The following is a 120,945-nucleotide window of genomic DNA, read 5'->3' as shown; positions in this document are numbered from 1 at the left end:
GGCAGGAGATGGATGAAGTCAAAAAAGAAAAGAAGAAGAAAAGGCACGAAACCGAACGGAAGATTCATTCGACCAACCTTTGGACATTCTTCTCGCACGGGTCGACGATTCGCAATGGGCACGCATCTCCTCGGGTCGCCACCCGTCCCTCTATGCCGCCCGCCCCCTCTGCTCCCCTCCTCCTGCCCAGCAGCCCCAGCCTCTGCCGGCGGCCGCGGGCGACCCGGGGCGGGCCCTAGGGACTAGGGACTAAAGAATTATTAATATATATATATATATGTATATATATATTAATAACTTATATAACTACTAGCTATACTTACTTATTAAAAAAATAAAATTATATTATATAAACTTTATATATAATTAATTAATACTTTAAGTTACTTAATTAAATATATTAAATTAAAAAAAAAGCTTAAGTTATAATATAATATTTTTATTATTATTATTTTAACTTTATAAATATTATATTATTTAAATTTTATAATTTATTAAGTAAAATTTATTAATAATATTTATTTTAAAACTTTTTAAATTACTTTAATAATATTTAATATTTATAAAATATTTTAGTAATTTTATTATTATTTAGTTTTATTAAATAATAAATTAATAATAATAAGTTTTATAAAAATAGTAATTATAATAAAATATTTTATAAATAAATAATAATAATACTTAATAAGTAAAAAATAATATATAATAGTAAAAATAGTTTTATAATTATTAAAAGTATTAATATTATAAAAGTATTATTACTTAAGTAGTATATATTTATTATTTAAGTAATATACTTACTATAGCTAGCTATATTAGCTTTAAGCTATTAAATTCTAGCTTAACTTACTATATTATAATATAATATACTAAGTATTATATTATTTTATAAAATGCCTTTAATAACCTTTTTATTTTAATTTAAAATTATATTATTATTATTATTACTATTATTATAGTTTTAGTACTTTTATTATAAGCGCTTTATTAAGAATAATAATAGCCTAGGTATACTTTATATATTTTTATATTACTATTATAAGTAATACTTATTATAAAAAAGGCTTATTTAATTACTAGGCTATAATATAGTATTTTACTATAATTTATTAAGCTATATAAATTAATATTAATTTAAGCTAGTTATAGTAAGTATATTACTTAAATAGTAAAAATATATTACTTAAGTAATAATACTTTTTTTATAAGAATTAAAGCTTAGTTTTATTTTAAAATCTTTTTAATAATTATTTAAAAGTTTAAAATTATAATAAAAAAATATATTTTATAATTAAAAAGTAAAAAATTATAATAAAATAATAAAAGTATTATATATTAATAATTAAATAATAATTATAATAATTATAATAAATTTATTTTATATTTTATAAATATAATATTATATAAATAGCTTTAATATTTATTATTTTTATATAAAATTATTTATAATAAAGCTTAATTATAATAAATTTTAATTATAATAATATTTATTTATATTAATAAAAAACTTTATTTTTTTTAAAAAAAAACTAAGACTTTTATAATAATAATATTAGCTAAATTAACTTATAAACTTAAATAATAAATAATTATTAAGCTAAAGCCTTAGCTTTACTAAGTATTTAATTTTAACTTAAGTAATTTAATTTATTTATTTTTAATTTATATACTTAGTTATAACTTAAATAACTTAAATAAGAAATATATATTTAAACTTAATAATTAAAATAATTTAAATTAAGTAATAATATAATTTTTTTAAAGTAAAATTAAAATTCTTTTATTTTTTAAATTATTTATTAATAGTATTATATACTTTATTAAATATATACTAACTTAGTTATATAAAATAATACTTAATTTTTTATAAACTTAGCTTTTATAATACTTTAATTATAATAATAATATAAAGGCTGCTGCTATATATTATTATAACTAAGGCTTACTATAGTTCCTTTAGTTAAACCCCCTTAACCTAAAATGCAGGTACTAGATAATCGTGAGCCGCAGTAGAATCGCCGTTGCATTGCTATCGATCTTGGGTTTACCTACCTGTTCTGGTATTTCATATTGCCACCTTAGGATCGCCTACCACCTTGTTGACGGTGCGTCGGTCCGCGCTTGAAGTGTCCGTGAGCTGCGTTAGCGCGTCGTATCCATGGTCACATCGTAACATTTTGTCTCGTATCAAGGCCGGGCTTACATGGTTGAGGCAGTCCGGATATAAACTCATTGTGTCCACCGCGGCCAATGCATCCCATCAACAGCAACAGATCCATTCCTTGCCGCAACCAGCGTCCGAGCTCTCAATCCTGCCCATCGGTAACTGCTCTTGGAAAAATCGTGCTTGGACCCGTTGCGTGCAGGAGATGGGACAACGTCCGTTGTCCAAAGGGAGGTTCTCCACAGACACTCGATTCGGTGACGGAATCTACAACATCGGACAATTTCACAAGATCCTCTTTCCACTTCGGGGTGATGGAGGGCACCTCATCTCCAGCCTTAATCCGGGCTGTCTCTGCTCCGGTGAGCCGTGCTCAACACCATGTCTCTTCAATACCTGCCATATCGCGGAACTTGCACTCTTTGTCTACCGCGGCATGAAGCTGTAGTTCACGGCATGTGCCTATGCGGAGGCGAATTTCCTTGTATCGATAGGTAAAGGACATCGAGGAAGCAGAGGAGAACAAGGAAGACGCATGGAGAGGGGATAGAACCGAGCGGGGAAGAGAGAAACAGGAGAGACGGGATATGGCTGATTTTGACTTGGGCAAAATGCCGTGAACTTTTGGTTTATAAATGAGGACATCTCATGATCATTATCTCGACGTGGCTTTTCTGAGCCAGACGCTGTAACTGCATCATTGCAACTGAAGCTACAGAACACCCCATCCTCTTATTTCAGAAACATGAGCTACAACGAAAGGTTGCATTTACACGAGACAAATCTCACTCCGATGACAGCACCATCTTATAGTCCTTACTACTCAGTAACAGACGATCAAAAACGCTATTCCGATGATCCCTACTCGCAAAACTCGTCCTATGTCGGCTCCAGGACTGCACACGCGGATGCTGCCACTTCCTACATATACGGACCCTATGGAGTGCCGGACAGTAGCATGTCATCCATGCCTCGGCCGTCCCACCATCACCATCATCTACCAGATACGGGTCGCTCATCAGCTTCGATGCTCGAAGAGCATGGTCAAGATTCGTATAACCTTGTTGGACAAGAAGGGATGCCTTCTCCTGCGCGGCGGCCTCAGCGACCTAGGGTCAAGTTTAGCAAGGAGGAAGACGAGCTTCTGATTGAGCTAAAGGAAAAGAGGCATCTTACGTGGAAGCAAATTGCCGACTTCTTCCCAGGACGTAATCCAGGCACATTGCAGGTGAGATACTGTACGAGGTTGAAGACGGAGGGCACATCGTGGACAAGAGAGATGGTATGTAATTCCTTTTCCTGATTTCGCTAAGAATGTACCCTGCACTCTACAGGAGTAAAGTTGACCCAGTGATTATCGCAGGACGAAAGGCTCTTGGACGCTTTGAAGAGCTACGAGGACGAGAAATGGCGCATTGTTGCGCAGCGAGTTGGGAATGGTGTCACACCAATGGGATGCTGCAATCGCGTGTGGGAGCTATTCAACGATGATCTTGATGATGCCTCGCAATTTTCCTTTTCACATGAGAGCTGAATGTGGCATATCAATATCGCGGAGCGATAGATGACAGTGAGAACAGCAATATATATATGAAATGATCAGTAGCATCCTGGGATTATATCGGGGAGTGTTGTATGTTAATCAATCACGGATAAGGCATGTTGGCGGAATAGCTATCCAGTATCCAAACAGTTCTGTCTATGTAAACCATTGCCACGTTCTGCTACTATTGCTTGGTGTTTCTGTCATCGATATGTAGTATATATACCCCATGTTCTCGCTTCACATGCATGAATGTTTTGTCTTTCTACCATGTATGAGACATTCCGGGTAGCAGTTGTTTGGCCAGTTCGGTGTCGTCCACAATAGTGCCCGACTCAACCATCGCAATTAACGTCCGATGACAAGACACGTCCAGTTCACGGGGCTGACCGATGCTACTTTGCTCCAGAAAATCAGCCGTCTCGACGAGCCAGCCATTGAAGTCGTGGATCTCCGTTGGTTTGCCTGCGCGAACATCCTGAAGCATTGAGCTAGTGTTGTCCTTTACCACTTGGCCGATGTTGTAAAGCATTGAGTGAAGCTCAGCAAATGAAAAGCGCAAAGAGAGCTCTTCTCTCACGGCTTCCAGAGACTTGCCAGGCTTGACATCTGACGACGCCGCGAGAATCTCGGTGGCGATGGGATGATTGATGAGAGTCTGCAGGATGGCGCTTGATTCATGTAGAAGGCGGACAATGACTTTGGCTACAATGCCATTGGAGTTTTCGAAGAGGGCGCCATTCTTACAGCGAAGGACGGCAGTAAGGGGGTTTATGGTAGAGTTCACAACGAGCTTCTGAAGCTGCGATGCCCAGAGTTCGGCTCTTGTCAAGGACCTTGAGTTGAGACAGGGAGCGGAGGCAATGGCGTCTGTCAAGTAGGCTACGCTCGGTGCGAGAGGACGAGCCGTGTTGTTCAGCAACACAGGCCCAACGGCACTGTCTGCAGGTGAGGCGTGAAGACTCTTGAATGGCCCCTCCGACAAGACGCCGTGATTCGTAACACAAGCCAGAAAGTTGGGCGCGTCGTTATCAGGGTACCGCTGGGCCACGTATTTCTGTCCGTAGGGCGGCCACAGTTTAGACATGCCGTTTTGAAGAAACGTCACGCTGCTGCTGCTGTCGAGATAGCGTCGTAGTCTGTCAGCTTCAGTCATGGCTGCGGAGGCTTTAGTTGCAACGATGAGGTTGCGGATTTTGTTCGCGTGAGCGACTTCTCTGACAGGGCCATGTGTAGGTGCTTGCTCAGTCCACAACTCGATCTGAAACTCGTCTTTTCCGCGATAAAGCCGTCCTGATCTGGTGATCTCGAGGCCTGGGCCATGGATCCACTGGGCCAATAGTTCCTGTTTGTGTACGACGAGGGTAATTGGAGGCCGAGGCGAGTGCATGGAGAGACAGCTAGCGTAGAGGCGACCCAGATTGCCAATCCCCAATATGAAGATTCGGCGATCCAGGTCAGAAGGATCAGGCTGGTCTGCACTAGGACTCAGACTGCTTGGAACGCTACCCCTTAAATTGTCTGGGCTCCAGGCGTACAATTTGGGGGCCGGGCTTGTATTGCTCAAGAGCGATGTGAGCCATGCGGGCTGGCGAGATTGTGTAGAATAAGCCGCCATGGGTTTGGTGAGTCTGCGAACATCTGGTGTATAAGGGCGGGCGAAGCATGAGCATGGAATGCGGCGACCAAATAGCCTAGTCCAGCTTGACATATCGAAGCCTCACTCACGGAGAGGGTCACTGTGACTGGCTGGGAGGAGGAAGTTGGGAGAATCGTGTGGTGGTATTCAAAGATGCGATGTGTGAGGGGCAGTTTCGGAATATGGCGCTACAGCGCACAACTGTGTGTCTGTGGGTATGGATCAGGCCGTTGGTAAGAACATGATATGTGGCCAGCTGATGATTTGATCTTGGTCCGAGGCAATCAATCTCACTAATCATGGATTTCATGAATGAATATCGCGAGCTCGAATTGAAGCAACGCCAGGGTAGGCACTTTTTACAATAGGTCCGGAACTCGGATAAGCGAAACTGCGTTAGGGGATAGATGCATAATGCAAGAGCCGCAGGTACCAAAGGCGCTTTGGGTATCGACAGCATCTCCTGGGCGAACTGGTTCAATACGAGGAGAGACTGTCGCCCTTGTGAATCTAGGTAGGTAAAGAGGAAGTGCCGAGGTATCGAGCACCCTGACTTGGTTTCTAGTAGATTGAATGCTCTTTCAATGCAGTCCCGCAGAGTGCATGTAAGCTTCAAAATTTCACCTGGATATGCCCCGAATTAAGATCGCGACGTAAAGCACGAATATCTTATGGAGCCTTCAGTCACCATAAAGCTACTTCTGCAGTTGAGATTGAGATTATTGACGTGGCATCACCAGAAAGATCTCGGCACCTTCCTTGATGACGTACCTGCTCTGAACACACGTAAAGTGCTTGCATAGTCACGTGACACCGCGTCTGCCTGTGTAGTGGAACCCTTGGGTGATGACCAATCAGCTTCTCCCTCCTTCGCCACTGGCTGAGGCATGTGCGCCATTGAATCATCGAATCCAACCTTGAAGGAAACTCTTCTCTTCTCGCCTGTCATTTTATCCTCGATTTTCCATCGTTCCGGCGCTGATCTACAAGCTCTTTTCCCCTCGCATTGCGATCCAACGAGAATATGATGCACCACTGAAGGGACAGCGGCTGTTCTCGGCATGCGCAGACATCGCATTTTTACTTGTCAGTAGGCTGCCTCGATCGCCGCCGTGCATCGTTCGTTCTTTGCCTCGGAAATTCTCGAGCGCAACCACAAGATAAAGAAACACAATCGTTATCCAGAGTTGGCGGCTCTTCTTACTCCTACATGGGAGTGTTGATCCTCTCCCGAATTCTCGGAACGCGAACACTCCTTCTCTCACTGATACTTGGCCACTGTTTCGTCAAAGTACATCCGGTCGTACTGGACAACATGGACTCTGAAAGGGACACGAGGGAAAAGGCTGTCGGCGAAAACGGCAGTGCCTTGCACAACGAAACGATAGCTGCAGCTCAGCATGACTCAACTTCCGAGACGATTGCCGAGTCACCACCAGCCGCTGGAATGACTGAAGATGATGCGCTGAGGAATCTCTCTGGGACCGTGCGAGATCAGGATGAGCTGGAACGAGATATTACCATGCAGGCTAACGCGGCAATCATGGAGGCTGAGGACAAGAAAGACCGTGCCAGGATTGCCAAACTCGAGCTGACTCGTGATCGCTACAAGACCCAACTTGACAAGGAAAGACGGAAGTTGGATAGAGTTGCGGGCAACCCACATCAGTCGCGAGCCCTGCAAAACGAGATCGCCAGAATCGAACAAGATATCAACCAAGCGACTCTCGACATCGGGGATTTCGAGCTGCGTATCCAGAAGAGGCACCAAGAAGATCCGCTACAGAGCATGACCCAGGCAAAGTCGAAGAGACTTCCTGGCGAAAGCCATCGCGACTATCTCATCAGAACCGGCAAGATCACTCCATTCTCGAAACTAGGAGGCACTCGTCCAGCCGGTATCGAAGGCCAACTTGCCGACACCATTTTGGATGCTGAGGAGGAAGCGACTGCGAATCAACTGGGGGACGAGTCCTTCGAGGGTCCTCTGTCGCATCAATTACTTCGTCGTCCCGGATTCTCGGAAGAGAACACACCGTCCCCGCCGAGTGAAAAGACCTCGGCCGAGGCAGAATTCTCACTTCGACCACGAAAGAAGATCAAAGTCTCGCGAAGAGCAGAACGCGAGCCGTCGGCTGACTTCGAGCCCGAGGCGCCTTCAAGTCCAGAATCTACCGACTCTACCGTCTGGCAGCAGACAACCGAAGATGACATCATTCGACAACAACGACGGAAGGCAAAAGCTAAGAAACAGGCCGCGGAGCAAGATTCTATCGATCTTAGCAAGATTGATGATGGCAACGAGGCTCACTATAAGAGGCGGCTCAAGGACTGGGTCGATCGAAGGAGTCGAGCAAGACGAGCCAAACGCCAGAGCGACCCATTTGCAAACCCTGAGGATAGTGACGAGAATGAGGAAGAGTGGTTTAAGCCTGCCCCAGGTGTTCCCGATCACCATTTCACCGACGATCTCAAGCTACCAGGAGATGTATATCCCTCGCTATTCGGATATCAGAAAACTGGCGTCCAGTGGCTTGCGGAGCTTTACAAACAAAGTGTTGGGGGAATCATTGGAGATGAAATGGGTCTCGGGAAAACAGTGCAGCTGATTGCTTTCATCGCCGCTCTGCACTACAGCAAAAAGCTCAAGAAGCCAGTCATTGTGGTTGCTCCTGCCACGCTCCTTCGCCAGTGGGTGAGCGAATTCCATCGGTGGTGGCCACCTCTGCGCGTTTCTATCCTGCATTCTTCCGGCAGCGGGATGCTGAATCCTTCGGCTGAAGATGAGTATGATCTAGAACATTTTAGCCCAATGGCTACCCGGTCAAACAAGGCGGCGAAGAGAATCGTCCGAGGGGTGGTTCAGAAAGGTCACGTCCTCATCACCACGTACACTGGACTTCAGACATATGCCGAGGAGCTGTTAAACGTTGAATGGGATTATGCGGTGCTGGACGAAGGCCACAAAATCCGAAATCCAAATGCCGAAATCACAGTCACATGCAAAGAGCTCAACACGCCAAATCGGCTCATTCTGTCAGGAACTCCAATTCAAAATAACCTGACCGAGTTGTGGTCGCTCTTCGACTTTATCTATCCGATGCGCTTGGGGACTCTGGTCAATTTCAAGCAACAGTTTGAGATCCCCATTCGCCAAGGCGGCTATGCAAATGCATCCAACCTGCAAGTCATGACAGCTGAAAAATGCGCCGAAGCTTTGAAAGAAACCATCAGTGAATACTTGCTTCAGCGATTGAAGGTCGATGTGGCTGCCGACCTTCCGGAAAAGACAGAGCAGGTCCTGTTTTGCAAATTGACTGAAGGCCAACGCAACGCATATCAGACGTTCCTCCGCTCCGACGAAGTTTCTGCCATTCTCAATAAGACACGCCAATCACTGTATGGTATTGACATACTCCGCAAGATTTGCAACCATCCTGATCTTTTGGACAAATCTCTCTCGCAAAAAGCGGGCTACGAGTTCGGCGACCCCAAGATGTCGGCAAAGCTTCAGCTCACTAAAGACCTTCTGCAGAAAGTCATGATACCGAATGGACACAAGACACTGTTATTTTCACAAGGGAAGCAAATGCTTAATATTATAGAAAAATGCATCAGAAACTGTGGAATTACCTATCTTCGCATGGATGGAGAAACTCCGATTGACCAGCGACAGCCCATGATCGACAAGTTCAACTCTGATCCTGATATTCACGTCTTCATCATGACGACCAGGACTGGTGGACTGGGTACAAACCTCACTGGCGCTGATCGTATCATCATCTTCGATCCCGATTGGAATCCATCTACCGACCTGCAAGCGCGAGAGCGAGCATGGAGACTTGGTCAGAACAAGCCCGTCAAGATTTACCGACTTATGACGGAGGGCACAATTGAGGAAAAGATTTATCATCGCCAGATTTTCAAGCAGTTCATGACGAACAAGGTTCTCAAGGATCCAAAGCAGCGAAGCTCTTACGACCTCTCCGACTTGTATGATCTGTTCACTTTTGACGGCAACACAGACCCCGCTGCGTCAAGAAGCGAAGTCTTCAAGGGTGCGGAAGTCAAGCTGGGTGAAAACCGAGACAACACGGACGCAAAAGCCCTGATCCCCATTGGAGACATGGGCGAAAAGAAGGAGCTGAAGAGCCTAGATATGGTCGCTTCGATGGAGGATGTCAAAGAAGATCCATCTTCTCACGAAGAGAAGCGCATGCTGGAGGGCATCTTTGCGCGATCAGTGAACAGTGCCTATGATCACGAACAGATCGTCAACGGGCCGCAGAAGGTCAAGGCTGACCTGGCCATTCTGCGCCAAGAGGCCAACAGAGTCGCCCGCGAGGCTGCTGCACATCTCCGGCACTCGGGTGAGGAAGCCCGTCGAGTGCCAATTGGAACGGTCACTTGGACAGGTGAAGTTGGCACGGCGGGTCGACCTGGCGGCAATCGCCGTCGTGGCGGTCCAAGTTCGGCGGGTATCGTGGGCAATCTCGCGGGTCGCCAGGGACTGGATAGCGGTAGCAGCTCTCGGTCCGGCACACCCGCAGCGGACAGAAACATGAAGGCCAAGGATTTCATTCCCCTGATCAAGACGTTCATCAGCCGTCATGGAGGGAAAGTCCCAAGCAAGATGTTGGTGGATCACTTTAACCCTTACTGCCCTGGCAAGAAGCAGACCGACGAATTCAAGACTGCGCTGGAAACGGTTGCCGTTTTGAACAGGGTCAGCAGTACTGGCAGGGGCATGTGGTCGTTGAAGCCCAGGTTTCAATAAGCTATTCAGATTCGTCAGAAGGGTGTACTTGGGCCGCTCCGAAGCGTCGATGCTCTATTTTTCTCGAATGATCTGCAAGGAGTTTGGGGACACAGGAATGATGGGGTTACAGGAATGGGGATAAACCGGGATACAGAAAGATCATATACCAGGTGGAACTAGTCGCTGCATACAACACTTCATCCACTGTTCTCTTGCACTTGCATCAAGGGAGATTTGAACGTTGCACATTTCACGGAAGAATAACTGTGACAGGGAGACAACTTTTCATAGCCTTCTTCGGGCGAATTCGTAACTGTCTACTGCATTGACATTGAGTCACATCTTCCTCCTAGTATGAGGAGAATGATGCAACCCAGCGCAAAGCATAATAGAGTTGGAGACCAGGCTTCAAGGGCCGTTCTCCTCGTTTTTTCTCAGCGCCGCATGAAAGAACCAGATAGCGAAACTCCTGCCTTGAATCCAGTCCAAAGTGTTGCCAGACACTGTAAATCCGTATTCCATTTCGTTTGTTTTGTAGAAATAAAAATACGATATTTACAGACGACGACCACGGCGACCACCCTTTCTGCGAGTAGAGTCGGAGGGGGTAGGAGTAACGTCCTCAATGCGGCCGATCTTCATGCCGGCACGGGCCAGGGCGCGGAGAGCAGACTGGGCACCGGGACCGGGGGTCTTGGTACCGTTACCTGCAAGAGTTTATTTGTGTTAGTTTTCGAGACTCGCAACCCGTTCCCATCATCGAGAAGTGCAAACATACCACCGGTGGCGCGGATCTTGATGTGCAGAGCGTTGATGCCAAGCTCCTTGCAGCGGGCGGCGACGTCCTGAGCAGCCAACATGGCAGCGTAGGGGGAGGACTCGTCACGGTCGGCCTTGACCTTCATTCCACCGGTGACACGGGTGATGGTTTCACGGCCGGACAGATCGGTGACGTGGACGAAGGTGTCGTTGAAGGAGGCGAAGATACGGGCAACGCCAAAGACGAGCTCGCCTAAAAGCGCCATTGTCAGTTTGGCAATTCATTGTTGCTCTTGCGCAGATCTCTCCATCTTTTTTGCATCGTGACAGGGCTCAAGGCGTTCGGAGGCTCCCAGATACACGGAATTGTCGCTTTCGTAGGGTCAACATACCATCGCGGGCAGAGGGGCCCAGGGAGATGTTCTCCTTGGGAGCGGCGACCTTCTTGGGGGGCATTTTGAAGTTTCGTTGACGTCTGGCTTTTCGTCACGGGGCTGTTGAGAACTGTCGAGTCACCAAGAGAGGAGAGAGTCGTGATCTGCTTGAGTGGTGGTGGCTGCAGAGAGCGATTGGAGAGGCGGTGGGGTGCGGCAGAATATTTTCCGCACACAAAATTAGCGATGGGAAAATTCAAGCACAATTCGCTGCAAGCCCTGCCCTAGCACCCAAATTTTTTCTCCAAAGTGGGGACACTCGGAATACCCACCAACGAGAGCTCCGCTCACCTAGGAATTTTCTCTGCTTCAGATCTGGTTTCTTTTTGTCTTTTTCTCCTCCTCCAAGCACAGCTTCGACGATACCGACAGACATCGCCAGCAGCCTCCCTCGCCACAATGTCTACGTATGTGCCTCCTCCCTGAACGCCTTGCGGTACGGGCCAGATGCCCGATCTCGATTTGTTTGCAGATTGTCGTGGTCCTCTCGCTGGGCAGTCGATGAAAACCTTTTCTCAATGAAAAGATCGATCTGCCAGCTCGATCCCTCCCGAGGCGTCTCCCTCAGTTTTTCAGAATCCGGGAGCATTGGATTTTGCGGGCTGAGAGACGGCGCCATGGGGTGTTGGAGATGAAGAATGGCAATTTTATTGCGCCTTCTCTCTCAAATCCATTGTCGCACAAGGGTGATTCGCCAGGGTCTGAAATGACCCGATTGCAATTGCCCGCGATATACTCTGTCTTGGGCAAGATTCTTCTCTTGTCTGGGGTGTTGTCGGATGAGCATTCCAAAGGCCTCAACCGAGCACTGCTGGAATATGCGTGCCGCTTGTCGCCTGTCTCACCGATCAAATTCAGCTCGAGTCAGCCTGTTGAGAATGTCGCATTTCAGCTACAGTTCTTGCATCGGCGCTCTGTTCCATATGAAAATATGGCGGACTACGTACTAATCTGATTGTTGAAAATAGCTCCGTCCCTACCAACGACAACATCCTGGTCCCTGAGACCCTGCTCAAGAAGCGCAAGAGCCAGGAGAAGGCTCGCGCTGAGCGTGCTGCTGTCGTTGAGAAGCGCAAGGCTGTACGTATTACTCCCTTTCCTCTCACGTCTTCATGATGCACAACATACCGTCAACTAGACACTTTGTGTCGATGTCGTTGATAGTTAACCTTCTTTCGGGTCTGATATTTTTTTCCTTTGGAACACTTTGAAACATGTCGCGAATACTAGTTGTGGATCAAGCATTAACACGACTTTCAATAGGCCAACAAGGAGAAGCGTGGCGTCATCTTCAAGCGTGCCGAGAAGTACGTTCAGGAGTACCGCAACGCTGAGCGTGAGAAGATCCGTCTTCGCCGCGCCGCCAAGGCCGATGACTCTGCCTACATCCCGGCCGAGGCCAAGCTGATCTTCGTCGTCCGTATCAAGGGGTATGTGAATACAAGAAGGACTGCGCATAGTAGACGACGTGGACTAACGAACGTTGCAGTATCAACAAGATGCCCCCCAAGCCCCGCAAGGTCCTCCAGCTGCTCCGTCTCCTCCAGATCAACAACGGTGTCTTCCTGAAGGTCACCAAGGCTATCACTGAGATGCTCAAGATCGTTGAGCCTTGGATCGCCTACGGTTACCCCAACCTGAAGTCCGTCAAGGAGCTCATCTACAAGCGTGGATACGGCAAGGTCGACAAGCAGCGCGTTGCTCTGACCGACAACTCCATCATCGAGGCCAACCTCGGCAAGTACGGCATCATCTGCATTGAGGATCTCGTCCACGAGATCTTCACTGTTGGCCCCAACTTCAAGCAGGCTGCCAACTTCCTGTGGCCCTTCAAGCTGAGCAACCCCACTGGTGGTTTCCGCACCCGCAAGTTCAAGCACTTCATCGAGGGTGGTGACCTTGGCAACCGCGAGGAGGCCATCAACGCCCTCATCCGCCAGATGAACTAAGTTAATCAAAGCAAAAAAATGGGTTCACGGATTTCGGTAGCGGGAATACCTTAGGGAAATATTAAGCATGGTTGCTCGGCGTTGGTATCACGATTTGGCCTTTGTTAAATTGACTCTTCGATGAATGACACTCGAGTTTCCATGCTGCGTGATGATCAATTGAACTCTAAGACGTCTAGTTGTGGTGTGCCATTGATCGTATCTCGTCGTATGGTCCTGTAAGACATTGCTATGGTATATTGTCCCCGTGACACCTTGAGCAGCATACAATGTGGGTATCTTCAGCCAGTATCTTCAGTTAAGCGCGGTTTTGCAGATTTGACAAATGCAAATGAGGTCTACGCCTTAATATCGAAACTTGTCCCGCACCCACAGCTGCTCGAAGCGTATGGGTTGTCAACAATTTTGAATTGTGACCCAATCAACTCTTGCGTGAAATCCACCTTGCTGCCGGTTAACAGCTCCAGTGAGGGCTCGTCAAGTACGATCTTCGGGCTATTCGGTGGCGGAGAAGTAGACTCCGTTTCGTCCGGGACGTATTGGAAGATGCTGTCGTCCTCATTCAGAATGGTCGATGATTCGAGTCCCTCTCCCGTAGGCATCGTAATGAGACTCATGAGATACTGGAAACCGTGGCAGCCTCCACTCTCAACTCGAATCCGCAACGCCAGATTGGGATTTTTGTCCTTCGCCATGATTTCGGAGAGTCGCTACATAAGAAAGTTGATTAGATGTTGCTGGAACAGAGCAAGGAACTACCGCACGCGACTGATCAAATGACATACCTGAGCCGCCCGTGGAGTTATCTCCAACTTCATTTCTTTGCCTTCTTCATCCTTGACGGGATTTCGAACGCATATTGTGGCGAGTCGGGCTGTGGAGGCTGTGAACGGTCGACTGGGTGAATTCAGGCCGATAGGTAGAAAGGATGCTTTCGAGACTTGTGTTATTAATAAGCGCTGTCCGAGTCGAGTGGGAGAGCAGGCACTTTGGAGTCGTGAAGCCTGGGAAGCTCTGCGCGGTATGAGGAATTCCAGAGGTGTTTGCTGTGCATGCAAGGGAGCCGCGGAGTATCGTCGTTTGGCGAGCTGAATGAAGGATGTTGCGGCAGATGTGCCGTCCGCGCAGCGTCTGGATAGCATTGTACCCTGTCGAACCGGATTCTTTCTCCGAACTCCTGTCAGATGGCAAAGAGTGTCAAGCTTGATTTTTGCCGAAGAGGTCGAGGAGATATCCGTCTAATTCCGCACATTATGTCAGCCATATCGATCACTGAGAGTTGTCCGCGGCAAATATCCGGTCGCACTGCTGGGTCGCATGCCAGTGGCCAGATAGCCTTACCTCAGCAGAGTGTTGGAAAACGCATTCGCTAAGCCCCAAGGCATCGCCCCACCTCCCACCAAATTTCGTCGAATTTTCGCCTTTCGACTTGTGAACCAACCCCGCGCACCTCGAACGAGAGTCCTCGACACCCTTGGCCTGGCTCTCAATCCTTGCAGCAGCATCGAACGGAATCCATAGCGAACGACTACAAGGGAGATCAAAGTTCGCCAAAATGTCTCGATTCTTCCGCAGCGGCGGTGACGACAGCTCCAGCGAGAGCTCCAGCGACGAGGAGGAGCTCTACTCCGGAGAGGAGGACCAGGAACTCGACCAGGAACAGTCCGAGGAAGAATCCGATGAGTTCGACAACTCCGACGAGGAAAGTGAAGACGCCGACAAGGATGCCGGCGGCGATCAGAAACAGGGCGCCTTTCGATTCTTGAGAGACAACGTTGCGTCCGATAGCGAAGGCAGCGATGACGAGGTCCGAGACAAGGTCAAGAGCGCACAGGTCAAGCGACTGGACGAGCTCGAGACGTCGATCAAGCAAATTGAGAACGGCCAGAAGAATGGCGACTGGGCCCTCATTTCCACCGGTATGGCAACCATCACACCGTAACTATGATCCAGCAGCAGCACTAATCTATTATCCCTACACAGAGTTCGACAAGCTCAACCGCCAAGTGTCCAAGCTTCCTGCCGGCAGCAGAATACCCAAGCCTTACATCAAGATCATCGCCGAGATCGAGGAATCCGTCAATGAGGCACTTGCAAAGGCCAAGGTCACGCCGAAAAAGATGAACGCCACTCAGGCCCGTGCCCTCAATGCCGTCAAGCAAAAGGTCAAGAAGACCAACAAGGATTACCAGGCCGAGATCGCCGTCTACCGGGAGGACAAGGACACCTACTTGTGGTCCTCAGATGAGGAAGAGGAAGCTCCCCAGCCCAAGGTCCCCAAGGCTGTCAAGTTTGACGAGACCGCTGGTGCTGAGGAGGTTGCCGATGATGGTTTCGCCACCGTTGGAAAGGGCGGCCGTACCCTGCAGTACACCCCCGAGAGCATCTTCAAGCACCTGCGAGGCATCATGGAGACTCGTGGAAAGAAGAACACGGACAGACTCGAGCAGATCAAGGTGATGGAGAAGCTCAACGAGATCGCCAACACCCCCTACCAGAAGATCCGCGTTCTTCTGACCCTGGTCTCTGCCCGATTCGACCTCGGCACCGGAGCCACCAACGTGATGCCCCTCGACCACTGGAAGGCTGCTGAGAAGGAACTGTCTCAGCTTCTCACGATCCTCTCCGAGTCAAAGGAATACGTCGTTCTGGAGAACGTTGAAGAGTGGGATGACGACGAGAAGCCCCCCACTCTGCAGCCTGGTGAGAAGTACATCAAGGTTGCCGGTAGCATCGTCTCCTACGTTGAGCGACTTGACGATGAACTGCACCGATCCCTGCAGAGCATCGATCCCCACACCTCAGAGTACATTGAGCGCCTCCAGGACGAGGGTGCACTGTACAACGTCATCTTCCGCGGCCTCCTGTACTACGAGACTTTGAAGAAGGACGAGACGCTAGATGTCCCCCAGGACAGTGTTAACCGCATCGTTATGCGAAGACTGGAGCACGTCTACTTCAAGGTGAGAACATTTCGAACCGTTGTCTTCTCTGACGCGCCGAGCTAACCGTGATTTGTAGCCTGCCCAAGTCGTCAAGACATTTGAAGAGAACTGCTGGAAGTCTGTTGGCGAGGATGTCGATTCTACCACCACGCCTCGTGCTCAAGCTCTGGAACCCGCCAACCTGGTCAACGTTCTCTGCGCCTACCTCTACTCCAACAGCGAGGGCATTCTTCGCGCCAGGGCGCTGCTCTGCCAAGTCTACTTCCTCGCTCTGCACGACGAGTACTACAAGGCCCGCGACATGATGCTCATGTCGCACTTGCAGGAGACTGTTACTGGTTTTGACATCCAGAGCCAGATTCTGTACAACCGCACTCTGGTCCAGGTCGGTCTCTGTGCTTTCCGCAAGGGCCTGATCTACGACGCACAGAACACCCTGCAGGAGATCTGTGGCAGTGGACGCCAAAAGGAGCTGCTCGCTCAGGGTGTCATGATGCAGAGGTACAGCCAGGTCTCTCCTGAGCAGGAGCGCCTCGAGAAGCAGAGACAGCTGCCCTTCCACATGCACATCAACCTGGAGCTGCTCGAGTGCGTCTACCTCACTTGCAGCATGCTTCTGGAGATTCCCCTCCTCGCCCAGACTGGCTCTTCTCCCGACGTGAAGAAGCGCGTCATCAGCAAGACCTACCGCCGTATGCTGGAGTACCACGAGAGACAGATCTTCACCGGTCCTCCCGAAAACACCAGGGACCACGTGATGCAAGCCTCCAAGGCTCTTGCTGCTGGCGAGTGGAAGAAGTCCATCAGCTACATCCACAGCATCAAGATCTGGGACCTGATGCCCAACACGGATGAGATCAAGGAAATGCTGTCCAAGCAGATCCAGGAGGAGGGCCTGCGGACCTACCTCTTCACATACGCCCCCTTTTACGACACCCTCGCCATTGAGACTCTGAGCAGCATGTTCGAACTTGACGCCACCAAGGTGGCCGCCGTCATCAGCAAGATGATCAGCCACGAGGAACTGGCAGCCTCTCTCGACCAGGTCACCAACAACGTCATCTTCCGCAAGGGCGTTGAGCTCAGCAGACTGCAGTCCTTGGCCCTGGCCCTATCAGACAAGGCCAGCGCGCTCATCGAGACCAACGAACGGACGCTGGAGCAGCGCACCCAGGGCACCTCAAGTGCCTTTGAGAGACAGGGCGGCAGGGGCAGGGGCGGCCACCGGGGTGGCCAGCGTGGAGGCAGAGGAGGCCCTCGCGGCGGCGGTAACCCGCAGCGACAGGCTGGTGGCACTCAGTTCACTGGTGGAGCTCTGGGAGCTGCCGTGAGAGGGTAAGAGTCGAAGCATGTGAATTAGGTATGAGACGGGTGGCTGGCAGGGCGTCCGAATTTGGTCAGTTTTGACACTTTTCCTTGGTGTATTTTCGAATCCCCCCTTTTCTCTCTCTTGTGTGCTTGCATGGGATAAGGGAGGGATTTCTCTTGTAATGGAAGAAAAGTCCCGAACGACGGGCGAGGAAACGGAGGGAACTCGCCGCTTCTGTTTGATGGGTTGAACTGGAAATTTTTCAAAAATGGGAATGCATAAAACATAGAATGAATGTTGACCTTTTTTTTTCCCCCTCGTGAGACTTTCATGCTTCAATTTGCCTATGTGGAGATCGGGAGGATTGATGTCGCCAGCGCTTTCCCACAAGGAACTTTGGCTTGGTGAAAGCTGGCCTCTCCCAAACCCCGATATGTTGTCCCATGAATCATTTCGCGTGGGAGGTTTGAACAAAGTTGGGCCTATTATCCCGTGATCATTAGGAGCCATATGCTCATGCTAGAGTGAAAACTCTGTAAGTGACAAGGCCGTATTTAGGGTAACGGAGACGGAAGGATGCAGACGCAATGTATACTATGCATGAGAGGCATCGGATCAAGTTGATCATATAAATCTGCCGTATGGATATCGGTGCCAGCCTCACCTCAATGGTCTTTAGTGTCGGGTGGCTACCTACTAGAATTGAGCAGTGCAAAAAAGATATTGGGATCGAGCGTTGGAAGAAATTGATCTCATAAAGTATGTGAACAAATGTTCCTACCATTCAATGGATCCAGAAGAGTCTCCAGTCGTTCCACATAGTTTGATTATTTGTGTTACTACCATACAATCGCTAGAGGGGCGTACGCCAGTCCGTACATGTTTTTTTTCTCCCGTTCTTATTCGAAGTCCGAATAAGAGACACACGACAACTCGGAGCCGACGGCAGTAGTAAACGTGGAGCAATTCGCGGCCAGTCGAAGCTGCACAGCGGATCTCGCCCACTCACACGCACACGCCTTATCCGAGGTTTTGTGGGGGTGGACCTCGGCAGTGCTTGGACGCGAGGCTGGCCAGGTATGTAGGTATGGTTTAATATGCGAATTAGAGGTCGAGGGCCAACAGTAGAAAAAGAACAGAAAAACCAACAAGATCTGTAACGTTAGCCTTAGTACTTGATCAATTTCATCCGTGAAGGAGGACTTTAATTGTGCTCAGTCTTGTACAATTGACGATTTGGCTCGGCCGGTTCCTCCGAGCGTCGGTTCGTTGCAAGGAACTCCAGGTACTACCTCCGAGCTACCTAGGTACCTTACCCACCTAAGGCACCGAACGATTAGCTCTAATCGATAGCCGCCGTTGATCGCCATCACAGTCCCCTTCTCTGCCCTCGTCTCCTCGCGCCTCTCTGGCTCTTGTCTCTGTCTCTGTCTGCGTCTGTTGCTCTCTGCCGTGCCGCCATCATGACCGACACGGCTGTCGACACCGGTGCGGCCGAGATCGCCGTCGATTCAGCCCCGACAGAAGTAGCCGCCGCCATCGACTCGTCCGCCATGACTGTCGCCGACCCTGCTCCCTCCATCACCGCACCGGCCAAGGTCCCCATTGGCGCCGTCCTCGCCGCCGTGCCCTCGAATGCGGATGCCTTTGCTGGCCATCTGCTGCGGTGCCTGCAGACCCGCGCCGGCGCCGATGCCGTCCTGCAGTTCCTCTGCTACTCGTCCAAGCTGACGGGCGCCGTGCTCGAGACGCTGAGCCGCAACGCGCTGCGCCAGTCCGCTCAGAAGCTGGTGGCCATGGCCTTCCAGCTGCCACCCGCGACGACGGTGGTTCTTTCGTCGGCTCCGGCGCCTCCCGGAGCGGCCTTTGCGCTCAGCCTGGCGAACAAGCTCAAGGCCTTTGCTGCCGTGCTCAGCGAGGCGCGAACGATCAATCGGCTCTGGGGCCTGCTGGGCCTCTACTTTGCGCTCAAGAGGGTCATCTCCAGGCCACGCCCCAAGAAGCAAGATTCCGACAATGAGTCTTCGGATGCCGTCGTGGAGGCGCGATTCGATCGAGTCTTTTCTGTTGCCCAGATCGTCATCCTCATTCTATACCAGATCTTCGAGAACCTCGCGTTCCTGGGCAGCAAAAAGGCAATTGACCTGAAGCCGGCCACCATGGGCAGGTTTGGTCTCCTCAGCGTGCGATGCTGGGGCACCTATACCTTTATGGAACTCGGCAGACTGCTGCTGGAGCGGACGCGAAAGAGCGCAAAGGCCAAGGACGCCGCTTGGCTGAGTACTTGGAACAAGAGCTTCTTCCGCAACCTGGCATGGGCCCCGTTGACTGTCCACTGGGGCATGGCTGGTGGAGGGCCTCTGCCCGAGACGCTGGTGGCGCTGCTGGCCATGTACCCATCCACGGGCCAGATGATTGATCTCTGGCGAGAGACGGCGATTGCATGAGAGGGTCGAGTCTCTCTTAGCACAGGCCGAGACACCTGTTGGCTCGTTAATTTCTTGTTTGGCGGCTGTGTTACACGGGGCGTGAAGGGAAGACTGACAGTGCCTGATCATGTTCCGCGCTCTTTTCTTGGCATCTGTTTCAGCATGAGTTGTTGCATATAGATGAACAACACGACCGGATCTTTCACCGGGAGTACTGCGTGACGCTTGAGTCTCGCAGAAGCACAAGGAACTACTAGTATGTGGCAATGGTAGAATTTTGGATAGGTCTGTAGAGCTTTTTGTTCTGTCTGTATTTGCGTCGTTTGGGTACATTACCAGCTTCAGTCAACATCACGATGTCTCTCCAGCCATTTACGCTTCCTAATTTATGCATTCCGTTTATTCCATTATTGATCTGTCTATACTTCTTTCCTATGCTTTCAAACACACATTCCAACGACAAAGAGAAGAAAACAAGCCCACCCACCTCTGTCACATCTGCAGCCGCTGAATCTCCTGTATCGTCCAGTACTTTCTCATATTCTCCGCTCCTAGCGACCTCACCTCGTCATCCAGGTGCGTCCACAGCACTCCTCCCCAGCTCTCCATCTTCTCCTTCAAGACGCTCAGCTCAAAGTCCCTCTCGCCGCTCTTGACCTGCCCAAGGTACTTTTCAAACTCCTCCAGCCCGTCGTGGATCTGCGCGTGCTGCTTCACCAGGTCTCCTTTCTTGGGGTCGAACTCGGGCATCCGCCGCGCCAGCTGGGGGAAGACGTACGTCTCTTCGATGGAATGGTGGACGGTGAGATGCTCGGCAAACTCGGCGCCGATCTGGAGCAGCTGCTTGATGGACAAGCCTTGAGGGCGGCGGCCTGTGGTGCAGGCTTGCCAGAGGATGTTCCAGGATCGCCGGAAGTTGTTGTGCTGTGTGAGTCGAGTGTGAGAACTAGGTACATAATCTCCCCTTGTGTACCTTATGTGTACGTGTAGGTATGTGTACGTGTATGTGCACGTGGATATACAAGTGGGATGAGAGCAAGTGAACAGGTGTGATGGGTGAAGGAATGTGATCGTCGAAGATGTATCAGTCATATGCTTGACTTACAAACCAATCCATTCTCTCTGCCAGACGGTTGTAGATCTTAAACTCGTGGTCTGAAAGCGGAGGAAGCCCCTCTTTCGCAGAGCCGGCATCCTGCTTGTCATTTGAAGCTTGAGCCCCAGCGCCAGACATGTTTACTGCGTATCTGTCTGAAGTCGAGTATGATATAAGTCTTGTCCCTCTCGGTGTTGCAGCAGCAATGGCACGCCCGGTCACAATTGCACTAGCTTGCTTGAGCAGAAGGATTCTGGGTTGGGTCCTCGTGAGGATCATTCGTCTTTGACTGCCTATAGAGTACAGTCCTTCTCTTTCTCACTCTCTCTTTAGGTACTATTATTTACTTCTTCTTTGCTGCTGTGTGATGAAAAAGGCAGAAATATCTTTTATACTTGACCAGAATCTTCTGCACCTCGTGCCTTGATAGATCTAGTAGCCAGGCTTCTTGTGATTGGCCAAGTCGTTCTTGAACAGGACTCCACAGGATGACACACGCATCTGTCAGCACCGAACCAGATGAATAATCCTCCGCGATCAACTGCCTACCCTACCTTGTGCAATGCCATGTCCGATTCGACCCCGTCAAATCTTGACCCTGTCTGATGATATCCACGCCGGGACAACAACGATGTCCGAAGTCCTTGAAGCTCAACGTCTCTTCAGCGGACCGGGCTGAGTCGATGGCCCGAGCAGAATCTCGCCGATGGCCCGAGCACACGACGTTTTTCGTGCGATGATCGCTCATTTGGGTGTGATGCCTCTGACATGATATGCAAGACAAAACTCGCATCCCGACTCTTTGTGTGCCCTGATGCGTCTGTCCATCACCTGCCAGAAAGCCAAAACATGTGGTGTGAAAGCACTCTAGTACGACATATGGCAAGGTTGTACAATGCCAGGTTGGACCCCTTATTGTGTTTATCTCCTGCCCGACTTGGAGCTGTTTGACAAGAGGCCACCAGATGGCCATTTTGACACGAGTTGCGCATTATCTGCTGCCAACTCATCTGCCGTGAACATCACATAGTAAACTCGTGTGATTTCCGAAAGCATTCATTCGGGTCATCCGACCTCGTTCTATGGGTACTCGATATAGTCGCTATCAGAATACTGTGACTTGCATGATCACATTGTCTTGTTTGTGCAAAATATTCGTTGCATCTATCTACCTATCAAACACAACCACAGCTGACCACTAGCACTCAGGTAGAGTTCAGCTGGAAATTGAGAACAAAGAGAGTAATATCGAGTCATGCCGCGTTCTCCACAAACATGGCCACCCTAGAGGCACTTGACTTACTTGAACGCCTTCCCACAAGGATCTCTCGAGTCTCCCACGCACCGCTTGCGCACCACTTGAGCCAGCTCCGTTCTTGGTGATATGAAAGGCTTGATGGTCGGACGCACATTCATCCTCTGCTCAAAGTCATGCGCCATGGCGAACAGCTTCTCCTCGCTAAATGCAGGGCCCGAAAACGCAATGCCGAATGGGCCGTTGGGGGCCGACAGTATCAAATTCCCCTGGTCCGACTTGATGACGGGAGTATCGTCCGGGCTGCGTCCCAGGGGCACGCTGACAACGGGCAGTCCCAGGCCAGAAGCCATCATGACCGAGTGTGGCGTCGGCAGAACCATTGCGTCCAGCTTGTGCTTCTCCAGCGCTCCCGTGAAGCACAAGGGCCCGAGAAACTCGGTAATCGCCGTGACGTTGGACCAATAACTCGGCGCCGTGTTGTTGATGCCAAAGCTGAGGAAGTTGTCCCATGACCCGGTGTCGAACCGTGGGAAACCCTCGCGAGGATTATCCCTCGTGAACTCACGCAGTTGTTGGACTGAGCTGATGTTGTTCGGGTTCTCTTTGAGAAGGTTGAGGTACTTTGTCGGCAAGTCAGACAAGAAATCTGCTCCCACAATGGAGAAGATGGCGGCAACAAGCGAGAACGAGGGCTCTGAGCTTTGGGGGTCGTCAGGTAATGCCAGAGCGCAAGGCAGGTCGACATTGTCGATAATCTCGGCACCGGCTGCTCGAAGCACGTCCAGCGCTTTCTCGAATGCCTCCGGATCGGTTTTGGCCGTCGGATCAAGGTCTGCCTCCATTGCGTTGCGAGACACGCCGAGCCGCTTGCCCTTGAGGCCGGAACCCGTGCATGCGGCAACATAATCCGGCGGCTCGTCAAAGGGTATCGCATTTGTGTAGTTGTCCCGCTTGTCAGGCCCGGCCATGGCCTGCATGAGATATGCGGCGTCTTTGACCGTCCGAGTCAGAGTCCCGACAGTGTCTTGCCGTTCTGAATACGGAATCACCAGGTATCTCGACGTCAAGCCCACCGTGGGGCGGAATCCGACGACGTTGTTCGCATGCCCAGGCAAGAGGATCGAGCCCCCGGTGTCTGTCCCGACTGCAGCCCATGCGAGACCGATAGAGGCAGAGACGGCACTTCCTGAAGACGACCCTCTAGGGTTCTGCTGTGGAAAGTACGCACCGACTGCTTGGCCGCCGTGAGCCGACCAGCCCTCGTGATTGATTAGCTCTCGAGAAGCGGCCCATTGTGACATGTTGGCCTTGCCGAGAATGATGGCTCCGGCCTTGCGCAGCTTGGCGGCAATGGTGCTGTCTTGCGGGACCTTGGCTCCCAACAGCGCGTACGAGCCCGCTGTGTTGTTCATCTCGTCGTTGGTGGCAATGTTGTTCTTGAGGAGGATGGGGATGCCATGGAGGGGCTGCTTGGCCGGGTCTATGCCCGCCCTCCTTTCTGCATCTCGCTGCGAAGCGATCAGAAGCGCGTCGGGGTTGATCTCCGTGACAGCCTTGAGCACTGCGTTGACCTCTAAGATCCTGTCAATGTAGGCGTTGACCAGGTCAACGCTGGAGAACAGGTCGCTGTCCAACCCGAGCCGTAGGTCAGCGAGAGTAGCGTCCAATAATGGAGGAAAACCGCCATCTTCAGCCCGGCGAGTGTGATGCGACAGCCTTGGAAAACACAAGACTTGCAAGGCCGTAGCCAATGCAGGGAAAGGCCTCATTGTAAGTGATCGTCCGTGTTGCTCTCGTGGAAATGCTTTTTGGCCACAGGCATCAGCCTCAACGGTCCCATGAGGAAAGAGTAGGGATACTTATATGCCTGTGTGCATCATGAATATTACCCTGACGCTGCCATCGACTCTCTCACTCAGCTGATTGGAATACGTAGGGCCTGCAACAAGCGCACATCCAAACGGGCAGCACTACGGACTGCTATCGTAAGTCCCAAAGCGTTCACATCATCGAGGGTGGTATTTGTCTTTCCGTATCTGAGGATTCATGGTCAGACAATTTCTCTGGCTCTAGTACGACATGTAAGTACCGACATAAGGAGATGATGGGCTGCGGAACTCGGCACTCGACGGAGCTTAGCCGCCTGTCCCTGTAGAAGTGAACACAATCTAGGTGAGACATAATGCGGCTACGAAGTACAACTACGATCAGAGTCTGTTTGTGCTGTTGTATGGCCATCAAACCCACCGCTGCTACTGCGAGATACTACGGTAATGCTTGTATGAGGGATGGCTGCCGTTCCACGGTGGTCAGTCACAGCTCGTACTCTCGAGTAAGGACGACCTCCGGGCAAGGGTGGAGGGGGCTGTAGTGTAACCCTCCAACCTGTCCGGCAGAAGAGAGATGAAAGGTGCCCAGACGACGAGGGTTCAATCTTCTTCTAGAGACATGGTCCTCCCATATCTTACTACATCACATGTACATCCTGCTTGTATATATGTGGTTCAAGGTGGTCAGAAAGTGGACATTGCACCCTGCTCCGATGTGTCTCGTGCGTAGAAATGCTGGATTATATTCGTCAGACATTTTGATACACTCTACAATCTGTGCTTCACGATTACGCTTGATAATGCTTTCACGCGCTGGAAATAGTTTGCGTCCTCGGATGTGTCGATGCTACACTGAAGCCCAAAGTTCTCACCTCTTCACCACGGGTCTTTCCAATACCAGGCCCAGGCTGTGGCAGAAACCAATAGCAGTATTGTCCGCCTCATATGTTATACATACACAGTTGCGAAAACCTCCTTGAGATTCCATCAGGACAAGAGCATATCCGTCGTTTATTGCCGGGTGAGCGCCCGCTCTTAGGATTGCCAAGAGCGAGCATTGGTTTCCAGACGGGAAAGATTGTCTGTCGATCACGGCCGACCTTTAGTATGGATAATGTTAAGCTTATGTCTGGGAGAGGACACCCCTCCTACCGGTGACCCCGGTGATATGACTGCTGCTTTCAAGGTGTTGAGGGTCGAGGCTGAGTAAGAGTCGCGGCAAGGAACCTCTGGAGCTCTGCCTTTATCCACTGGAGTCGATCGGATCGACATGACTCTCTGGTCTCGGTAGGTCACGAGAGTCACGTCTCTAGTATACACAATGTGAGACAAGGCAGATGGCTGGGTCTCAGCGTGAGAGAGAGCTTACAGTGATGAAGATCAGCTTTCTGAAAGTGTTGATACACCACTCATGATGGGGCAATAATGATAGTGGTTGGAACGACGACCAGCCGTGATAGCATACGTCTCAAGTCTAGGCTGAAAGCCCCGTCAAAGGCGTTCGAAATTGCGTGTCCCGCACGGAAGCCCAAGAAGAGACCAAGTCAATCTCTCTCATAAGCTACGATTATTGTTGTAGAACCTCGCGTACCCGAGAATTTATGCACTACATGTTATTGTTCTCACTCCGCAGGGACGTAGAGTCTCAGTTGATCAGAGTACACACCTCATTGCCTTTTAGAACACTTCGACGTCATCGTCGAGACTAGGTGGTGCACCTGATGCGTGTGTGCTGAGCGCTCCCTCGATCCCCAATCTGTACTCGATAAGAAATGCGATGGTATCGCTATCGGGACAAGCTGAGACTGAGACAACCTGGATTCTACTTCCATTGCTCGAGCCATTGACGAGCAGCCTTTACCTGAGCAGACATTTCGATCTGCACACTCAAAGATGAAATGAGCAAAGGCTGGAGCTCAAGCACAGACAAATCTGCTCTTATCAGGAACCCGGTCACCGGGGCGACATTGGGTGTATGTCTCACTTGCTCATCTGCACCATCCCTGTCGTTCAACCCGAGCCTCGACATACACACCTTGTACCAATATCGGTAGTAATACAACGTGTACAACTCGTGTCCTATGGGCTTGGCTGCGTAAGAGGAAACGCCAGTCTCCGCGGAACTAGTATATGAGACATGCATGACTGTCAGCGGACTAGGGGTTACGATTGCTCGGAGCGGTGGAAGCCATTCTCAGTCACAGCCCTGGCCGACTTCATTTGACCGTCATGTTTGTTGCCGGCGTCCTTGAGCTTCCCAGGCCCCGACTTTAATGTACGCTTCTAATTTATTTTGAGGCACTATTGTCGATATAGATATCCTTCTATAGAGCATGTAATGTCCAATTGATGCCAGCCGCAATCCTGCTCAGCGTGGGAGGCATCGTGAATACATGTGACTCGTCGAAAAGACCCTTGTTATGAAGCCCAAGTAAGGATATATTCATTAGGCTGGTTAATTCATCATTCGGTTTGAGACATCGGAGTACACAAAAAGAACTGAATACATCATGGAATCGCCGCGATCAGTGTAAAACCTTCAGTGTAGGAATTACGACATGGTGGACTCCCTCGCCTTATCAAAGACGTCAGTATCTTAGGTACGGTGTGATAGTGCTCGGAACAGCAACATGTATCATCACGAGTTCAGTCACGTCAGTGGACGGCTTATGGAAACGCGGCAGCTAGTCACCAGCTGACCGGTCCCCCTGAAACCTTCCCCTTGCCCTCGCGTATCTCGCCAGCCCTAGTGAAACTGGATCTCTTGAAGAGAGCTGAATATAGCTGTTTGAGATGATCATGATGTTGAGGAGATTATATTCCGAATCCTGCTAAAAGTCGGTATCGCCCCCCTCGCCTCGATTATCACTCCAGACAATTCCAAATAGGTGTTTCATCTGCATGCCGGGAACTGAGACTAGCACGTTTTTTGCTCGTTCAGCTTCTTCGTCCATCTTCCAGATATTACTCTGCCACTGGACATGATCCTCCCGCGCAACCGTCCCATCCAACTATTCGTCATCCTCCAGCCCAACAAGCTTGAGCGAGTCCCTCCAAAGCCTGGCCTCCTCCTGCTCGTTATACGTATGGCTCACCGTCGTCGGGGCAGCCATATCCCGATCGTCAGGCCCCGGCTTGGCCTCGGCAACATCGCTCAGGTACTTGCCCCCCTTGCCCTCCCACTCCCTGCCGATGGCGGCCCAGACCTGCGTCGCGGCGCCCTGCTCGGGACTCTTCATGCTGAGCAGGATCTCGGGCCCGATCTGCGCCATCATGGCCTTGGTCTCCTCCTCAGAAACGTACCGCATCAGGCCCGTGTGGATGCCGCCGGGATGGAGACTCAAGGCGTGGAGACCCCGTGAGCCGTAGCGGCGCTCAATCTCGTTGGCCATATAGATGTTGGCCGTCTTCGACTGGGCGTACGCCACCCATTTGTTGTAGTTTCCCTTCTGAAAGCTGTAGTTGTCCGAGTCCTGCAGCCCGGCGAGGCGGTGCGAGGCGGACGAGACGTTGACGACGCGCGAGGCAAACTCCGGGGTGCTCCCTGCGAGCAGCGCGGGCTTGAGCAGCTGGAAGAGGAGAAAGTGCGAGAGGTGGTTGACGCCAAAGTGCAGCTCGTGGCCGTCCTTGGTGAGCTGCAGGTCGGGGACAGCCATGATGCCGGCGTTGTTGGTGAGGATGCTGATCTTGTCCGTGCTGGCGAGGATCGTCTTTGCGGCCTGCCGGACGCTGTCGAGCGACGCCTGGTCCATCTCGACGAGCTTCATGCGGGACGGCTCCAAGACGTCGCCGAGGGCCCTCTTGGCCTTTTCCACGTCTCGGGCGGTCAGGATGAAGGAGGCGCCTGTGGCGGCCAGGGCGCGGACCGTCTCGACGCCGAGGCCAGAGGAGACGCCCGTGACGACAATGGTCTTGCCCTTGAGCTTGTCCGTCATTTGCTCGTCCTTGACGATCTGAAGGGCGGTTGGACGGGCATCGCCGGGGCCTTGGGGGGAGACGTGAGCCTCTGCGTATCGAGACATGGCGGCGCGTGTGTAAGTGGTGTGGATGATGAACAATGTGTGAGCGATGTGAATGGTGTAAGTGGTGCTGATGAGATATCCTGTGCCAAGCGTTCAACCTGAGTTCTTCTTCTACCTATCCGGCAATCAGACAAGTCGTGTCACTCACCTTATATATGTCCCATCCAGCTCATTTGAACCCTTATCAACTGGGTATCAACCCAATTCCGGAGTCTCCTCGCAAATCCATATCACCCTCCATCGTCTTCAACCTCCCTCCGTGCAATTAGATCCGCGAATAGCTTCACCTCGCCCCCGGTCCCGCTGATGCTATTTCCCTCCTTCAGCCTAGTCTCTCTCAGCCAGATTCCACCCCGGCGGACTTGTGGAAACGCCGCATCGAGTCCCACAGGTGCCGGTTCCGCCGCCTGGAAGATGACCTTTTTTGCCTCTTCTGGGATAGTTTGCCGGCGTGGCATCTAAACGCCGGCCCCTAGCAGCCGCCCAGCAATCCCGAAACTGCCTTCTTTCGACTCGACTACTTTCTTCTAATTCCATCGTTTTTCAAACTTATATGCTCCGTAGAAAACGTGCGCATACAGGGTACCTGAGTCTCTCTGCTTGCAGTGTTGCCCGTTCACTCGTTCACGTTGTTATTGCCGCTTATTGCCACACCACTAGTATACTTCGTACCACCTTGTCACGTCCATTGTCCTCGTTGCCATGACGCCAAGCCATTGTACGCCCACACGAGCATCTTGCAGAGCCGACGCTGGTACCAAAGCTGGTGCTGTCCCAGCAGCGAGCGAGCTACGTCACGCGCGGAGAAGGATCCAGAACCGGTTGAACCAGAGAGCACATCGTACGTAGAGCAATGACACAACATGTTATAGATGAAGTGGCCATCTCTTTCGAAGGGGAGGGCAGGCAAGGGAAGAAGAGGCTAACAGCAACTTGGGTACAAAGGATCGAGAGCACGGGAGCTAAGGATCAACAGCTCGACGCAACCTTATCGTGTCCATCGCTGGCGGCTAGATGATGGGAGAGATGACATGCCACGCATCATCAGGCCAACCAGGCGTAACAACCACGGCTGTAGCTCTGTCTCCGGTGCTCCTGTGCAAAAGGGCAAGTCTACGTCTTCCAGTCAATCGGCAGTCTCTATCCATTCAGAGCAGCATCCGGAACCTGAAGGGGAATCTCGTCCGCATTGTACGTCGCTAGCCTCCGCATCCAAGTCGATTCCATCCCGTGCCGCCGCTCCCCCCTGGCTGAGCTTCAGCTACTGCCTCCTCTCAGACCACCTCCTGCACCTGATCCACTTCAACGTCCTCCGGGGCCTCTCGTACAACAAGAGAGTCGTCAAGCCCAACGCGCTGATCGAGTGCAGCGGCAACGCCTCGGCCCAGCTGAAGCGTGTCCTCCCCCATCTCCCCGAGATGACCTCCTCCTCCTTCCCGTCACCACTGCTGTGCCTCCCCGAGAGCTTAGCGCCGACGAGGTTGCAGCTGTCGTGCCCCCACTCCAACTGGATCGACGTGTTTCCCTTTCCGCAGATGAGGGACAACCTGATTCGATGGGAGAACTACTTCAGCCATGCGGAGTTTCTGACGGACCTGCTGGGAAACCTGATTAGCTGCATGACCGCTCCGCCGCCAAGGACAAGTCGCGGCAGCCGCCTGTTGCGTGCCAGGGCGGGCCGGAACGCCGCTCGTCAGGATGGTGATGAGGGACACGATTGTGCTGACAATGATGGTAACTATATGGATGATGGCGATGCAGGTGACGATGCTCCAGTGGACCGCAGGGGATTCATCTTGTGGGGAGAGCCCTTTCACAAGGATAGCTGGGAGGTGACGCCGGGGTTCTTGAGGAAGTGGTCGTGGGCCGTTGAGGGCTGTGGCGAGCTCATTGAGTCGACCAATCGGTGGAGGACGGCGAGGGGAGAGACGCCGCTTCGGATGATGCTGTCGTAGGATATTCAAAACTGCGCCATTTCATGGACATTTAGATTTCTTTTAATGCGACAGAGATTCCTATAAATGTAAAAAGATCGGTCTATTCGTCTATAGTATCGCTTACAATATTTAGCCATCACTCCGTCAAGTTCATCATGTGAGTCGTCAGCCAGAGCCACCAATGCCGGGTATCATCATCCTCCTCCTCCACATGGGTTACATCCGTTACACAGAGATCGCACATGGCCCACCGTAACACCTCTATTCGCCGTTGGAAATGCAGTCGCTTTTTGTGGTTGATTCATACGCCGGTGGTGGTTCCATCACGATAACCTCATACGCCGCACCAGCATACTAGTAATTCATACGAGTTAGCCTCAATTCTCCCTGGTTTTCACAATCAAAAGCATCCAAAACTCACCTTAACATCGCTCCCGAGCCCAACAGATATCCCCGCCACAATCTCCATCACATGGCTCAGCTTCAGCACACAAGACTCCGTCGTCGGCTTGGTATTCAAAACGAAAAAGTTGCCCCACGCCCCCGTATCGAGCTCAAACAGCTCGCTGTCAATCTTGACGGCCCCGGCCATGCTGAGCCCGCGATTCCTCTGCGTGAGTGTTCGCGGCAACGCGCCGGTGGACGTCGTGACGGACGACTTGAGGTCCATCGAGATGTTGCGGAGGTAGACGTCGCCCGCCTCAATCAGGTCCGTGGGCGTATGGATGACGATCCGAACAGGCGTCGGCTGGCCTCGGATCAGAACGGCCGGTTGCGCGAGGATAACCTCGATTTTGATGGACGGTACGGACTTCGGATTATACAAGGGACATGAGCCATCCGCGCGCTCTTGATCCTGCGTCAAGCTGTGCAGCTGTGCAATGTGGCCGGGCTTCTCGACCATGGGCACCGACAAGACAAAGGCCGATCGCGGAAGCTTGGAGACGGACGGGTTGCAGCTGAAGGGAACCTCCATCGCCACGCTCTTGGACTTTGTCATTGGCCCAAGCACGCTGCGGCCGACGGTCACCGACAAGGTGTACTTTACTCTGACTCTCATGCCCTGCTCGACAACATCCATCGTGGGCGGGAGCTGGCATTTCTTGGCCTTGTCGCAGTGGCAGTCTCCGGCAGGGAACTGAAACTCGACGGGCGTGGTGTATATCGACTCGCCAGTGGAGGGATCCTCTTTGCACTGCAAGTCTCGGTACTCTATCGTCTTGGACTGCTCAAACAGCTGGGAACCAAACAAGAAGTCAGCATGGGGAACGTTCAGAATTTTGTTTCTTTTCCAACTATGGACAAGGCGGGTGGGCTGCTGCTACTCACCACATTCGTAATCTGGCCAGGGCTGGCGGCGTTAATCTGCGTGGGATACGACACGATCATGGCGCCGGCGAGCTTCGCCGAGATGCGCGGCGATTTTTGAAAGGCAGGCCCTCGTATTTCGAGCGATGCTCTTACGAAGTCCCGCGCAAGGTAAGGGCCCTTGAGGGCATCCGTGAGACCGAGACTCAGCTTCATGGTGGCAGAGCTGGGTGACGAGGATTTGGTGGAGATTTCGCGGGTGTCGAGAGGACGGTTTGGATTGGCCGTATGGGGACTGGCGATACATGGGGTTGTTTTATATAGGTAGGTACTACACCCTTGATGCCCTGAGGTAAGGTAAGGTAAGGTAAGGATGGGCGGACGAGGCTGGTTATGCGATGGATGATTAGTGTTAGTGCTGCATTTGAGTTTATGCCCGTCAGATTGTCATGTACGAGGCCCGGACCCTGGAACGTGGTGATGCTTCTAAACATGCAGATGCGTGCTGCATCTACTTTATATATTGATTATACACGTATATTAATCGACGTCCAGCCTTGACGCAAGCGTGAATAGTGATGCCAGGCAACCTCCACTCTTATCGTCCCTCGTGGAACTACTAGTCTAGATAGTCTCCTCTTCTAGATACGCCATCGCCAGACGTTGCAGACACAACTTTTTTGTGTGAGGCCATCACGGCGAATGGCGCCGATTGGCTGGGATTGGTTGAGTCAGCGCAGCGAAATCCGGGTCAAACAATGTCCCCTGATAACTTGTTTTACCAGACAACCAGGCATGAGTCGGGGGGAAAGCGGCAAGGGAGGGGCGACAGGGCGATATTGGCGTCGCTTCCACAGTGTTCGGAATTTCGGTATTGTCGCCCGAGAAGTGACATCACCGCCCCATTTGCCTAGACGAGACGCACTGTGACGACGGCGGCAGGCGGAGATGCGCCGCCGCTACTAGACGGGGCAAGTGCTGAGGCCGTTGACGGAGGGAGAGAAGTTTCAAAGTCGAGATCCTGATTTTTCTGGCTGTTCTACATAACCGAGGTTATCATGATTGGTTTACTATACTGTACAGTTTGAAGTTGATGAGCATCTATTACTATTCGATGGTATCTACGGGAGAGAGAAAGGCCGCTGTCTCAACATAGGCATCGTCAACAGTCTTGCGTCTACATACAGTATGGCCCATGGGTGGCGAACAATAGGTGCCCATTTACTTTATCAAAGAAGCCAGATAGTATTGATCAGTCCATTGGCTGGATGGCTATCTTACAGGAACACATGCAGCAATTCATGAAGCCATTCCTCAACCGATCGCCGTGAACCTGTGAACGTCTACATATACAGGATCCGAGGTAACCTCGACGTCAAGCAACATGTGGGATATTTGAGGTCCAGGTAGAAATATAGGAACCAGGAGGCAAAAAGCAAAGCGTCCGAAACATTTCAACAAGAATGAAAAGCCGCGCGGCAACATACAAGAGCGTGAACGATAACAATAAGCCAATGGCTAACATAGAATCTTCCTCTAATCTTCCCATTAGCATCAAATGGAAGATAGCGAGGTATATAAGACAGACGCAGAGGGGAGCCGCAAAAGTAGCAATGCTTGCGCATCTCCACAAGAGTAACTCAATCGCTGACGGGAAGGCAAAGTTCCAGGCAATAACGTGGATTCCGCCAAATACGGCCGCACCCAGGGTCGTGACGACGTTGGTCAGGACGAAGCCTCTATAACCCACGGATCTTGTGCATTGAACGCTGATTGGCGCACCAGGTAAAGCATCTCCGAGCGTTGGCAATCGCCAAGCTGGCCGTACCTCTTTCAGCCCTGCGAGCACATCGCTTGGTATGACTCCATCATACGTAAGAATAGTGATGGTAACGCCGACACGCTGTGGCTTGCCCCAGTAGAGGCCGTATATAACGACGGCGCAGACAGCAAAGGCCACGACGGCAACCTCGAGCGGCGAGATAGGAAGGTCTCTCACAAGTCGTGCAATGATCTGGAAGACTGACCAGAGAATTTGCCCGAGCGCGATCACTTTGACGAATATATCGCCTTTGGACTTATCCTTGATTTCTCCAGTCGCAACGTCAGGCATTTTGTCGATGTATCCTCTGCTTCGAAGTTCATGGATCCCTTTCGAGTTGAGATGGTATAATCCATAATGTCCGTCGTCCTTCCCCTGTACAGACTGTATGACAAAACCGCCCATGTTTGCGTAGTAAGAATGGCTGAGGCTCCAAGCAACATCGTCTTCTTTGGCCATGTCCTGCATTGACCTGTAATCTTGGTGCGCCTCCAGTAGCTCAAGACATGCCGCACATATTATCAGTTCGGGAGCAATGATTGTCACAATGAACCGTAATGTGCTTCTATAGAGACCCTTCAGCGCCCATTTTATGTCACCCAGCCGTCCGGGGTCACGAGTGCCACGTTGTTCGGGGACATTGGGATGCTGAAGTGTCCATGTGCAAGCGAGGATTGTGAACAAAGAACTCCATAATATGTCAAGAGTGCCTCTAGTGTTAGGAGACGACACATAGTTTGCCCGGGTGACGGGAGCAGAACAGTTGGTCTCGAACACCGTGTAAGCCTTGGCAAGTGGTAACAAGTAGAAGAGGAGATGGATGGTCCATCGTGGTTTTTTGGCCCTGAAAAGCATCTTACTGAATGAAGCAAGTCATAAGAATTAATGACCAAGAAATGAATGACAATGGTCATCTTTGCTAGCAGCTCAACTAGATATATCACTAGATTCGAGGAAGCAGGAGAGTGGAAGGCAGCACTTTGGAGGCTGAGATGGGAGTTGGGCAGTCCGGTTTGATGCCTGAAGATGAAGTCTATTGGAAACACGTTAGCAGTGGCAGTCAATAAATGATGTGCTTCTCATTGGTCTTAGGACGACAAAGCATATGCAGTGACTGTCTTATTGGGTTCAGCTGGCTCTTTCGGTGAGGGTTCGGGGAGAGTGGCGATGCGAGAGCGGCAAGTCGCCTATCTATTGGTCGTTTCCAAATGAAAAGGCTGGAGTCATTATCACTCGCGACGGGTATGGAGGAGGTGACGAGGGCTGGGAAGTAAAAAGCGAAGACAAGAAATGAGATAGACTGTTTCTGGCCTTTGAAAAAAACTGTACAGTGAGGTTCATAGTAAAGTAAAAGGGAAAAAAGAAAAAAAATAGAAGGCATCCTTTTTCAGGATTGGCGAGTCTCTCCCGCCGGGAATTGAACCCGGGTCTCAAGCGTGACAAGCTTGCATACTGACCACTATACTACGGAAGATGATTGGCTGTGAGCAGCCACTGTAGCAAGTTGAAGGTGCTCTTCGTATTTGAATATATAAAGGTACCCTTCAACCCACGCGAGACAGAATTTTATTGTCGCTCCTGCATAAGGTATTGCCAAGGTTCACGTACATAGTTGATTCGTGTCTCGACGCGCCTACTCTTTGTAGGTACTTTTTGCGTTAATGCAACTCGACATACATGTTGGCTCGAGGAAGAAGAGCAAATCAGCTGTTTGGTGCCTGTCATATTTCTAGCTACGTGAAAGCCGGATTGCTCTCCTTACCAGCTTGAAACGAAGCTTGATTCCCGGGTAACTCAACTCGTATATGATGCAGAACTTGCATTATTCAAGGCAACGATTATGGCTCATAACATGCAAGCAGCCGCCGCTTGTCAAGCTCACTTTATCTTGAGTATCACGGATACTAGCCAAAGCTGTCGCCAATTTTCATCAAGTTATCTGCAGATATCACGCCGTCCATGGCTCCCTTTACGTTTGTCCTCGATCTTCATCATCCCCAAAGCAAGACGCCGCCAACGCTGTCAAACCCTGACTGCCGATGAAAAACCCACCGGATCTCCCGGCCAAGTGGGCCGTTGCAACGTCTCTCGATTCGATCCATTGATCCGGGACAAAGCAGTGCATTCACACACAAGATAGTACGCCGGTATTCTCCCAAGGGGTTATGTATTCTACAACTCATACGATACGCCTTTCTCACGCATATGAAGTCATACAGCCTTCCAACGCAAAAACGTTGCAGCCATTCCCGCCGCCTGACCTGTTCCTACTGGCTGCCTCTGGCCGCTGTTCTCTCTAGCCCAGCTGTCACGCAATGACGACAGCGGACGCAGATCTTGGCTATTCGGGATTAATCTCGCAATGCAGCCCAGCCCTCCACCTGTTAGGCTCAACACTAAGAGAAAATGCAACCCCCCTGCCGTAGAATCGGAAGATGCTATGTAGCCCTCAAGGTGATACTTAAGTCTATGCTAGGAAACAAGTTACTCATGACACTGGATGAAGCAGTCTGCAGCAAAAAAAATCCAAGAGTCCCCCATTTCCAAACGACTCACAGCCGATTGCCCACCATCGTTGAACCTCATGTCGCTCGCCAAGTTCTGCCAGCAACGCCCCCTTACAGCGCTGCCCAACCTACGTACTGTACCCCCCTAGTCACAGCCACGCAACCGTTCGTATCTGCGCAGCGTCTCCTATTTTGCTTCTACAGGCTTCCTTCTCCTTTTGATGGTGCGCACGGGTCGGAGACGGTGTACTCAGGACGAGAAAGGAGACATCAACATCTTCCTATAGAATCCTGAAGACGTCTTCATTGTACTGAAGGCGAGTTCATGACCATTGCATGGTGATGCCGATAGGGACTGAATACGCTGTATATCCCGATTGCGAATGATATGCACGTCCTACAAGTATGCTATGCTACACCACTCAGCCTCAAAAAGGACCCCCGTCAATTCCTTTTCAAATTCTCAGCTCAGCGCCAAATCAACAATCCTTCTTCCTACTACCACGTCAAATACTGTGTCGAGTACTTTCATGTCGTAGAACAGGTCAAAGACGAGGTGAAGGCTGCAAATGATGGAGAGGAAACAAAAACACGAACAAAACATACCGTATGTATGTACAGCTCACCCGCTGCCCACCATCTTCTTTCTCTGCCGATCTGCACGACCCCCTCAGCCCTAGTCAAAAAGCAAGGGTCTTCCTCTTCTCGTATTAGATGCCGCAGCAAAGGCGTCATAGAGCCGTAACTCTTGACTCGGCATTTTACAGTGGCCGTTATTCTCCCTTTAATAAGTCATTGATACCACAACGGAAGTAGGGCAAAGGACACTACCGATGATAAAGTCCGTAGGGGCATGTGTGTACAACTCACGGTGGTAACAAGGCACAAAGCCAATATCGATACTGCGCAGCTCCAAAAAGCACAGGTTAGCTTCGTAGGTTTTATGGATGCCGCTCTTTGTGTCCCACATTCCACCAAAACAGCATCACCCACTAATAACCCCGTACTCGCTAGAAACCACCTGCAGGAGTCAACGGATTCTATATATCGACGATTGCCACAAGAACAGCAACGACAGAAACAAGTAGAAGAGTAATCAGTGTAAGGAGAAACCAACAGAGAAGGGTGTGAAATCAGCCAAGAATCCCTCCTCCTCTTACCCCCCCCCCCCCCCCCCCCCCCCCTCTCTCTCCTCCAATCGCGCAGTGCAATCCAAGCCTCTTCATAGCTACATGTATGCCGTGCTGCCGGTGCTGTAAGCCGCCGAACAAAAAAAAAAACCAAAGGGAGCCCAAGAAGCTCGTGTTGGCGCCGATCCACCGCCTCAATCCGCCCACGCGATCATGCTGAAACTAACGTCCGATCTCCATTCAGGGGGGGAACCAATACGAAGAACGTCCGACTGTGTAGTCTTACGTCTGTCCGCGCTCGTAGCTCGTATAGAACCGGATCGTGTGTGTCCTGTAAAAAAGTCCCATTGGGCCCTCTGGGACTCCATTATATAAAGAACCATCTTCGCCCTCAAAGATCATCAGACACCTTCCCTTCTCATCATCAAAGCAAATCCCACAACTCAACCGACCACAACAACTTCATTACCCAGGCTCTATATACTATATACTAGTATATTACTACACCAAGCCCAGCTCCCCAACAAGCCCTTCGTCTCAAAGAAACCAAAACAACAGCCTCCAAGATGCTCTTCAAAGCCGCCGCCTTCTCCTCCCTCCTGGCCGTCGCCAGCGCCCGCATCGCCGGCATCGCCGTCCCCGAGACCGTCGCCCCCGGCTCCACCATCAAGGGCCTCATCCTCACGGAAAACTACATCCAGACCGTCTACGACGTGGCCGTCGCCTGGGGCTTTGCCCACGGCGAGGGATACCCCCAGTCTCTGGGCCAGGTCCTCGACTCATCCTACCTCGGACCCAGTATGTCCCTTTCCCCCCCCTTTCATGCCTACCTACTGTACTGCTAGTATCTCTGCATCAGAATGGATCAACTAACATAAAACGATGCCAGACCTGTCCAACACCGTCAACAACATCACCCAGTATCTCACCATCCCCGCCTCCGCCGAAAAGGGCGAGGCCCTCATCAGCGCCAGCGTCTTCAGCCTCTACGGCGCCGTCTACGGCCCGACCCTCACCAACTTCAACGTCTCCATCACCGTCGGGGACTCCACCTCCTCCACCTACAAGTCCAGCACCTTCTAAACTGAACGTGTGGGGAGCTGCCTTGGGATGATGTAAAATCTTGGCTTGGATCGATTAAGCATTGCATGTTGTATGGCGCTTGGCAATAGATGGACTTGATGGCCTGCTTTTACTGTTTTGATATATACTTATTGACGCCGATATGAATCATGGTTTCGATATGGTTCGAGATGTACCTACCTAGACTCACACAAAAGAACTCGCAGATTGTATCGTGAAAACTGTGCTTTCTTCTACAATGGCAAGTTGTACCTTATCAAGGACACTTACCTTAGGTCAGATTGACACAACCCACGACTATTAGCACACATGTTTGACGAATTGCCACCAATCGGACCCAGAGTCCAAGCCAGTAAATCTATTATATCTAAATACCATCTCATAGTTCATCCAAATGCTCGCATGCCATGCTATTCTAATTTTACAAAGGGTATCAACAACGCTCTTCCCACCCAAATCCCTCTCCGCCATATCCTTACTTTCCATTCGGCCCCTTGACCCTGACGCCGTTGGCACTCCCCCAGACACTATCCGTCACCTTGGCCGGCACCTTTCTCCCCTTGAGCCGCTGGTCGACGAGCCACGTTCCCACCACGAACTCGGCCCTGCTCAACATGCCCGTCCTGCTTCGATCCACCAGATCATAAATCTCGGCCAGTTCGTCATCGGGCAGCCTCGACCGTTTCCACACTTCTCTCACCACGACATTGGCCACGCACTGCGAGACGTCTCGGTCGAGGTCGCTGCTCAGGCTCGTAGCCGGGCTCATCACCCGCGTATCCGTAAGCAGGATACCGCGGTTGGACGCCCACAGCGCCTCATAGCGCTTCCTCTCCCGTGGCCGAATCTCTTCGCGCCACTTCTTCCTTGACCCCTCGTGGTGTGCGTGTTTCCCCTTTCGTAGCAGCGCTCTGTGCCCCTTTTTGTGGTGATCTTCCTCATCTTCAAGCACGTTGTGCGGCTGTCGGAGCGTGTGCAAAAGTCGAGGCGACTTTTGTCGTTTCGGTAAGGGAGGAGGAGCCAGCGAGGTAGGCCCCGTATTGTGAGGCGTCAATCGGGCGGACGCCAGTGACCCGGCCACAATTGCATCGGTGAGGTTGTCGAGCTGTGTTCGATTTGGCGAACCGCTGGCTGTGTGTCGGTGAGAGACCAGCTCCCTTGACGGAGTTGACGGGACGCTCATCGTTGAGCCTCTTCTAGCGAGGGCCATTGAGGACGGATTAGTCTCTCCATGCTGATGGAAGGAAAGCGGCGTCGACAGCCCGGCCGGCCGAGATGCTGAGGAAGCTCCAGAGCTCCGCGTCTGGCCACCAGACGACGACCCATCTGTGTGACTGCTATACGACCGGTCTCGAAGCGCAGGCTTGTCCTGATCTTGACTCTGTTCCTGATCCAGTGATTTGTTTCCACTGCCTCGAGGCTTCGGCGGCGTCGGCGGTCGCTTCGCAGCAGCGTCCCTACTCTTCTTGTGAGGATCGGGAGAAGGCGGCGCGAGCGCAGCGCTGATGCCCGGGTTCAGCGCAAGGTGAGGGGAAGTGACGGGGCTCAGCGGCGTTCTCGAAATCCGCCTCGGTTGGGGAGAAACAACCTCGGCGACATGCCTGCTCATAAGAGGTTTGAGCGGCGGAGGTGTCGCAGGTTGCGGTGCCGTCGTGGTCCGCGAGCTCTTGGGACGAGGTTGTGCATCTGACGAGGAAGCTGGTGTTGATGGTTGAATGGCTGAGGCGGGTGTTGGCGTCATAGGTCGTGGAGTAGAAGAAGATGGCAGCCGGGGAGAAGTGACTGTCGTGATGTGCTCTTTCGAAATCGTCGGACGCTGATATAGTTGCTGTAGCGCTGGTGGTTGTCTGTGTGAGGTAAGAGTTGGCATTGGATAAGCCGAAATGTCCGAGTACTCCGCCGCCGCCGCAGGAGGAGGAGGTTTGGCCCTTTGCCTGGCCTTCCCGTCACCAGCCGGAGCTCTGCTGCTCCCCTCCTCCTCGGGCCCTGCGTCAGCCACCGGGTCTCGGCGCGTCTTGGTCCTTGCAGCCGGCGGCGTCGGCGGCGCCTCTCCCTTGCCCGGCGCCTTGCCCTTGGCAGTTGTCGTGCTTGTTGTCGTCATCGCCTTGGGCCTCGTCCTGTCCACCTTTTCCTCGGCGCTGCTCGCAACAGACTCGGGCGGCGACGGCCTCCCCCTGGCCCTCTCAAACATGGAAATCAGCGACCCAGCCGACGCCAAGGGACCCGCGTCCACGGCATCACCACCCAGGCCGCCTGAAGTATTTGCGCTCCCGCCGCTGCTCGCCAGACCGTCTGTCCTTGCTGCTGCTGCTGCTGCCCTGCCCCCAGCTGCCGCCGCCGTCGTCGGACTGGCGCTGCGACTGGCGGCCAGCGTCGCCGCAATCAGGCTCTGGCTCTGCTTCTTGGCAGCCGTCTTATTCTCGCCAGACACGGTCGCTGCCGCCGCCGACGACGTCGTGGCGCCACCCCCGCCGCCCGCCATCCCGTCGATGGTCTGCTGCTGTGGATGGAGCTGCTGTAGCTGCACCACCCTCCCATCACTTGCTGCTGCTGCTGCTGCTCCTCCTCTGGCCCCCTCAGCCCTCCCGCGAACCGCCTGCGTCGCAGCTGAAAACGCCCCGTTATCAATAATCGCCCTTCTGCTGCCGGCCCCCTCGGCCCGCTGCTGCTCGACGTCGACCCTGTCCCTGCGAAAGGCCAGCGTGGCGCCCCTGAGCGCAGCAGCCGCGGCGGCGCTGTCGGACATCATTTCATTGCCGAGATGGCGGACGGCGCCGACGACATGTAAATCTAGGGAGTATTATAAGAGAGAGAGGGAGAGAGAGATGTAGCTTGAGGGATTCGGAGTAGAGGATGGGTCTTTGCAGGTTCCAGTCTTGTCTTTCTCGTTTTGGTGATTCGTCGCGGTTGTAAAGGTTCGTAATCTAGAGATCATCTAATCCGTCTCTTTCTTCACTCGACTCGTATCGTATCGCTAGGATCTTCGACGCGGCATTCCGATGCTACTCGTAGGAAAGGTAAAATAGGAGCAGACGTCAACAAGTCGATCATTAGGTGAGTAGGCTGAACCGGAATCGTCCGAACGGAAAAGAGATGAGCTAGGAAAAGGAACAGAAAACGACACAGTCATCAGGCAAGGTAGGTAGGTAATCAGGAGTCGAAACGAAACACCGGCCCGTAAGAAAAGAAACAACTCCAGGTACGAGGAAAAAAGAAAGCGAATACGTGGAAGGATCCCGGGAAGCTCAACAAAAAAAAAAAAAATCAGAAAATAAAGGTACCGTGTCAGCCTTAGTACGACTGGGAAAGACCTTCAAGTCCCGGACAAGGGTCCCTCCATCTCTGCCCTCTCCTGGAATAGCTTCTGCCTTATTAGTATCGTCGCATTGTCTCTAATTCTTCATCAATGAGGGCGGAACTTCGGTCCTCAGCTGCCGACTCTGCCCTGTACCACCCGACCTTGTCGCTTATTGTAGCGTGTCTTCAGCACATGCGTGTCTGCTGCGAGTGCTTGTATAGTGGACCTGGATGCCTGCACTGATGGATCGCGTGGGTCATCTCTTGTGCGCATCTGCAGGGTCATCCTCAGCCCAGTATACAAGTATCAAAGCCCAGCACGGCCGTTGTCCACGAGCATCAGCTGAGATCTGTCTCGTGCTGCTTCCAACGCTTACGCTACCAGATAAGTCATGGCTACCAGATAGACGACATGTATGTATGAATCCGGTCAAATTTAGGTACCTACCTTAATATAGCACGGCATTGACACGACACTCGAGAGCCCAACAGAGTAAATCACGTTTCATGCTGCAAAATACAAAAGGCCTTTCTCGGCCAGCCAAACCAAAAGCCATCCATCCAATGCCACATGTAAACAAACGTCAACAGGCAAACAAACACACGCAAACGCCAGCCCCTTCCCTTTTACACCCTTGCCACACCGTCTGCTCCCCGCTTAGAGCCTTTCCCAAACGCAAGTCCGTGATTTGAACGAATACCTGGGTAGCCAACAAGACAAGACAAAGGAAACCAGGGAGAAGCGTTCCGCCACGGAAGAAGAAAGGCACATACATGATGCACAACACATATAGCACAAATAATAGAAACCAAAGCAAGGAGATTCCACCTGAAATGAAGCAGCAGCGCGCTGCGCCTCTGCATGTCCGCAGAAACAGACAGAAAAGCGGCACAACGCCTTTTGTAGATGGCCCGCCATCCTCATGCGCTGTTCAAGTCGTCTCGCCGTCGGAAGAAGTTGTTACATGACATATATCTCGTCTTCGTCGTTGTCTTTGCCATAAGACCGTGAGAGCACATAGACTGTGATAGAAAAGGTTGACGTTGAACCAAGGCAGCTTATAAGCCATCCTCGTCTGTCCATTCGCTTCCCGAGACGATGCGGTTGCCGTCCTGATCAATCATGACGGGAGGCCCATATGCCGCAGGCACCCCGCGAGTGCGCTTTGCCGAACTGCTGGTAGGTCGGTGGCCGTGCTCGGGCTCTGCTCGTTTGCCCCTGGCGGCGCGGAGCTTGGCAAAGTATGCGTCCGACGCGTCTGGCTCTGGCTCGCTATTGTCGTCGTACGTCTCCCAGTTCTCGGAGCCGGTGACGACCGTGGATGTGGTGGATGCGCGAGAGATGTGTCTGCCTTGCAGAGCCTGGGGGTACCGCGGCACACCTCGCACAGACGAGTAGTGGTCGTCGTCGCCGTCGTCGTACTCCTCTTCCAAGTAGCTGTTCTGCCGATGGCTCGACGTGTTGGAGTTGGACCGCCCTATCCTTCCCAGCTGCGACTGGTCATCGTAGACATCTTCGGGATCGACCGCCCGGACAATGCTGCTCGAGTTTAAACCCATCGACTTGTATGCGTTCAACGGCGCCTCCAGCGAGGCCACCGACCTTAGGTCTCGCATTTTGGGCGGGGGGAGTCGCACGGAGCCGCCAGTGCGCAGCTTGTCCATGCCGCGCTGAATTTGCGCCTTGGGTCGCTCTGGCGAGTTGTTGCCGTCCTTCATCTTGGACAGAGGAGCCCTTGCCGTGGCTTGTCTGGTTGGACTGCCGCCGCGGCCCGAGTCCATGACGGACTGTGACAACAAGGGTTGGGATTTGTTGCCCATGGAGTATATGCCACCGGCCGAGGGAGTCTTTGTGACCGAGCGCGGAGGCATCGCGCCCTTGCTGGCAGTGGTGGGCTTCATTGCCGAGGATGACGCCGACTTCATCAGGCTTTTAGCAGCCGAAGGAGGAGGGCCGGCTGGTGTCCTGGATCGCTGGGGAGGTTGCTTTACATCTTCAGACTCCACCTCGTCGAGGTATCGCTCGCCGTACACCAGAAAGGGCCGGTCATATTCGTCCTCCCATTGCTCGAGTGCCTTGCGCACTTCGACCGTCACCCTGGGAAGCTCCTTGGCAATGCGCTTGCGCATCTTCTCCTCGCGAAGCAGCTTCCCAGGATCCCGCTTCTCGCCCTTCTGGCCACGCAACATAAGGCGGGACGCATCTTGGCTGGCGGCAATAAGTTCGTCCCGGTCCTTCATCAAGGCCTTGTGCTTTTCAATCAGATTTAGAATCGGCGCGCGTTGCTCCTTCAATGCCTCGAGACGAGCAACCTCGCGCTCGTGAGCCTCGAGTAGCGCATCGCTGTAGACGTCGGAGAAGGCGGGCGTAAAATCGAGCATCTCGTCCTCGGAGTAGTACAAGGCGTCCCAGAGCTCCTGGAGTCTGACGCGCGCGTCCTCGATAAAGATGTGGAGGTTTTGGCGCTTGGCCTCGTTGAGTCGTTCGAGTTCGTCCTCAAACTCGTTGATCTGGCGGATACCGCAGCCTCTGTTCTCGTTGAGGAAAGCCTTGGTCTCCTGTTCGTCGATGCCAAGCTTTTCCCACAGCGTCTCGACGCTGGCTCTGAGCTGGCTCAGTTTCTTCTCGCGACCCTTCTTTTCCTCCGCAAGCTTGTCATGCTTGGCTTGAAGACCCTGGATATCTTCTTGATGGAGGCCAAGCTGCTCAGGGGCCTCCCGGTAGTACTTGATGATGGCGGTGCCCTGCTGGGCTTGAGGCGTGCCAAGTTCGGCCCAGAGCTGGATAATCTCATCGCCCAGTGTTTCTACCACGGCGAGCCGGCGATTGTACTCTTCATACACTCGCGTAAACTCTGCATCGAGGCGGTCCACGTAGGATGGCGATAAATCAAATGTGAGGGGGACGGACGCGTCGGGTCCAGTAGGCGGCAGGGCGATCTTGACGAACGAAGGCTCCAGGTGTGACGAGTAAGACTCGAGGGCCTCGGCGAGCTCTGCAGCAAAGCGTCAGCAAGCGACTCCGTCATCCAACTTGTGCAAGTAACAACTCACTCTGCACTTGCTCAACCCGTTCGCTGTGCACCCGCTGTACCTGATCATGCTTCTCCCTGAGCGTCTTCAGGCACTGCATCAAAGGGTACGAGATCTTCATGCTCTCCTCGTTGGAGCCTCTTCTTCGCTGCTTCGAGTCACTCATCGACAACTCCATTTGCCGGATGGCTGTGACAATCTTCTTGGCCTCGTCAATCATGCCCTTCTTCTCTGACGATACCAAGCGCAGGTGGTTGTTGAGCGCTTCCGACAGAGCTTGAAACAGCTATAGAACCACCCATCCACGTCAGCATCCCATTCGTCATCCCGCAAAGGTGGAATAGTATAAAGGGGGAGGCTTCATCGTACCTCGGACTCTCGCGCCTCGCGCTCATGATCCGGGACGCCAATGTCGTCGAACAGGCTGTGCAGCTGGCCGATGCTGTGGCTGACCTGCTTGGAGAGGTAGCTGGTGTCCATGGCGAACGGGATTCAGCCACCCCTAGGCGACTGGATGCGCTGCTGAAGATTGAATTCTTCACGTGCTTCGGCCTGAGAAGTCCTCAAGCTCCGTTGGTAGAGAGTGTCGAGAGAAAGGTGCGTTTGCCAGCGGCGGGCGGGACAGGTTTGGTGAAGAAGGGCCAGGGACAGACAAATGCGCGGGGCTCTCCTTGTGACAGCGCAGGGGTACGGCTCTCCTTGTGTATCCCTGACTGAAGAGTTGGGTATTTGGTGAAGATGATGTTTACCAATAAAGAAGAAAGAAGAGGAGGTGGTCACGCTGGTGAGGGGACTTGATTCGTCAAAGCATCGGGCAGCAACCGATATAGATATCTCGTTTGTCGACAGCAGGTAGAGGGTAAACGATAATACATCAGCTTCTTCAACTGACGCACGGGCGCAGAAGGGGGAAAATAACTGAGGGCGAAACGAAAGTTGGCGCTGCTTGAAGAAGAAGAAGAAGAAGGAGCTCGCCTCAGTCTTGAACTGCGCACAGGCACAAGTTAGAGTGAAGAAGAGAAATGATAAAAGAAGAGGGAGAAGTGATGGAACGGCAAGAAAAGACATGCAGTGCCGTGAGACAGCTTTTTGCATGAAAAAAACAGCCAAGAGAAAGGCTTCAATTGCCCATCTACTGCTACGCTCTGAGCCAACTCCACTGCTAGAACCCGCTAACTGCGTTGCCATGGCGACTGCGAGCTGCCGTCAAGTCTCTGAGGCGCCCTGCAGCTTTGGGCGGCTGCGGCTTCAAGTGGGTGTTTCAGACACCCCGCCAACTAAGGTGTGATGATGGCATTGGATCGTGTTGAATCAGCTGTTACAGATGTTGACGAGAGTGCATGTATTGAGACCCTCGAAAACCAAGGTTGGCCTTTCTGATGATAGATGTAGAGTCAATGCTCGCTGCAGAGAATCCTGTCAAGGATGCAGAGAAGCTGTACATACTAGTCACAACTCGTGAGGAATTCCATCACTCAACACACAGCAGACGACAGACAAAGAATGACTGTCTTGAACTTGCTTGGCCCAAAACCCCTCCAGCCTCTCCTCCCAAACCCTCGTCAACACACAAAACACACACGCCATGTTTACTTCTGCAAAGCACCTCGCGAGAATCCTAAACTACTAGCTCGCGTGCTACCGCATTTAGACTCATGCAAAGCATCTCGACATCGCCTTTGTTTACATGCATACGACCACTTTACTGGGCACGGCCACGCTTCGACATGGGGCTCGCTCCCGGAAACAGGCTTGACATGGCCCCATGTCGCCCCGGATCGAACTTTCAAAGCGGGGGAGGGAGAAAGACGCCTGCTGCCGCTGTTGTTGATTCTTCGATGCCGAGCAAGATGCTGTTGACCATCGGGTGTGGATCGGGTGCGACTGTGTTACCGGGGCTTTTTGTAAGACGAGTGGGTGTGTTGCGAGTGGATGGAGCTTTGCAAGGTACTACTAAGTAATAAACAGGCTGCTGAGCACCCGCAGATAGATAGTATTGGTCTCACCAGTGCAGTTGGTCAGCGCTTAGTGCTCATGCCGCGCATCTGCAGCATCCTGTCATCCCTGACATCGGGTCAAGAAGAAAATAAAGCATTTCGCACATAGGCTGGGGATTGAGCAACTTGAAGTTGTTGTGGTGGAGCAAAGGCTAAGCAAAAAGCAAGGAAAGTGCAAAAAGAGAATGTTCAACTCCGATACTGGGAATCGAACCCAGGGCTGCTCGGACCTTGATGAGAGCGAGCGATGTTAGCCACTACACCATATCGGATTAACTTGTTGGAAAACACGATGCAATCAGCAGCTGTAAAGTGTCAGCCGCGCCGAAACAAATTGCTACACGACGATCCAAGCCAGCTTCGCCAAACAGCAAAAAGCATCTGCGTTCGTGTGTTGCGGTAAACCCCAACTTCGATAAGTACCTTAGGTTAAAGGCCACCGGAAGAGGTCTCAATGAAGTTCCCTCAAGCTGGACCACCTTCAAGTCTCCGCCATGGCTCCCAAATGACAATTCTTCGTTGGGTATCACAACTTTAGCATTTAGCATCTACACGGCAAATCAACCGACTTATACCCTACTCCGTACCGACCCCGTAGATGCCGTCGGATGTCTGCGTAGAGTACAAAAGTACGGTAGGAGCAGCCTATATCACACCGCCAGCTCACGGCCGTGATTCTCGGCCCATCATCACTACGTTTTCACGGCAAACTGACGGGCGAACCCGTAGACGGATAGCGATTCTCGCACAAGAGGCCGATCACCCGAGCGACGGGCCGGCGCCATTGGCGACGAAGCGGTCCAAGCCAAATTCCGCCAGGGCCTTGACTTTGTACACCTTGTCCCACGTAAGTATCTGTAAAGCGACTATTGGCCCCATCAAAACAATGACCAGAGGTATCTTTCTGCAGGAAAAAACAGAAGTAAAAGAAGAAACTCCCATGCCCACATATACGTTTGTCGCGACGCCGTTATATCGCATCGCTGGACCCAGACCACGACCGCATCGCCATGTCATCCGCACCATCGTCCGGAACCGGATCGCCCATATCCATGATCCCGTACATATCCCACGATAAAAAGTTTTGCAAGTCATCCAGATCCAGCGCCTCACACATCGGCTGGACCGGGCCGCCGCCCCATTTGGAGTAAGCCGGGGGCGGTTGCGGAAGGGCCGTGGGCACTGGTTGCTCGTGCTGGAGCCCGGATCGCGACGAGGCCAAGCCGTCTTGACTCAGACCAACCAGCTGCTGCGCCGCGTTGTTGCGATCCCATGCACCGCCGCCCGGGCTCTCGGCAGACCAGCTCAGCCCGCGGACGCCGCTTGCCCGATCAGCGGCCCGCCTCGTTGCAATTCCAGTCCGGGCGAGCGAGTGAAGAGAAATTGACGGGAGCATGTAGTCTGGCGTGCCCTGGACAGGGCTAACAGACGGAGGGTTGGATCTTTTGGGGGGGAAGTCGTTAGCATGAGGGCCAATGATACAAGGAAGCGACGATCTGAGATATACTGACTGTTCGACATCATTGGTTTCAGACCGGGCTTCGGAGAGCATCCTGCTCAGCATGTCATCCCGATTGGAGCTTTGCCGAATCTTGGTAAGCCATCGATCAATCGTATTCGACTTTGGCGATAAGTCAGCATGGGTGATGGCGTCAGCGAAACTCATGCGGGGGAGAACCTACCAGGGATTGCGCGATCGGGAACAAGGCAGACATCATCCGGAGAACCCGACGGTTGCTCTCAACAGCGTTGATGGCATCGTCCAGCTTTGATTGGGCGTCGGGTCTGTTTGGGTCAAGCAAACGGGCCACATAGTACAGCATCACTCTGCTGCTGTCGTACACAAAATATGGGAGTAAGCTGTCCGATAGCAGGTGGGCCCCATGGTCGGCCGCCTCGGCCAGGATGTCGGCTATCTGCTGCGCATGATGGTAGCAGCTGGCCTGTGCGGATTGAAGAAAGTCGTGGTGCTCCGGCGGGACGGACAGAGGCTTCGGAAGCTTGAACAGATCTGGCATGGATAGCTTGTAGAGCTCCAGGTAGTTGTGATGATAGGTGCAGTGTATCAGGACGAGTGCTCCCAGTTGATTGGAGTCTAGGCGCGCGTAAATGGTTTCCATGGAGTATTCTACAAATTCCGGGAGTTCCCTCTGCCACAGGCGGAGATCGGCGTCGAGAGCGGCAAATGGCGAGTCGGGCAGCCAGGGCGGAGGGCTGGAGTCTAACTGATTCACGTATCTGCAATGACTGTTAGAGAGCCTATAACAGACAGATTGACGGCTTTTGTTTTGGAAATCAAGCCATACCTCACAATCCGCTTCCAGAGGGCCACTACTCGAATGTAGTATGCCATGATACCCATGTTCGCCGATGGTTTTCTCGGCACCACAGACGGCGGCAAGAACTGCAGGACATGGCCGACGCCGAGCGTTTCCGTCACTGATGGTATCCGCAGGCCAAAATTCCTCTCGTTGCAGGGCAGCTGGATCTTGATGTCATTCTCACGAAGGAGAGTCAACTGGTCGATGCCACTGCCGGCCCACGCATCGAGAACATAGCACGCCCACATGAGTCTTCGGCGGCTCTCCCTGGTGACGACGGACGGGGCGGAGTCGTTGGATTCGGTGCAGAGGACGTCGGGTGACGCTTCGACATTGATCTTCAAGGCATGAGCCATGCGAACAGCGAGGCCACTGAGCATCAAGGCGCGAGAGTATTCCCCTAGCCGGAAGTGGAAGTCATGAAGTAGTATAGCAACCTGGGGCATCGTGAGTTGCTGTTACCATTGTCGAGGGCTGTCTGACGACCTAGAGCGGCTTACCATGAGTCTCTGAACAGAGATCTTGCCAAAATTGGTCAGTATGAGAAGCTCGGCTCTCTTGGCCCACTCATTGCCAGCGAGCCGGATGAAGCCCGACGGAGAAGCGTGCTCGTTCTGATTCAGGACGTAGAACCTACACCCAAGTGTTAGTGCAGCACTGTAACAGGTCGGAGGTTATCGTCTTCTCACTTGGCTCCGTGAGCACAGATGATGTGCAGCAGCGCCGACTCATCGTCCGTGGTGAAGCCCTTGTCGAGCTGCCGCATAAAGGACGGCTTGTGAACAAAGGCGAAGCAGCGGATGGGATGGACGTTGGCAAAGTATTGCTCCACGACGCGGCGCAGGTTGCGGCCGGTGGGAAGACTTGGCGAGACGAGCCTGGAAAGTGATCTCGTGTAAGTAAGTGCATCGGGATGCCAAGAAACCCATGGTGTATGCCGAGCTCTGAACTGTGGCTATTCAGACCACCAGCAAGACAAGATACCTAGTACATACCACGACAAGATGTCCGAGCCCGACGGCTCGATGGACGCAACGCTGCGGGTGCTGCCAAAGGCCTTTGACCCCGGCGTCTCGTCCGTCGTCTGCGAGCCGATGCTGGTCAGCGGCGTGTCGAGCTGCTGGTGCTGCTGCTGGTGCTGCTGATGCCTCTGCTGGACAAGAAGATCATCGACGTCGTCGCCGCCGGCCTCGAGCCCGGCCATGGCCAGCTCGCGCGACTTGCTGCGGCTGCCGTCGGTCGAGGCCGTCCTGGAGGCGCGGTCGAGGTTGCGCGCCCAGCGCGGGGCCGAACCGCCGTCGTAGACGCACTCGGTCTTCTTGGCGGCGCATCGCGAGCACTTCGGCCGGTCGCCGTTGCACTTGGTCTTGGACAGGCGGCAGCTCTTACACGAGCGATAGGTGCGGATCTTGCGCAGGGCCATGGGCGTGGCGCGGCCGGCGGCCTGGCCGTTGTCGCCCACGCAGTCGAGCTGGAGGCGCTCGCAGTTGCGACATCCGTTTGGCCTGCCGTCGCATTTGACCTGTTGGGTGCGAGAGCCGAGGGTTAGATGGTTTCGCAGTGATAAGGGGACAACGAGAGGCTGGATTGGGGTGGAAGAGAGGGAGACCAGGCTGCAGTACCTAGCGTCTCAATAGCAGTGGGTGTGTCGTGGTAGTACCAAAAGCGAAGAAGGAAAAACTCACCTTTCGCGCCCTGCACACTCGGCAGCCCATTGTGTCGGAATCCACGTCAAGAATCAAGCATAAATGCCAGATGAAGCTTCCAGGATCCAGTAGATGAAGAAAAAAAAAAAAAAAAAACTCCAACATCGACCTGCGAGAAGGAGCAGCAGCAGCATCTTCAGCGACCAGCCGGAGCCAGACTCTGGCCCATGGGCCTGCCCGAGGGACCGATAGACGCTAGTGCCGGTGACGTGCTCGGGCGCCTCCAAGACGTTTTCCGCCCATGGCCCAATTGCGCGATCGCCCGGCTGTCGTTATCGTCTCGTGCGCGTCCCGGGTTGGGGGGCAATTGCGTCTTGCTGGACGTGAGCTCGCGTCATGTCGAGCCTGGCTGGGCGCGATGCTGTCAAGATGCCTCAGTCAGCCTCGAGGGGAGGGGAACCACTGTAGGCGTTGAGGAAAGTATGCTTTGGCCGGTGTATCTCAGGGCATCAGAGGTGTTCCGGCCCCTCGGTGAGCCTTCGCCAAGTGCGAGGCATCGTGCAAAAAGGCACCTATCGACACTTTTTTTTTTCACCGGCGTTCCGGCGACTGCTCTTGCTTCTCACAAGCACCTACTACTACCTCCCTACCTACCTAGGTACCTTACCGTCCGATAAGGCTTGCGCCATGTCCCCCGAATCAACCGCCAGCCATCGAACGCGTCACCCTTCCTTCAAATGGCGACAGTTGTTGGTGTTCAGCGTCAAGTCAGCACTCGGCGTGTTTCCATTACTCACTGTTACTACCGTGCGCTGGCCGGTGTGGCCGACTCATGTTGATACCATACAAGCATATGATTGCCCATTTGGCGGAAAAGTCCCCGGTGATCCGTTGATCTTGTCAGGTGTCAATGCCAGGCAGTATATACTACATACATAGACATCCAGGCAATAGAAGGTGAGGCAGCGTAGATCTATTCCAGCTTCAGCTTTCTAGGTACAGTACTCGGCAATTCTTCAGGCAAGAACATGGGGCCCTTGATGATAAATGATTCATTGTAGAGTACGTCCGCATAGGTTGCTGATGCTATTTTATGCAACATCGCCAAGTCTCATCTCCTCCATCCATCTCGAGCATCTAGCGAATGGCCTCCCATGTACGAACCCTAATTGGCAACCTTGAGCTCTTAGCATCGTGGCACTTGTGTAACCTCACAGACTAGTATTATGGTTCAACTGCCGGATGGCCCGCCTTCCATTCAAGTCATCCTTGAGCGTAGACCCTTGTCTCATTGCAGGTCGCTGGGTCAATGTCTCGGGATTCCCAAGCGCATTCTTACCTGACCTATCAATTGTGTCATCTATGAGGAGGGTCCCTCTACCTAAGGGAACGGTGCCACAATAGAGCCTTGGATTCAGACCGGTCAGTTTGAAGCTCAGCCCTATGACCGACTACTTCGAAAGCTGGGGAACCTGGAAGTTGACTAGGTAGGAAGAGTCGACCGAGTAACAAGAGAGTAGCACGAGAGATCCTTTCAGGATAGGAGAGCTGAGGAGTTTCTCCATCAAATGGAGGTATGAAGCAAAATCGGTGGGTCTTAGAATACTCTTTTACAAAATCATACCATAGAGAGGCTCAACTAAACGGGTCGGTGAACGCACAGCTCCGGCGAGAGCAACGGCGAGAGCACGCCGACAGCCCGCCAGCTCGCCCGGAGCCTCGGCGGAAACCAGCTCGCATTTTCGGTCCTGTCGGCCGATAGTCCGTCACCACACATGGCCGTACCTTGCCTATCGTCACACCAGCCATCAGCCATAAATCAGAAGAAAGAAAAAGAAAAAAGTTACAGGGTCTTTGAACGTATAGAATGAACCAAATTGAGTATACGTGACTTGATTTCCACACGGTAATTTGCATGGCAGCGATCCACTTGCAGCCGGCAGAGCCCACGCGGCCACCGAAGCTCCTTTCAATCACACCGACATCCGAAGGTACCTACAACCAGAACGTTACACGACCAAAGAACAAAAGAGTTATATGCAGTTTTACTAAAATATGTGAACCAACGCCCAGCCCAGTAAGAGGCTGCCCATTTTGACTTGAGATCCTGGCATTACCTGAGATTTTTCTCCCGTGTCTAGGTCACCATCATTTACTCCTCCATCTCCTCGTCCTCTGCCGCCGCAGCCGCAGCCTTGGCCTCCTTTCTCGACTTGAACGCAGCTGCCCACTCCTGCGCCTTGGCCATGACCTTGTCCTTGCCCTTGGGATCCAGCTTCTCCTCCCAGGCGGCCCATCGGCGGAACCACTTCTCCGCCTGTTGCGGCTTCAAGCCCTTGACCCTCGTCCTCCTCTCAAACACGTCTCGCACAGCAGTGTAATCAGCGCTAGAGCTCGCGATGCCAATCTCGAGGTCGAGCAGCTGGTTCCAGAGATCGCCCTTCTTCGGCCAAGCCGCGAGGAGACCCTCGAACATGGTCCGGCCGCGCTCAGGCTCGCCGTTGGGCGATCGGAACTCGAGGGCGGCGAACCGGCTGACAATGTTCTGGCCGTTGTGGCTGTCCAGCTGCTGGGTTGCCCTCGGCAGCAGGGCGCGGGCGCGGGCCGGCTCGTTCTTGGTGACGTGCAGGAAATGTGCGTAGTTGGTCCAGACGCTGGGCGACTTGGCGCCAAACTTCTTCAGCATGGCCTCGAACAGCTCATCCGCTTCCTGTTGCAGAGCATTAGCATATGACGACGCCAGTGAATGTGTAGCATTGCTTGTTTCTTGTTTCTCCTTACCTTGAGCTTCTCCGACTGGATGTAGATGCTGGCCAGTCGCTCGTACACCTCTTGCTCGTCATTGTACTGGCAAGCTCGCTTAAAAACATCTTCCACCGTCTGCTTGCTGCCGTAGGCCACCTCCAAGTTGAGATACGCGACCCACACGTTGAGCTTCTCCGTCTCTTCCCGGATGTTGATGCTCTTGATGGCTCGCTCGGCAATCTCGCGCGCCTTGGGCAGCTCGCTCACCTGCATCTGGAATGCCATGTATGCGATCCACAGCTCTGACGAGTCGGGCTGACCCAGGAGGAGTCGCTCGTAGTCGCTCGATGTTTGAGGGCCATGGGCATCAAGCTCAGCTGTTCGGTCGACCTGGGCCTCGCCCTTCTTCTTCCGCTTCTTCTTCTTGTCGGCTTGCTCAGCCTGAGCATCGTCTTCTGACTCGGAGCCGGACTCGTCAAACGGATCTGTCGACCATGCCGACTTCTTGCCTACACCAAGGCCACCTGTCTTCTTGGCGGCGCTGTCCTCCATCTCCTCGTCGCTATCGTCCTCTGCCTCCTCACCCTCCCCTTCTTCATCGTCGTCAACTTCCTCTTCTTCCTCTTCGGAAGAGTCACCCTGGTTGTCGGTGCCGAGGATCTTGATCAAGGCCTCCTCATCCAAGTCCATACCCTCACCATCGTCATCCTCATCGTCATCCAGTAGGGCGCCAGCTTCAGACCCAGAGTCCATGTCGGTGTCCTCATCCTCAAAGAAGGATGGCTTCAAGCCAAAGTTGATCCTCCTCTTTGTGGCATCCACCTCCAAGACCCTGGCCTTCACCTTATCGCCTTCCTTGTACAGCTTGGTAGCATCCTTCACCGGGTTGTCGGCCATTTGGCTTCGGTGGCACAGGCCGCTCACATTGGCCGAGTTATCAACCAGGATGAAAGCACCAAATTCCTCAACCTTGCGGACAACACCAGTGACAATCTGACCTTCCTTGATGTCATTGTAACTGAGAGGAGGGGTGTAGTCCTCATCGACTACTGATGACTTCAGACTGAGCTCAAGCTGGTTGGTTGCGGCGTCAAGAGCAATGACACGGCCCTTGACTAGCTGATCAATCTGGAAGCCGTCTTTCCATTCCTTCAAGAATCGATCGGAGAGATTCGAAATCTTGACGAAAGCAGTCACCTGGCCGCCCAGCAGAACAAAGAGACCCTTGTCGGCGACGTTCTTGACGAATCCTCGCACAATGTCGCCAGTGGCAAGCTGTGTGATTTTCGTGATTTCCTTGTCCACAACCGGGGAGGTCGAGCTCATGATTCGTGACGGTCGCATGGAGAGGCGGATCCTCTTGTTGCTGGGGTCGACGTCAACAATCGAAACACGAACAATATCGCCCTTTTTGTATTTTGACGTGTCGACGGTGCTATAGTCATCCGCCATGTCGGGCAGATGGACGGGGCCAGAGACGGATTCACTGAGCTTCACGAGAACCTGTCTCTCATTGACCTTGGTGATCTTGCCAGGAAGGGTCATATTCTGCTTCAGCGAGGTCCAGGTAATGGCTTCAGAAGCATTGGCCGATCGAGCTGACAGGTCGAGTCGGTTGTTTTGAGGATCAACCGCCGTCACCCTCGCTTTGAGGGCTGAGCCGACGGGGAAGTTGGCTTCCAGATCGTTCAGCAGAGACAGGTCATCGGAGGCATCCATGATAGAGATGCGACCACGGACGTTGGGAGAAAGGTTGACCCATAGATACTGAGACGTAACGTTGTTGACAAAGGCAATATGGGTGTCGCCAACCTTTAGTTCCTCGAGAGAGATTGGCTTTGGGGCATCGCTGCTCAGATGACTGGGCTTACAGGTGAGTTCCAGGACTGAGTGGGCGGATCGGTGAGAAAATGGCAAAAAGCGGTGGTCCTTAGCATCGTGTACACCAAGAACCTTGACGCGAAGAACCTGCTTCTTGTTGAACTTGTCGAGAGGATCCTTGGGATCAGGAATGTCTTCCCACTTGTCGTAAATCTGGGACACATCAATGCGACCCTGAACGTCGCTATCCACGAGTTGAACGTTCAGCTGAGTGTCCTTGATGGATGTGATCTTTGCCTGGGCTGTGCTGCCAAATGCGAGGCCGTCTTCAGGGGCTGGGGCCGAGGTCTTCGTGGATGATTTGCTCTTCTTGTTCTCGGGCTCAACGACGGGTGCATCGGCGGGCGCAACCAAGATACGCTTCATTTCAGGGATCGTCGAAATGATTCGCACTTCGATGGATTCGTATTTGCGCAGGCCAAAGTCGGGCTGTGACTGAGCATCGGCCGGCAGGCGCCCCTTTGGTAGCAGAGCATGGAGATTTGCGGCGAACTGGACAAAGACGGCTGTAACCGTGATGTTCCGTACGAAGCCTTGGACGACGGCGCCCACCTTGGCATCCTCAAAGCTCTTTAGGAGCGTCTTATCCTGGGCAGCCTTGACCAGGCTAGGCTTCTGGGACAGGATGATGGCTCGTCGATTCTCATACTTCTCGAGAACCATGAGGTTCGACAGGGTCTGCCCGGCTGAAATCCTCTTCCAGGCATACTGATTCTTTGAGGAGGATTTGTCGGTCAGGTGGCCCACCGGTAGAATGGCTTTGAGCTGGCTGTCGACAAGCTCCACAAAGATTTGATCCTCGGTTTTCTGTGTCACCTTGGCCGAGACAATGTCACCGACGTTCAAGTTCTTGAGAGCAGTCTGCTTCTCCAGTCCAAACGCGCCCGGATCTTTGCAGGAAACAATAAATCTCTTGGCCTCTGGGTCAACCTCGAGAGCATGCACGCTCACGACTTGGCCAACCCGGAAGTGCTCCGTAGGGTCGCGAATGTATGCTTCACTCATCTCCGATACAGGAAGAAAACCTCGAAGACGCCCGTAGAACTGGATATGGGCACCATTCGGTTGCACTTTGACTATGGTGCCCAGCGTCTTCATTCCGATGCTGACGTCGTCGTAGGACTTGATAACAGGCGCCTCCGAGTTGACCAGAGTCTTCTTGAGCGTGAGACGCAATTGCCTCCTGCTGAAGTTGAGAGAGAGCACGCGAGCCTTGACCTTCATACCTTCGCGGAACTTCTTTTCGGGGTGTTGAAGGCGGATATCCGACATGTGATTCTCGGATACGAAGCCACTCATGCCATCTGCAATCTTGATGATGAGTCCTGTGACGCCTTGCTCCTTGATGACCAGCTTCTCGATTTCACCATTGACCACGGATCCGATGGGCACGTCTTCGAGGCGGATGTACTGCTGTTCGAGGAGGCTCTTCTCAAATGAAATGCTGAAAAGACCGTCCATCTCGTTATAGCCTACAACTCGACCACGGTGCACCGTACCAACCTTGTATGGCCCGCTTGATTCGTAGAGTGCGTCGACTTTCCCATCCTTGACCCGGGAGATGTGAACAAAACCGCCCAGACCAGGAATGCCAGTATCCACAAAGAGACCAATATCGGCCTCGACATGGCGGACTGTGCATTTCTCGACAAACGAAGAGATGGGTAGCACCTCCAGCGGACGCTTCGTAACTTCAGTGTCGGCGTCTTGTCGCTTCTGTGTCAAAGACAAAATGTGAGGCAACAGTGAAACGCCCACCTTGGGGTCCTTGGCGGTTGGAAAGTTGCAGATGATTCTCGCCTTCACCTTGGACCCAACCTTGTACTTGGACTTGAGGTCAACGTTGTTGGGACCAATGCCGGAGTGGATCAAATCAGCTGTGGCGTCGAGGGTTCCCATAATCTTGCCAGCCAGTCCTCTGCCTTCGTTGTCCGAAACAAGAACGCTGACGAGCGTACCGGGGAGGAATGTGTTGATCGTCGTGGCATCAGCGGGGAATGCCTTGGTGCTTCCGACTTTGTCTTGCTTCAGGGTGAGCTGGGCGATCTTGTTGGAGCCCTTGCCTGTGACCTGGCATAGGAAAACAGCGCCGGGCTGGAGCCTCTCCTGGTCGATGAGGGGATCGATCTCGCCGTTTGGAAGGAATCCGTTCAGGCCTGGCATCCCGAGATCCATGACGCAGCCACGTTCTTCGACACTAACCACGGACGCCATGACTGTGCTGTTGGGTACAACATCGTCCGTTTCCAGCCCAGAGTTGGCCTCGTTAGGTCGCAAAGACAACTCGATTCTTCGCTTCCCCTTTCCTCCGGTAGCAGTATCCTTAGTCGAGAGCACGTAAGCTCGCACATACTGTCCAACCTTGAACATGGACTTGAGGTTGACGTCGGTTTCGTCGGACGATTCATCCTCCTCGCTGTCGCCCTCCTCTGTGGCACCACCCTCGAGCCTGCTGGTCAATTGCGACGAGATGGCGACGATGGAGGCGTGTCCCATCAGGTTGTTGGGTAGTGACACCTCAACGCTGAGTTTGTTGATTCGCATCACCTGCCCGAGTACTAGCGATCCCCTGACCAGTCTCTGTTTGCACCCGTTAGCACACGTTCCTGTCCTGTTCCCCAGCCTTGATTGTGCAATTGGAAAGAAGTGTACCTTGAAGTTCAAACTCTCAATCCTGATGCTATCCTCCTCTGCTTTCTTCTCCGTCTTCTTGTCGCTCTTCACCGCAGCCTTCTTCGCCTTCTTCTTTTGTGATTTGGCGCCCGTCTCGAATTCTTCTTCTCGAATGGCGTCGGCTTTGGCTTCCATCTGGATCTTCTTCTGCTCGAGAGGCGTGAGGACACTGCCACCTCCACGAGGGAAGACTGGCTCTTCATCCTTCAAGACAGAGACAACGGCGGGCTTCGTGCGCTCTTCTGTCGCGCTCTCTGACTTGCGATGCGCCTTGGCGGGAGACTTTGCATCCTTGGCTGGTGCCTCTTTCTTCGACGGTCGACCTTCTTTCGTGTTCTTTGCCGACTTGGGCGGAGGATTGCCGCCAGGGGCATCCTTCCGCTTGAGGGTGCTCATGGTGGTCGTGCGGCCGTAAGATGCAAAGGCAATATCGCAGCCTTTGACATGGACGACTTTGGCTTCTAAAACCGACCTGTAGCTCTGACTTGCATCTCTCGAATTTTTTTTTTCCTGGCGGGACGCTGATAAGAGTAGCGTCGCGATAAGGCAGGCGGTGAGTGGGCCTGGAAATTGATCCGGCTCCACTCGGGTCTCTCCAGCCACAGCTCAACCTACAAAGGCCGCGGTTGGAGCTCTAGCGCATTCCTTCGGCTCCAGGGTGCTCCAGGGCTGTCAGCTGGCGGACAAACGCCCTGAAGGGACCCCTGCAAGGAGCCCCGTAGGAGACGCTACAGCGCCCGTGTCATTCACCTGTGGCGCATTCAGGCTCCCGTCGTCATCGACTTGGTGAGCACCTCGCTGAACGTCTTATTACGGCGTCCTCCGAAGCCGAACCAAGTTGAACCTTCCAGCATCCAACCTGCCTGCCTGCTCATCCGTCCTTTCATCACCGCCGCCTCAAAGTTGCACGTCATCTCTCACGTCTCTCTTATGGCCCGTCCCTCACGCCTGCAGCTTTCATGATGCCTCCTCGCAAGAGGCAACGCCCCAATCCCGCCGCACTGAGCTCTCAGAGCTCGCCAACCACAGCTCTGTCGCCTGAGACGTCACTGTCACGAGCCTCATCTGCCTCGGCGCAGCAGGCTAACCACCAGAAAAAGCCTTCACTACCCGAATCCAACAGCGACCACAAGTCATCCGATGCATCACAGCGAGTGAAAGAGGTGAGAATGCCCCCTGTTGAGTCATCGACGCGCGAGCCCCTGGACGGTCGCATTCTCACAGGGTCGCAATAGATCCGGAAGACCAACAGCTGGTACGCTTCGTGGTCGAAGCCACAGAAGGCAACCCCCTCAACATCAGTCGCGCGCGAGAATATCCTCGGAGGCACCGTCAAGTCCAGGGCTGCGCCAGACTTTTCTCGATTTGAAACGAAGCGAAGCGAAGACGACGCGAGCATGCCCGACGACGCCGATTCTGTGTCGCCACCCCCTACAATAACCAACAACACATCGAACACCCCGAGTGCAGACAAGCCATCCCAAGGGAACAAACCGCCAGCGCCGTCATCAAGCGGGGACCAAAATTCATCAGAAATAGGACGCGCACCAGCCATGCCGCCAGTTCCCGAGGCAAAACCGGCCACAGAGCAGCAGCAGAAAGCCGCGGATTCTAGACCTTTACCAGAAGACACATCAGAGTCAAAGGCTTCTGCCGATGGAGCCGGTGAGGCATCAGATGCCTCACAGAGACAAGTCGCCTCATCTGGATGGTTCGGCTGGTGGACCAAACCCGCAGCGGCTGAGCCTTCCGACAACTCGACTGCGAAACCTCAGGAGACGAAGAAAGAAGAAGCCACCAAGGCCCCCGAAGTCGTCGAACCGGCCGAGTCTGCGCCGCCCCAGGAGCAAGCGCCTCCGTCCGAGCCCCCGGCCCCCGAGGTCATTGCTGAGGAAGCTCCGCAAAGCACCTCTTGGCTAGGGTTCTGGTATTCTACCCCTCAGCCGAAGGCCCCGACAAAGTCAGCAGCGGTCCCAAAAGAGCCAACTCCCCCATCAGCCGAAACTTCCTCAAAGCAAGACTCACAAGCGAAGCCCGGTCCACCAGGCGAAGCGGCTCACTCGAATGATGAGCGCTCGAAAGCTTCAGCAGCTACGGTATCACGAGCCTCCAGCAAAACGTCAAATCTCAATCCCAAGGGAGAGACAAAGGCAAATCCCGAAGATGCATCAACCAAGACCGTCTCTCCATCTGAGCAAGTGGAAGCTCAGAGCCCCCCTCCTAAAGCTGGCTCTACATGGGCTTTCTGGTCAAGAGATACCCCGAAGAGCAAAGGCAAGACTACCTCACCGGAATCGGGACAGATCGCAGTTATGGGCGAAGGATCAGAGGCGCGGCCATCGCCCATGGCCGAAAGGAGACTTTCTGAGACGGCAGCAAAGGATACGGCAGCAAAGGATACGGCAGCAAAGGATACGGCAGCAAAGGATACGGCAAGAGATGATCCTGTACCAGCGGAACCACCTGCCGGCGTACTCTCGTGGCGCAGAAGCAAGCGAACCAGGCCCATATCGCTGAATCTCGATTCTCAGCGTCCGCCGTCGGCAGACAGTACAAAGTCAGCTCCACTTGACCGGCTATCCGCTACGCCGCAGTCTTCACAAGCTGGCACTGAACAAGAGCTGCCCTCTTCGAAGTCACTCACTAGGACCGATTCTAAGAAGAAGAAGAAGCCAGTTGCCGCACCGAAGAAGGCGGTCACTGAAAGCGAATCAACCGTCAAGGAACCGCCCAACCTTCTCCTTCCATCCTTTGCTAGCACGTATCAAATGAAGGAAAATCCATCAATCCTTCGACAAATCACCAATCTCGTGCTTAGGACTTCGCAGCCGCCTCCCAACCACGTCTTCCGTGTGAAGGATCCTCCCAAGATACACAAGGCCATTGCTATTGGAGTTCATGGATTCTTCCCAGCCTCCTACCTGCGTCCAATGATAGGACAACCAACCGGTACATCCTTGCGATTCGCGGGACTTTGCGCTGATGCCATTCGCAAATGGGCCGATAACCATGGCTCTCCCGATTGCGAGATTGAAAAGGTGGCTCTGGAGGGAGAGGGCAGAATCAACGACAGAGTCGCAAATCTGTGGAAGCTTCTCCTCAACTGGGTTGAGCATATCCGTCAGGCCGATTTGGTGATCATAGCATGTCACTCTCAAGGAGTGCCAGTCAGCATCATGCTTTTGGAGAAATTGATTGACCTCGGCGTCCTGACAAACACCAAAGTTGGCGTCTGTGCCATGGCTGGCGTTGCCCTGGGCCCTTTTCCCGACTACAAGTCCAGCATACTCATGGGCTCAGTAGCGGAGCTGTGGGAGTTTGGAGATCCTCAGAGCAGCAACTCGCAACGGTTCGAGGCATGCCTTAAGCGCGTTGTTGATTTCGGAGCCCGCATCACATTTGTGGGCAGCATCGATGACCAGCTCGTTCCGATGGAGGTAAGCTGCAGTGCCGCTTCGCTGGATTGTGTTACAGAAGAATGCTAACGCTTGTACAGTCTGCTGTGTACTCACCTGCAAATCATCCTTACATATACCGTGCCGTGTTTATTGATGGCCGGGTACATGCTCCGGATTTCATATCACATCTTATCGGGTTTGCGCTCAAACTACGCAACCTGGGTATATCAGATCATGGGCTCATCCGTGAGCTATCCGTGGCGCTCGCTGGATCCCTCTACTCGGGCGAAGGTCATTCACGCCTATATTTCGACTCTGCCGTATATGACCTTGCTGTTATGCATGCCTTGGAGACAACTGACACAGCACAGCCAACGCCCTGCGTGATTCCAAAGCGCGAGACGACACCCTTGGCATCTTCGAACCCATACGTATTGCCGTGGATCATGCGTGGCCTTTTGGAGGAGGACTTTGTCAAGACGCAGCTCAGCGCCGAGACTGAAGAGTTGCTGCGGCAGTTCGACGACTGGAAGCCAACCAATAAAGCTCTTAAGGATGTCAAGTACCGTCTCGAGGTCGTTCGGTCCAAACTATGAGTGTAGATGATCAAGCCCCTCGTTCGTTCACCACTTACCGTCGTTCTTACGGCATTTCTTTTAACGCTCTCTGGAGCTTATTTCATACCAAGAGTTTAATGTCATTTCAACAGGCTGTCCACGCAAGTGGCAGATGCAGCACATTATCGGTTTGAGGGTTAGCGAAGCACTTGAATTAGGGTTGAACTCTGGGATATAGAGCATTGATTTTCTGGACGGTTATGGTACCTATCTACACATGAATGTACCTATGTTATGAATGCAGAATATGAATGCTTCATGCAAGCTTGATCACATCTATACTATGTGCCGACGTATATGGGGGTTATCGACAAAGGGTCTTGTCGCTTCCTTACCGTAAGTGCTTGATGTCGTTGATGGATTTGGTCGTTCCATGATTAGGCGACTGCCCAACGCCGGGGCCCCAATCCACTGTCAGTGATGAAGCAGGCGACTATAGAAGTACTAATGAAAAAAGTGATCCTTTGCATAGTAAGGAAGGCATAATCGGGAGGATCACTGAGACACCGACGGCTGTGGTCTTGTTGACACGTTAACATTCCAGAGCTGGCCAATGATTTCGTTCAACAGTAGGGTATTACTGAGACAGCTTGAGACAGTCTCACTGCCGCTGTGTCCTAGGTAGAGAAAGGGACTTAAGCGGATAATGCGGCATATCCAGTGATCTCTGTATATCGAGCAGATACTCCTCGTCGGACTCTAAGGATCTCACCTCAAGGCGTACTTGATGGATGCCATTTCCCATGACACACCTATATATGCTCAAACATACAACATAGTCACATATACAGACTATTACATATTCATCTCACCCCGGCTTTCCACCATGAAGGCATCTCTGCAAGCTACCCTAGGCATCATCACCCTGCTCCACGCAGGACTGTAAGTCAGCTCCATATGAGCCTCTTGACGGTCTTACCTATCTGACCTCAGGTCAAAGCTATACGAGCCTCGTCGTCCTCCCCGAGCCCTATCGTGAAGGCTGTCCCGCCGTCGCCATCCCGCCAACTCGCTGCCGCCCTCTTACGGCCCAACACTGCGGCCCTCATCCGAACTGCGATGTGCTCAAAGTCATTACGAAGCCATGTGATTGCCCGACAACGACGCCGATCATCGTGGCGCCGTGTCCGACTTGTCGAACGGGCTGCGGGACAATATACCAGACTGTGGCGGCGGAGTGCACACAGAGCGTGGCGTTGAACCTTTGACGGCTGAAGATATGTTTAATATGTCTGGTAGGAAGTGCGTCATAGCAGGTCAGGGTTTGTCAGATACCAAGGTCTTGATGAGTGTCTATCCGAGGCGTACCATGACTTTCATTGGCGCCGGTACCGTTTGTTTATATACAAATATGCATTGTGAGACGACGTCTATCAGTATATTAGTCTTCTTGGCACATACGCGCGCACTCCTTGTTATATCTCACACTACCTTCGTCTTCTGACACGCCAACTACGTCAAAGATGCATCACACACCAACGGTAAGAAAGGCAGCACATGGTATGACAGTAGATGGTTGGGCAATGAGATATTGAAATTCAGGTCGTTGGCTTGGTGCTTCGAAAAACTCTTGCCGTGTGTGATTGACCTATAACCATGAAGACTGGGCATAGTCTCCTTCGTGAAGAGGACTTGAGAAGATAGGATACGACAAGATGAAGTACAGGGGAATTATGAGCAAAATGCTCGACACTATGCAGATGAAGCATGAGAGCAAGATCGCGACTGATTCACACCCTGGAGTCAGTGGCCGACGTCCGGATCAGCTCGCCATCGCCTCCCTGATCCTCTGATCCATGCTCATCGTCTTTTGGTACATGATCAGTCCCACCAGCGCCATGTACTTCGTGCAGTGGATCGAGAACCTGTTGTAGAGTGACGAGGGGTTCCTGAAAACCTGCTTCATCACGGCCATGAGCACCTGGGCCTCGCTATCTGCATCGTGTGGTGTGTGGTCGATCCACGGGACGTACTTGTTCCCCAGGTCTACGAGCTCGGTCGTCTCGTTCTTGCCTATCATGATCTTCAAGATGGCCATGGAGTCTGACAGGAGTATGTCCGGAGGCTCGATGCCGTGCTTAAGCATGGTCCTCAGCAAGTGCAAGTGGTCGAACAACACGCCGTTGTGCGCGATGAGCATGATCTTGAGGTTCCTGGGCGATCCCTGCTCAGAGTTGATGAGGAGCGTCTCCATCCAATCGACGAAAGACTGCATCACCGACCTGGGATCCGAGGCCAGAAAGTTCCAGACGTCGGCCCTGAACTTCCTGAGGATGGGGCTCTTGTTCGTCCTGACGCTGGTCCTGATTATGCCGCTAAACGTGTAGCCATCGTTGGTACGGGCGCCGATCTGCTCAACCTCCCCGTCGTTGCTGAGCTGAATGCCGTAGTACACTGTGATGAGTCTTCCGGGATTCTTGACCTGTGGCTCGTGCTTCTCGACATCCTCAATCTCCATGTGAGCCATACACTTGTTGAATCCCAACCTCAAGGTGCAGGCTTCTGATTCCCCCACCCCAGTATTGAAGTTGCAGTAGGCCTTGTCGCAATTGACGAACGCGGGCGTGCCGTCGGACGTCCTGGGCGTATGAACAAGGCACTTTTCTCACTGACGATGAAGTCCTTGGACCACACCTTCATGGGGACCGTCTCCCTGTTGCTGGACGTAGGCATGACCTTTGAGCTGTTCCTCTTGTTTGCCTCGGTCCTGGCCTCTTCCACGGGCGGAGGACTCCTGTAGTCAACCATCTTGAGGTGTAAGGCGTTGTGAAGCTTGATGCTCAGGCTGCAGCCGTCTCCGTCCCTGACGATCATGTTCCCTGACAGCTTTCCAGGAAACGCCGTAGAGATGGCGATGGTCGCCTGGCAGAGGCAGCTCTGGCCGTTGGCCATCCAGAGAATCTTCGATAGCTCCTGGGTCTCGGCCAACTTGCCAGGGGCCGCCATGTACTTGTACTTGCCCGGAGTCCCCGTCACGCCCCAGGAGGCGTACAGCCAGTAGTACCCCACGGTGATCACGACCCTGTCCAACAGACTGGGGTACTCGGACTTCAGCGTCTCGAACACAGGAGCAAAGTACATCCTGGGGAGGCCAATGCGGACGAACTCATGACCGATGCGCCTCTCCTTGCCCGTCCCGGCCGAGACGTGCATCACCCGGGGCCGTTTGTCCAAGGTCTTCCTCGGGACGCCTTCGATGACGATGCCCTTGCACGTCCACTGGTTGGTGATCCAGGTCCCGTCCCTTGACCTCATCACAACGTCGGAATAGAGCCTGTTGTTCCCCGTTTTCAGGTCACCCTTGGCCCTCCCCATCCCGATGCAGTACTTCTCCGGGTCGATGTTGTTGAGGAAGGCTGGAGACCTGATCAGCGCAGCGCCCCTATCGTCGTACGTCACGTAGGTACCGTTGGGGTCTGGAACCACGCGTCTGGTGTCGGACACGTCCTTCAGGGGCAGCTTGGTCTTGGCCATCGCGTTGATGGTCTGAATCTGCTCGTCGGTCCAGTTCGGCTCACGAGTCCTGGCGCCGATGTTCGAGTCCTTGGCCCACATGGTCCTCTTGTCGAAAGTGAAGCCTTTTTCGTTGCACTTTTGGGCGTTCTCGTCAGTCGCCTTGTCGGCCAGCTTCTGCGCCTTGGAAGACGTGCTGATCACCTTCACAGGCTGGCAGAAGTCCACCAGCCCCGCGTGGGTGTCGTGTGGGAGGGTGTTGAAAGCGATGGACTTGCTCTTGATCTGGTCCTCGTTGCCTCCGAAGTATTGTTCATTGAGATGCTGATGTCGCTGTTTTCGTCGTTGTTATTCGCTTTGGAGCTGGTGTTACCGGTGCTTTCGTTTTCGATCAGGTAGATGTCTTGGGCTCCTTTAGGCACGCCTGCATACTGCTCATCGAGTGACAGGTCTCTGGTGGGGGGTAGTCAACTCCTCATAAGCTCATAGGACAGAAGATAGAAGACTAACAAGAATGACCAAACCAGCCTTGGCGCAACATGGATGAGACATTGTAGACGTTTTGCTCAGCTCATTGTCAACGGGATGCTGCAGACGGACAAGTTGTGCTTCAGGTCCAGATATCAAGCAAACTCAAGTTGTCTGTTGACAGAGATGGATATAGGAATCTAATGTACCCCTTTTCAATCGCCTTTTTGACTTTTCCGAGGCTTTCCTCTGAAAAGGGAGAAGTTGGCCTCGTCATCTTCATAAGAACGACCAGCTGCAGTGTATAACTTAAGGTGACGTCGAATGCTTCTCTGCAAAGCCCGGATCAATCAAACATTGTCCAGAATGTTCAAAGCAACTGTCGTCTTGTCGAGTCTGACAAACATGATCAATCAAAAGTGATCCAGGACCGTAACCGCCCAATAGAGACAGAGAGAGTTTGGCATCTTGTTGAGACAACTGCTGGCGGTTCCCGTTGGCGAGAGATGGTACGAATAAGACGATAGAATTTCGAGCATATCTAGCCCTTTGTAATCTTGATCTTCCATTCGTCCTTCCTTTTGATACAGCCTTTGTGTATGCAGAGAGCATAATCGTTCAGTCGGCTTATAGATGATACAATTCAGATTCTCTAGCATGCGTGGGATCGTGATCCCTGGAATATTAGGATAGTTATGGCTTTGCAGAATTTCTTTGCTAGGGTCTACAGGATTAAGCTGAATATCACGGCCATGTTGTGAAACAAAGAATAGTTCTGCTGTAGTGGCAAGTTTAACAGAGAGAGATCCCGACGGCACGCTCTCGTGACATTATGTGATCGAAGGCAATTGTACTTATGCGTTTGCACTAGCAGTGAGACTTTGATCTTTGTCTAGGTAGATTAATGTTTTCCTCAAGGAATAGAGGGTAAGGCAGACGTAGGTCTTAGACGCGATAAATTTTGTAAGTAGGTAGGTACAAGTAGTGAAAGTCAATAGAAGTTCACTACATACTCTGTGCTACTATCGCTATATTGTTCCAGTCTTGCTATATGTTGATGCTTGATTTCTTTTCAGTCATATAGATGCAAATCCCCCCTATACCTCTTCCCCCCCTCCTTTTCGCGTGGGCATCATGGACGATGAAGGACGGACCAGCATTATCAATAGTCCCATATCAGGACAGTGGGAGAAATCAAGAGAAGCCCGCATAAAGATAGCCGTTCAGGATCCTGGCTTGACGTTGCGAGATACGCTAGAGAAGTACTCGCCGCTCAAGACGACCGCCGGTTTGTTCTAGGATTCACACTCTGCGGTTCTCTCATGAGGCTATGGGCCTTTGATCGTCTCGGTGGTATCGCCTCGAAACGGTTCGATGTGAACGACGATCCACTCGACCTGGTAACTACTGTTCTCGGGTTCCTCATGATGAACAAGGCGCAGCTGGGATACGGCTCTACCATTGTCAGGTCTGGGACGCAAAGATACATCGAGATAGAACGGGACGGCCGACCAGAGCGACTCATTCTTGATAAAGTCATATTCCGCCAAGCGTGCATTGCTGGTCGAGCAACCACCTGTTGGAAAGCACACCGTGCTGTAGAGGAGGGCGATGATAAAAGGACCTTTGTGATCAAGGATGCTTGGCACTTCCCCGAACGGACAGAAGAAGGGCTGATGCTGAAGGAGGCAAGCATGAAAGGGGTGGAAAACTTGGCGGATTACTATCATCACGAAACCGTCAAAGTAGGGAGCGTTCTGGATGATATTCGCGGCAATGTCCGGAGGGGCCTCGACATAACGGCAGCAGTCGTATCGTTACCGGCGGATTCAGAAAAGTCTTCGCCAACCACGTCAGTGCAGGGATCGAGCTCGAATTATCCAATCCCCGGCCAACGGGAAACTCCAGCAGGTGGGAGTCGGGTTGGTCAGAGCAGCAATACTAGAAATCGACGAAAACGCCCTATATCACGGGTCGATTCACTGTTACCACGGAAGAAGCGGTCGTCACAGTCCACGCAGACGTCCCGCAACATCGAACCCGAGAACCGTGTTCATCAAAGGCTGGTCACGCAGAGCTACGGCAAGCCCATCTACCAAGCTAGTTCCCTTGGAGCATTACTCGCTGGTCTAGAAGGCTGCATCAACGGACACGAGACTCTACGCCGCCAGGCCGGGCTCCTGCATCGAGACATCTCCATCAACAATCTCATGATCAACGAGGAGGAAGACGCGCCCTCACGGCGCGCTTTCTTGATCGACCTCGACCTTGCCATACAAGAAGCACGGACCAGCGCCTCAGGGGCGGAGAAGAAGACCGGGACGCGAGCGTTCATGGCCATCGGAGTGCTCCTAGGCGACCAGCACTCCTTCATGCATGACCTTGAATCCTTCTTCTGGGTCATCTACTGGATATGTGTACACTATACCGGTCCGGGCAGCTCCTTAGGGGCAACGCGGTACTACGAAGAATGGAATTACATGGAGGATTCTAAACTTGCCCTCCTAAAGACTGGGTTCATCACTAATGAGGGCGTGTTTCTCCGGATGATGGAGGACCATGTTACTCCATCCTATCGACCGCTGGTGCCGTGGGTGAACAGGCTGAGGCGAGTCGTGTTCCCGGATGGCAGGCCATGGATAGAACCAGATGAGGGGCTGTACGAGCGGATGAAGACCATCCTTCGAGACGCCAGGGAGAGTCTGGTGGCATCTGTGTCTGACGACGACGTGCACGAGGAGGCGTCTTGATGGGATAGAGTGTAGTTTGTCTTTACACAGTTGTTAGCGATAGATGTTACAGATACCCCCCTTTGTTAGTTTTACAAAGCTATTCCTTACTTGACCTGACTTCAAACACAATACTAGAATATGACTCCATTATCGAGGCCATCTAGCAAAAGATGATTACTTACATTACTTACCCCAACGCTGCTGATATACATATGCTTACCCGTCTCGCCAACCCATCATCTTCATTGCAGAAATTCACCAACACCAAAAGTCATTCGCGTATAGGCATCACTTCAAGAATCTATAATTGAGCACATGGTATCCCAATAACGTTACATAGTAGCGCGCCTCCATCACTATTCTTACACATCATCATCATCCTCTCCTCCCTTCCTATATTTGTACACGTACATCTCCCCCCTATCACTGCGCCGATATATGCCATGTTTATGCTAGTATCATCGTTATCATCCCCCTCTGGTTTGCTTTTCAAATCACCTCGTCAAGATAGCCATTAGACAAGCTCGTGATTGTGTGAGCCTCAAGCCCTCCTCCCCAACTTCCACCCGTCGATGCGATCCTGAATCTGATCCCAAGACATCGTATGGCTCGTCACCCCGTACGCCTGCGCCTCCTGCACCACCACCGTCGGTGCGCCGCTCCCGTTGCCGGGGTTCTTGACCGCGCCGCCCATCACCATGCTCGCCACCCGCTGCAGGTCCCGCACCGTCAGCGCCTCGATCCGCCGGCACATGTCCCGCACGGGGATCTTGCGCCCATGCACCTGCACCGACCGGCCCAGGTCCTCGAGCTCGACCATCCGGCTCTCCAGGTTCATCAGCAGAGACGACCGCAGCTGGTTCTTGGCGCGCGTCACCTCGCCCTCCTGCAGCTTCGAGATGCCCCGTTCCAGCGTCAGCGCGCGCAGCTCCTGGCACATGACGTCCAGCATGGCAGACGTGTGGCCCGGCAGGCAAGAGGCGGAGATGCCAAAGAGGCCCGAGTCCGTGTACGAGTGGTTGAAGGCGACGCATGACTCAACCCAGCCATGCTGGTTGAGCACGTTGGTGTACAGACGAGAGTACATGCCCTTGCCCGGCCCGCCGGCAGAGAACGATCCGCCTCCACCGAGCAGCGTCTGCAGCGTCGCCAACGCATAGATGTCGTCTGAAGCGACGGGTAGTCCCTCAAAGGCGAGGTGGATGTGTGTAAAGTTGGTGCCCGTGAGTGATGGCGGCTGAGGGGGGAGTGAGAGGAATCCGCCGGTGTACCGAGAAGGCTGGCGAATTTCTTCTTCAGAGGGGGGAACAAGAAGAGAAGCGTTTCGGGATGCAGATGTGGAGATGTTCTTGAAGAGGGGAATCTTGGACATTAATGAAGAAGAGGTGGAGCTGGATGAGGAAGATGAGGATGATGCTGATGATGAGGCGTCGCTAGCAAGAGAGCTGAGGCTCGATTCCGAACCCGTCCTCGGCAGCGTCGCCTTCATGTCGCCAAAGAACTCCTCGGCCAGCTTAACCGCGGTGCCGTGTTCCACCCCGGCAAAGGCCAGGACTATCCTCTCCGGCCGGTAAAACAGGTCCCTGTACAGCTGTACCGTATCCCTGTTGATGCTCCCCAGGCGATCCTCCGGACACAGCAGCGGGTTGCCCAGCGTGTTGTCCTTGAACGCCGCCGTGTGCACCAGTTCCGGCAGGATCAGCTCGGGCTTGCTCCAGATCTCGGCAATCTCGTACCGCGCCGTCTCGATCTGCTCGGCCACCTCGTCGTCCGTGATGCGCGGGTCGCGGATCGTCTCCGCCAGCAGGGCCACCGTCTCCGGCACGGCGCTGTTGAATGTGGCGGCCTGGTACATCATGCTCTCGCGCGACGAGGCGCACTGAATGTTGCCCCCAAGCGTCTCGACCCGCTGCAGCATTTCGTCGGCGGAGTGCTTCGAGGTCGACTTGAACGCCAGCCGGTCCATGATGTGGGACACGCCGCGCAGGGATTCGTTCTCGAACCGGGAGCCGGCCTCGACGTAGACGCCCACGCCGGAGAAGGAGCCCGGGAGGGCTTCCGAGGCGACTCGCAGGCCGTTTGGCAGTGTTGTGATTTCGTCCAATTCGGTAGGCTCCTGTCATGATCATTTAGCCCTCCGCTCCCCAATCGGATAGACGATGTGCTCCAAGTTACTAACCTTGTGAATTCCCTCTATGTGCACCGTCGCCATCGTCCGCCTCGGCACCAGCGGCTTGACGGCTCCAAACCTGCTCTGCGTACTCAGCAGCCTCGAGCCCTGGGCCCTCGCCCTCGGCTGCAGCCGAGCAGCAACCTGTCGCAACATTGTCGAAGCCTCGTCTTTCCCTTCTCTTCTGCCGTCCCCTCAATAAATGGCAGAATTTCTCGCAATGTGAGAGACAAAAGATTTGTGAAGCGCAAATGGCAGTGATGGCGAGCAGCTTGCAGTTCGTCCGGCGTTGAATGACTGACTGAAGACGGCGCGGGAAAATTGTGGTGCCGTCACATTTCAGTCTTATCGCTTTATCTCGGCGATAGGTCGGATCATCCCGGCGCCGGAGCTCCGACCGGGCGGGAACGACGGCAAGTTGGGAATGCCTGCATCTCGGGGAGATTCATGACCATGTCGTCGGTGTAATTCACCTCACCGAATGAGACATCATTTTTTTTTTGTTGTTCACTACCTACTTGTATTTATGGTTGACAAGTGGTACTATCTAGGAGACTACTGCCAAATCAACAAGAGCTTTAACAAGAAAAGGCAAAGACGATCCAAGCACCTGTTTGATCACGTCTTGTCGGCTCTTGCTTATGGTCTCTAGCTGCCGCACCGTCATACTTTGACATCATTTTGAGTCAACAGAAGCTTCGGCTGTCTGATTACGGCTCTCAAACGAACCAGGTATCTTCCAGAGCGCCTTTTCTGTATATGCAGGGTAGGAACTGGGCTTCCTTTCCCTCTCCGCCCTCTCCCATATGTACATCCAAGTTGTTGCCACACCCAGATTCTGCAACTCGCGTGCTTTGGGTCGAAGCCGTAGCCATCTCCGTCGCCATACTCCACAAACGCCCATCAAGATGCCGTGCAATGACTGCGTAGCATTCGATTAAACAAAGATGCACCCAGAGCGGCGACCAGCTCGCTCACCCCTTGCCAAGAGTCCCAAAGCAGAACGCCGAGTGAGACAAGTAGGTATACACTCGGAAAACAGGGGAGAGGGTGAGGAAACGGGTGCGGAAATTCAAAATTGAAGCTTTCTAACCATAACCCGCTAGCTTGCCCGTTGCTAAAGATGATTTCCACCCTCCCATTTGCGGCTGGAATGAGCCATGCTATATCGTGACGCCAGACGCCAAAAGTCTGTTTCGCGGTTCATGGAGACGCGCGGCAATCCAAACGTGGACAGACAACGAAAGACATATATAGATATGAACAAAAAAAGAAACGGAGATAAATGACAAGGCGGTGTAGAAGAGTTAGGGCATGAAGAGAAGCACAAAACCGCCGCCGCAGATCAAGTCGAACAAGACTGACGCGACGGGCGTTTGCGCCAATGCCCAGGCTGTCATGGGGAATCTGAAGAGGAAACACGCAGACCGATACATCAGTATTAGATACCACCGTAGGAAGACGATATCGGCGTATAACAGCATCACCGCGATCAGAATGCTCATCGGTTGCTCGACCTGGTGCTACCGGCTGGCAGCGTCGTCGCTGGACTCGTGCGTGGTCGTGTCGGCGTCTGCTGCAGAATCGAGGCTCGGCATCTCGCCGTTGTCGCTGGCTGGCCGTCGGCCTGCCGTACCGTCAAAGACCCAGGGGCCTGCGTTGTTTCTCGGAGTAATGAGCCCCTCAGTCCCGTTGCCAGGTGGCGAGGGGGTTCCGTTCTCGCGTAAATGACTCGCACGACCGGCACCCGAGGACCGACTTCTAATGGGCAACGGGTCTGAGGTTGCGTGCGGCGCCGTCGGACTGCCCGATGCAGCAAAGTTGACGGTGACATCCATGGCGTCTGTTTCTTGTACCGTCGCCTCGGGCGGATCTTCGGTCAGGGGGGCAAGTGGCGGCACAACTTCCGGAGCGAGCGTCTCAACAACGGTAGGGGGCACCGCGTCGCTGGGGGCTGTGAATTCGTCGATATTTTGCCATTCCTCGCCAGCGTCCTCGACGTCGGCTTCCAAGTCGGCGCCAGCACGGCAGTTGGGACAGATGAAGATGGGGTATTGCGGCGAGGTGAGCAAAGAGCGTACACACTTGAAGTGCCACGTGTGAGAGCAAGGAGCAACGAAGAGCGATTGGCACGGCTGTTGGAAGAAGAAAGACATGTTAGTTATCAGGACGGACAAGTTGCAGCGCAAAAGGCACGGAAAACAGAAGAGGCCATCACTTACAGCAATGGAGTTGAGACAGATGGAGCAGTCCTGGGAATTTGAACTCGAAACAGAGCCACCTCCGTTAGTCGCCATGGTACGCAACCTCTTATGAGCGGCCATGCTGAGCAGAGATGTTAGCCAATAGTCCGAATAATGCCATGGGAAGGAGAGCACATCTGCTCTTCGCTGATGGACTCACTTGAACGTGTTTGGCTTATTCTGCCACCCGCGGTTGAGCTCCAGCCTCATCTTGACGCAGCGGAAAATCATCTCCTCTCCCCCCTTGAAGTCAATGCCGAGCTGGACAATGTCGCCATCATTGACGGGAAAGGCCTTGCTCTCCTGCGAGGGCGGGCTCAATCGTATGTGGTTGAGGAATGTGCCGGACGAGCTCTTGACGTCCTTGATGTACCACTTGCCGTCCTCGTACCAGAACTCGCAGTGCCGACGGCTGACCACTTTGCTCTTAAAGCCCACGGGCGCCCCGGAGGCAGAATGGCCGGACGCGCCGGCCAGGGCTTGGGTGTCGCGCTCAGAGTATCGGCCGACGCGGATGACCTCGGTGCCGTTGGACAGCGTCCTTGAAATGGGCGGAAAGGACAACGACGGCCGCGTGGATCGGGGGTCGTAGTAGGCGGAGAAGCGGATGGACGGCTGGCTGTCGGACGAGCCGAAGCCCTCGTTGGCTCGGGCCATGGCGGGCTGCTCGGCGGTGCCGGAGGGCGTCTCGACAGCCGGCGACGAGGCCGAGGAGGAGGAGGATGAGGAGGAGGAGGCGCCGGGTTGGGCTGAAGAGCTGGCGAGAGCGTCCGCGGCCCGTGACGGGGACGTAGTGGCCAAGGCGGGAGATGTGGCCACCAGCGTCAGTCGGTTGGTGTTGATTGAGGCCGAGGCGTTTGTCGTCGTTGTCGTGGTTGTCGTTGTCGTGGTTGTCGTCGTCGTGGCTCCGGGGGAGTAGCTGACGGAGCGCGTGAGGCTGTTACCAGACTGGCTGGTTGAGGGCGAGCTGCCGCCGCTGCTGTTGCTGTTGCTATTGCTATTGCCGTTGCCGGTGCTGTTGCTGTTGCTGGTGCCGACGGCGTGGTGGCTGCTGTCACGCGACAGCAGATGGTTGTGCGTGTAGTTGCGCAAGATGCTGAGGCCTCGCAGTCGGCTTGTTCTAGAAGGCGAGGGCAGGCTCGTCGAGGGTGTCAGCCCAGGCGGCGGTGATGGGACCACTGGCTGCGAGAACATTTCCGCTGCAGCTGGACGCGGTCTGCTGGGCTGGATTTTTTTTTTTTTCTCTCTTCGGAGGCGGCTCCTCAGTGGAGGCGCCTGCTGTAAATTTGGGGGATCGAGCGCTGATGAGTCGGGGGTCTGGTGCTGGACAGCAGCTGTGTCCAGTGTAAGCAGGGGTGGTTCGGGGTCTGTCAGAGCTCTACGGCCTCAGACGGCAATGGAGCCAAGCACTCCAGAGGACCTCTTGGTAAGATAACCCGAAGCAGATAAGAGCAGACTGAATCAAGAGAAGAGAAGCCCAGTGTCGCAAGCCGCGCAGGCCAACGAGGCAAAGGAGAGGAAAAGCTGGGAAATTGTGTCTGCGTCTCCTCCTTTATTTGCTCTCCGCATACGAGGGGAAATCAGTTGTCCAGGCAGCGTCGTAATAAATAATGGCACGAGTCGCACGGTGCCAAGGCCGCTGCAGGCAAGGTTGGTAGGGTAGGCTCCCGGGATTATTATACCTAGTGGAGGGGGAGGCGCGCCGTTGTGAACAGACAAGAGGCACAGACAGACAGGTCCGGGACAAAGGACGTGGACCCTTGCAAACGGCGAGTTTTGCACCTGTTACTGAACAGGGAATGGACCGGAGAGGCGAACAATGGGTAGGTACCTAGGTAGGTGACCTCGACGAGGCGAAAGGCGGCGGAGAAGGCGAAGGAGAAGTGTAATAAAGCAAGCACTCGCGAGGGAGCTGAGCTCTGCTTTCTTTTTGAACAAATTCACTGCCTGTTCGTTGTGCTCTGGCGGCGTCTTGTTCGCATCACGCAACAGGTTGGGTGACGGCCGAACGAGGCTGAAGAAGCGGCGCGTGAGCGTTGGCGAAATCTGAAAGTGGTGGTGGCCGGTCAGGTCGATGGTGTCGAGAGTCGGCTGGGCGATCGTGATGCCGGTGTGGGGGAAGAGAGATTAGCCGTTAATTGCAGCTGTGCAGGAGGAGGAGAAAGAAATTGCAACAGAAGCGGAAGAACAGCAGAAGAAGGGGAAAAAAAAAGGGCTGGCGACGCAACAAGACGGAATGGCGAGGAATATCGGATACGTGCCAGGTGGAGGTGGTTCTATTCGGTACACAGACGTATGTACGTCGAATGATGCTCGCGAGGGGGATGGCGGTATTTACAGTTTGTATGGCAGCCCCAGCTGCTGGAGGTGTACAGTAAGTACAGTAGCAGGTACGGGGCGCTACCCCATCGATCCGAGGGTGCCAATTCCATCAACCGACCAAACCTGGAAAGGCCGCGTGCAGCACGCAAACGTCAGGGTCGGTTCAGCCCGACGCCGTGGCACTTTCGTACCTCCAGGTACCTCCCCCGTACCGTGTCGAGATCCACCGCGACGGCACGGGCTGCAGGGCCAAGGCAACTTCAAGGTCCATCAGATCCATGGATGTACGACGACGACGAAGAGGGCCAGACTGTGCCTGTTTTCCCTCTTTCAACCTCCTTCTTTGCCTCCTTGTTGAAGTTCATTCTCACAACCTACCTATGTACAGTACCTGCTAGACTCAGTAACAACTTACTCGCAGGTAGGTACCTGGTTCAGCACCAGTCAGAAGAATGCGGCAAAGGGGGGTGAGCGTATATGCCTCTCTGTCTCTCTCTGTCTCTCTCTGTCTCTCTCTGTCTCTCTCTGTCTCTCTCTGTCTCTCTCTGTCTCTCTCTCTCTCTCTCTCTGTGCGCGGGCAATAATCAAATCCATGTCTGAGGTCCCCTGATTCCGGTTTGGTTCAGCGTCAAGACTAGCGAACGGCGCTGGGCTGCTAGCGGTGGCTGCAGGGGGGGTTGGCTGTCGCTGTGATCAGCACCCTCTAATACATTGATAGTAGGGCGGGCTAGACAGGAAGAGAGGCCTTGGGAGCCGTCAGCGGCACGCTCAGCTGCTTGTGACGTGTGCGTGATGTCGGCTTGGATGCAGGTACTGGAGGGAGCTTCAAGGTTGGCCTTGGTTGGTATACCGTACCTAGGCACTGTACTAGAGGGAATGACATTGGATGAAAAGGGCAAAAGGGGGGGAGGAATTCCAACAATGAGTGGGCAGAAAGCTGGACAAGAGAGCCTCGCGTCACCGCAGGACAGGTCGTCAAACAGGCATCTGATCATCTAGCACTCGTCAAAGTCGAGCGCAAATGCAAAAGTCACCTGTATCATTACTGCCTTAGTCCTGCTGCAAAAGGCCTCGAAGCTGTGTTTGCCCAGCGCCAGCCCCCCCGGCTCTCGACGACGCACGGTACCCGTCCTCTACACGCACAAGACGCAGCTTCTGCACCCGCGCACCGCCAAATGTCTGCCCCCGGTCCAGGTACCTCTGCAGTCCACCCTGTCCAGCGCCACGCCCCCGCCAGGCCTCGACCAGTCTCGGTTCCAGCAAGCCCAGCGACTTGGACCATCAGCACAGACACGAATCGAGTGTCCCTTCATCTTTTTTGCCTCTGTGGCGCTCCCCTTGCCGCGAATTGGAATCTTGGCTTCTCATTTGATTATACAGCTGACAAGCCGTCGACGTCGACGTCGGGATGTACAACATACCTAGGTAGATATTGCTTTACTCGAACCTGTTGGGTTCTCAGGACTCAGGCTTGACAGGCTATAACTCTCTCAACTCATCATCTATTCGACAGGAGCTGCGCAACTCGACCAATCATCGACCAGCAGCTCCGGAAATCAGGCCATTCTCGACCATGTCCCTTCATGACAGCTCCAGCCCAGCTCGTGACGCCGCAGAGACCATGGAATATCCAGCCTCGGCCCATCACCAGACACAACCATGTGCTGCCACCTATAGTCGAGCATCGCCAGTGTATGTAGCAGCCGGCCAGTATATCACTCACTCTGTTTCGCTTCCCAGTCCTGGCAAGAGAGCATCTGAGCATCTCTTCCCTGCCAGGATGAGAGAAAAGACCAAGAACCACCACCAGGTCCAGCAGATGCAGACCATCAGGCATCGTGTGTGACTTACATCACGAGCCAACATGCTGTGCGCCATACCACAACTGCTTGCACCACGAAACGTCGGATGCTGAAGAATCGCAAGCGTTTCCCCCCCCCCCCCCCCCCCCCCCTTACCCATTAAGCACGCTCATACACTCAGTTCAGTCCATCATGTTCTCATACATAGGTAGAATTGCATGCGAGTACTATAACGCTGCCACATTCACCTCATCTAAACACCAAGCTGCTCTCGTCAGCCCGTCCGTCTCCCCCTCGTGGCGCTTGGCTCACCCCAGCTTTCCGACTGGCTTCCTCTGAGACATTCCCTACTGCGAGGCTCTTACACGCACGCCCTCAGCTTCTTCCTCTCTCTTTCACCAAGCATGTGTTCTTCTCTCCCTTTCGGCACTAAACCCCACGCATGCAGCCACTCCGAGAATGACACAAATAGTCGCACAAGGCCTTCGGCGAGACATTCGCTGCCTTTCTGCCTCCCCTTGTCTCTCCTGAGCCCTGAACCATAAGAGATTGACGGCATTGCATTCCGCATCAAAAGACACAAGCTACGAAAACGCAATTGCCGTGCTTCGTAGTAGCATCTGAATCGCGATTTTTCTGTCTGACTGCGGCGGATTGCCTACCAAGCCTAGCTACCTATACAAGCTGGTCGGTATGCATGTATACGGCTTTCCACCTTGCAATGCTAATCCATCCGAAGCCTCGGGAGATCGAAGCCAAGCTTTTCTAATTACTAGAACGACTTTCCTTTTCTTCTCCTCTTTCTCAGGGGATAGCATCGAGCACTGGGGACTAGCCTCAACAATCCTTTCATGTCTCTGATCAGAACATCTATATTTGGAAGCTCATCGAAATTGAGCCGGGCATGCCAGCGAGATCCGAGACAATAAGATAGAGAGCGGATTCCACAAATAGATTACAAAGGAGAAAAGGAAAGGAAAGGAAAAAGAAAGATAATGTTATCGAGACGGATTCAATTCGTCAATGGCTCGTGCTTCCATTTTGGCAGCCAAACTATTGATACAAAAGTTCAATTCACTCCTGCAGCTGCATTTGTCCCAACAAGAAACCCCTGGTACCTTATCCTAACCCTGCTATCACGATCCGTGCGGTAGGTATTCTTCACACAACGTAGACAAATGCAGCTGACTGCATGATACTAGGCCGTACTGTCCACCACATTCTCCTAGCATACAATACCCATTCCTTTTTGACCCTCGGCCGCCAAATTCAACTCACAACCGGGAAAACAGGCCATCTTGATTCTCCCCGTACAAAGTGCTCCGTCGATAGTCGACCTTTTGTCGTTTCCCCTGCCTCGAACCCACCCCGCGTGCAACATGGTATCGCCTGCAACAGGGGGGAGGTTCAACTGTCAAATTCACAGCAATTACATATTGAAAATCCGAAAAGCCATAGAATGGATACTCTACCTAAATTGCAAGTCACAGCAGCTTTGGTCTGAATCCCATCAGAATCACCAATATTACCCTACCACTTTGGATCAAGAAGGCTAGACAGCCTGAATGTGAAAAGTCACAACCCCCCTGGTCCCGACTTTTCAGCCCAGACGATACATAACATCAGTATGTATTTCCTCCCCCCTGTCCTTTCGCCTTGACTCGTGCGCTGCACACATGCATGCGACCAGTTCATCTTCATCTTCTCGTTCTCGGTCTCCCGTCACACGTCCAAGAAAAACTCCTCATGAGATCAGATACTTGGCACATAACCCCATCCCCTCTGACCTCCTCATCCTCCTCCTCCCCCCCCGGACCCGCAGCCCCCAACTACCTACTACTGCAGTGGAAGAACACACCAACTAGAAACGTTTCTCCAACCAACCACATCGCCACCATCTCATCCCCCATCGAGCGGGAGGCAATCACATGGCTTCTCTGCGTGCAATCAGACGCCACGCTATTTTTGCGACTTTACCTCCAGAGTCTGGGTTACGAGTATTTGGTACTGCTTGCGTGCATCTGCACCTACACTTACACCTATGAAGACTTTGTGTATCACTCTATTCAGTTCATGCCATCTACATTCTGCATCATTACAGAATGGGGCAAACAAAGTTGTTCATCTCCTGATTTAGGAATCATACATCACTCAAAAAGAGATGGCAGTCGAAGAGCCATCACTCTGTTAGCATACACACAACACAACCCTCCTCCTACTATGTATCAATATTACTAGCCACAGCAGTAGTCCCCCCACTCCATCTACACGCACCTCCGCATCACCAGACCAGGGGTGCGTCGATTCCAACTCGCATCATCCGATACAAATCGCTCCATGGCCATGGCCTTGTTTTCTTCCTCCTCCCAAATCCTTGCCCTCCCCTCCTCACGCGAGACGTAACTCACGAAGAGTCCTGATTCCTACCTCGTCGGCACCGTCACCACGTCCCGACACTACCCAGTAACACATCCAGGTAAGATTGTTACTTACAGGCAGTGATGTGCATGTATGTACGTAAATGGGGCATCTTCCCTCTCCGTGCGGGGGAGAGAAGCGTTTGAATCCACCCTCCTCACGAGTCATTCGCCCAGATTACCATATCCAACGCATGACGAGAACAAGATCCAATAGTACTCTACACCGACCAAAGTGCGAGGCATCCCGTGAAGCAGAAACGTGACAAACAGTCCAGACAAGAGACATGCTCACACATTTGGCAGCTCGCGCTGGGGTAGAGAAGCAGCAATGCCCTAGAGTACCCTGGTAGAATCAAAGGTCTCATGAAGAGCCCCAACCACCACGAGGCAAGATGAGCCCAACGATGAAGTGCTTCAGTAAGGCTACTCTATAACTCACGTCAAATGGGGTGAATCCAACAAGACAAATAAACGCGTAAATGCCTGCACAATCCATCTGCACAATAATACATACAAAGTATAGCACCTCTTGAATCACGATGCTTCGTAGAATTCAAATGTCCGTAAGCCGACCAAGGCCGACATAATCGCCAGCAAAAGTGGTACGCAGGAATACGAGCACAAGCTCATCGTACCCCCGGAGAGGCATCTCTTCGCCAATCTCCCTCTGGATCACCGCGGAGGCTGACGTAGAGCCGTGTCCATTTCGCATCCTTGTACGAAGTACATACGAGGTTGGCGGTGCTTCCTTCATTCCTGCTACTCCTACTGCAACACTACTAGGTAGTACCACTCAATCAAGGAACAACCTTCACGGCCAAACTCATCTCTTGCTTGTCTTCTCTGATCTCATCAATCTTCGCCTTAGCCCAGCCCTTAAGTCCCCCTCAGGGGTGTAAGTCTACTTACGCAAGGCTTAATACAAAACTCTTCCCTTGGACTCCCAGTGTACAAAATCAATCCTCTTCCCCCCAACGTTGGCCCCAAGTCCCATCCATGCAAAGGCTCCTAGTATTCGTTCCTTGAAACTTTCAAGCTTTCTGTGCGTCGTGCCTTTCACACCAGACGACCTGCCCAGATAGCAGCCCAGTCCGCCTCACGGTTCTGCCTTCGAGTTTGTCCACATATAGAGGCATCCCGTATCCGAGCATGCGTATATTCATCCTGTAATGACCCAGCTCTACCATATCATCAGCTCGATGCAATGGGGGCGAAATTCAGAGTCAGGCACAAGTCATGACACGACCCCCTCAGGCAAAAAAAAAAAGGGCACAATGTATCACAGACCGTCGGCACAAAACACTCAAAAGCACATACCTCTTACGAATAACTCGAAGCCTTCCAACCCCTTAGAAACCCATCCCAATCGACCCGCAAGATTCCTGCAATCTTCCTTCCAGCGGATCGTAACATGGCACACCAGGAATCCCAAATCCTTCGAATCATCCTTGCAAGACGTCCGTCCGAGCCTTGCCTCGAACTTTTCGGGCTCCTGCAACAAAGGCCGACGTGGGATCGATCAATCACTTGTGTCGCTTGACCTTTATGTGTGAAAAATGGATGCACAAGCAGTAACTCTGACGAGAAATTGAAGAATCACTACCACCTCCTAGGTTCCGCTCGGTGAGAAGATATGTCATACTTGGGAATACACCAAATGATTTATAGGTGCGCAATATATTATCAGTACTCTCTAGAACAGCAATCTCCATCGCCAAGTCGTAAAGTCATATACGCATGCCATGCCCATGCAGCAAGCTCCCAGCGAGTTCCGAAAATGCAATCAAGAGAAGAGAGGCAGTCCCACCACCTCTTTACTTCTTAAACACCGCGCCGCCAACCCTCTCAATCTCCTTCCCCTCTGTCGTATCTCTCCCCGCCGCCTCCAGCAACCTCTCGTATGCCGCTGCATCCTTCAACTTGACAGCCTCTTCGGCAGCCTTGACTCGCATGCCGCACTTCTCATACATGGTAATCGTCTCCCCGGGCTCCAAGCCGGTACATTTGGGTATAAACACTGCCGCCAAGCGCGGATTGCCCGCCTGCAGCGTGAGGTTGAAAAAGGGCTGCCAAATGAACACGCACGTTAGCCGACCATCTCCTTACTGATACGCCATACGCCCTGCATCTCACATTCCCGCCCATGTGGTTCAGATCGGTAAGATATGACGAGTGAGAAACCTTAAACTTACCGCCCATCCGATCGGACTCTTCTTAGCCTTTGCGATATCCTCAATCTCACCCCATTCCCGCTTTGCGACAAGCGCCCGAAGCCTATCGACACGGCAAGGGGCACACCGCCCGCCGCCAGTCAGCCGCCATGTCCCGTTGTGCCGGTATATCGCATAGGGAAAAAAAAAGAAAAAGGGTTCGAAAGAAGGGAGGAGGACTTACCTGATCCACCAGCCGACCTTTTCCGGCACTTTGAAATCGTTCTGAATCTTCTTGGCTTTTCCGTAATAGCCCAGTCGAATGAGCTTGAAGATTGTCTCATTGACACTCAATCCCAAGAAGGAATCCGTCAGGTCGCGATCCAGCGCCTCCTGTGCGCGAAGGAGCTGCGTCGTCTCCTTGAGCACGTGGACTTCCGCTGCATGCTCCTTGGACTCGGAGAGGAGTTTGGCCGCGAGGGCCAGTTTGTCCGACGCAGTGCGAGCATCGGGCTGCCGCAGCGACTCGCGGATGAAGACGTTGGCGCCGTCAACTCGTCTATCGTCTTGGTAATACAGGTCTTTGAGCAGGGTGTTGTCTCCTTCTCGCTGAGCCGCCGATTCCACCAGTGCCGTTGCCGTTGGTCGGACATTGATTACCCGGAAGAAGGACGCCAACGGCAGTTTCTTTTTGAGCTTCGTGAGAACAAAGAGAATGAGGTCGGTGTCCCCGCTTTCGATGGCCTTGTCCAGGGCGAGCTCGTCTTCCTCCATGTCTAGCAGAAGAGGCACTTGCCTTCCTCCGCGGGGCTCGTGATTCAAGAGCTCCGTGGCCAAGCGGCTTCGTCCTTCGTGATACGCAGCTCGTGCAATCTCTTCAAAGGATATTCCGGGCTTGCCGGAGAGCCTCTCGACGACCAGTCGACAGATGGTATCATCGTCTTGAGCACCAACGCGGACTTTTGTAGAAGCCCAGCTGACATAGATTCGGTCCGTCGGCAATTTCAGGTACCCAGCAATCTTGAGTGCCAGCAAGTATTCGTGCCGCTGAATAAGTCGTTGGATGAGTCGCTCAGGCGTCAACCTTTGGTACTGCTCAAATGACAGCGGCATCCCAATCTCGTAGCTCCGCACGGCATTGAGAACGCGCAAGGTCTCGCACATGTCCACAAACTCGTCGCTGTTGTAAATGTCCAATACCGACTTGCCAAAGGACGCAGCCTTGAGCAGTCGCTTCTGCCACTGTGGGTTGAACTCTCGGCCGGCGGCATTAACGCACGTGTCGACAGCTTCAGTCAGGTTGGGCCGAATGAGTTGAATGTAGTCGTCTGCTTTGGGAGATTGTAGCTCCAGCTGCCGCACAGCATCGAGCAGAATGGACGCGGGTGATGATTCTGAGGCGGCCCCAAATGCCTGAAGAGTGTCATCAGGTACCCTCTCGAGAAATTCGCAGAAGTCGTTTGTGATTAGCCGAGCGCCATCATGTTCTGTTCTCTTGTTAGCACGAAAACACCCTTCACACACTGTCCGGTTGCTCTACCAGAGATAACATGCACCCGGGTGCTGTCGTAGATGTAGGATGAGGACTCATCGCCAGGTCCAATGATGTGAACCTCGTCTTCCCAAGCAATGATGGCATCGCTTCCACACCACTCGACATACTTGGGGGGTGTGTGCGAGTTCGAGTTGTGCTCAAACAGTCTCTCCTGGAAATTGCTTGATATGACGTGCGCCTTGCCGTTCATGCCATACAAGTTGACAAACCGCCCGTCTGGCGAAACGCTAATATGTGAAAACGGCCCAACGTCAAGGAATCTGTCCTCGCAATCAGTGGCATCGACCACATAGACAGTCGTCCCCATGCTGAGCAGAACCTCGACAGAGCGCGACAGGGTGTGGTTGGGCGAGACGATGGCCCACGAGTGAATCTCGCCGGCCGGCACGGACGCAAGCGCCTTTGGCCGCGGCTCTGCATACGATGAGACCGTCACCAGTGTGTTGTTCCCCAGCAGGGCCACCATTCCGGTGTCGTAGAACCTAGAAAAGTCACCGTTTCAGCTCTCCACTCTGCTTTCTCTGCCCCTCTCCAAGGGCTTCTTTGGCAGATTTACCGGCACGACTCAACCCCAAAGTTATCCGCCCCATGGCCCAGCGAAAAGTGGCTAAAGTCGCCCTGCAAGTCGTAGCACCGCACGTTGCCGTCCGCCGCAACCACCAGCAGCGCCTCGTCCTCGGACCATCCCAGGCCCTTGATGGGGCCGCTGTCCCAGGGTATGGACCGCAGCTTCTTGCCCGCCAGGCTGTAGATGTCGATGGCAGGCTTCGATGACTGGCCCGTCTTGTGCGCCTGCAGCTTCGTGTCGTCCCGCCACAGCGCCAGAGCGCCGGCGTATGGCGCGCCCGTCACGATGAAGCCATCGAGGTCCAGGTCCTGGCCGAAGACGGCGGTATACTGCTCCGTCTTGCGGAACCACTTGTCGCCCACGCGTTCCCAGTCGGCTCTTGCGTGAAGCGTGTCCATGCTGCTTGTCTATCTCATGTCATCTCATTGCTGACGGCGACGGCGAATTTGAAGGTCTAACCGACGATTTGGCGATGCTGAGAGTGAGAGGTGAATGTGAGTGACAAGCTGCTGGGCTGGGAGGTTCAAGAGACCGGAGCTACCTAGCCATAGCTTCATCCAATGAGAGAGCAGGTCGCTCGTCGGCTAAACAGGGGACAAGGCAGCCCCCGACTTCTCCTGGGTACGTACCCCGTCACTTACATCATCACATCATCCCGCAAATGACCGCTACAGCTTGTCAACTTAGTTGGTACAAAGAGTATCACAACCCCCACCAAGCTCATCAACGTCCAGAGGCTCCCTCCATACGATACCATCTCATCGACAAACAGCTTTAGCTTTCACCATCCAGAGACGTCCAGAGACAGCCCAAACTTCTTTGATAGCCATCCTCCTGTCAGAGCTCCTCACATCGTCTCTCACATCGTCTGTCTTCAACAATGCCAAACTGGAGAGACGAATATCTCTCTTCCCTCCGGGAATCAGAGCTCAACAACCCCGTAAACATGGAGCTCGTCCAAGCCTGTTCGCCCCAACGCTCACTCACCCACACTTGTTCCCACAATCCATTAAGCTGACCATCTCTCCCAGGCTCACAAATGGCAGACCGCATCTCATCCCTAGAAGCGGAGAAGCTCGCCCTGGAATCACAACTCGCCGGCCTAGGCACCAGCCGGACAAGATCACCCTCCCTCCAGCCCAGCCAGGCGGCAGCCAACGACCCAGGCATCGCCCAGCTGAGGCTCGACCTAGCCGAGGCCTTGCGCTCCAAAGGCGTCGCCGAGGCGCGGCTACGGGCCGCGGAGGAGGAACTAGATAAGCTGCGCTTGAAAACGAAGCAGGACTCACGGACGATCAAGGACCTCACTGCTGAAAGGTCACTCCTCGCCACCAAGGTGCATGATCGGGAATACGAGCTCAAAGAGAAACGAAAACTAGTCGAGGTATTTGGCCTCATACGCTCCAACGAGATTCCCACCCTCCCTTTTTCGGCAGTATCCAGTTCACTAACACGCACGCACAGCAAGTCCAAGATGAAATGATTGCACTGAACCTACAGCTCTCCATGGCTGAAAAGGAGAGGGACCGGGTTAAGCGGGAAAACAACGAGCTCATCGATCGGTGGATGAAGCGCATGGCCCAAGAGGCCGACGCCATGAACCTCGCAAACGAGCCGACGTCAGGGAAGGGGCGGTAGTAGAGACGTGCAAGTCAATTACGCGGCTTCCCTCGTGGCGGTAAGGATGGTTCTCATTTCTTATTTATGCACCTTGTACTGTCAACTTGGTTTCATCTCGTCATCTACAAAAGCATTTGTCTCGCTGCGAAATGATCGCATTTCCTTCATACAAGCGTTATCCTCCAACATCGCTCACTCAACAAGAATCAGCCCCAGGAGAAAAAGATCGCCAGAAAGATCGAAAAGGGAATCGGAAGAAGAGAGAATCCAAGCAAAGAAGATACCCATATTCCCAATTTGTACTCAATGATTTATATTCTACAATACTCAACATGACGTGTTTATGCAGTGCTGATGAAGCTCTAATTAGTCTATTTCCGCGTGGAGATATAGTACTGCCCGCCGGCGTTGGTCCAGCTGACGTAGCCTTCGGGGTACGTGCATTCCTCGACCTCGAGGATGGTGCTTCCGACGTCGTTGATGTTGTGGCTGCTCTTGGAGTCGGCCACAAAGGATTTGAGCGAGATGATCTTGCATCCCGACTTGAGGTCAAGGAACATGCGAATCAAGTCGTCGTTGAGCTGCGAAGTAAAGGCCTTGTTGTTGACAAGCACAACATCAGCCCGCTTCAGAGCGTCGTGAATCGAAGAGTTCTTGCGGAAGTCGCCCCGTTCAAGGTGCACCTCGCCGGGTTCCAGACCCCAAAGCAAGCACCGGGCGTGGAACTCCTTCTCTTGAGCCTCCGCCAGGTTGCAGGCGTTCTCCATCATCTCGCAGCCCCAGCTCTCGCAGCCGATTTCAAGAGCCGCCTGCAGGACGACGTTACCTACGCCCGACCCCAGATCGACAAACACCTGGTCGGACGTCATCTTGGTCTGCTCAACAAGGAGCTTTGTAATGAAGGGATGGAGAAGCTCGCCATAGACATAGTCTGTTCCATTTTCGTACTTTGAGAGTAATTCCACCTTGGGAGCCACTGTACGATCATAGACTTGGTCGAGGATGAAGGCAGCGAGGTGCGGCGGCAATTCATGCAGGTTATCCAGATTCTTGGAGACGACGCCGTCCTCGACCAAGGCGAGGAGCGTTTCGTTGTACTCGCGTAGTGCGGCCTTGAAGCCCATGAGATCCTGGATGTTGCGATTCGAGGCCTTTTCGAGTCGTCGGATGAATCCGTTGTTCTGGTTGGTGAAGGGCTCTGCTTCGGCGTCGGTGAGATACGTCTCCGCAACCAGGCGTACTATGCGTATGCTCGCTTCCACGGCGTCGATCTTATCCTTGCCCCATACGAGCTCGAACCTGTTGCCCTGTTAGCGAAAGAACATGCCTATCCGATGACTGAAACACGAAAGAGATCGAAACGAGAGGAGGGGTGAGGTGCCGAGCGGAGATGAGAAGAAACTGGGAAGAGATTCCATGGAACATTTACTGACTTTTCCCGGCGCTGCAGAGTGGGATACTGGAGCTCGATGGCCACGTCCTCTTTGGACGCGCCCATGATAGGAACGCACTTGTGCTCGAGCGAGGCGACGTCAACAGCATGGATGAACTGCAGCCTTTCATCCTTGCGCTCAAACGCTTTCTCGCTTTTCAGCTTGCGGTTCGAATCAACCGACTTGCTCTCGCTCGTGGCCTTGCGCTGGCGCTTGTGCGAATCCAAGTCCATCCATCCATCATCTTCGGCGTCGCTGTCCTTGTCAAACTCGATGCGATCGCTAGCTGGTGATCGGCGTTGTGACGCGCTGAGGGCCTTGCGTTTGCGCTGCAGGTCGAGCCGCCTCTCGTCCGCCGAGGAGGGGTACGGCGAGCTGCTCTTTGCTCGAGACGACGCTGATGACAACGCCGATGCTGAGGAAGCCTTGGGGGAGAGCCGGCGGGCGGGGGATGATCGCGCAGAGGAGGAGAGTGACGGTCGAGCAGCGGGCTTCGGCTTCGGCTTCGGTGGCGCAGGGCGCTCTATGGTGACCTTTTCGATGCGGATCTTGGGCGGGTCGACCTTGAACTTGTTGCCCTTTCCACTGAGGAGAGGCATGGTAGCGGCATCAAACAGGCGAAACACTCGAGTGAGGAAGGTATGTAATGAAACAAGCAAGAAAAAAAAAGGCGATGTCTGACTCTGGTGGAGAGATCAGACCAGGCGCTCGGCTCAGGGGTGCGCTTTTTCAGCCGAGGGGCTCTCTGCCTAGCCGGTCGGTTCTCGTGGAGAGACTGCCTTGGAGCCTTGAGAAGTCGGCGAATGGGCGGGCACGCGACGATGCGAGAGAGTGACAGAGCGAGACGACGGGCTTAGTACGGGACGCTTTGACAGGGTTCGCGACAGGGTGATGACGGCAGCGGGTGGCGGGGGAGGCGAAAAGCCGTTTGAATGAGGGTGAACAAGGCGGATTGAAAATAGAACAAATGAGTGGCGGTGCTTCGAGTGAGAGGCTGGAAGACGACGGACTCGGGCAGTTGGAAACGATAGTATTACAAGAGCTGGAGAGAGTGAGAGGAAGAATTCGACGATGTAATAGAGAATGAGTCGAGAAAGAATCCAGAAGAATATTAGCGTGAATAAAGAAACTAATGCTGCTTGACCAGAGTCAGTTCGACCGTGAGAGAAAACGTCGGATCGGAGAGAGAAGAAGAGAGGAAATTTTCGGATCGCGTCAAGCCACGGTCCCAAAAAGATCAGTCAGTCAGTGACTGAAGAAGTGGCAGGTGGTCTGGGAGGAAGCGCCTGCCGCTGGCTGCAGTGGAATCAAGAAGCAAGCTTATGTCAACTTTTGGCAAGTCCCCGAAAAGCTGAACCGGACAGTGGGAAGGAACGCAGGCCATGGTTCTTACTGGCTCTCGCGGCCTTTTCAGATTGTCCTGTTCTTGCCTGCTTTGGAATCTAGCGGGATATTTTAGTGTTTTAGAGGGTGGGCCGCGCGCTGCAGCCTGGGGGAAGGAGCAGGAGCAGGCACACACGCAAACAGGGCAGGCACAAGTCGCAGAAATGGGCAGATTCTGGCCGTCTCTTGGAGGAAGGCTCCACTATAAATCGCCTCCGATTCGCGGCCTGGGCACGTGCCATTCGTGGGGTCGGATTTTGGATTCCCATCATTCGGTCGTGATGAGGTGGTTCATTGATACCCTACAAGCGTCAACGTTGATGACGGTGTCTGCCGAGGACAGGCGATCGGTGTATTGAGGGTGGCTAAATTACCAAGGATCAACCACTTTGAGGCGGCATGTGAAGAGAGCGATGTAAATCGAATGACGAGACGTTCCGCAATATTGATGTGTTAACCCGAGTCCCGTGGTGCGATACATTTGAAAGAGCGTCTGATACTCGATCATCAACGCAAAATACCTACTGCCATCGATAAGTAGCCCATGGGCGAAGCGTTGTTTCGTTCCGTGACGTGCATAAAGCATGGGTCTGGAAGCCTTTCATCTCAACTCGATTCCATAGCATCACCGTATTCCATCTTCTTCGGCGCACCCCCTTGAACGATTGCTCCAAAGAAGGACACCCGCATCAGCTGTGGGGGGGAAAAGACAAAACCATCAGGTGAAACAGCATCTCATCCGGCCTTCGGGTACTCATCTTTCATGGGGTGATTAGACAAAAGGCAGCGCCTTGATGAATTCTTGTGTCCAAACAACGTAGAAATGCCAAGGTAAAACATATGATACACCCTTCCAAAACCAATAATACCAATCCCATGACAGCCTATCCAGTCCCAATACACCGAGCTACCCCATAAACCAAGTGACGTATGCAAACTCCGATGCAATGCTGAGGGCATCCCTAAAGAGCAGTCAAGTCGGCGATTTATGTCCGTTCTTTGTAGATGATGCCATAGTTTGGCACATGGAAATGAATGTTGCCTCCAAAATAGGTGCTTCGCTGCTCGGGTTTGTTTGCGTCCTCGTCGTGGGCCCAGCTTTTTGTGTAGTTTCCGCAGATGTCGCACGGCTCCTCTGGAGCTACAGTAAAGCTCTCCTGGAATACCGAAATTTCCACTTTACGCTGGATACCCGAGTTACGACGCCCATCGACCAGAAACTCTTCGACTGACAGATCTGCCGGTTTCTCGTGAAGTTCTCCCAGCCCAGGCGTGGCAATAATGGTCGCTCCCGACTCGGTGAGGCTGGGTCGTCTGGAGGAGAAACCGCTCGAGTAGGGATAGCCTTTAAAGCAAGCATCATCGGCATTTCTCATAAGAGAGTAATCTTGGTAGGAGGCCTCTGTAAGCCCAGCGGCCGCAACAAACGTGAAGATCTGCCAAACCGCCAAAGTCTCCGCATCATGTTCTGCGTCGAGGTTGTGGTACTATGAATCGACATTCAGTTTTACATTTCTTACAGAAACCAAGTGTGTGTGTGTGTGGGGGGGGGGGGGGGGGGGGGGAAGCAAGGAAATATAATACCAATGACAGAATGACAGCCCGTGCAACTGCGGCGCCCATGGCAAACAGACCGCACATCAGCGCTGCGAGCCACTGAAGCTTGTCCCTCCTGGGCTTGCCTTCCCTAGCAGCGACAGATATAGCTGCAAATGCCAGGTAGAAATTCGTGATGATGTCGAAGCCAAGATACACCCATACTAGCACCGGCGAGGTAGCGGGCTGGCAGTGCTGCCCAGAGTCTGGGTATGCTTGCCAAAAGCGTGACAGCGGCCTGCAATGCTGTAGAAGAGTTATTGTCGTTGCTCCATATGTAAGTACCAAGAAGCTGAAGCCTAGATAACGGTGGACTTGTCGTCTAGCAACTTCAGCCGTTCGACGTAGGATAAATGCCAGGAAGGCTGCCTTGAACATCCATAACGCGGCCGAATAGCATAGCCAGCAGTAGAGATATAGCTCGGGCCCAAGTTCTCTGAAGCCACTCAGTTAGAATCGCGAGGACTCGGATCGGTCAAGGAATGGTTCTCATTACCTCAAGTAGTATTCAACGCCGCTCGTCTGTATCTCGGCTTGACCGTTTATGACGGAGCGATTGCCCATCCACTGTGTCTGCGTGCTCAAAAGGTGTGATAATACCACATTGGGCACAAACAGGATCTAGAGCCATGATTAGTACTTGCTATGCATATAGATGAACAAATGCAAAGAGCAGCATGAAGTGAGACTTACCATTCCTGCAACGGCAAGCCCGTCGTCAAGGCCGAGGTTCTTCACTCCTGATCGCCGGCACCGTACGTATAATCGTCCGCCAATGGAAATCAGGGCAGTGCCAAGAAGAAGAAAGGCTTGAATTGTCAATGCTCCCGCTTTGTCCATGTCGTCGTGCCGGCCCATTGGTAAAGGCTCAAGGTTCCTGGCGAAAATCTTGTCGTTGGCTATCATCGTTCCCATCAACTGTCTGCACCAGAAAAGGGAAGAAAGCAGCTGTACTCGGTATGGAAAGTAGGAATAGCAATTTGCCACCAAACGGAGGATGAGGGGGTCTCCTCAGCTGTTATGAAGCCGAAAGATCAAGCCATCCACATATATATACAAGACAAGCTGCCCGCTCTCCCCAACTCTGCCCGACTCTGTCTCGACCCACAACAAGGGAGAGCAGCGGCTCTCTTGACCCCAGATCCCTCCAGCTCTTGATGTCTCTCGTCTGCATGGCCGGCAATGACGAGTCCATTGGCATCAGCAAAAGCAACCGCGGTCATGTTCCAACCAATGGACCCTGCACCCAGTTTCCCCCGCCTCAAGGACCCGTGAGGCAGCAGGCCGCATGACTCGCCCGTCTCCTCTTTGCTCTTGACGCCCTCGGTTCCGCATCTTTGCGCTCTCTGCTCAAGACCTGGCAGTTTGAGCTGCGCACAAGAGCTGAGGTGGCGTGCATGAGGGGGGCAAAGCAAGGAGCTGTCAGTGCACAGCAGCTAGTAGTTTGTCTCACGCCACCTCGAGCGCCCAGGCGAAGCGGTTGGTCCAGGCTGGTCCTCGTCCAGGGCTGAAGAGTGGATAAGGCCTAGTAGCGCTCCGTTTTCCGTGGCTCCATCCTCGGAAGACAAGCCCAGGCCTGCCCTTGCTTCGGGCCCTGCTTTCGGCTCATGCTGCGTGTTGATATGCGGGGGATATCGCTATCATCAAGGACGAAGCCGGAGTGGCTAGCGCTGAGTCTGGCGGACAGGATGTTACCGGAAGCTCGCCTGCATCCTCATCGATCGATACCCCAACAAAGGAGGGATGGGAAAAGCTCCGGGAGATGTGATTGCAATCCGATTCGCTGCTCCTGTCGCTTATCAGATTGAGCCAATGTGGCCTCGTCACACATGTTATGAAACGAAAAGCAAGGGAGAAGACAAACAGTGGTGATTGAAAGGAGTAGAAGGAAGATGCAGGAGTAAAACAAAACAAAATTGGTGATAGGTGTAGATAAGAGTGGCTGGACTAAGGACCACGGGCCGCTGTTGCCGCTGTTGGATTTAGGTAGTTGTCTCGCGCTTTGCTGCAGGCAAGACCGAAGGATTCGTTCAGCTAATTTGGAAGGTGCTGTATCCCTACCTACCTTACCTACCTTACCTACCCAGTACCTGCCTACCTACAGTGCCCTACCAACTAACTAGGTAGGTAGCTTACGTACCTATTATCACGGCAATCTGAGGGAGCGACCAGCTTCCAAGCAACTCTACGCCTTTCAACTTCGAGTTGTGGTTATCCGTGACTGCAACCAGATATGTAGGTACTGGTAGCATTAGAAGAATGAATCCCTTCGACACGGTAGTATCGATGTATGCGCTTCTACTTCTACCTGCTTTCAGAACAACAGACCATATCGAGGCCTCAGCATCTGGGGATTCACTCTCAAGACCTGCAAATCTGGGATGCTAACATGCCCCTTTGTTCTAGGGAAAAGGCATGGTAGGATAGGGCCCGAGGCAGTCCAACCGCATGACCGCAAATGACCCATCAACCCAATCGACCAGTCAAATTAGTCAAGCAGGCACATGCAATATCTGGGACATGCATGATAAATTACAATGCGTCCGCGCCATCACGCCTGCCATCACGGCCTCAACCAGACCTGCCGTCGGTCCCAAAACCTGATTCGAGACTCTGACCAGATGTCCAACTTGAAGCCAAGCGGAGGCACTGCTGCCCGGCTCGGCGAATTACTCGTACGCCCTGAGCCCGCCCTAGCACAATCAACACAAACGATGCGATGTAGGAGGAGAGATGACTCCCGGCTGGGTATCGGAAGAGCACACTATCGATCCAGAACTCCTCACCTGGTCCAAGGTATTGGCTCTTCCAATTCCTGGCCATCAGGGATATCCCGGGTTCTCCAGAGTCAGCAGCTTCGAGGTCCATCAAATTTGTCTTCCCGTTCACCGAGGCCCTCTTCTCCTCATGATGAGCAAAGCCCGTGATTACGATTGAAGGAGTGGCAAACCATTTACGGTCAGGACAGGACTGATCTAGACCCGGAGGGCACCTGGTTGTTCGTCGATCGGCTGCGGCCTTCTGGCGAGATCCGCTGGACGGTGGAGTCGGCTACCAAGACAGTGGGATGCTAGATCGTCTTTGTGCGTCCAATGACTTTTGCTCCAACAGAGGGGACAGGCTTGAGAGGCTCATCGGCACTCGCTGGCGCTCCCCGTGTTAGTGGCTGTGGAGCTGGGAAATAGTGCTGGACTAGGAAACCCCAGGTCGAGACGGTCGTGCGAGCTGAGTCTCCTGGCGAGATCGATCAATGCAAGGTGAGCCGTGACAAGACACACAGAGAGAGATGGAGTCAAGTTTGTTTTTACGCTTGTCGCAAGTGCTCTTTCGATTGTCTAGGTACGGACTACCGGGCATCGGCAAATGGCTGCCTGCCGGCTCTGATGCGCCACTCTTCGCTCCTCTACCTCTTGAGAGTCTTCTGCTTCTCCGCATCTCTGGCCACAGTCCTACCCTCCACCAGCAAACCCTTCTTCTTTCGCACGCCATCCATGTACCTCTTCGCTACATTTTCCTTATCGGCCAGTTCTCCGAGATCCTCCAAGTCGTCCTCGGTAAACGGCACCCAGAACGGATCTTCGTCCAGGATTTCGAACCCGGCAAAGATGAGCTGCGGCTGCGCCGCCCCGCTCGTCCGCTTGCGCATCTCGTCCGCGAACCCAAAGCTCTCCGCCACGGGCAGCATCGCTTGGATAGTGAAAAACGGTGTGCCCTCCTTCATCTCCTCAGCCACCACACGGCCTCGGCGGCGGGTCAGCACGTCGTACACTCGGCCCAAGACTTCGGTAGAGGTCTGGATCTCGAGCGTGTACATGGCGAGCATGAGTCTGGGAGACCAGTCAAGGAAGCCTGCGCGCATGGAAGACTGGAATGCCTTGATGACCTCTCCCGTGAGCCTGCCCAGCTTTTCACGAGCAGACGTGTCGTCCTCTGAAAGATTCAGCGACACGTCCTCGACGAAGACGGCAACTCCCTGCATGGGTTCGTTGCACAGCGGACCCTGTGCCGTCCCTAGCTGGAAAGCGTAAGTCAACTTGTCGGAGAGATGGCTGGGATGCAGCTTTTCGGCAGACTCAGCAGATGCCGCCTCGGATGCCTTGGCCGCGGCGAAGATCTTGGGGAGGATGCCTTCCTTTGTGGCATCAATCAGGAGATTGGGGCCTGTTCGTTTTGGCCCAAACGCTGCGATTCGATCTACCACGCCCTTCCACGCTTCGCGGCCCTTTCCAGTCTCCAACTCTTTCTGCAGCTGCGTCTTGAGCTCTTCGGCAGATAAGGCCGTGGCAGCAGTAAGCTCCGTGTCGGCCTCTATGGCTTCTCCGTTCTCCTCTCCACGTGCTTCCTCTGCCGCCTTGCGGACGTTGTGCAAGCGCTTGATGGCGTCACTGTTCTTGAGCAGAAATTCTGTAACATTCGCGGGCAATGGCTGCACACGGATGGTCATGTTGACCTGCTTCGAGCTCGTGGTGGTAACGACGGTTCCACGACCGAGCTCCTTGTTTGCGGGAGGGCGCATCTCTTCTGCCTTGACGATTGTCTCTCGATACGGCACGATGGGAGCGCCGGCCTGAATATCGCATCGCGCGAATCGTTCCTTCAGATCCAAGAGACATCTCTCGAGATGAAGCTCGCCAGCAGTAAGTAAGACGTGTTCTCCACTGGAGAATTGCTCGTATTCCGCACACGGGTCGCTCTGAACAAGCAGATGCAATCCCTGAATCATCTTATCCAAGTCCGCAGGGTTGACAGGCTCGAGTGCAACGCGAACGATGGGCTTTCCTGCCAAGCTGATGCCTGCCAGGTTGACGGCGCCTTCAAGCTTGCTGCAGAGAGTTCCCGATTTGAGAATCTTGCCGTCTAAGCCTCCAATGCCAAAGACAACGCCAGCCGGCACGCTGTTGAGTGCCTCGAGACTGCGGCCCATGAACATGTATAGTGACTTAACCGTGATCTGCTGAGGTTCGGGATCCGCGTGAGGATTGGCCGGTGACCACTTAGGAGGGATGACATATAATGTGTCGCCCACGGAGAGGGTCCCTGAGAAGATTCTTGCAAAACCAATCAAATGCTCTGGGTCGACCTTTTCCTCCTCGGCTGCAGGCTTTGCGTCATCGAGGTCAACGGCCCCTAATGCATCGGTCAAGCCGACCACTTCATCTTGACTGTTGTTGGCGGCAGCCAATGCGGCGGCAGCTGCACGCTTCTGTCGGGCCAATTCTCTCGCCTCTTCTCCAGACATTTGGCCAGTGGGCCGTTTATTTTCGGGAAGCTCGCTTTCGGGAACGGATACCATCTTGCTGACGTATGCGACAACGGGATCTGACTTGTCCTTCTTAAAGGAGACTATGGCATCCCTGATGGAGCTGTCCACGAAGCTGGAGTCTGGGGATTCGTCGATGACAGAGGGTAGCCGCTCGGCCTGTGCTACCGGAGGCGATGGTAACGACTCGATAACAGAGACGAGCAGAGCGGTCGACAGAGGCAGCCATGAAGCAAACACCGTAGTCAGGAGAAGCCGAGGATCTCTCGCTCGGAGAATGTGAGGAGCAATGGTGACGTTGAGCGACTTTGTGACCTTTTCGAGAAGGGCTGGATCTCCTTTGCCTCCATCAACATCAGCACCAATAGTAGCCCTGTATACGGTCCAAACAGGCTCGAGAACTAGCTGGACGAACATCGGCTTGAGGTTGCGACCTTTGAGATGCTTCTGCCCAAGCACCTTTTTCGTTTTGGGGTCCAAGTAGAAGTTCCCCCACAGACACCGCTCCATGATGCCTCGCTTGATGCCCAGCTTCTTTTCGTAAAGGCTCGCAAATTGCCTGCATGTGAACGCCCAGCCATCGATGGCGCTGCTGAAGATGACATTGTTCTTCTCGGGCGCAAAATACAGATCCTCATCGTCCAGCTCCTCGAACTGCAAGTCTCCCGCCTCCGAGGTAGTATCGTTTACGGACGCCTTGCTTGCGGCGGAAGCATTGACACGCTCCTCCATCTTGACTCGCCAGTTGAGATCCTCCTCCATTCGTTCGCCCTGGAAAAAGCTTCCCAGAACGGCATTGACCTGCTCAAGGAGTTTGCTGAGATGGACGTATGCTTCCTGAGGAGTCATCTTGAGCTCTGTGATGAGCCTGTCGATCTTGTTGATGACGAGCAGCGGCTTGAGCTTTTCGATCCAACTCTGCCGCAGGACAGTCACGGTTTGACTGCAAACTCCCTCGACGGCATCCACCAAGACAACAGCGCCGTCACACAGTCGAGAAGCGGTCGACACTTCGCTGCTGAAGTCGATGTGGCCCGGTGAGTCGATCAGGTTGATGAGGTACTCCTTTGGTTCGGGAGCAGCATCGGGTGCGGATCGTCTCAGCATGGAGAAGTAGAGTGAAATGGCGGAAGACTCCATGGTGATGCCTCGGGTCTGCTCATCTGGCCTGGAGTCGAGATAGCGGATTTTGCCGGCCAGTTTGGGGGAGATGATGCCGTTGGTGGCCAGGAGGGCGTCTGTGAGTGAGGTTTTGCCGTGATCGACGTGAGCCAAGATGCAGATCTGAAGGGCTTTGTCAGTGGGCGAGATTGGATTTGAGATGGCGGATGCGTGCGTGTGTACTCACATTCCGGACATCTTGGGATTGCTTCTGCAAGCTGGCCAGCTTTTCTGGCGTTACGAGAGGCATTTTGGGCAGGTTGTGAGTTTTAGGCGAATGAGGGATGGGTGAGAGTGAGAGATGGAGGACAATGATAGCGAGAGATGTCAACGCTCAGCTCTGCTTGTTGATGGTCGTCGTCTGGCCCTCGTTAAATCTTATATAAGAGGGATAAGAGAAGGATCAGGTAACAAACGCCACGTCTAGGCCAACGCTTCTAGCGTTAGTAGAGGCGTCCTTTCTTGACAAAATCCCAGAGAGGGAGACAGTATGACACGAGAAGAGTTCAGGGGCAATGAGTCTGATTCGTCGCCAAGCTCAGCTGTTGGTCATCGCCTGCTTATGACTCTTCTCGGGATGACTGGCAAGGGCTGCTACTGTCGCAGTTAACCAACGCCCACAGTTGCTTATTAATCGCGGCTGTAGCTTTCCCACGATATCCAACTTTGACGCTGAAGGTAGTTCCGAAATCGTAGAACTATGCTCTTCTGCTGAGGCTCTCGCCTTCAAGATGATAGATCATATGGATATATTTGACAGCTTAGTCGATGCTTTCTACAGTGAAGTTTTTGCTGCCCCTCTCAATCGTCTCGACCCCTCCAATGTCATCGTCTTTCTGCAAGGTTCCTTCCTCTGTCCCCGGCAGTACCTTCCATTGTACCCAGCTGCCCCGCCTCGAAATCTCTTACGCTCCTATCAGAGCATTTCTCGCTTAGTTGCATGCATCATGCACCAAGGCAGCATCCACACCATCGCTTAACCCCCCCATGCACATAGCGATGCACCAAGCCCTAACAAGTCACGAAGGGGAAAATTCGTGACAGCCTCAAGCCCCTCCCCGCAAGGCGAAAAAAATCATCCGCTGCCCCCCCTCCCCCCCCCCAGCCCGCGACAAGACCTCACCCTCACCCAACGGAACGGGCGGTCAGAACAACACACGATGGCGACGTACCAGAACGGAGGGCCTCCGGCCCGCGCGATTGCCGACGACAGCGACGTCGAGGAGGAAGCCCTGGTGGCCGAGTACAAGGAGCATGTGCAGTACGAGGATGGCGACGAGCTCAGCCAGACGACGTCGCTCAACATGGCCCAGCAGACCGACGACATCCAGTCCCGCCTTCTGTCGGCCGCCCAGCCGCTCGACTTCTCGGCGCCTCTCGAGGTCAAGTTCCAGAGCTACGACTCGTACTGCAGCTTGTTCCACTACATCCTGAACTCGGACGGCCCTGTCGACCTCGAGCCCCCTTCTGTGCGTGTGGCCCTGAGCAAATAGCACTGCTTGTGCTGTTTGCTCGCTCAAATTGCTCGCAGATGTCGAGGCTAACGCTGTTTTTCTGTTGTATCTAGTACTACTGGGCTTGGGATGTCATCGATGAGTTCATTTACCAGTTCAACTCCTTCAGCTCCTACCGAAGCCGGATCGCGAGACAGGCCAACAACGAGGAGGAGATCCAGATCCTGCGCGAAAACCCCAACACGTGGGGCTGCTACAGCGTGCTCAACGTGCTCTACTCGCTCATCCAGCGCTCCCAGATCACCGAGCAGCTGGGCGCCATGAAGCGCAACGAGGACCCCATGGCCGTTGCCGGCGAGTACGGATCCAAGAATCTGTACCGCATGCTGGGCTACTTCTCCATCATCGGCCTCCTGCGGGTGCACTGCCTGCTGGGCGACTTTGCGCTGGCGCTCAAGACGCTGGATGACATTGAGCTCAACAAGAAGGCCATGTTTGCCCGCGTCATGGCGGCCCACTTCACGACGTACTACTACGTCGGCTTCTCGTACATGATGATGCACCGATACGCCGATGCCATCCGCATGTTCAGCCACATCTTGATCTACGTGTCGCGGACCAAGAACTTCCAGAAGAACGCGCAGTTCGACTCCATCACCAAGAAGAACGAGCAGATGTACGCCCTGATTGCCATCTGCGTGGCCTTCCACCCCACCAGGCTGGACGACACCATCCACAGCGCCCTGCGGGAGAAGTACGGCGACCAGCTGCTTAAGATGCAGCGCGGCGGCCCCGAGTCGCTGCCCATCTTCGAGGAGCTCTTCCGCAGCGCCTGCCCCAAGTTCATCTCCCCCATCCCTCCGGACTTTGACAACCCCGAGGCCAACATTGACCCCGTGGAGCACCACCTGTCCATCTTCATGGACGAGGTCAAGACCAACATGTACAGCCCGACCATCAAGTCGTACCTCCGCCTCTACACCACCATGGACCTGACCAAGCTGGCCGGCTTCCTCGAGGTGAAGCCCGACGAGCTTCGATCCTGGCTCCTCGTCACCAAGCAGCGCACCAAGCAGCTGCGATGGCAGGACCAGGGTCTCCTGGACGGCGAGCTGGTCAACGTCAGCGACCTCGACTATGCTCTGCAAGGAGTACGTTTTCCCACTTCCCCACCCCCTTACTCTACGAAGAGCTGCGGTGTTCTTGAATCTCGGGTTTTCTTTTGCTAACACGCTGTCTGCTATAGGACCTCATTCACATCTCAGAGGCCAAGGTCGGCCGAAAGCTGGTAGACTGGTATCTTCGCAACCTGTCTCGCACCTACAACTAGGGGTGGCATAGACAGGACACATGTTGAGGAAACTACCTATTGGCCCGAATGTCAGGTAGATGTCGGGCACAGAAAATAGGAAGTCCGTGACCCATGCGTGGGCAAGAAAAGAAAAAACGGATAATGTCGGAGGGTAAGCTGGGGTGGGCCGGGTATACTGGATCAAACTGGCCGGTTGCATGGCTATGGCGTCACGGAGTTGGTTGGAACTCGAATGAGGGCACGAGGATTGCTCGGTAGTGGCCCTGGGGGGTGTGGAAATACAAAACAAAAATCTCTATTTTAGAGGACAAAGGAATCTTTGTAGTAGAGCTGCTCATAATGGTTAGCTGTGGATTACGTTTGAAAATAAATAAAAAGAAGAGCGATTTATTTTTCTTCAGTCTGATCAGAGATGATGAAGGGGTCCAGCCGAGGTGTACAGAGAATCCCGACTGAGGTCCGAGCAGGAGAGATGAAAGATACCTGAGGTCTGGAGAAGAGGGATACCAATCCACATCGTGACAATGCGACCTTTGTCAGTACGCGATTCGCCTCATCACATCAGCACAGCCTGCAGCCTATGCCAGGGTGCGCGTGTACATTGCAGGACCACTAACGCCAACACGAGATGAGAGGCGTGACGCGACAGGCCGTCGACCAAGTGGACGGGCTTCTAGCGATGCAGAGAGAGGGAGGTAGCACAGAGGGCGCTAATGTACACAGCCTTAAGAGTGTTGAAGATGAGTTTTCCTGCTCGATTCTGTTGTCTGTTCTTCCGCTGGGGGACCAGCAACGAAAGAGATAAGAGGGTGACGCCATTGCCAACAATGGAGCAACCTGCTGGCCTGAAGCTTCAAAGACCATCACGAGCAGTAATATGACCCCGAACAGGCGAGGCGGTAGCGAATGCCTCCTTCGGTGGAAGTTGAGGGGGACAATTTTAGGTTGGGAGACACAGGCCATTAAGGTTTGGGCTAGGCCAGGGCTGCGATGTGATCAAAACAGCAGCCCATCACAGCACAGATACGCCTTACTATAGGTACCAGTAGGTAAGGTAGGTTAGAGAGATAGTATAATACAACACCAGCCGAGACTTTGGGGGGTTTCAGGGCTCCTATCAAAGAGGCGGGGTAAGCATCATGAAATGAGACTTTTGTCAAGAAACAAAGAAGAGGCAAGAGACAAAAGAGTCAGGTGAGCAGGCGCGCAAGGGCAAGCTATTGGTCCAACCCTCTCTATTTCTCCCTCTTTGTTCGTGGATATGAGTTTGGACGGTTGATGACACGACATGTTGACTTGGCTTTCGTTGCGTACCTGAGAAATACTCTAGTGTATGTGAGTGCCTGTTTGTCTCGGGCTGCCTCTTTTCGCGTTGATATCTGCGGAGTCGGGGTTGTGCTGTACGTAAAAGCAACTCATGTAACTGTGATCCTTGGACTAAGCAAGGGCACATCGTTGCCGACTCTGCGGATTGGTATCCGATCAACGGAGGCATGTGATTGCAATGCTGATTCTCTTCCCTCTTTATTGACCCCTCCTCAGCGTTTCATAGGTAGTCCACACCGGAGACTAATCGAATCATTTCGGGCGGGAAGAGGAGAGGAGAAAGCGGCCACATTTGCTTGGCGATCCTGCTATTCTGCTAGCTTCGCGAAGAGGAGGCGGCTGTGCGACGCTGCAGTGCACAGCCTCTCGCTGTCTTTCTGGATCACTGTATGGAATCATGAAGCAGAAAAGTCTGCAGATACTACTACCGGCGAATTGTTTATTTGTCCAGCTCTCGATCTGACCATCTCGCGTGCTGACAGAATGCGACATCAGCGTGTGCCTGATGCATATCGATGGGCCTATTAGAAACGACCAAGATTCCTGATAAGACTCTGCAGCCTCTGCCTGCGTCTATCCGCGCTGCACAATGCGAGATGATATCAACAGTAGACAAGACGGAGAATTAGCTGCCTCTTTGCGGACCACCCCCTTGGCTCGTGCTGTTACGCCACGCATCCAACTTGTCCGTTTATGCTGTGTGGCCAGACGACGCTGCCAAGACACGACGGGACAAGGATGACCAGCCTGCCTAGTTATCGAGCTGGCTAGCTTCCATCATCCAAGAAAACTGTTCATTGCAGAGCAAGGTCTGAGGTAGCAAGCCGTTGTGTGGTTGCAGTTGATAGGAGCAGAAAAGTCGACATCTAACGAGATGGGTGTAGCATCGTCGCACCGTAAACGACTCAGCCTCTGCACGCGTCCGTTCATGTAACCGTGCAATTATGTGAGCTGCTGACGATGCCCGTGATAGTAGATGTCACTTTTTGTAGTACATACCACATCTCACTCGTCACTTACCTACCTCAGTACCTAGTATTGTTCCGCTTTTACAAGCATCATGACCGCTCACCTTGTTTTCCCTTTACGCTCCAACACCCGTTGGGCGCCACGGGTAGGACTAAGCCAAGGCTCTTGGCGAACGGGATGCGCTGGCCCACGATTTGCGCGGAGCTGATCCGTGAAGAGAAAGCATACTGAGAGGTGTCAGTCTGCTGTTTGTGCTGCTGTCGAGAGACTGGCGTGAAGAGCTGGAGGATATCGAGGTGATTCCCCATGTCATCTTGACGCGATGGTTCGTAGTAGCTTGATATGGGCTAGCAGACGTAAGCTATGCCGGCAGATGGAGGGAACTAGCAAGCAGCAGAAGCAGCTTCAAGAGGAATTAGGGCCTTTCGCCGCAGCATCTGACCACATGTCAGTCGGGCGGTTGGGTTCGTTGTCGTCGATGCTTTCCGTAGGCCTGGAGCGGTGCCTGTCATAAAAGCCGGCGTGACTGCATGTGTGTTGTCGAGAAGGGCTCCGCTCCTCCATCAGATCGTATTCCGGCAACTGCGCTGTTGTATCTTTGCCTGCTCGTGATAGACCAGGCCCTAGCTGATTTTGTGTCATTCATCTCTGCTTCTTGACGCTTCTTCTTCTGCGGCTACAGCCGTTTGTTCTTCTACTTATCGCGTTGCAGCAATAGCTGCGTTGCATCGTGAGGTTGGCGGCCGCAGCGGTGTCGCCACCAACCAACTGCTGCCTGCACTCCTCTCATCTCACATGTTCTGCTGCCTACCCTGCTTGCAGAATCAGGCGGTATCGAGTCATAACTGTTCTCTCGAGTGCTCTGCATTGACAGAGTCTCTCTTTCTGTCTCGATTCGACGTTCTCCTTCACACCGCCATTGCGCTGGCTCGATCCAAAGTGGCTCTCCGAAAGGACAACCGGCGGATATTGACCTCTTGCGCCTGAGACTTGTGCCCGAAACCGCCTCTGGCTCTCGTCTGCTCTCGTCTGCTCTTGTCTGCCCTGTGTCCATTGACAAAGTCTTCTTCCAGATCAGCAGAGCAGGTAGAGCAAGACATCGGCCGAAACAATATCCCTCCCTCGGCGGCAGTCAGAACTCAGTCCACCGGCAAAGGCTCACCGTGATCAAGTGCCAAGCCAGGCGAGATCCAGCATCTCCAAATCATCCTCCCGTGGTGGAGCACAGAGCGGAGGCTAGAATCAGCCCTTGCAAGCTCTTGCTCAGTGCGGCACCCAGGCCCTCGGTCCTGAGCCCGTCCGTCAGCTCAAAACTGTGGCTGCGCCATCACGAGCCTCTCGCTTCTTTTCTTATCAACAAAGTCATTCAGTCAGTCAGTCAGTCAGTCGGTTCATCCGAAGAGAGACAAGGTAGCTGAGGAACCGCTGGTCGTTGCATCAGCAATCACCACATTCTGCATCATCTCTTGCATCATCACCGGCAATACTCCCCATCCGTCCAGGCGAGTGCCCATCAGCGAATCGACTCCCACCTCTGGCCCCTCGTGGCTTCGCACAGCTCTTCACCATCCCGGCAGCAGCTGCGGGGTGGTTTTTATTCGAATTTCTCCTGCTTCACAATCAAAGGAGAGGCGTGTGATAGTAAAAGCACCGCCTCTCATAGGTACCCAGGTCCGGCTAGGTAGGCAGCTCAAGGGGGAAAACGGGAACTGAAACGGAACAGGGACCAGGCCCAGGAGAAGCGAAAACAGAAGACAAAGGAACAAAAAAAAGAGACAGGCACACACACCACCCTAGCCCTAAAGAGGGACAGACGCGGGATCCCGACCGAGAAAATTAGAGGCCGCTGCTTGTTTTTATGCTTGTTCTTGGCTGCAGCAGCACACAACTCGACGATCCGTGCATTTTCTGGTCTGTGGGGAAGGCGAACTGAGCTCGACTGCGGACAAGGCCGTTCAGGCAGGGCGAGGCAAGGCCGGGGAACAGCGAGTACAAGTACCTTTCCTACGAACGAACTGTCGAGTCGAGTCCGGGGTCAAAGAGGAGGCGAGACGGCACCTCAGCCATTTCCAGCTGTTGCATTGATTTTCCTCGGGCGTTTCTGGACTGCTGGCACGGGGTGCCTTGCCTGCTGGCCCAGCACTGCCGAGTCTGTCTGTGTCTCCTAGCCTCGTCTCTCTCTCACTCTCTCTCACACACTCTCTCTGTCTCTCTGCAGCATCCTCACGCCTGCTTCCCCTTTTGAATTTCGACCTCCTGTTGAGCCTTCTCTCAAGAAGAACCAGGCACCTCACGCATCAGGAAGAACACCTGTCATCTTTCTCTGTGTTTCCATCTTTTCTCACCTTTATTTTCTCTTACGGCAACCTTTCCTTGTCGAGATCTTTCCATCTGCACTCGTCAGTCCTTGCGGCTCGCAGAAAGAGGCCCTTGCTCGGCTCTGCCTATTCCGCAACCGCATCCTCCCTTCCTCCTCCTCCTTCTCTCTCCTCCTCATTCCACCTCATTTCACCTCATTTCTCCAGCAAAATCCTCTTCCCCTGTCTCTTTCAGCAAGCCTCGCCCACGCCTCATCTCTCGAACCTTCCTCTTCGCCTCTCAGCCTCGGAAGACCGGAGTCTGCCTGCACCTTCCCGACCTGCCCGTCTGCCGTGTCGCGCCAGCTCGGCATCTTGGTGCCGGGCTCTGGATCGTGTGTTTTGGACCGTTTCTCGTCCTGGCCGGCAAACGCGATATCCATAAAGACGCAGCATTTTTTTCTTTCCACCTTGGAGCTGTATGGTTTTTCTATCTCTTGTCTACAGTTTCTTTCTTTCTTTCGCGTCATCTCTCTCTCGCGCATCTTTCGTTCTTTTGTTTCAGCAGCCGAAGATCAGGATCCTCGAACACGCCTCGATCATTTGCCCCATCCTGGTCGGCTTTATATTCACCTGAACGACGTCTCCCGGTCTAGCTTTTGCCTCAACTTTCGCTATAAACGCTCATTTACCTGTGAACACAGCGGCTGAGGATCTCGAACAAGTCTTGCCAGCCGGTGCAGACCTAGCAGTCTAAAGAATGGACAGCCCTGCACAAGTCACGATGCAGTCTCTCAAGACGCCCCAGGGTTCCGACTCGGACATCTCTCCATCGTCGACAGCGCCGCCGCCGCGGGCTCAGGAAGGATACTTCCCGACCCCTGATGCTAGTGGCAGCCAGAACTCGGCGCCTCTGGCCTCGAATGCTAGCGACACTTCTTCCCGGCGGCACTCGAGCATCAGCTTTGCTGCCGAACTTGCGAAGCCCAACGGGGCTCCGTTAGGTAAGACCATATCGGCCTCGTCTGCCGGCAAACGCAAGGCCATCGGCGTTCAGAAGCGGCCTTCAGACGGCGCGAAAGGGCGAGCGCCATCTCCTCCCCATAGCAGGTAAGCCTTTGAACTTTTGTCTCCCTATACTTTCTCTACACTCGTCTCGCTGTGTTCCTTCCCTCCTAAACCGTTACCTTGGACCTTGCGTCCTCTCTTGTGTTCCCATGTTTCATGCTGCGTGTCCCCGGACGGCAACACGGCAAATACCAAGTGGTGTCTTGGAAATTCAAGGGCTCTCCAAGACATTGTGCTCGGCGGGAAACGGCCCTGTGTCCAATCTGCAAGAGACAAGTTTGTGCTTCTCCAGGCCTTCCAACCGCGTGGTCTCGGCACGAAATTGCCGGCCAGGCATGGGCAATGCATTTCTCGAGCTTGCTGGTATCGTGTCTGTTGCGTCGCCGTCCGGTTTGCCAGCACGACATGGCTCTCGTCCTTGCTCGAGCGAGTCGTCGGGTACAGCGGTAGAGCTGCGATAGTGTCAAGTCCATGTGGGCCGGGGATGGCTTCGATCCCCACGCTAGCGACACTCCTTATTCTGCACCTTGAGCGTCGGGATCCCATCTGTCGTGTCCGGCCATCTGGTCTTTGGGAGGCCGAGGATGCAGCCTGTTTCGAGCGGGCACGCGCCGGAAGCGTGTGGCCAGAGCTGGAGGACAGAGTGCGACTGAAGGCTCCGTCCAGTGCCGTGCCGCCAACCCCCGGCCTGGGGTCCGGTTGGATGCCTCTTCCCCCAATCCCCAGCAGACGAGACCCCTTCTCCCATGATCCCTGGCTCTAGAAGACCAGCCTATTGGCCCCACCGCTCCGGGAGCTTCTCGTTATGGCTATTTTTTCTCTTGCCTACCCCGCCGGCTTCACCCTTTCCTGCGGTGCGACTCGCCGGACGACGCTCCAACTCGCCGCAGTCGCAAAGTCTCCGTCATTTTGCTCTCACATGCCTCCTCCTCCCTGGCACTTGTGTTATTTGCCGCACTAATCCTCTCCTTGTTCTGTCGTCTGGGCCAACTCGAGTTCTCTCGTTTGCATCTTTGGCTTCTCATTCATCTCCTGACTCTCTCCTGACCTGCGCATTCCCACTCGTCTCGTCTCCTCCACAACCCAGGCTACTTCGAATTGTGCGACGGAATGACAGCGCTAACCTCGCAACCGGGCGACAGATTCCAGCGTCATGTCGGCTTCGACAACGTCCCCAGTGGCGAGACGTCGAAGAAGGTACCCTCGTCGCTCGTGCTCAATGTCAGACACGATGGGTATCAGCCGCGCCGCCGATCGCGCACCTTCATGGTCGGCATTGACGAGCACTCGTATTCAGACTATGCCATTCAGTGGCTGCTCGACGAATTGGTCGATGACGGCGACGAGATCATCTGCGTACGCGTCATTGAAAAGGACGTGCGGCTCAGCGACAAATCATACCACAGCGACGCGCAGCAGGTCATGAAGAGCATATTGGAGAAGAACACCGAGAACCGTGCCGTCGCATTTGTCCTTGAGTATGCAGTCGGCAAGCTACATGCTACCTTTCAGTCCCTGGTAGGTGGCTATGATGGCCTTTTCCTTCCACCGCTCCCCCAAACCGTCTCCGCGCTGAAACTAACATGTCCGGACGCCAGATTCAACTATATCAGCCAGCCATGCTCATTGTGGGCACTAGAGGGCGGTCCCTCGGAGGCATCCAGGGCCTTGTCAACAATCGCAACTCGTTTTCAAAGTACTGTCTGCAGTACTCTCCCATACCCGTCGTCGTCGTTAGGCCTAGCGAGAAACGTAATAAGAAGAAGGCGAAGCGAACGAACGACAGCACGCGACAGACCTATGTTAGCATGCTGGCCGCTACCAATGGCAAGCATGAGGCCGATAGCGAGGCCAGCAGCACCTATGAGCTGGAGGTGCAGATTCCGCGCGAGGAGGAGGCACACCAGGTAGCAAAGGTACTGGGCCTGCCTGCCAAGTTCGATCCCACCATCAAGCCTCTGCACGAGTCAGTCTTGATGAGGTCAAAGTCCCCCGACACCGTGGCCGGCCCCCGACCAAGTGCGCCCCGCCGCGTCAGCACCGACCCCTCGCCTCCCAGCGCCCCCAATAGTGAGGATGAGGAAGACGATGAGGAGGGGGAGTTCGAAGTCATGACGGGTATGGACGCCCTAAATCAGCAGCAGAAGCTCGATCAGCTTCACAAGATGGAGGTCAGCGAGGCGGCCGCCCTTCGCCAGGGCATCAATGAGGAAGAGGAGGACGAGTCGGATGAAGCCCAGGCGCAGAACTCTGGGGGCGCATCCTAGAAGATGCTCGTCGGCCCAGATCGTGCCTCCCAGGCTCAATGTTCGGATGGCTCCCCTAATGCCCCCACCGTGACTCCGGCGGCAGCAGTAGGCGACGTAGGGGAGGTTGAACCGGAGGTTACGATGAGAGGGGGCGGAGACGGAGACGGAGACGGATCCCGCTTCTATCATGCTCGCTATCGCAGAAGGGGCGGTCGTTCAGGTCAATCGGCTTCTGCCGCAGGGTCAACGCCCTCGGAAACACCAGAAACAGCACCAGAGGTCGGAGAAGTACCAGCATCGGGACAGCCATCTGGTGGCAACGCACCATTCCAGGCATCATCCCAGGCACCGCCAGCGTCGAGGCCCCGCGGTTAGAGAGCGTCGGTTTTAACAAGCCAACCACCCGCGGGCGGTGCTACTGGCGCCCTTCCAGCATTGGACGGCCATTGCATGACGAGCCCCTTCACAGACGAGCCCCTTGAATTCGATCCTCCTACGCGAAGCTATGGGATTGATACCCAATTTACAATGGGTTATTCTACGCCGAGTCCGTCTTCTTCTTCTACGGCTGGCCCCTCCAGCCAAGGCACACCTTTGGACGATTATTTCGCAAGGAGTCCTTTCAGCCCTTGTACGATGGACGGTTTTATGGATAGTCCTTCGAGGGGGAGAAAGCGCCGGGGAAGACGGTCAGTACATGAATATTCACTGACCTTGTCGCCGGTTCTCGAACCCTCCCACGGGCCAGACGTCGATGCGCCTACAAGGGCCACATTGTCAAGACGTGGATCCTCAAGCTCCCACAGAGGCGTATCACCATGGGGTCAAGCCGCAAGAGGCTCAAATTCCAGAGCCAAGCTTGTACAGGAGGGTTCCAGGGCTCGCAGGCCCAATGCGCCGTTAGTCTGGCCAATGGCAGTCGACGGAGGTTCATCGCCCGAGCTCTCTGCAACCGAGTTTCGAAAGGAACGGCGTTCATGGTCAGCCACATCCTCATCAGCGTCGGAGATGACTCCGTCTCCACGGGCTCGATCTCCGCCCCCACTGTTGCTGGATAACAGCGAGGGTGCCCGCCATGGCATTTATTCCGAGATCAGGCGACTCAATCACTGGGCGGCGGAAGCTTCGAGGGCAGGTGATATTGCCAACATGTATTCGACAGGCAAACAGAAGACGAAGGCATGCAGTCCTTCGGACGTGCGGCCACCAAACGAGGACAAGGTGTGCCTTGTCAGGGAAATCGATGTGCTCAAGGCAAGGTTTCGCGCCAAGTCGGAGGACGGGACACGGGAACGAGCATCGCAGCCCCCTCTTTCAACGAATCAATATCCCGCTGTGAGCCGCTCTTCCTCCCAGTATGGCCTTTCCAGTGGTCTGCACCGTTCAGCGTCTGAACGTCAAACCCCTTCTCGTGCGGACTGCCCGCCTCAAGAGATGCGCCGTTCTCACTCCACGCACCGGCCCCCCTTCCCGCAACAGCCGCAGCAAGAGACCGCGGAACAACAGGAACGACAGTTGATCGCGATGCAACTCTCACAGCTGCAGTTGTCCCAGACTCAAGCTCGCCAACCGACGCCGGTAGAATCGCCTCCCCAAGCGTCCCAGCCACAGACGTTGGACCATCTGCCTCTTGGAGCGCCTCAGTCACAAGCGCTGGTCCATTTGCCTCGCGGACCGTCTCAAGCGCAGACGCTGCTTCATCCGCCTCATCGCGTATCTTACCCGCAGCAAAACCAACGGCATCAATTCCAGTTACAGTCACAGCAACAGTTGCAGCTACAGCGACAAGGCTCCCAGGATCAGATCCAGCCAGAGCAGCAAGCCTTTTAGCATCAGTTGGAGTTCCAGCGGAATGGCTACCAGCATCGGCCACTGCCGCCACCACAGCGGCAAGGTTACCCGCACCAGCGGCAATTGCAGCAGCAGACTTTCCAGCATCACTGGCCGCAGCAGTGGCATCATCAGTGGCAGCCACAGCAGCAGGGCTACCTGCACCAGCGGCAGATACAGCAACAAGTCCCCCAGCGTCGATCCCAGCGACAGTCTGACACTGGCCGTGGGCAGCATCTGCTGCAGCAAGAGCAGCAGGACGCTAGCTTGCGAGCGCCTTCCCGGGCTGAGGCACAGCTTGCCATGCAGACATTGCCGTCTTCGGAAGGGTCTCGCCCGGGATCTGGCCTGCCGGCAGCAGAAGGAGTGGTTACTGCCGTTGTATCGCATGACAAGGATGAAGTAGACGCAGATCCACCCCCGGAAGCCGACAATACAGGTAGTCCGAGCTACTACTTGTTCGTGAAGAAGAAGCTGACTAAGATGGTTCATCTGAGGCGGTCAAGCGCCTTGGGAGTGACGGGGAAGGATTCCTGATCATAGTTTATGCAAGGTTACGAAGGTTACGAGATCTGACTGGATGGAGGATGACTTTACGGCACAAACAAGCGTGGGTAGATGAGCGATCGGTTGGTTGGATGAAACACCTTGAAATGGATGGAGAGGTGAGACACGGGATCAACAGCTGGCATCACATTGTGTATGTATGATAGCGCGGGTCGGGCGATGATTGAGGATAGTGAGACCCGAAGTTGGTAGCAACCATGGCATCTACCAAGGTACATAGGTATTAGTTTGGCTCCGCGGCAGCCAGATGAAGAAAGCGATTAAGTATTGGATGCGGGCCGGAGTGTGCCGTGAAACCCGTGAAGCAAACGATGACGAAGCAACGGGGTGCATATGGATGATCCCTGTCGTTGTTGACGCGGCTTGGGAGAGGGGAAGAGGAGGCTGTAGGCAGCTGGGACTTTGAGGTACTAATACGAGTATGGGAGGCCAAGACGCTGGCTGATATGAGGAGGTAGCACGACGACGCCTTGTAAATGAAGTACTAGAACGATGGACGACCGATGGGGCTTAGGTAGTAGCTGTAGTGGTAGTGGTAGTAGTGGTAGTGGTAGTAGTGGTAGTGGTAGCAGTGGTGGTGGTAGTAGTGCCGCGGAATACGAAGGTGACGATAGCTTGGTTGGTATCTTATGTATGATACGAAGTCTATGCTGCAGCCTTATCCTGGTGTTGCTGAAAATAGATGAGTGGTTGTGTGTGTGAAGTCTTTTGGTGGTACCTGTGCCTTTTTGCAGATGCGATGCCATTGGGCGCAATTGATTGGCCGGATGAACCGCTTAATGGCCTGGTGGGGCGTCCCATTCGAAACGACCCCGGATGCAGAAAGTTGGAGGGATCGTCGTCATTCTTGTGGTTTCTCCATGTCTTTTGGCTGGGCCCTGGCTCGGTGATTACTCCTTTGCCTTGCTCTTCTACTTTGACTCTTTTCTTCTAATATTCTCACTCTACTTGTCACTATCCTTCCCATCATCTGTTGCCCACCTTGCATTGAAACATATGTGGGAGTGGCTACAAGCTGCACCTCACACCAGAGCCCCTTCGATACGTTTTATCCACGATATATGCCACTATTCTCTTCGGAACAGCTGATAATCAGAATCTGCGCGCCATTTTTTTCACTCTACCTTGGCAGACAGGCAGGCTAATTTGATATGAGCGTGGGGTTGCTAATTTGCGGCTTTGCGATCAAATACTAGCAGCCTGCATTTGGAGTTCCAGTCGCTCTTTCATACCTGCTACCACTCCCGTCTTTGCGCTGCATTGGCCGACACTCGTTGCTTTTTCCAGGCTGTTTGACTTGTCTGCGTTTGTATTGATCGCATCGGTGTCTCTTCATTTGGCAGTCTGGAGACCAGAGGGAGCATAGAAGGACAGAGATAGGCGGATTTGTTTGCTGTGGCGGCTTGAGTTACGTTGCTTTGGAGCTGGTACGAGGATTTGGCGGGGCAGAATATTGGACGACGAGGTCGAGTGCGACGACGACAGCGACGACGACGACGACGCCGACGACAATACTGTGATTGAAGTTATATCCTCGATACGGGACAGTCATATTTCGATTCGAGAACAAGTTCGAGAGCACGACTTATCGTCGTTATCAACCGACAACAAGCACCGCGACCGACCAGCGTCAACCCAAAAGCAAGACGACACAGGCAAATGTGGCCATTCTCCCCCCCGTCGTGCGCCCACGATGCCTGCGCTCCGCCCAACCCGCACGCTCTCACGGCCGCCTCGCTGCTGTCGGCGCTGCCCTTTGCCGGCGTCTTCCTGGCCGCCAATGCCGTCGCCGTGCGCCACGTCTTCCCCAAGCTGAGCCGCGCCGCCCACGACGACGCCCGTGACGGCGAGGACCATGTGCTGCCGTCCCATGCGCCCGCCGCGCTGCGCCAGGCCCACGCAGAGCACGGCAGCAAGAGCTGGAGGCAGAGGGGCGCCGCCTGGGCATTTGGCACCACGGTCGGGCTGGCGGCGACGCTGGGGGCCCTCATCATGGCCGAGATCGTTGGCGCCGTGGACGCGGCCGCGCGGAACCTGGCGCTGAGCGTCACGGTGCCGGCGCTGCTCTTCATGCTGGTCGTGCTGATCCCCTGGCTGGAGTGCCGCAGCCTCGTCGCCAGCGCCGGCTGGAGCTTCCAGCGCACGGCCAAGGGCAGGCTGCCACGGGTTGCCCTGGGGTTGCAGGCGGCGCTGTTTGGCGGCTGGCTGTTTGTCTTCTGGTCCATGGGCAGCGTGGTGCCGCGGGCCGAGATACTCCTTCGCGCGGTGCCGCCGCCGACGGCTGAGCATGCAGGCGACAAGACGAGGGCTGTGCTGGGCAGTGCGGGCGAGGACCTGACGAGGGCGTGTCTGGAGCGCATCGGCGTCGTGGGCATCTCGCTCATGGCGCTGCTGTCGGGCTTTGCGTCCGTGTCGGCGCCGTGGCACACGTTTGGCCGTGCAGAGGCGAGGCGGCGCAGGCCGTTGACAGAGGCGGATCTGAACCGCAAGCAGACGGGACTGGATGCGACGAGCGAGATGCTGGCGACGAAGCGACACCGGCTGCAGCAGCTGCAGCGCAAGGCGGCGGCGGCGCAGGACTCGGGCAAGGGGGGCAAGGGGGGCGGCGGGCTGGTCGGGCTGGTGATGGGGTCGGTGCGCGGTCTGTCGAGCGAGGAGGCGGAGATGCAGACGCTGCGGATGGAGATTGCCGGGCTCGAAGCCATTGAGGCCAATCTGTCGTCGAACCTGGCGCTGATGAAGAGCCAGCGCGCGGCGTCGGCGCGGGCCTCCACGACGCTGGGCCGCCTCCTGCTGGTGCCGTCGTACGCCTTCAGCGCCTACTGCGTGTACCGCATCCTGGCGACGGCGCTGACGACGATACGGAGGGCGTCTTCGCCGTCGGCGAGCTTTGCGTCGAGCGATCCCATCAACCGCTTCCTGGGCCTGCTGGCGCGCCACTGGGACCCGAAGCTGGACCAGATGGCGTGGGCGCGCATCATCAGCTTCGCCCTGAGCGGCGTGATCCTCGTGGCGAGCGCCAACAGCGCCATCCAGACGTTCCACCTGTTTGCCAAGTGGACGCCGGGCCTGCTGCGGCATGCGCAGGCGAACCTCGCGCTGGCGGTGGGCCAGGTCGCGGCCACCTATGTCATTTCCGCGAGCCTGCTGCTGCGCAGCCAGCTGCCCAGCGAGGCGAGGTCGGCGGTGGGAGGCGTGCTCAGGGGCGCGCTGACGCCGGCCTTTGTGGACGGGTGGTTTGAGGGCTGGTTCCTGGTGGGAAGCGTGGTGACGGCGCTGGGCATCTGGTTGGGGGGCAAGATTGGAGGTGGGAGCGAGGTGGATTGGGATTTGGACGGGTATGGGATGGAGGAGATGGGGGCCAAAAGGTCGTGATGCGCCCCCTTTTGATTTACGTTTGATGACTATTTGTTTGTTTTTCTTTTATGCTGGCGCGGCGTTTGATTTTGCTGCTTCACGAAAGGGACAGGCTGTTTGTCTTGATCTAGGCTTCTCTCTCCATCATTGGCCATTTATTGTATGAACGCCTTTGCCACGGCTGCAAATATCTATCCATCTATGTCTCATGACGAACAGGAAACAATCCATCATGCCTGAGTCTCATCACCACCACCAAACCCACCCATCATCATCATCATCATCCATCACACAATGATTCCCAAGTCCCTCCCCACCCTAAAGCTCTCCAGAATCGACCCCCAGACGGCCTGGCTCGTAAACTCGAGCACCTTTTCCCTCATCTCCCCCTCCCCCTCCCCATCATCATCATGCTTATCATCCACCACCCTCCTCCAAGCGCGGCCCCTCCTGACCTCGTCCTCCGTAAACCACCCCCACTCAGTATGCTCCTCGGGATCCGTCACAACCCGCTCGCTCACGCCCTCATCCACGGTAGCAATAAAGTTTATTTTCCCCCACACGTTGCGCGTCTCCAGAAACGTCGTCACTTTCATCTTGTGCAAGCCCATGACGCCCTGCACATCAACGTCCTTGGCGTCTTCCTCTTCAGGGGGAATGCCCCATTCGCCGCCCATTTGAGCGGCTTCCTCTTGGGTGTTGACGGAGGAGGAGCAGCAGCGGGCCATGCCGACGGTGGCGTGGAAGTGAGGGTTCGAGAGGGAGGCTTCTTCGTGGAGCTCGCGCGCGGCGGCGGAGAGGATGGATGGATCGGTTGGGTCGACGGAGCCGCCGGGGGTTTCCCACTTCAGTGGGTATGAGTCTGTTGGGGAGCGGCGGAGGAGGAGGATCTGAGGAGGAGGAGGGCTTGGAGGCTGAGTGGTGGTGGTGGTGGTGGTGGTGCCTTGTTGGGGGTGAGATTGAGAAGGGGGTTGATGAGGTTGTTGGCGGAGGATGAGGACGCTGGTCATGAGGTGCGCGATGGGAGGGTCGCTGGTCGTGGAGAGGGATTGCGGCGGGAGGGTTGATAGGGGGGAGAGGGAGGGGGAGTGAGTGTAGGGGTAGGGTTGTGATGCCATTGTGGTGGTGATGGTGTCTATGGCTGTTATTTCTGATTTCGTTGATAACAAAGTACAAGAGAGACTGTTGGAAATTATGACTGCTGTTTGAAATCAGAGTGTATAAGGGGTCTATATCGCCGACGTTGATGAAGGAGAATAGCCTGGTTGAGGAACAGTCACGACAAGTGGACAAAGGGGGGCCGCACTATAATATATCCGGATCGTTCACCCGCTTCAATACACGGCAAGCCAGGCAGCATCTCTTCTCTACCTAGACGTGCCAATCTTTGCTGCCTGTGATAGGCAACACAATTCATATGGCAGAGACACAGACACACACCAACATCAGCCGGATCACTCATCACGAACGATCCCATCCCCCCCCCCCCTTTTTTTTATGTAAATATATTGTTTTACCTCTATCAATCGAACGCGCTTCAAAGCGGCTACATTCGGCCCGTGTCAAGGTCCCGTTTCTTTGCTCTCCTGTGAGTCGCCTTGTCCTGCATCTGCCTTCACATTTTTCACCTCCAGTCAAGGCGCCTCCACGGGCTACGATTCCTCTCACCAGCAAACGTCAAGCCTGCCGTCAGTCGGTCACCTCTTGCTCAGACAGCAAACAAGGCGGCAGCCTGCAGAGGGAACCCTCCTTTTTGTGTTCCCCTTCGTTCCGCAGATGAAGAGATGACACCCGCTCTCCCCATCACCTCAGAGTAAAGCGTGAGTCGGGCATCGTCGCCATCATTAGAAAGTCCATCATGCAAATCATCTCGCCCTCCTTTTCAATCTGGTCTGTTCCCCCCCCCGCATGAGTGCATATCATAACTGGAAAAGCATACTTGCATCGTTTTGACCGTTCCTGAACCCTCCCTGCCCCCGTTGTAATTTGAAGATAAAAAGTAAAAAGAAGGAAAAAGAAAAGAAGGAGAAAAAGGAAAAAAAAAAGAGAAAACGAAAAGATCAAGATCAAGTGTTGCGGCCACATGCAACTTTAGACAAACTTTCATTATATCCCGTCCACCACATAGCAAGCAAATAGGCTCCTCTGGAAGCCGAAGCAGGCAAAACATGGTAGGACAAAGTAGCCGTCGTCATGGACCACGCCAGCTGATGCCCCGAGCGCCACAAGATGCTTAGGCATCCCCTGGCATTCGTACGGCATCATCCAGCCTTGCCGGAGAGCCATGAGCCATATCCAAGCGGTTTGCGGCCGGAGACGGGGCGAGATTGCAGGCTGTAGGGGGAAAGGGGGCCTGCCCGCAAATCGATAGAATGGTGGGAATCGGGACAACGTGCACATGATATAGCAGGACCGGATCCGCTGGCAGGGGTCTTGCGACGGCAATCTCTAGTCATTGAAAACCGAAAGGAAATGGCATCAAATTTTTACAATCGCTCTTTTTCGTGATCCCTCGTTTTCGTTTTCGTTTTGGTTTTTACACTCGTCCAATTCGTCCCTTCTTACCAGCCGGGACCGTCGTCCAGCCGTCCTCATCAGCAGCCGGAGCCGGAGCCGGAGCGTCGCCCTCAGCCGTGGGAGCAGCAGCAGCAGCAGTAGCCTGCTGGCCGTTGGCACGAGGCGCCCGGTTGTCGTTGCGGGGTCCTCGGGGAGGGACGTCTCCTCGGTCACCGCCGCGGCCACCACGGCCTCCGCGGCTGAATGCGCCTCCTCGGGGGATTCGCTGTTCGTTTGAAGCCGATCGCCAGTTTCCAGACTCGGTAGCTCTTGATTTCTGTCCCTGGTTGAAATCCCTGGGCTGGTCACGCGTCCGAATGGGCACCTTTTGCTCCGCCGCGCCGTTCTGCTTCTCCTGCTCGGCCTTGGGCTCTTCCTCAGGCTTGGCTGCCGTCTCACCCTCGGCCTTTGACTCTGGCTTAGCCTCGGCGGCCTCTGCAGTCGCGGCGGGCTCAGCGGCCTTCTTAGCTGCAGCCTCGGCCTCAGCCTCGGCCTTGGCAGCAGCAGCCTCCTTGGCCAGACGTCGCTCTTCCTTGGCCTTCTCGTCTGCTTCCCGCTTCTCTTGGATCGCCTGCAGTCTCTTTTCCTCAATCTCCTTCTCCCTTGCGGCGGTGTCGATGGGTCGAGCAGCTCCAAAGGGGCTGGCCTTGGAGTCCGAAGTGTTGGAGGAAGCAGTGTCGGCAGCTTCCGAAACGGTTCGCTTCTGGAGGTTCAGGCGAGGACGACCACCCTGGGCATGGGCCGCAGGTGCGGCGCCGGGAGAGGTCGGAGTCTCGGCTGCGGGGGCGTTGGCAGCATCGGGACGCATGCGGTCGCGCCATTGGAAGTCCTTTTCAGCAGCAGTGGCAGTGCGCTCCGGGCGCTCGGGGCGCTCGCTGAACTGCCGAGCAGAGCGGCCTTCTTGTCGTCCCTCACCCCAGGCCGCGGGCTCCCGGCGGCCTCCGCGGTACGAATCGCTGCGCTCTCCCAAACCCTCCTGAGGTCCGCGCGCGCGGCTGCTTTCACGAGATCCAGGTTCCTGCGGAGACACAGGAGACAGAGGTCCGCGTCGCTCCCAGGTCATCTCTCGAGGGGCACGGCTCTCAAAGGCGGAATCACGAGGAGGGCGGCGCTCGCCAAAGTCATTCCGGGGACCCCTCGACGAAGGGAGGTCGGGCAGAGGGCCCTTGCGGGTCCACTCACTCAAGTCTCGGGCAGACTCGCCACGGCCCTCTCGGCCTTCACCGCCACGAGCTGCATTATCCATTAGCAAATCGAGTGCAAAGGAAAAGTCAGACGTAGCCTGTAGGGACGAGACATACGAGGATCAGCGACCTTGATCCTGATCATGCGGCCCTCGAAGGACTGTCCATCAAGGGTCAGGGCCTTCTTCAGGCCTTCGAGATTGCCGAACTCAACATATCCAAAGCCCTTGGGGCGCTGCATCTCACGGTCCTCGATGATTCGGACGCTGACAACGTCGCAGCCGGTGAAGAAGTCGGTCACAGACTCGGTGGTGGCGTCATAGGACAGATTGCCCAGGTGGGCGGTATACGGGGGTTTCTCGGGAAGCTTGGAGGGGATGGACTCGCGGACGGAGTAGCCTCGATGAGCGTTAACACGGGCGACGAGAAGAGAACAGTCAAGGTTCTGGAGCGCATACCTCGGTCTTGCCACGAAGACGTAGCATTGAAGCGGCCGGTGTCTCGGGCCGGGGGCAGGGCTTGGGTACCTGTGGGAGCCGGTCAATATCAGGTTGCCCTCTGTCATGACACTGGCATGCGATAGTCTGGCTCCTCTGCCTCTCTTCCCTTCTCTGTTTCTCTCTCTTCACAATCCGTTTCCAGTGACAATCCCTCCGTCTTTTCTTCTTCTTCTTCTTCTTCTTCTTCTTCTTCTCCCTTGTTGCCCGGGTAGATGGTTGCCAAACGGCATGCAGGACTTACCAGACACTGCAAGTTAGGTTAGCGAGAGAGCAGTAGACGAAACTCCAACAAGCAACAACATACCATAGGTTTCCTCAACCTCATCAGCCCAGTCGGAGCCTCCACCAAAACCTGCGTCGAGAGTCAGCATCAAGCATGCCGATGATCGGACTTTCCATTAACGGAGCCGGCGGGGTGTCGATGCGACCCTGGTATGGAGTGGTCGACGAGGGTATCAAGGGAGGGGTGACGGACCAGAGTCAGCCAGAAAGTCCCCGAGGGACATCTTCTGCTGTTCCTTCTTCTTGGGAGCTATGGGCCATTGTCAGCAGGGCGCTCTCGAGGCGGCAGCAACCTGGGACTCGGTGACATACGCATGATTGCGGTGGGACAAGGGCGAGCTCGCGCAACGATATCAGCAACCGATGCGCGAAAGGGCAGAACGCCGAGCTGGTGCGGGCGAGGACGACGAAGAGGCGGTGGCCGAGAGAGTCGACGCAGCAGGGGCCAATCACGGAGGGCAGATTGGCTGCGAGTTGGATCGGACGATGCGAGTGATCGAGTCCCAGATGCCGGGTCTGGGGTTGGGACAAGGTGAAATTTGCTCGTCGAGGAAAAAAAAGATGCGGCGTCGTGAGAGAGGGCTGGCTCTGCCTGCCTTTTCCATTTCCAATTTTCGCCCGCCCAAGAGTGGGAGGCGCTAGGCCGCGTTGGGGCTAGCCCGCAGCGACATTGCCGATACCTGCTGCGCTTGCGAGGTACCTGTACTCGCAGCCGAGCGCCTGCATTGCCTGTGGTGCCTGCGGATGGCTTGCGCGGGCGAAGTACCTTGAAGTCGCTGCCAGTAAGGTAAGGTAGGTAGCCGCCGACCCGTTTTGTGCATATCGCATCTTACCGTATCCGCGGCCAGGCTGGGGCCCCACCTCGACAGGCGAGAATTACCTTGGACGGTGATAACACAGGATGAACTTCTTAATCAGCCTTGTTATGATACCCAGCCTTGCATTCATTCATACCACCCCGTACCTTATTTACTTACTACCTACTATACTCTTTTCATAACATGTCACCATAATTGACATCTATCGACTTGACTTCTCCTCATTCAACAAAGCCAGTCATCACCGAGACAAAAGTCATCATGGGCGACCGACCAGACACTTCAGCTGGCGCCGTGCAGCAGCAGCAGCAGCAGCAGCGGAAGAGGCGAGGCATCTTGCCTCCGGAAATCATCGACCTCATGGTGGCTCCCGTCAAAGTTGGCACATGGACCGGTTAGCTTCCATTCACCATAACATACTACCAATTGTTCTCAGATCTAACATGTTCAAGGTGCTGTTGGTGTAATGGCCGGTGTCGCTGGTGCCATTGCGAGAGACACCAGCCCCGTGGCCAGTGGTGCTGTAACTGGCTTCCAATGGTTTGCTCTAGGAGGAAGCTTCTGGTGTACGTTTAGCCTCCCTTGAGCCATTGGCCTTCATAAAACTCGTCACTAAAGCCGTCATCAAGTCACTCGATCTGTCACCGTCAGGGCCATGGGGGGTGACGAGCAGTTGAGGCCTGTCGATAAAACGATAGCCAGCACCATCGGCGGTTCAGCTGCGGGTGCAGTGGCCGGGCTGATACGTGAGTATTTTTTGACATGATACTACTGGCATCGGAGCTTGTCAACTTCTGACAATTCACAAGGCGGACCCGGAAAGATTCTGCCTGCCATGGTTATGTGGGGAGTGCTGGGCGCAGGCGGGCAGATGGTCGCCAACGGCCTGAGCAACAGGAAGCCAAAGGTCAAAGACGAGAACGACAGCTGGTTTCGATCGAAATGGAGCCCTTTGAAGAAGCTGACAGACCAGGAGTACATTGACATGATGGAGGAGAAGATCTTGAGGGTTGACGCAGACATCGCCCTCATTGACGACCGAATTGCCGAATTAAGGTCTGTTGAGCAAAGGGCCAAAGACGAGAACAGGACATGAGAGCTGGTAGCGTTGCGTTGTTTTTGCTTCTTCAGTCATTGTGGTGTGTATATGGCTGGTAAGTATGTTTGACGGGTTTTGACTCCAAAACATTGAGGACAATTATATCGGCGTTAAGGGGGATAGGACATTGTATGATCACGGAGTGAGCGGAATTTGTGTTCTTATACTCTATCATATCTCAATCTACTCGATTGCTCGATAGAAAGCATATAGCTCGTGACCCCTGCCGAACTTTGTAGGTTAGCTGGGCTCGGAGGCGGTCCGCTCACTACCGCGACGCTGATATCATCACAGAGCAGTCATGGTCTGTCTGCGAAATCAATTCACACAAACCAGGGACTGGAATTGCTGTCTGTACAAGACACCCAAGTGTCACGTCCATTCTGATGCAAATCTTTGCCAAGTTGCTCAGAGACCAGTGAGTCGACAAGCTGTGTAGTAGCAAGCCTAGAGTAATGATGGATGGTGTCGTCCCGCGAGTACGAGAAATCTTACGTCGTCATCAGGCTTGCATTTATGGTTATAGCGTCGGGTACATTGAACACACGTCCTGTGTGATTGATGTTTCGAGCCCTGCCTGGTGGAAGGGCCAAAGCGCCCTGAAACGTTCTTGTAGATCCACACTGGTTGGCGGGCGCCGTTTCTATGTAATCTCCAGCTCGTAGGCTGCGGAAGCTCCCTCCCGCTGAGCCCCTGGAGCAGGAATAAGCGGCACGCTAGACAGCACGAGTAAGAGGCTGCGGCATCGCGAAGCTATTCCGAGAGATTGGCTGGCCGAGCCGAAAGATGCTTGCAAACGAAGATTAAGGTCCCGAGCATGCCGTCTACAACAACTAACTGGGTAAATGGTAGTAATGTCGGCTGACCGCGCGTCTTTTTGCCATGTACATACATATCGAGTCTCCTTTTGCGAGGATGTTGTAGGGAGCTGACGCGTGAGGCAATGGGCATGTTTGTGTGGAATCAAATCACTTGGTGTAGATCCAAATTACAGCGTGCTCCTATTGCTCGCATGAGGCATGCCTTCCACTACTTCTCTCACCTTATACAGCAAGACCGCAATGTGCACCGCAATGTGCATTTTCTGATGCCATCCGCAGCTGGCAGAGACTATCATGGCCGGCTAATCGTCTTATCATCAACACGAGGTAGGTCAGCTGAACTGGGAGAGCTCGTCCGTATAATATACCTATTTCGAGCTTGATGACTGATACCTACTATTAACGGCTGTGCCCGCTTGCTAGCCATGGATGCTAGTCGGCCATGCTAGTTGGCGAGGCATCGCGATAAGGATACATACCTGTAGCAGTTGCGGCACTGCCGGGCCGTTTCAAGCTTAGCTGCTCAGCGACCAGAGTACAGCGCCCATGCTTTCGACGTACCGAGTAGGTACCTCTGGCAGGGCGGTCTACCTAACCCAGACTTGACCGCTGGCTTCAGGTCGAGTGAGTCTGTGCGATTGATATGTACCTAAGGCAGTGGAGGTAGGTACTTAGAGGCAGATGCCGATAGGCCTTATTAGACACACCAGCTGCGGCCTGCACCCAGTAAGTAAGGAAGACACACGATTGAACGCCTGGTAGGTACATGATAAATTGCGCATTCATTTACGGGGCATGCACTGAGAGAGGTAAAATCACAGTGGCGTCTGCGGTCCTGGCCTCGACTCTGCCACCAAATTTACAGTCCCGTCGAGTCCCTTATATTCTCCCCCTTTTCGCCGTCACACGTAAGGTACCTATTCCAGCCTGGACCCCCCCAGTGGCTTCTCTGGCACAGTCAAGGCCCGCCAAAGTACCGGGTACCCGCGCTCGTACCTGCGCTGTACCTCATCTCGCACCATCATCCCCATCTGCCGTATCGGCTCCGCCAGGTGCTTCAACAGTACCTACCTCGCCAGTGCACAATCGCAGCGCAGCAGTGACCTCGCCCTTCCACCACCTGCAAGCGTGTCTCCGTATCGCAAAACCTGCGCGTCTCTCGTGCGACACGGCCTCGCAGAGCGTGATCCGCAGCCTGCCGGACTCTCTCGCAGCACATCCTCGCCCCCGATCGTCGTTGCCGGGGCCGGGAAACGCCTTGGCCTGCGCTGTTCCTGGGCGCATCTCAGGAGCTTGTTCCGGCGTCCCGACAGTCCAGGCCCCCCCTACCAGGTCCCGGTGCTTCGGCGCCCCTCCTCGTCGAGGCCCTCCCGGCCTTCCATTTTCCTTC

At 53.8% G+C, this 120,945-nt stretch overlaps 35 protein-coding genes across 35 annotated transcripts; 14 read left to right on the top strand and 21 right to left on the bottom strand.

Moving 5' to 3' along the window:
• Positions 1–2,909: 2,909 nt before the first annotated feature.
• On the top strand, positions 2,910–3,698 carry TRIREDRAFT_107541 (uncharacterized protein; the record flags this gene model as incomplete). The annotated part of the gene is made up of 2 exons (XM_006965466.1): positions 2,910–3,446; positions 3,528–3,698. The coding sequence occupies 2 exons, from the start codon at positions 2,910–2,912 to the stop codon at positions 3,696–3,698; spliced, it is 708 nt and encodes a 235-aa protein (XP_006965528.1).
• Positions 3,699–3,972: 274 nt separating this feature from the next.
• TRIREDRAFT_62034 (uncharacterized protein) lies at positions 3,973–5,325 on the bottom strand (the record flags this gene model as incomplete). The annotated part of the gene is made up of 1 exon (XM_006965337.1): positions 3,973–5,325. One exon carries the CDS (start codon positions 5,323–5,325, stop codon positions 3,973–3,975), a length of 1,353 nt encoding a protein of 450 aa, XP_006965399.1.
• A 1,336-nt stretch (positions 5,326–6,661) lies between these two features.
• TRIREDRAFT_62057 (uncharacterized protein) lies at positions 6,662–10,123 on the top strand (the record flags this gene model as incomplete). The annotated part of the gene is made up of 1 exon (XM_006965465.1): positions 6,662–10,123. The coding sequence occupies one exon, from the start codon at positions 6,662–6,664 to the stop codon at positions 10,121–10,123; it is 3,462 nt and encodes a 1,153-aa protein (XP_006965527.1).
• A 250-nt stretch (positions 10,124–10,373) lies between these two features.
• On the bottom strand, positions 10,374–11,348 carry rps14 (ribosomal protein S14, S11 family). The gene is made up of 3 exons (XM_006965336.1): positions 11,257–11,348; positions 10,884–11,117; positions 10,374–10,812 (listed from the first exon to the last, which is right to left on the bottom strand). Exons 1-3 carry the CDS (start codon positions 11,318–11,320, stop codon positions 10,661–10,663), a joined length of 450 nt encoding a protein of 149 aa, XP_006965398.1. The 5' UTR covers positions 11,321–11,348; the 3' UTR covers positions 10,374–10,660.
• Positions 11,349–11,624: 276 nt separating this feature from the next.
• On the top strand, positions 11,625–13,394 carry TRIREDRAFT_121904 (uncharacterized protein). Its single transcript, XM_006965464.1, has 4 exons — positions 11,625–11,705; positions 12,267–12,378; positions 12,562–12,728; positions 12,788–13,394. The coding sequence occupies exons 1-4, from the start codon at positions 11,698–11,700 to the stop codon at positions 13,245–13,247; spliced, it is 747 nt and encodes a 248-aa protein (XP_006965526.1). The 5' UTR covers positions 11,625–11,697; the 3' UTR covers positions 13,248–13,394.
• A 95-nt stretch (positions 13,395–13,489) lies between these two features.
• TRIREDRAFT_121903 (uncharacterized protein) lies at positions 13,490–14,485 on the bottom strand. Its single transcript, XM_006965335.1, has 2 exons — positions 14,033–14,485; positions 13,490–13,957 (listed from the first exon to the last, which is right to left on the bottom strand). The coding sequence occupies exons 1-2, from the start codon at positions 14,387–14,389 to the stop codon at positions 13,586–13,588; spliced, it is 729 nt and encodes a 242-aa protein (XP_006965397.1). The 5' UTR covers positions 14,390–14,485; the 3' UTR covers positions 13,490–13,585.
• Positions 14,486–14,719: 234 nt separating this feature from the next.
• On the top strand, positions 14,720–17,749 carry TRIREDRAFT_121901 (uncharacterized protein). The gene is made up of 3 exons (XM_006965463.1): positions 14,720–15,166; positions 15,231–16,210; positions 16,269–17,749. Exons 1-3 carry the CDS (start codon positions 14,803–14,805, stop codon positions 17,529–17,531), a joined length of 2,607 nt encoding a protein of 868 aa, XP_006965525.1. The 5' UTR covers positions 14,720–14,802; the 3' UTR covers positions 17,532–17,749.
• Positions 17,750–19,054: 1,305 nt separating this feature from the next.
• On the top strand, positions 19,055–19,948 carry TRIREDRAFT_3987 (uncharacterized protein; the record flags this gene model as incomplete). The annotated part of the gene is made up of 1 exon (XM_006965159.1): positions 19,055–19,948. One exon carries the CDS (start codon positions 19,055–19,057, stop codon positions 19,946–19,948), a length of 894 nt encoding a protein of 297 aa, XP_006965221.1.
• Positions 19,949–20,422: 474 nt separating this feature from the next.
• On the bottom strand, positions 20,423–21,164 carry TRIREDRAFT_61462 (uncharacterized protein; the record flags this gene model as incomplete). The annotated part of the gene is made up of 2 exons (XM_006965334.1): positions 20,423–20,854; positions 21,036–21,164. 2 exons carry the CDS (start codon positions 21,162–21,164, stop codon positions 20,423–20,425), a joined length of 561 nt encoding a protein of 186 aa, XP_006965396.1.
• Positions 21,165–22,226: 1,062 nt separating this feature from the next.
• Positions 22,227–24,053, bottom strand: TRIREDRAFT_78072 (amidase-like protein; the record flags this gene model as incomplete). Its single annotated transcript, XM_006965333.1, has 1 exon — positions 22,227–24,053. The coding sequence occupies one exon, from the start codon at positions 24,051–24,053 to the stop codon at positions 22,326–22,328; it is 1,728 nt and encodes a 575-aa protein (XP_006965395.1). The 3' UTR covers positions 22,227–22,325.
• A 3,071-nt stretch (positions 24,054–27,124) lies between these two features.
• Positions 27,125–28,135, bottom strand: TRIREDRAFT_107526 (uncharacterized protein; the record flags this gene model as incomplete). Its single annotated transcript, XM_006965332.1, has 1 exon — positions 27,125–28,135. The coding sequence occupies one exon, from the start codon at positions 28,133–28,135 to the stop codon at positions 27,125–27,127; it is 1,011 nt and encodes a 336-aa protein (XP_006965394.1).
• Positions 28,136–28,837: 702 nt separating this feature from the next.
• TRIREDRAFT_107525 (uncharacterized protein) lies at positions 28,838–30,090 on the top strand (the record flags this gene model as incomplete). Its single annotated transcript, XM_006965462.1, has 3 exons — positions 28,838–28,976; positions 29,081–29,326; positions 29,414–30,090. The coding sequence occupies 3 exons, from the start codon at positions 28,838–28,840 to the stop codon at positions 30,088–30,090; spliced, it is 1,062 nt and encodes a 353-aa protein (XP_006965524.1).
• A 243-nt stretch (positions 30,091–30,333) lies between these two features.
• TRIREDRAFT_107524 (uncharacterized protein) lies at positions 30,334–31,596 on the bottom strand (the record flags this gene model as incomplete). Its single annotated transcript, XM_006965331.1, has 3 exons — positions 30,334–30,426; positions 30,494–31,309; positions 31,402–31,596. 3 exons carry the CDS (start codon positions 31,594–31,596, stop codon positions 30,334–30,336), a joined length of 1,104 nt encoding a protein of 367 aa, XP_006965393.1.
• A 694-nt stretch (positions 31,597–32,290) lies between these two features.
• On the bottom strand, positions 32,291–34,116 carry TRIREDRAFT_107523 (uncharacterized protein; the record flags this gene model as incomplete). Its single annotated transcript, XM_006965330.1, has 5 exons — positions 32,291–32,419; positions 32,452–32,455; positions 32,566–32,604; positions 32,868–34,057; positions 34,093–34,116. 5 exons carry the CDS (start codon positions 34,114–34,116, stop codon positions 32,291–32,293), a joined length of 1,386 nt encoding a protein of 461 aa, XP_006965392.1.
• A 3,289-nt stretch (positions 34,117–37,405) lies between these two features.
• TRIREDRAFT_61526 (uncharacterized protein) lies at positions 37,406–37,922 on the top strand (the record flags this gene model as incomplete). Its single annotated transcript, XM_006965461.1, has 2 exons — positions 37,406–37,637; positions 37,729–37,922. 2 exons carry the CDS (start codon positions 37,406–37,408, stop codon positions 37,920–37,922), a joined length of 426 nt encoding a protein of 141 aa, XP_006965523.1.
• Positions 37,923–38,397: 475 nt separating this feature from the next.
• On the bottom strand, positions 38,398–40,404 carry TRIREDRAFT_3984 (uncharacterized protein; the record flags this gene model as incomplete). Its single annotated transcript, XM_006965158.1, has 3 exons — positions 38,398–39,118; positions 39,239–39,641; positions 40,212–40,404. The coding sequence occupies 3 exons, from the start codon at positions 40,402–40,404 to the stop codon at positions 38,398–38,400; spliced, it is 1,317 nt and encodes a 438-aa protein (XP_006965220.1).
• A 1,587-nt stretch (positions 40,405–41,991) lies between these two features.
• On the bottom strand, positions 41,992–44,732 carry TRIREDRAFT_22341 (uncharacterized protein; the record flags this gene model as incomplete). The annotated part of the gene is made up of 4 exons (XM_006965172.1): positions 41,992–43,007; positions 43,077–44,215; positions 44,274–44,538; positions 44,622–44,732. The coding sequence occupies 4 exons, from the start codon at positions 44,730–44,732 to the stop codon at positions 42,279–42,281; spliced, it is 2,244 nt and encodes a 747-aa protein (XP_006965234.1). The 3' UTR covers positions 41,992–42,278.
• Positions 44,733–47,035: 2,303 nt separating this feature from the next.
• Positions 47,036–50,285, bottom strand: TRIREDRAFT_121894 (N-terminal binuclear Zn cluster-containing/DNA binding domain-containing protein; the record flags this gene model as incomplete). Its single annotated transcript, XM_006965329.1, has 9 exons — positions 47,036–47,538; positions 47,568–47,660; positions 47,761–47,870; positions 47,932–48,487; positions 48,556–49,007; positions 49,071–49,203; positions 49,260–49,346; positions 49,779–50,092; positions 50,256–50,285. 9 exons carry the CDS (start codon positions 50,283–50,285, stop codon positions 47,220–47,222), a joined length of 2,094 nt encoding a protein of 697 aa, XP_006965391.1. The 3' UTR covers positions 47,036–47,219.
• Positions 50,286–52,330: 2,045 nt separating this feature from the next.
• Positions 52,331–57,911, bottom strand: TRIREDRAFT_78062 (uncharacterized protein; the record flags this gene model as incomplete). The annotated part of the gene is made up of 3 exons (XM_006965328.1): positions 52,331–52,926; positions 52,998–57,422; positions 57,495–57,911. 3 exons carry the CDS (start codon positions 57,909–57,911, stop codon positions 52,369–52,371), a joined length of 5,400 nt encoding a protein of 1,799 aa, XP_006965390.1. The 3' UTR covers positions 52,331–52,368.
• Positions 57,912–58,391: 480 nt separating this feature from the next.
• On the top strand, positions 58,392–61,509 carry TRIREDRAFT_78061 (uncharacterized protein; the record flags this gene model as incomplete). Its single annotated transcript, XM_006965460.1, has 5 exons — positions 58,392–58,678; positions 58,751–59,475; positions 59,629–60,108; positions 60,163–60,940; positions 61,012–61,509. The coding sequence occupies exons 1-5, from the start codon at positions 58,475–58,477 to the stop codon at positions 61,507–61,509; spliced, it is 2,685 nt and encodes an 894-aa protein (XP_006965522.1). The 5' UTR covers positions 58,392–58,474.
• A 1,783-nt stretch (positions 61,510–63,292) lies between these two features.
• Positions 63,293–65,535, bottom strand: TRIREDRAFT_107513 (uncharacterized protein; the record flags this gene model as incomplete). Its single annotated transcript, XM_006965327.1, has 3 exons — positions 63,293–64,032; positions 64,140–65,316; positions 65,494–65,535. 3 exons carry the CDS (start codon positions 65,533–65,535, stop codon positions 63,293–63,295), a joined length of 1,959 nt encoding a protein of 652 aa, XP_006965389.1.
• A 1,343-nt stretch (positions 65,536–66,878) lies between these two features.
• On the top strand, positions 66,879–67,772 carry TRIREDRAFT_61618 (uncharacterized protein; the record flags this gene model as incomplete). Its single annotated transcript, XM_006965459.1, has 2 exons — positions 66,879–67,373; positions 67,452–67,772. Coding segments are annotated over 2 exons (816 nt in total), but the record flags the coding sequence as incomplete, so codon positions are not given.
• A 798-nt stretch (positions 67,773–68,570) lies between these two features.
• On the bottom strand, positions 68,571–70,613 carry TRIREDRAFT_121890 (uncharacterized protein). The gene is made up of 2 exons (XM_006965326.1): positions 70,363–70,613; positions 68,571–70,299 (listed from the first exon to the last, which is right to left on the bottom strand). Exons 1-2 carry the CDS (start codon positions 70,507–70,509, stop codon positions 68,725–68,727), a joined length of 1,722 nt encoding a protein of 573 aa, XP_006965388.1. The 5' UTR covers positions 70,510–70,613; the 3' UTR covers positions 68,571–68,724.
• A 1,187-nt stretch (positions 70,614–71,800) lies between these two features.
• TRIREDRAFT_121889 (uncharacterized protein) lies at positions 71,801–73,790 on the bottom strand (the record flags this gene model as incomplete). Its single annotated transcript, XM_006965325.1, has 3 exons — positions 71,801–72,488; positions 72,576–72,678; positions 72,757–73,790. The coding sequence occupies 3 exons, from the start codon at positions 73,788–73,790 to the stop codon at positions 71,877–71,879; spliced, it is 1,749 nt and encodes a 582-aa protein (XP_006965387.1). The 3' UTR covers positions 71,801–71,876.
• Positions 73,791–80,850: 7,060 nt separating this feature from the next.
• On the bottom strand, positions 80,851–83,811 carry TRIREDRAFT_78054 (vacuolar sorting protein; the record flags this gene model as incomplete). Its single annotated transcript, XM_006965324.1, has 5 exons — positions 80,851–81,206; positions 81,333–81,414; positions 81,535–82,777; positions 82,831–83,327; positions 83,402–83,811. 5 exons carry the CDS (start codon positions 83,809–83,811, stop codon positions 80,955–80,957), a joined length of 2,484 nt encoding a protein of 827 aa, XP_006965386.1. The 3' UTR covers positions 80,851–80,954.
• Positions 83,812–84,293: 482 nt separating this feature from the next.
• On the top strand, positions 84,294–85,051 carry TRIREDRAFT_107509 (uncharacterized protein; the record flags this gene model as incomplete). The annotated part of the gene is made up of 3 exons (XM_006965458.1): positions 84,294–84,378; positions 84,445–84,797; positions 84,878–85,051. 3 exons carry the CDS (start codon positions 84,294–84,296, stop codon positions 85,049–85,051), a joined length of 612 nt encoding a protein of 203 aa, XP_006965520.1.
• Positions 85,052–85,371: 320 nt separating this feature from the next.
• Positions 85,372–87,049, bottom strand: TRIREDRAFT_48225 (uncharacterized protein). Its single transcript, XM_006965205.1, has 2 exons — positions 86,467–87,049; positions 85,372–86,332 (listed from the first exon to the last, which is right to left on the bottom strand). Exons 1-2 carry the CDS (start codon positions 86,697–86,699, stop codon positions 85,405–85,407), a joined length of 1,161 nt encoding a protein of 386 aa, XP_006965267.1. The 5' UTR covers positions 86,700–87,049; the 3' UTR covers positions 85,372–85,404.
• Positions 87,050–88,835: 1,786 nt separating this feature from the next.
• TRIREDRAFT_107507 (uncharacterized protein) lies at positions 88,836–90,285 on the bottom strand (the record flags this gene model as incomplete). Its single annotated transcript, XM_006965323.1, has 4 exons — positions 88,836–89,336; positions 89,434–89,683; positions 89,942–90,066; positions 90,139–90,285. The coding sequence occupies 4 exons, from the start codon at positions 90,283–90,285 to the stop codon at positions 88,836–88,838; spliced, it is 1,023 nt and encodes a 340-aa protein (XP_006965385.1).
• Positions 90,286–92,848: 2,563 nt separating this feature from the next.
• Positions 92,849–96,147, bottom strand: TRIREDRAFT_78049 (uncharacterized protein; the record flags this gene model as incomplete). The annotated part of the gene is made up of 2 exons (XM_006965322.1): positions 96,054–96,147; positions 92,849–95,989 (listed from the first exon to the last, which is right to left on the bottom strand). Exons 1-2 carry the CDS (start codon positions 96,114–96,116, stop codon positions 92,849–92,851), a joined length of 3,204 nt encoding a protein of 1,067 aa, XP_006965384.1. The 5' UTR covers positions 96,117–96,147.
• Positions 96,148–97,006: 859 nt separating this feature from the next.
• On the top strand, positions 97,007–98,928 carry TRIREDRAFT_78046 (uncharacterized protein). The gene is made up of 3 exons (XM_006965457.1): positions 97,007–97,335; positions 97,434–98,471; positions 98,567–98,928. Exons 1-3 carry the CDS (start codon positions 97,027–97,029, stop codon positions 98,648–98,650), a joined length of 1,431 nt encoding a protein of 476 aa, XP_006965519.1. The 5' UTR covers positions 97,007–97,026; the 3' UTR covers positions 98,651–98,928.
• Positions 98,929–105,402: 6,474 nt separating this feature from the next.
• On the top strand, positions 105,403–106,559 carry TRIREDRAFT_3976 (uncharacterized protein; the record flags this gene model as incomplete). The annotated part of the gene is made up of 2 exons (XM_006965157.1): positions 105,403–105,810; positions 105,891–106,559. 2 exons carry the CDS (start codon positions 105,403–105,405, stop codon positions 106,557–106,559), a joined length of 1,077 nt encoding a protein of 358 aa, XP_006965219.1.
• A 4,038-nt stretch (positions 106,560–110,597) lies between these two features.
• On the top strand, positions 110,598–112,313 carry TRIREDRAFT_107503 (uncharacterized protein; the record flags this gene model as incomplete). Its single annotated transcript, XM_006965456.1, has 1 exon — positions 110,598–112,313. The coding sequence occupies one exon, from the start codon at positions 110,598–110,600 to the stop codon at positions 112,311–112,313; it is 1,716 nt and encodes a 571-aa protein (XP_006965518.1).
• Positions 112,314–112,582: 269 nt separating this feature from the next.
• On the bottom strand, positions 112,583–113,413 carry TRIREDRAFT_107502 (uncharacterized protein; the record flags this gene model as incomplete). Its single annotated transcript, XM_006965321.1, has 1 exon — positions 112,583–113,413. The coding sequence occupies one exon, from the start codon at positions 113,411–113,413 to the stop codon at positions 112,583–112,585; it is 831 nt and encodes a 276-aa protein (XP_006965383.1).
• A 1,418-nt stretch (positions 113,414–114,831) lies between these two features.
• Positions 114,832–117,323, bottom strand: TRIREDRAFT_78044 (uncharacterized protein; the record flags this gene model as incomplete). Its single annotated transcript, XM_006965320.1, has 7 exons — positions 117,130–117,323; positions 117,011–117,067; positions 116,840–116,887; positions 116,777–116,782; positions 116,494–116,562; positions 116,153–116,434; positions 114,832–116,084 (listed from the first exon to the last, which is right to left on the bottom strand). Exons 1-7 carry the CDS (start codon positions 117,131–117,133, stop codon positions 114,832–114,834), a joined length of 1,719 nt encoding a protein of 572 aa, XP_006965382.1. The 5' UTR covers positions 117,134–117,323.
• A 624-nt stretch (positions 117,324–117,947) lies between these two features.
• Positions 117,948–118,725, top strand: TRIREDRAFT_42377 (uncharacterized protein; the record flags this gene model as incomplete). The annotated part of the gene is made up of 4 exons (XM_006965192.1): positions 117,948–118,029; positions 118,088–118,201; positions 118,265–118,381; positions 118,445–118,725. Coding segments are annotated over 4 exons (594 nt in total), but the record flags the coding sequence as incomplete, so codon positions are not given.
• Positions 118,726–120,945: the final 2,220 nt, after the last annotated feature.

Source organism: Trichoderma reesei, assembly GCF_000167675.1.
Source record: "Trichoderma reesei QM6a unplaced genomic scaffold TRIREscaffold_9, whole genome shotgun sequence".
NCBI classification, from domain to species: domain Eukaryota; kingdom Fungi; phylum Ascomycota; class Sordariomycetes; order Hypocreales; family Hypocreaceae; genus Trichoderma; species Trichoderma reesei.
This window is presented reverse-complemented; position numbering and strand designations above follow the sequence as displayed.

Bases quoted from the DNA above. Each gene is read 5' to 3' on its own strand.
- rps14 (XM_006965336.1), bottom strand. From the start codon at position 11,320: ATGCCCCCCAAGAAGGTCGCCGCTCCCAAGGAGAACATCTCCCTGGGC. The intron at 11,118-11,256 runs GTATGTTGACCC...TGGCGCTTTTAG, and splicing joins GGGCCCCTCTGCCCGCGATG to GCGAGCTCGTCTTTGGCGTT. The intron at 10,813-10,883 runs GTATGTTTGCAC...AAACTCTTGCAG, and splicing joins CAAGATCCGCGCCACCGGTG to GTAACGGTACCAAGACCCCC.
- TRIREDRAFT_121901 (XM_006965463.1), top strand. From the start codon at position 14,803: ATGTCTCGATTCTTCCGCAGCGGCGGTGACGACAGCTCCAGCGAGAGC. The intron at 15,167-15,230 runs GTATGGCAACCA...ATCCCTACACAG, and splicing joins CTGGGCCCTCATTTCCACCG to AGTTCGACAAGCTCAACCGC. The intron at 16,211-16,268 runs GTGAGAACATTT...CGTGATTTGTAG, and splicing joins TGGAGCACGTCTACTTCAAG to CCTGCCCAAGTCGTCAAGAC.
- TRIREDRAFT_121904 (XM_006965464.1), top strand. The intron at 12,379-12,561 runs GTACGTATTACT...GACTTTCAATAG, and splicing joins TCGTTGAGAAGCGCAAGGCT to GCCAACAAGGAGAAGCGTGG. The intron at 12,729-12,787 runs GTATGTGAATAC...CGAACGTTGCAG, and splicing joins TTCGTCGTCCGTATCAAGGG to TATCAACAAGATGCCCCCCA.
- TRIREDRAFT_78046 (XM_006965457.1), top strand. From the start codon at position 97,027: ATGGCGACGTACCAGAACGGAGGGCCTCCGGCCCGCGCGATTGCCGAC. The intron at 97,336-97,433 runs GTGCGTGTGGCC...TGTTGTATCTAG, and splicing joins TCGACCTCGAGCCCCCTTCT to TACTACTGGGCTTGGGATGT. The intron at 98,472-98,566 runs GTACGTTTTCCC...TGTCTGCTATAG, and splicing joins TCGACTATGCTCTGCAAGGA to GACCTCATTCACATCTCAGA.
- TRIREDRAFT_121890 (XM_006965326.1), bottom strand. From the start codon at position 70,509: ATGTTGCGACAGGTTGCTGCTCGGCTGCAGCCGAGGGCGAGGGCCCAG. The intron at 70,300-70,362 runs GTTAGTAACTTG...TGATCATGACAG, and splicing joins ACATAGAGGGAATTCACAAG to GAGCCTACCGAATTGGACGA.
- TRIREDRAFT_121903 (XM_006965335.1), bottom strand. From the start codon at position 14,389: ATGCTATCCAGACGCTGCGCGGACGGCACATCTGCCGCAACATCCTTC. The intron at 13,958-14,032 runs GTATGTCATTTG...TTTCTTATGTAG, and splicing joins TAACTCCACGGGCGGCTCAG to CGACTCTCCGAAATCATGGC.
- TRIREDRAFT_48225 (XM_006965205.1), bottom strand. From the start codon at position 86,699: ATGGACTTGGATTCGCACAAGCGCCAGCGCAAGGCCACGAGCGAGAGC. The intron at 86,333-86,466 runs GTCAGTAAATGT...ACAGGGCAACAG, and splicing joins ACTCTGCAGCGCCGGGAAAA to GTTCGAGCTCGTATGGGGCA.